Here is a 144,179-nt window from a genome sequence, read left to right on the forward strand (position 1 = left end):
CGCGCTTGCTTCAGAATGTTGCTGAGTCAAATTCTGATGCATCCGTGGACTTAGAATTCTATGTCCCACTCCATTTTTACCTTTGAAGGTTTTATTCTTTTATGTTACCAACTCTTTAATCTATTGGAAATTAAATATAATCCTTTCGTCGTTCCTTCTTTCCTTCCTTCCTTTCTTCTTCTGGAGGAGGACTCTTTGATTTCCCTCTCCTCAATGTTGAACATTTTGCCTAAGGTTACCCCCATTGAGTCCTTAGAGTCTCCCACCTCCTGGGTCTCTGGTATTTTCTAGAGGCTCCCGCACCTCCCATCCCTGAGGCTGCTTATCTCTATTCATTCTGTTGGTCCTCTGGGCTTCTCTCCTGTCCTCCCATATCTTACCCTATACCCCTTTCCCCACCCTCTCCTGTCTCCCACCTATGTCTCTCCCTCCCTTTGCCTCCTGTGGTTATTTCTTTCCCCCTTCTAAGTGGAATTGAAATATCCTCTCGTGTGTCTTACTACTTGTTACACTTCTGTACTTTCTGGCTAATGTCCACTGATCAGTGAGCACATACCATGCATGTCCTTTTGAGCCTGAGTTACTCACGCAGGATGATATTTTCTAGTTTCATCCATTTGCCTGCAAAACTCATGATGTCCTCATTTTTCACAGCTGAATAGTCTGAAAAGTATTCCATTGTATAATTGAACCACCTTCTCTGTATCTATTCCTCAGTTGAGGAACATCTGGATTGTTCTCAGCTTCTGTCTATTATAAATAAGGATGCTATGAACATGGTCATTTATTGCATTTAAATTACATGCCTATGTACTGCCTGCAGCCCAGCACAGTAGTCGAGAGAATGAAATGGTGGGTGCTTCCCAAGTTCTTCAGGCCTTATTTGCCTCCTTAATGAAGTGTTGAACATGAGTCCTGACTCTCCTCCAGTCCTTTAACAAAGCATCAGTTACAGCATCACCAAGTGTTTACTCCCTGTAATAACTTAAGTACCTTTGTAAACACTGCCTCTGCTCTTGTTTATAAATTGAGATTTTTTAATGGCTCCCACATAGATACAGACCTTGTCCCCAAAGTGACTATAAAGCTGAAGTTACCTGCCTTACTGAAGGTAAAGGACAGGGAACGTGTCAGGTACTGTAATATAACAATTTTAATTTTAATTTTAAAGTTCAGACTCAGGATAAAATATCATTCAGTTTATCAAACACTAATAGCTGATGGGTTATATTTTCCATATCAACTCAGCACGGGCCTTTGTGTTTAATGAAGCTACTCGCTCACTGCCTTGAAAACATTTCACTAAGTTCCATCCGTTATGCTTGTCTCACATTCTCATCTTCCTACCTAAAGTTTCCTCTTCTCTCCATCTAGTCCTGTGCTCTCTGTGCTAATCCTTTATTTCCTTCGAGAATAAGGCTCATATCTTCTTTTACTTTTGTATTTCAGTACCTTATAGCCAAATATCATATAGGCCATGTAAATATTCATTCATTAAGAGAACTGATTAGTACTGTCTATTAATCATCTTTGAGGTGTGCCTAGAACATAATGCAATGAGCGCAATTGAGTAGATTCCTTTTTTAATGAGTCAGTTTTCCTGCTCTTTACTGGATATGGATTTACTTGTTTCCCTCTTACTTCATATCTAAGAACTGTTTTGGTAATCATCTTAATTAAAGTATTGTCTTAAAATCATAGCATAAAAGATTTCCAGCGTCTTGTTGGCCAAGCCCTTCCTTTGTGTTTGGATGGCTCGTTGTTGGATCGTTGATGGATCCTATGTGATGACATGCTAAATGGAAACCATGTTAAGCATTTCTACAGTAGTTATCTGGTTAGTTTCATTCGACTTGTGTCTTCTTGATGATGAGAGCCTGGGCGGGAAGCCTGTGCCTGATTTAATGGCTCTTCTATGAAAAGCCACCATTTGTGCCTCTCCAACAGTGCTGCTTGGCTTACAGCTGTCCCTCCATCACCAGGCCCAGGCCCACCCAGCTCCCTCTGGCACCGGGACGGCAGCAGTGGCTGCTCTGCCACCTTCACTGCAGATAAGCACGGCTGGGAAATGCTATCTTTAGAGGTGATGAGATTTTATTTGGATAGAATGATGACTAGTATAAAACCCACACATACTAACGAGCCTCAGATACAAAATAATTATTGAAAGCACTTTGAAAGAAAAGCGGAAAATTATCAAGGAAAACATTATTCACAAACTTTAGCCCCGGTCCTTGCTGCTAATGGGTCTGCCTGCTGTTGTTGTTGCCAGGTGACACCAGTGCTGACCATGCCCTCATTCCCTTCCATTTGTTTTGCATTTCAACCTTTATTAAATCTTTCTGGTTTGGCCAAAAGAGATGCTATGTGTCATCTGTGAACAACCAAAGACATATATATTTTGTTTACATCTTAGTTTGCCATATATAGCCTTTGGAATTACTGAGGGTCCATTTATGTTCCTCCATATACAAGAATATAAAAAACAACATTTTCCATCTGAATGGAAATATATGTTCTGACTCAGACTCCATGGTGTTCATATACCCATATGCCTTGATAGCCTAAGTTGCAAGGAACACCTCATTCTAGGCTGCAGATTAGCTCTTCTTATAGTTAAATGAGTTATTTTAACTAATGATCTTTTTGTTGTAAATTGAGTATAAATTGTTTCCCATAAGCTTGTGTATTTGAATGCTTGGTCCCAGATGATGACACTTTCTAGACGATTATGAAACTTTTAGGAGGTGAATCCTCTAGAGCAAAATGGCTACTGGTGGTGGACCTTGAGGTTTTAGAGCCAAGACTCACTTCTTGCTGCCCTCTGCTTCCTTAATGCTGATGCTGTGTAGCCAGGTCCCTCACACTCCTGCCAGCATGTCTTCCCTGACATAATGGACTATATCCCTTGGTAATCCCTGATTCCCATCAGGTCTTTGTTCACAATATTGAGAAAAATAACGTGGAGATTTGTTATAGAGGGATAAGGCCTGACCACACAGCTGCTGGCCCACAGAACAGGTTTGTGTGAGGAATGTGCAGGAATTTGGAATAGGACCAGAAAAATACTAGTACAGTAAGCAGACCTTTACTGGCTAATCTGGTAGGAGTTCAGAAGGCCATAATGCTGAAAGAAATTGGACAATAGAAGACCAACTAACTCCTAAGGGTTCAAAGGGAACACGGATTCCACTGAGTTGGACCAAAGACAAATTATGTCATATTCTGCCAAAGAACTTGGTTGAATTCAGCCTTTCTAAAATCTGAATATGAAAGTAATAGACTCAACTTTTGGGGGGGAAAAGGTCAAAATTGTGTGGGTATCTAGACTATTATGGTTATTACTTATTGCTTTTACCCAGGTCTATAATATAGCAGCTAGTGGAACAGAAAGCTATAAAAACTGTTCAGTTTGTTGGGAACTGTGAGCTTACAGTTATATACAAGGCTGCGGCTGATATGCCATTATAATTATTAGAGGTTAGCACCATTAAAAAGAAATCTTATGCTGTGTACAGAGACAAGAGAAAGGGTAACTTGAAGGTGAGACTCCATCCATATTAGACTTCACCTTGTGAATATGGAAATCTACTTTTAAGACTATATCTAAACTGAGACTACGTAGTCACTGAAGGCATTGCCCCTTGAAACAAACGTCTACGTGGGTGTTTCCATAGGGTCGGTATACAGAGCTGATACAGCTCTATCTGTGGGTATTTCCATAGGGTCGGTATACAGAGCTGATACAGCTCTATCTTGTGCTGGTTGAAGGACTTGGCAGAACTGTGTTGTAGTAGTTGGATAAGCATGTGAGTTACAAGAATAAGAGACTCAGTGAAGTTTTTGCCAAGATTTCTGAAGGCCTCTGAGGCAAAGAAATGTACCACAGGGTTTGAATCCCTAAAAAGGAGGCCGAAGAAAGAAATATATGAAGCTGTGAGGTTGGAGGTTGGCTTATAAAGAAAGCCTCATGTGGTAGATAACAGAACCAGAGGGTTACTTCAAAGGAAACCATGGAGCAGGTAGTGGAGTTACCAAAGAGAGGCGATGTAGGCAGTGAAGCAGGAGAGATGGGACTGCTGGAGCCCTTTGAACCACAGGTGTTTCAGGCGCTGGACATGAAGCTATAGGATCTCATATTTGTCTTCCTGCGTTTTGATCTTACTTTTGCAAGATCTTTCCCTTTTGTATCCCATTAGAAATGGGGATACTTGCAGCTAACCACTGGACTGAGCACAGGTACCCCAATGGAGGAGTTAGAGGAAGGGCTGAAGGAACTGAAGGGGTTAGGAAGAACAACAATATCAACCAATCAGACCCCACCAGACTCCCAGGGATAAAACCACCACCCCAAGAGAACACAATGATGGACCTATAGCTCCATCTGCATATGTAGCAGAGGATGGCCCTATCTGGCATCAATAGGAGGAGAAAGCACTTGGTCCTGTGAAGGCTCGTTTCCCCAGTGTAGGGGAATGCCAGGGCATTGAAGTGGGAGTGGGTGGGTAGTAGTGGGAGCATCCTCAAAGAAGCAGGCAAAGGGGCATGAGATGGGGGAAAGGGGATAACATTTGAAATGTAAATACATAAAATATCCAAGAAAAATAAAATTAAAAAAGAGATAGAGATAGTTAATCTGTACCATTGTGTGTTGAAAGTATTTAACTTGCCTTTATATTATATAGGGGTTCAAGTTAAGCTATTTTCTTGAGTCTCAAATATAACCATGACGCTGTGGTAAAATAGAGCGGAGTGATCTCGTCTAATTATAAAATGTCTTCTATAGCCATGTGTGTTTGCAAACTCATTTTCCAGTTAGTGACACTTTTTAGAGTATTGTGGAACCAGAACAGACTGAACCCTCACTAGAGGTTAGTGGGAGACCCTCAGGTTTCATATTTATAGTTGAGCCTCACTTCTGGTTTAGCCTCTACTTCCTGACTGCTTATGGTAGGTACCTCGTGTTCTTGCCACCATGCCTTCCCTACTGTTATCTGTAAGCCGAAATCACACTCTTAAGTTGGTTCTTGTCGGATATTAAGCCACAGGAGTGAGAAAGTGACACATGCACTATTCACCTTCTTCTTCTAAGAACACTGTCCATGACAAGGGTAAAGTGGGCTTTGAAAGAAACCAACTACTTCTAAAGCAGCACAGAAAGTGAATAGAATTATTTTCTTGGACATGAGGAAGTATTAGTCCCATGGAGTGTAATGCACAGGTATCTGAGGGGAACATATAAGCAAAGTTGGTAGAAGAGCTCATGGGGGCCCCTTACATTATCCACAGCATAGATGACCTGGAACTTCTACGGCCATCGTAGCTGAAGTAGCCTCAGAGGGGCCTGCCTTGATCAGCAGGCTGGGAGAGTGCTGTACAGTCACAAGTTAGCCAGCTGCAGAAGCACCTGAGATCACTTCATCACTTGAAATTATATTAAGTATGGCATTCAACATTTTGCCCATGGGAATAATGGCACTAAGCCAATGCCATCTCTTTACCAACTGGTAAACTAGTTCATTTAGGCCAATTGAACTAAACTGAGTTTAGGCAGCTGCTTTAAGTTGGTCTCATTAATAGTACCAGTCCTGTTTCGTCAGTCCATTTCCAGTGGGCAGGAACACCTGGTTCCTTGAGTCTGCACATCTTAGGAATCTCTCCCAGGAGTCAGACCCACAAATCTAACATTTAAAAATGGCCCTAAATAATGAACTAGGCCAAGGCCAGATGTAAATGAATGCCTTAAATACTACTGTGTGTATACACCCAATCTACATATATGATATCTAGACCTATATAATGCATGTAAAATTTTAATGGTACTGTCATTGAAAAATAAATAAGACTTGTGTACATGATTGCCATAAGCTTATCTTCATCTCAAAAGTTCATTGATTAAAAATCTTATAAATGAAGAAAATGTGTACAAGAGTATATTAAGTCTTTTCACCTTTTAGAGAAGGATAGAATATTGCTGTTGTAAGAAGAAATATAAAGCATGAAACAAAAACTTAATATACATCTAAATGGAGGGTATTTGTTTATTACTTCCTCATGGCGAGTTACAAATCTGCCTTTCTGTGGAAGGTTACAGGTACAGGTTTATGTGCACATATATGTATGTTCGTACATACATGGTCAATATCAGGTGTCTTTCTCTATCATCTTCTATTCTAATTTTTGAGCGGGGTGTATGTCTTGGAACCTGGAGCTCACTGATTGACTAGGCTAGTGGGAAAAATGCTGCAGGGCCTTCCCTGCCTCCTCCCTCCGCACTGGTGGTGCCGACCCAGTGTGGTTTCTGGGGATCTGAACTCAGGTCCTCATGCATGCGTAACAGGTACTTTGTTTCAACACATATGAGAAGGGATTTTCTGACTTTTTGCAAATCTCTACAGCAATTCTCAAAATGTGGTCCCAGGTCAGTGTAATCAACATCACCTGGACTTTGTTAGAAATGTACAGAATCAGAACCTCTAGGGGTGGGACCCGTGATGCTTTTAGCACTGCGTGCAGACAACTGTAAGGTAGAGTTTGAGAATCAGTGCTCTGCATATGTAACCCTCACCTCCTCCTAGCAGAGAATTGGGGGGATGTAAATTCAATTTATAAAACCAAAGTCTCAGTGCAGCATCCACACTCAAGTTCCTGTACAATTTAGGCTGCTTCTTTAATGTGCTCGGGAATTAACCATGTTTTGCCTTGAGTGACATGTAGGAGATTGTCGTTAGCATTTAAATTACTTCGTGTTATGAGACTTTCCTTAATTACTGTGTTCTTAGTCGCTGAGGCTTTATTGAAAGGACCTGTGCTAGCATTAATAAGTGCAAACAAAGTGGAAGGTCCTGAGGTTAATGAGATAATAAAACATTAATCTGTGTTTCTTCTTTAATGTAAAATAGAGACCCATCAGGTTCACTTTATACATGTTACATTTGTCATTCCAGGAAGAACAAAGTATGCTAGCCATGGAGGACGAGGGCACAGTACAACTCCCACTGGAGGGACACTACAGGTAAATAGACGCTTAAACCACAGCAGTGAGAGCCTTAGAATGTGCCTGTTCTATTCAGCTTAAGAATTCCATACCTATGCAGAAGTTATTCAGGTGGCATTAAAACAACAAAACCTAAGACCAAAAAACAAATTCTATTCCAGTGTTCTGCCAGCAATCGCCAAAAAATAAATAAATGAAAATGGTCTCTCTCTCTCTCTCTCTCTCTCTCTCTCTCTCTCTCTCTCTCTCTCTCTCTCCCTCCCTCCTCCCTCCTCCTCCCCTCTCTCTCTCTCTCTCTCTCTCTCTCTCTCTCAAAAGTAACCCTTTATTGAGGGAGATCAGTGTATATTCTCAAGTGAATTCTCAGGGAACTAGTTTTATAACATGCCATTCTAAAAGTGCTCAGTGGTCCAATTGCATGCTAGCTTGAAATTCATAAGCAACCTTTGTGTGTGAGATAATAAAAACAGTTCTGTCCCCTTAAAGTTTAATTTTGCTTAATTCAGAATTCTCTAAACCTTTTCCCCACATAAGTCTGTCTCCTAATATCATGAGATATTTGTTTTTTATGTAATGCTTCTTGGAAATTGATTGATCTATTCTGAGATTCCAGGAGGTTCCATTTTCAAGGAGGCTGGAGGCACTAAACACATGTTTTCTAACTGAGCAAGGCTGAGTCCTGGTGCTTTGTTCAGTAACTGGGAGATTTGCTGTCCTCTTGTGAACAGCCACCAACAGAGGTGACATGAGGCTAGCTCAGGAGTTTCGTTAACATGATTTTTCCATAGTAAAGTATGCTAGTTATATGTACTCAAAAATAGTGGTATTTTTGTAGTTACAAAGTTGTCACTTGTTCTGTGATTAGTTTATGCTGCCATTTGATTATGTTTTTACTCTTGGGAAGTTTTGAAGCATCATAAACGTTTTCTATAATTGTTGTAAATGTAAAGTTTAAAAACGAACTAAACCAACCAGCTAAACACCAGCATAGAATCTAATACTGTATGCTCCCAGCTGTATGGGAAATGCACAGGCTGCATTCGCTTTCAAACAAATAATTACTGAGTAAGTGGGTTGCAGTCCTAGTCAAGCAAATCATTATTGGTACATCCATGTGTGTGAAAGAGCATACCCCTAAACGGGGAGCCGCGTCTCTCGCTCCAATGGTGGGATGGGGTGCCCCCAGGAATCACGAGTAGCCATCTTGATGTAACAGCAGGAGGTAGCTTTTACTAACGAGATCCCGGGTCTTAAGGGATCCCGGGTTGATACGTGTCCCCACAGGAGACACAGGAATCGACCCGAGCTTCCAAACTCAGGGGTTTATATAGGGGACATTCGCGGTTACACATGATTGGTCAATTCAAATGGTGCACAGTTACTTTCGGCGCGAAATTACATCAGCAAGGTGTACGTGCTCTCTAGCAGCTCGGCAGGCAGGTAGGGTGGCTCATCTCACTCAGGGGAGTGAAGGAAGGGGAGGGGATGGCTACAGATGGTCAATGTCCTTGGGGCTGATAGCTGGTTTGGCAGGTCCTATTTCTAACACCCTCTCAGGCACGTCCTAACTTTTTGAAATTTTAATTCTTCATGTGCAGCTCTGTCTGACTTTCGAGTAAGCAGCTGTTAACCAGTGATCTAGAATCCTGCTGTTGCATACATTGTATCTAAGAAGAGTAAAGGATAACGACAGAGCACAGAAATATGCACAGCTAACAGAGTTGTACATGGCAAAAAGAAGAATAGGAAGACAAAGCAAACAAGGGGAAGGTTTAAGAGGCAGAAGAGCAATTTAACATATCCGCAGCACGGGCATGCCTGAGCAGGCGAGATTAGGATAGAGTTGGAAGCAAAAGTTTGATATCTGGGATGAATTAAGAAAACTGTAGCCCAACTCCATATCTATACATTAGAATATTTTCTTTAGATTTTTCATATGCTTTTTTTAATTGAGAGACTTAGTTATGTGCATTGTTACTCCTTTGATGTCAAATATCAGATATCTTGCATATCATATGTTTACATTATGATTCATACCCATAGCAAAATTTCATGAAGTAGCAATTAAATAATTTTAGGGTTGGGGATCACCACAACATGAGGAACTGTATTAAAGGGTCTCAGCATTAGGAACGCCGAGCTTCTCTAGACTGTTCAAAACAGTCTGGGGACTATTAGAATGTGGCTACAGATCGGTAAGCAGATGGAAGATAACAAGAGGTGAGGTCAGAAGGAAGGAAGGCACGGAGTATTTTAGGCATCTGGGACAGTGGCAGCCACTGCAGGGTTGGAGGAGATGAAGAAGGGATCCACCAGGCTGCAAATGATAGGGACTAGTGACTGAGCAACAACAAACACAGAAACTGATCTGTGACCTGGGATGGACTAAGGGGACTGTAGCCCAAATCTTTATCTATACAACTTGACTCTTTTCTTCAGATTCTCAAATATGTTTTTAATAATTGAGATAGTTGGTTAATGCTTCTATATTTTAATTATTAAAAATTTGCTATTTTAATAAACAAATGGGACTGTTATTCAACCTTAAAGAATAGAAATGTAGGCATCTTGAACTGTATGGATGGACACTTTCAGACAAAGTGAGCCAGTGACACACACACACACACACACACACACACACACACACACACACACACACACACACTGTGTGATCCATTTTCCATCGGTACTGAAAAGTCTCAAAGCATTAGACACAGAATACGCAGTGCAGATTGCCAGGGAAAGGGGCAGGAAAAAGGAGGAAGAAGAGAGTTGATTAATAGATATAAATTTCAGTTTGATGAAATGAAAAAATTCTGGAGACAGATGCTAGAAGTAGGCTCTAAGTTGTAAACACCTTTTATAACTTTTAATTGTACACTTTAAAATATTTTAGATGAGAGCTTTATGTTGTATTTGCTTTACTATTAAAATATTGATAAAATGTTTTAATACTTATAAAATTGTCTTTTATTCCTCTCTCTCTTCTCTGCTCTCTTACCCTCTTCTCCTTTGTCCCCTCTCTCCCCACTCCCCATCCCCCTTCCCTCCACGTGCTCGTGGCTGGCCTTTACTTCTCCCCTCTTTTACTCTTCTCTCATTTTCCGCGTGGAAAAAAATTGATAAAATGTTTTACATACTGATAAAATTGTCTTTTATTCATCTTCCCTAACTGAATGTCCCATTACTTACTTATTGTAATATAAATATATTTTGTTTTGGGTAAACTCCTATCTAGAGACGACCCGTCTGTGATCAATATTTCTGATGAAATGTCAAAGACTGCCATGTGGGGGAACCTTCTAGTCACTGCTGACAACTCAAAAGAAAAGGAGTCACGCTTTCCTTCTAAAAGGTTGGAATTTTGAAATAATAAGGTTATATTAATTAATATTTTATGGTATAAATTCACCAGATTGATTCAACAGATACTATTGATTTTAATAAAAATTAAAGTTAAAATATTTCAGATTTTTTTTCTAAAGGGAGAATGATAATTTTTATAAGCATTATGCTTCTCACTCAGTGTCTTCCTTTCAAATTAAAGCTCACTCCAAAACTATGACAGTGGGGGGGAAATGGAGCTGTTAATGACCCCGTGCATGACGGTTTTGAACATTCATTCTGGCCCACTCTTTGTTTGTGTGGTTTCATGGATTTCATCACACATTCCCAGGACTACTGAGGCTCCCCACTTCTTACTCCTTTGTGGTAATGATTTGGCACATGAAATGGTCATTCTACATTTACTTGATTTCCAGTTCCCTATTTTCAAGTTCCTGACAAGGTCCCCTAGCCTTACCCTGAACATCCATCCATTCTCATCTGTCTGTAGACATGTGAGCAGTCCTGTAGCTGTGCATGCTGAGAGAGGAAATGTTTTTAAGCAGTAAGAGAATCCTGGTATTTCAGTGGAATTTCCCAGAATTTATAAATGAGTTTGGACCATACCAGGCAGCCATCTTAGATGCTGAACAGAAGAGGAAAGTTCTGTGTTATGCTAGTTTTGCTTCTCATAAGAAAACGGTTGATGTTTGGGGATGGTGTGATAATGATTTTATTTATTTATTTTTATAACCTTACATTAACTTTTCTACTTAATTTTATATTACATTCTTTTGTCATAAGCTCCCCTTCCTAATCACTCTAGAAGCTGATTCCCCAAAGGTAAGATCTTTTCCCTCAAACCTATTCCCTGGTTGCATTTCCTTATGTTAAGTGGTGTCTTCTGGAAACCCGGTCAGCCTGTGTCATCTGTGTGAGTTTTGGGGAGGCAAAAGGCCTGGAGCGTCTTGGACTCCAATCCAATGCTAGTCTGATACATACGGTGGTTTATATCTACTCAGTTCTTTAAAGGGCTCTGAGAGATGAGGGAACATTTCCCCTTAATGTATGCAAGTGTATCACATATAAAAAAAACAGGCCTTACAGAACCATACCGAGCAAGCAATAATAGCAAATTGGTAGATTGGGAAAAGAAAATTTGTCCCTTTAATTTTGAAAATTGCAAATCTGGGAGCTTCCATCCATGTTGCTGTGGTATATCCAAACTTTCAAACTTCATGAAACACAATATTGGAGCCATGGGCTACATAGCGAGACTGCATTAGTCTTTGTGGGAACCTCTTATTGCATGTTTTTGTCACCCCAAAATGGCATGCTGCTTCCGTGTCATCTCTGTAGCAAGCAGAGTAAACAAGACAGCAATCATCTTCACCCCAGGAGCTGGGGTGGTCTTTCCTTCCTCTCTCCCTCCTTTCCTTCTTCCATTGGTTGACTGAATTCCACTGATTATACTCTCTAAATTCTTTAAAACAGACCAAAGGAGGGTGATATAAGCTTCTTAACAGACTATTTCTAAGACTTTTGAATGATGTCTTTGAACAGGCCAGCATGTATACCCCTGCTTGGATTTAGCAGCAGCGATGTTCATTCTAAAACATGATTTAGCATTCTTCATTCAAAATCCTACTTAGAGACCCTTGTAGTCATCTTCACAGTCATTGAGTTTTGTCAGAAATCCTAAAAGAAAATCAGAGTAACAACAGAGCGATTTGAGTCCATGGACAGTAAAAGTTGACATTTCTCCCGTTCATTTTAAAATATGAAATCTAGGTTGATGGACTCCAAATAAAATGCCACTCATGGGAACTGAGTAGAGAATTTGAGACAAACTTCCAGGTGCTTTTCATCGTGAACTATGGGGGCCCATAGTCCAAAGTTTCCTGGTTTTCTTTGTATTGAGCAAAAGCTTTATACTACTATGTGATACTACTATATGTGCTTCTTAAAGTCAATATAGAGTCAAATGGTGCCCTTTACTGGAAAACCTAGTTGTTTTAAAAGTCTAGTTCTAAGGAGACCATTATTCATACTGGTGTAGTCATGAGTTTCTTGTTCGATTTTTTAGTTATATAGTGATATAATGTCAATTTTAGAATGAAAGTTAAATCTAGTGCCCCCTCCCCCCTAATTCACTCCCCCCCCCCGTGTGTGTGTGGGGGGTGTGGGTGTGTGTCTGTGTGTGTGTGTGTGTGGGGGGTGTGGGATGTATGTGTGTGGGTGTGTGTGGGGTGTGTGTGTGGGTGTGTGTGTGTGTGTGTGTGTGTGGGTGTGTGTGTGTGTGTGTGTGGTGTGGGGGGTGGGGATGTGCCAGGGGGTGTGTGTGTGAGGTGTGTGGTGTGGGGGGGTGTGTGTAACCCATGTTTGCCTTAAACCTGTGATGTCCCTAAATGTGCTGCTCTGCCTTCGCTCGCTCTCTGATGTGATATAATTTATGTCTGTTAGTTGCTAGTGTCTTCCTTCTCACACTGAAAGAAAGGAAGTGGCTTTGAGAAATTCTAAAACCATCGATATTAATAGCAATGATACCCTTCTGAAGCAACTGCCTCCCCTCAACATCTGCTAAAGACAGCGAAATGTGACAAAGAACTCTGCACATTTGCTAGATGGCACCGTCACAAAGGAGGCCACAGATTACTGAGACACATATCTCCAGCCACCCAAGCTGACTCCACACATCTTCTGACCTACCCTTCCCCCAGTCATTTTCCACTTCATTCCTTTCCATAACGTACCTCAGAAGCTTAAGTACTTGTGCAGAGGAGCTTAGAACAGCAGTGTCCTCTCATTTGTTTTGCTTATACACTGTTTTTAGAAATATCACGTGTAGTTTGACCAGAAGTAGAGGCAGGAGCTGACTGACCCCAGCTCATTCTGAGGACGCCTGCGTTGGTCCTGGCAGAGCAGTGCCATGCGTGCACACCAGTGCTCCTCTGCGGCTTCTTGTTTTATGGACTTACATTTTATCTCCATCTTCTGACTGCCTTGCTGGGTAACTAACATGAAATATATTAACTGTAAAGTTCTAAGAACTAACTTTTAAACTCAACACTTAAAGTCCAAGAAACTGTGAGATTAAAAACCGGATGCAGGCACTGAGAGTCGCAAGTGGTTTGTATCCTGCACTTGTAAGAACTCTTCCAAGCAAGTTAGAGGTGATAAGTTGCGCCTAGGGAACTCTTTATCAGTCTCTCCAAAAATAGTAGCCCAGCTTATCCTGATATGGCAAAGGCTTAAAGGGCCTAAACTAAAAGCATTAAGAGAATTCTGCTCCTATTTGCTAAGCATTCTGTGTAAGAATGATATCTTTAAAATCACGAATCCAATAAGACATGTTTGTAATCACACTAAGTACTTTGTGAGCCCATTTGTCTCCTTCGAAAGGCACCACTGTTGACCATTACAGCAGGTGGTGGTTGGAATCTGCCCCTCTGCTCTGAGCAGGTCGCCTGGTCTCCTGGGACAGCTCAGCCTTCAGTTATGTTACTTGTGTGGTTCCTGTCAACTGCTGTCAATAATTCCAAAGATTACCTCTGTTTATATGTATTTTAAATATGTAGAGTCATGGGATACTTGTTATTTCATATTTTTTTCATTAATAGTATATGATTAATATTTTACAAACCATATTTAACTTGGTAAAACTATATGCCATCTAGCAGTGACATGTTTTAGTTTCCTACTGTCACACACTTAGACAACTTCTAATCTTCGTTTGTTTGATTTTTAAAAGACTTACCATCATCATAATCTTCCTCTTCCTCCTTCTCCTCCTCATTATCATAAAGACAGGGTCTCACTATATAGTTCTCACTGGCCCGGATCTGATCTGTAGACCAGGCTGGCCTACAACTTGGAGCCTAGTTGCCTTTGACTCCTGCGTTCTGGGATCAGAGGTGTGTGCTATGCCTGGCTCAATCTATTTTATTTTTAATGATGTGTATGTGTCTGTGTTTAGGTATATGCTTATGAGTGCCGGTGCCCAAGGAGGTCAGAAGTTAGAGGTGATTCTGAGCCAGTTTACATGGGTGCTGGCCACCCAACTTGGGTCCTCTGCAGGACAGCATGTGCCCTAATGCTCTTAGCCATGGGTCCTCTGCAGGACAGCATGTGCCCTAATGTCTGAGCCATGGGTCCTCTGCAGGACAGCATGTGCCCTAATGTCTGAGCCACGGGTCCTCTGCAGGACAGCATGTGCCCTAATGCTCTGAGCCAGAGCCAACGCTCTAGCCCCTTGTTTGCTTTTATATTTATAATTATATTATAATAATTAATTTCAATAAGATAAAACAAAAGCCAGCATATTGGAATTGGAAAAACAAAACAAAACAAAACAAAACAAAAAAACCAGGAGGGAAGGAGCCCAGGGAAAGCAGAGGCAAGAGCGCCATTGGATCGCGCACTCAGCATTCCTATTACAAACACTAACCTGGAAGCCATGATATTTACTCAGAGAACCTACCTGATGCAGACCCACGCGGGCCCTGTGCATGCTGCTTCAGTCTCTATGAGTTCATATGAGCTTTGGCCATAATTTATTTAAACAGCTTTGTTCCCATAGTGTCCTTCAGCCCCTCTGGTTCTTATAGCCCTTCCGCCTCTTCTGCAAGGTTTCCAGAGCCCTGAGGGGAGAGATTTGATAGAAGCATCCATTTTGAACTCTCTCTGCATGTCTGGCTGTGGGTCTCTGTATTTGTTCCTATCTACTGCTGGTGGAGACTTCTCTGAAATGGCTGAGCAAGTCACTGATTTCTGAGTATAGTAGTGCTTCAGGAGTCATTTTCTTGCAACATCGTGGTTTTGTTTGTTTCTTGTTTTATTTTTGAACAGCAGTTTTCTGTTTTATACTAGGCTGCTGGGCTATTTGGTCACAGGTTCTTGGTCACCCAAGCAGTGTTGGGCATGGGTTCCACATTGGTTGGTTACCTCCAGAGGCCTTGTGCCACCACTCCTCAGCATACGAAGCTGGCACAGCAACACTGTAGATTAAAGAGTTTGTGCCCGGTTGGCGTTTATGTTTCTCTTTTGGTAGCTTGAAGAGCACCTTCCTGTACCAAAGAAACTAGCGTGTAGGGTAAATGCTCTGTGTAGGCACCAGCTCGAGGTCTCCTCCACAGCTTCCTGTATAGTTCAATGGAAACAGTTTCTCAAAAACCGCACTTAGCTCACAGTTAGTGAATAACCTCAATGCCTTGTGAAATGGATTCCCAAGTATATTTCCTTCAGTGGCATCTGTCAGTGCTGGGAAAAGGAGCATTTTTCGGTGATTTAAAAATATATTTATGAATTTGTTATTCTTTGAAGTTTTATACCATATCTTTTTATCACATTCATACCCAACCTTTCCCCAACTCCTTTCTGATACTCTCCCAGATCACTACTCCAAACTTTGTCTCCTCTTTAATTTACTATGCCATAGACTTCTGTTTATGCTGTCAAAGTCCCTGGGTGTGTGGCCGTCCACTGGAACATGGTTGGCCTATCCGACTAGGCTCCTGCTTCTGCGTCTTCATCCCTCTCACCTCTGTACTTCCTACATCCTTCTCCTATCAGGAATCTCCTTTGCTGTGATTTCTTTGGCCTGAGCCTTTCCCCCACTTTTTGGCAAATACTTGTCAGAACAATATTTGAGTGCCATGGGAGAAGCTTCACCGTAGGTTTCTCAGTTGCAGGTCAATAGTGGTCTTTCTTCTTTACTTTTGAAGTGTCACTTTCTTCTTTTTATAGTTTTAGGTATTTTGTTTTTGACATTATAATATGATTATAACATTCCCCTCATCCCTAGTCTTCTTTGCAAACTTTCATGTAACTCTTCTCACTCTCTTTCAAATTCATGGCTTCTTCTTACATTAATACACACACACACACACACACACACACACACACACACACACACACACACACACACGTGCACGTGCAGGCACGCAACCTGATCAGATCATGTGCATATTTTCAGAGCTGACCAAAAAAGATAATTTTATCTATTGTGTGTTTTTCCCAGAATGTCTGATGATATATGTTTATTACGATAAGAAATAACACATATGTGATACATAGTTGTTTAAATGAAAGATTAAAATTGATTAGCATCTAGAAGAAACGTAATAAGAAACCGAGAGAGAGAGAGAGAGAGAGAGAGAGAGAGAGAGAGAGAGAGAAGAGAGCATCATATAGTTAGAAAATCCAACGAAAATATTTTTATAGAGGTCTTTGAGCTGATTATATTACGTCTGCCTCCCCAAATTAATTTTAATTGTTATAAATTAAATTATTGTAAATGTAATGGTTATAAACCAAAGTTACTATTTCATAATATAAAATACCCATATAATAAATCATCTGAAGAAGCTCATCTGTGGATCAAGTTGACATCTAAATCTCTCTCCTCCTCTTCCTCCTCCTCCCCCTCTCCCTTCCTCCCCTCACTGCTTAGTGACCATTGAGAAATCATGTATTTATCAAGAAGGTATATAATACCTAAGTCTGAAGTATTGTGCACAAAGCAACTGTGCTTGAGTAGAGGCCATTGTATCTATCCCCCTCCCCACCCCCAGTCTCCTAAGATAGGATCCAACATCCCATTTTACAAAAGACAGTACATTAGAAACAAGGATACAAAATCAGTATTCTGGGAGTAAACTACAAGAAGACTCAGAGGCCATATGGTCTAATGCTCAATTTAGTGTTGAAAAAGCGGAGTCTCGGAGAGAGTAAGGCACTGGTTGTAGGCTGCACACCTGGGAGGTAAAGTGAGCTCTGCCTATACCTCTGCCCCATTCTGTTGGGTTTTATAGGCTTTGTTTGACTGAAGAGGCGAGTACAGGTGAAGGCCAAGGACAAGTTAATTTGGAAAGCAGAATAGCAGACATTTGTCTTATAAAAGGAACATGAAGTAGAGAGAAGTGAGTCATACAGATAGAGAAGTTAAAAATACAGAATTAAGACGCTCAACACATCATGTGCACACTGTCATCTCTTCTCATGGAAGGAGAAAAGAAAAGGAAAAAAAGTTGCTTTGCTCTGACCTGTAAGGAGTATGTGCTGAGAAGTGTGGCAGGCACACACCCGGGTGCCATAGACACTCGCTCACACTAGCTCTCAGCGCTGGCAGCGTGCCACCGATGGCAGAAGCTCCGGCACTTCTTACCTGATGGCGCCGGGTGGTGGTGACAACTGAGAAGGGCTGTTTCTAGCTTGAATTGGAGAAAAAACAATTTTAAAAACACACTCTTAGAATATGTTTAAGTTATTGACCACTAAGAAAGATGCACAAGAAAACTCAAAGAAAACATAACTTGGCTACTTTATCACGCGGGTGCTAACACATTTGAGTATTTCATAAGTGTATATTAAGGGTCAAAGTTAACAGTAAAAAGTACATCGATTCATTTAGTTCAGGGGCTCAGAGGCTGCATGTAGGCTGTTCTTTATGCCATAAATGTGAAGGAGGACAGAGAGACCTCCAGCACATGGGACTCTGCCAGGCACCAGAAGTCCTGGAGGAAGGGTCGTGTTGTTCTTCTGGGCCCATACCTTTCAGTTCAAGCTTCTTTGGTTTGAATGCTGTATTTGAACTCTCCATGAAAACTTCCCTGTGAGAGTAGAAGCACATAGTGATAGATATAGTGTGATAACTCAACAAAAATGGCAGTCACATTATCAGCACAATCACTGGTGGAGATAACTGGAAGACAAGACTAAACAGAAGCTTTCAAGGTGTGAGTTTATTGTGGAAGGGAGTGAATCATCTCTCTGATATGTAGTTTGAAGGTTTTTCTGTAAACACCACACATGTGTGTGGAGAGCAGTGAGCCATTCTCTCAGATGGGAAAATGTGTCTGCCCTACCTACCAAGACATCCTCCTTACCTGAGATCAAGGTCCAGTCCAGGAGCCAAGGAAAAGCCATTTTCAGCAGAACCTGGCAATCCCTCCCACAGCACCTGTCTGTCACTGTCTGGCCTTATGCGACCTTAATGTGGAGCATGACTGACATTTTCACCAATGACCAAGTATTTGTTTGCCAGATGAGGACCATATATTAATCTTGCATGCTGGTAGAATTCTTTGGAAATGTCTTTTTTGTTTCTCCGTGTCTGTTTTTTTTTTAAATTTCCCCCTCTCTGCAGTTCTTGATTTCTAGCTCACAGAGTGCAGAGGATTTTAACTGCTGCTGTGTATCTGCATTGCAGCCTGAGAGAGCAATGCCTGAGAGCTCCTGTATTTCTTTGGGGTTGAAGGGTGGTTAGTACCTAGAAAGAAAAAACAAACAAACAAATCTCACAGTAACTAAGCTGATTTGTAGTAGTAAATATCTCCCCCTTTTTGTCTCTCCCTTTAGCATTGAAAGCCGAAAGGAGAAGAAAGCTGACTCAGGGAAAGGCGTTGACAGGGAGACTTGTCTATGACTTGATCTTCAATTTATTTTTTACATATATATGAGAAGAGTGTCACAATTATTAATAAAACTGCTTCGATCATGTCATTGTAAGCCCTGTCTCCCATCCCAAATCCACCTTCATAAGTAAGTAGTGCCACCCCTCGTTCTGTTTGTGTTCAGCCTCTGAGCAGGTCAACACCCTTGTGAGCAGATCCATAGCTAAGGCAGGGGTCTCCATGTTACTGCCGTAGAACATTGGCCAACATACAGCCCTCATTGTTGGCATTAGGAGAGCAAAGCTTTCTTTAAAATATAAGTCATATTTGCCTAGTTTGTATTTTCCTACCTTAGTAACCTGAAGATGCCTGATAATTTTATTCAGAAGAGTTTTGAAAGGTCGTATTACTTTTTCATTTTTATGGCTTAGCATTCGTGACTGGTTTTGAAAGACCCAAATAAAAATGTTAGCATTTTTAATAATTGTATTTATGTATTCCTTGACTTAATATGATACATTTAATACTTAATATTTAACTATTACTTCAAGTCATTTGAGAAAGAGATCTGTTCATACCTTCTTAAAAGACATACTGCAAAGAGTTAAGTAGTGTTTACTTAGAATTCAAGTTGTAACCATGTACTAGGCTTGTATTAAATGCTTTAGAGATATTTGAAGAGTTTTGTGGGGTTTTTCATTTTAAATCTTTACCAGAAATGTGCTACTGAATCTCTCTCCCATTGACAACAGTTGCTTCGGGAATACCCCTATGACATACATACTTACTGATTGCCACATGGTGCAACATTGTACCTGAGATACCAGCCCTGGCAGAGCTGTTCTGCTGACCTGGTCATGTGCTGCTAAGTTTTGGCTCCTATCATGTTGTCATGTGAGACCAACAGGTCTCCAGCTGTATTTGTTTTTTGCAAAGTTCTTTTCCACATTTAACTAAATGCATGTTGTGGAAAAATAGTCTTTGAACTAAAATTTCAGATTCTGTTAGAGACGGTTATGTAAATATTTCAGTCCATATGAAACAGTCCAACTTTACTAAGCTTATTGAAACAGGAAGGAAGTTACGGATTTTTGAGTATTACTAAATATAAATTTCATTTAATTTTAGATAAATGTGATTTAATAAAAAATGAAATATTATAGGGTTCTTAGTTCCTACAAATTGTCAATGATTGATAATTATTATAATCTTTCGATGTCCCAATTTAGAAAAATTCAGAGCCTTTTGGATTTTATAAATTATATGTACTCCATGTAAACGAACATAATTGGAAAAATCGTCTTTGCTATTAAGCTAACAAAGGTGAAAGACAACAAGCCAACATAACCTTAATATTTTGATATCTTTTGAACAAAAAGTTTCTTCACAATCCTTTCAGAAGCCATTTTTAATGAGATATGAGTCAAAATTGTAAGAAGAATTTGCAGTTAGTAAAGTCTGTATTTATAAATGGTAAAGAAAAATGCAAAACTGTCTGTTCCAAATGTGCTACCTTTGTGTATGTTGTAATAGCGACACTCCATCTAAACATCCTCACTGTCTGTGATGTAGCAGGCCAATCCCCAAAACACTCTCCTGGTGTCTCTATAGAGTGATGTCTGTTTTGTTGAAACGACCAGTGAATGAAACTGCAATGGTCACTGGTTTAAATAAGCAATCAGCCTATGAAATTCTGTATTTCTGAGTATTTTTATAGTAATTTTGTTCTTGTGTGAATTTTAATGCTATCTCTATCTTAATCTTAATATTTTGAAATCACATAAAATATAAGAAAATGTAGTATTCTATATTTACTCCTAATTTCAAATTCCTGGTCAAAATTACTGAATATCTTGAATGTAATTTATTGCAATGTTAAAGTACTGTGTAAATGTGACTAGGATATTGTGTTTTTCAAAACTAAGAAATGTTATGTGCAAATAAATATTTATCCTACCTAATTTTCATGCTTATTTTAAAGTGTGTACAATGTGTCTTGTCTTTATTTTTTTCTTTATATCAACTATTAAATCACGTAGAGTATCATCTAAGCATAATATTTAAATTAAGACAACCACAAGTTAAGAAACATTTGTGACATAAACATTTCAGGAGGATTCAAACAACTCTAACCTCACAAAGAGAAAATAACAAGAAGTTTTAAGGATATACAGGCCCCTTCCCCCATAGAACATGGTACAAGTGGTGTTACCCTGTGGTGGTGAAAGCCCCATTATAGGATCTGTATCATTGGAGCTCATGAACAACCAATTTTCAACCTGTATGGGAGAAGCATTCCCTAAATGTATCCCTTCTGTTTGCTTCACAGGTCAAATGAGAGCGTAATTCCTCTGCCGCCATCTAGTAGAGTGTTATGAAGACTATTCAGAACTCTACTGGTAATTCTCATGACCAGTGGGTTCTCTTGTAATTGCCCCTACTTAACAGCATACATGCTGTACCAAACATCTTGTTAGGTGATTCAGGCTTCTACATGCAAACATCCAGTTTGACCAGAACCATTTGTTGAAGATGTTCTTTTCTTCTAGTGTTTACCCCTGGCTTCTTCATCAAGAGTCAAATGTCCATAGATGTGTAGACTTATGTCTGGATCTTCGATTTGAATCTGTTGACCAACGGGTCTGTTTTCATGCCAGTACCACGCTGTGTTTATTACTGAAGCACTGTAGTACCACTACAAGTCGGGAATAGCGAGGCCTCCAGCAATTCTGTAGTTCAGGGTTGTTTTAGTTATGGAGGTGACTCACACTCACAGTCTGATAGAGACACTTCAGTGATGACCAGTCTCTCTGGCCTTAGAAGTGAGGTCCCATCTTCACTGACCTCTCTGTTTCTGTCCTGCTGAAGCCAATTTTCTCCTGAGTCACTTTTCTGTCATCGACAGGCTTATTTCTAACTTTTTAGTATGTCTATCTTTCATATCCAGTTAAGAAAATAAAATGAGATACAATCTGGATGGCAAACATCTATGACATCAGTACTCGGGAGGCTGAGCTAACAAGACTGCCACCATTTTGAGGCTAGCTCATGCTCAGGATGGCCAAACTATAGCAAGATAGAGGTGGCAACCCTCTGAACATTTTTAGTCTCTTAAGTATTCTGTGACTGTGATCATGGTCAGCAATCAGAAATAACTTCTGACCCTTTGCTGTTTATTTTACAATCTTCTGCTTCTCTTCAGTCCTGTTGTCCTCATTTCTTACTGTGGACTGAGTTTATGTCCTGTAGTGTGTGAAGCCATAGGCTTCTACCAGACAACCTTATTCCTCTGCTTGTTTCTAAACCCATTGATGGCAGTGGTAGTGTCTCAATTAACTCTATATGACTCTGATATTAACCCAAAAGCAAAAGCTATTTCAGAAGCACCAGTAGGATGTTCCAGAAAGTCCTCTTGTTCAATCTTTTAAGGGCAATAAAGGATAAAGTTTTTTTTTTTTTTAGATGATTACAGTAGAGAACACCAACAGTGCATATTGGGCACTACATAGATCTGGCACTTGAGAATATCAAAGTTTAAGGGAAGGGTTTATGCAATATATGCAGCCACCAAGGTAGAGAAGACAGCAAAATGCCATAGCTAGGAAGAAAGAAAAAGAAAAGGAAGATGCTGGATGTTGCATATATGTAAATCTCAGTCATCCAGCAATTCTGAGGTAGGCTGTTTATCCTTCTTTTCTTAAGCTCCTGTGGAGTTGAATTGGAAGGCGCTGGATAATGTTCCTTAAATAACGCTATGTTCATTGCAACTGTTGATTGTCTTGTCCCACGTGTCTGATTTCAGCTGAAGGTCAGTATCTCAGGCAGGAGGTGAGAAAGACGTTCGCTCATCCCTACAGGGCATTCACTTTGGTGCTTAGAACCAGACCTAGATTGAGTATGTACTCAGTATGCTATACTTTCCCCATTGCTAATTTTTCTGTGGTTGATAAAGGAACAAAAACTAACCAGTGAGATCAACTTTGCTGCTCAAAATTCACAAAGCTATAATTTGGGATAGAAGCAAGTTAAAGAAATACCTTCATGTTTCTTCAGTTTCCCTAATCTTCACATCCATTCCCTCCCAGGATTCAAACATTCCCTGATCGAAAGTATTTCTAAAACAACTGTGTTTGCACTCGCCATGCATTTATGTTTCCCCTTATAATCATTTCTTTCAATACAGCATTGACATTTATATTACAAGAATCTGGAGATTGAAGTATAGAGGGGGCCAAGCTTCCATTTCTGTATAGACTGCCATTTCACAGGACACACTTGAGAATCATTGGATTTGGTACCTATATCCATAGGAGAATCTAGAACCAGTCCCTGTAGATACAGAGAGGTGCAAATACAAGATTTTGTTTATTGAATGGTGAAAATATTCCATTATCATGATGGATGCATTTTAAGTAATTTCACATGCTTAAAGAATTGATTCAAAAAGGTCACATGGACCAAGGACTATTTATTAAATTGTTGACATTTATAGTTTATAACAGCAGTTCTTAACCTGTGGGTCACGACCCCTTTGGGTGGTCTAACAACCACCCAAGTCAAGGGTCACCTAAGACTATTGGAAAATAGATATTTTCACTATGATTCATAGCAGCAAAATTACAGTTATGAAGTAGCAATCAAAATACTTTTTGCTGTTGGGGGTCACCACCAAAAGAGGAACTGTATTAAAGGGTCGCAGCGTCAGGAAGATCGAGAACCTTCCTGAGGGACTATGTGCCTTGAAAGACATACCTTTTTCAATATCTGTAAAAAAATATTTTTTATTAATTCGAATTCTTTGGCTTAAATTTTAATATTATCAGAGAAATATGAATACAGAGAGATGATCAACTATACTCAGCTTCATAGTGGTCTTATTAAGCCAGGCTCTGTGATTTTCTTATGGGGTAGCCAGTGATGTCATGCTTTGTAACCCCATTTGTGTTTCTTTCTCAGCCATCTGTGTCCCCCAAAACATCCCAAATGCATGCTTCAGGTCACTCAGGATGTATGTGAAAATGCTGCCGAAATAGCTGTCATAAAGTTGGCACAACAAAATTATCTTATTTTAGGAAAAAAAAAAACATGCTTGTGTTTTGGTATGTTTTTTCACTTAGAATTTATTGAATCTTAAATATTGTACAAATCCAGTAATCTTATAAACCAGTACTCTCACTCCAACTTAGAGCAAAAGCAGTATGTGCCAGGAGGTGGAACTGCTAATAATCTGAAGGAGAACTATGATGCCCAGAATGGCACAGACTGAAGTCAACATGGATCATGAAGCATGGGGGGTGGGAGGGGCTCTCTTCGTTTAGCGCATGCGCCCCTGGTGCTGGTGTGCTCTGAGGAGGTAGCTTGACCCATGCGCTTCCGGGAGCTGCATATGCCCAGAAGAGACTTGTCTATATGCCTCAGTGGCGTTATTAGCTCTTGTGCTTTTCAAACTTGCTCTTAAATTAAGTTTGTTTACAACTTATGCATCAGGGTTTTAATCTAATTTACAACTCTTACCGAACAGTAAAACTTGTCCTTTGAGAGTCAAAATAAAAACTGAATTTATTCACATTATCACCATGTGAAACCCTCATCGCCTGAAAAATGTGTGCTGTGTTCTTTTTATTAATTCAGGCTCTAGGAACAACCTATTTAGAAATGAAAGGAACAAAAAGAATTCATGGTTTGGCTATTCTATCAACATATGATATATCATATAAGATTTATTAATAAAAACCTTGATTATTATATAACGGGCCTTAGATTAATGAATTCAGAAGGGATAATTTCTATTTAATTCGCATTTATGTTTTTACACTGTCAGGAACATGTGTTACCTTTATTCCTTGATCTAGAACTTTGCAGATGGCTGCTGCTGAACACAGAACTGTGTTCAAAATTAGGACTGTAGCCAGAGGCCTGTAGATTTAAGGACCAGCTGTGCTTGCAGTGGAAGAGCAGGACTTGAGAGTTCCTTAAGGTGAGGGGAACAAGTGGAGTGCCCGGGAAATGGCATCAGGCTCATCAATATCTAACCTCGTTTATATTTATAGGTAGCTTCCATTTCTGCCATGTTTGGAATTTATGCTGTAGCTCACCTGTCTGTGGTAATTGCACCTAGAAAATTGGCCTGAAACTGCATTTAAATGTGTGGAGTCCATTTTAAATTTTCAGCTGTGTTATAAATAATTGAATCAAAGCATAGTATTTTCCAAGTTGTCAAAACATGGCTAAGTCAGGTATCAGAGTATATTCTATTATGTATGTTATCTATTATATTACCCTCCACCCAAACAGGAAGAGACCAGAAACAAAAACAAAAAACAAGACCCTGGAAAAACATGTCTACTCTGCTAATAGTATTCCATCTCGTGCCTCGAACCTCACATGCTCCCCTAAGTTAAATAATATTATGAGTTCCATAGTATGTAAATGACCAAGTTATTGTTGATTGATTTCTCCAAAGCTATGTGATAAATGTGAGATAGAAATTTCTGGGGGTATTAAATAAACTCTTATGAATCATTTAACTTTAAACAGTTTTATGTATCTAATTTTTTTTAAAAAGTTGAACTCTTTCCATGTTTACAAGACAGCCTTGGATTTCGAACAAGTTAAACAAGAACCTTTGAACAAATGTGTCCATATGTCAATGCAGTTTAAGTTTGATTCAAGATATAACCCATTACCTTTGGAAAAAAAATGGAAGCATATTTGCTAAATGGCCAGGCAACATTCCAGTGTGTAGAATAGAAATAATAACACAAAACATTCTCATACAGTTTTCCATTAGAAAGATAATGAAGTTAAAATACTTTAATGAAAATGCTCAAAGAAAGGAAGTAAGAACAACTGACGCAAGTATTCCTTCATGTTAGAATTTGTGACACAAATATTTTCAACTTTTAACAGGGCAAGTCGCTATGTTCCAAGCTGCCTCTTCTCACTAGGAGACATTGGTAATTTTTTAAAAGCACATTTACAATGCTTTCCCATCACCCTTGCTGTGTTTATGTAGCACCTATAGCCATAACTGGCACCTGGGGCCCTTACATTGCTGGCAGCGTCCCTTGCGTTTCTTTGGAGTCTATTCAACTGCTGTGGTTTTACTTAGAAGTCAGTGCTTTGCATATATGATTTCCTGAGACTGTTTGAATAGTCTTTCTCAGAAAACCGTGCCAGTCTGGCAGTGAGCAGCTCTTCTCGAGGCGAGCTGACAGTAGCCTGGTTGGGTTTGTATGCTTGGACCTGGGTTTCTAGCCATATTCTCTGTTCCCGCTTCTCTTGTTGCTGGCCTAATGACATCATTACCCACATCTTGCCACCCCCTTAAATAAGGGAACAAGATTTGGACCAGCCTAGTGAGGGGGAAAAATTGAAATTCTGCTCAGGAAATCTATGCATAGCTCTTGCAAAAATAATTTATATTTGTTGTTTCAGCAGCTGATGTGGAAATGGTTTTAAATGATAAACAAAACAGAGGGGAAAATCCAAATTGCTGTAAGGTAATAATCTGTTCTGAAGACAGGCATCCTTAGTTAGGATTGCACGTATAAAACTGGGAAGTAGGCTGGAATTTCTCGAGGTGACATTATTAAGATCGTCGTCTTAACAGTGCAGTTTTGAGATAATGAGGACACGTGTGCTCTTGAGTAAGCTGCGGAGAGCCTTGCCATGCTAGCGTAAGGAGAAGCACTGCTGGAGGAAATGGCTCATGTGGGAATAGATGTGCTGGTGAGCTGTGCTGCTGGCGATCCCATGGTCTTCGTCCGTGTACCACTGGAGAGGGAGAGAACGAGGTCAGAATTAGGAGGTCACCTGTCTTTACAAAGGAAAAAGTCAAATGAACTCTGGCATGGTATAAAAATGGGAATTATTTATAAACTAAAGTGAGATCAAGCAGGGTGTCTAGTTCTTCCCCATAGCTTTCAAGACCTGTTCAGTCCTGAAGAAGTCTTTGGTCCTCTTTTTATGAGAAAATCTACTATGCATTTGGATTTAGCGCATTAGACTTTAAACATAGGTATATCCTAATTAAAGTACCCAAATCAACCTTTAAACGTGACTCAAAGGTCACTTAAAAACTACACTCTGAATGGGAAGGTTTACACCAGCAGGCATACTATTTTATTAAGGCTGGCAAGCATCAAATCTCTCTACACTTTAGTATGTATTAAAATAAACAGACTTTAAGGAAAATTTTCTAATATAAACATCTATGGATATAAAAATTAATTTTAATATTAAATTTTATAACTGTAACGTAAGTGAAGTTAAAAGTCAAGTGTCTTATTTACCAACACTTCAATTTTACCCTGGGAATTAAAACCTCCACTTACCTGACATTTATGTCAGGCAGGTACATATCCCTGAGACATGTTAATTTTAATCATGCCTCAAGTATATCTGACTTTGCTTTAAACACTGAAAAAAACAAGCCTCAACCTCTTCTGAGAACCTGGCCCAAAAGAGATGGCAAGTTTTCTCAGTACAAAATAGAAAACCTACTCCTGGATAGTGGGCATTATTGAAACCGAGCACACAACAAATTATGTGTCAGAAGTGTGTGGGGGTGGGAGTTGGGGGGATATTTTCTAGCCAAAGCAGTTAAGAAAGTTGCGTTTTATACTATTGTATTATTAGTGCAAGGCAAGAATGTATAAAAACAATAATGTATTCTTTTTAGTCTGATGAAGAACTCCAATGAAGAAGATGAGTTAATCTAAGTACCCCAAACCTCCTTCTGTACAGGCAAAACCAGCCCCAGCCATTCCTGACTTTATGAACAAGCCTAATTGTTTGCTGCCTGCAGTTGTTCAACAAAAGATAATGTAGCAACTGCAAGAACTGAAGCATGCTGATTATTAATATCCCACTGTTGTTAGGGTGGCTAGTAATCATAATAACAGAATGAATTTTACATTTCAGCTATTATCATGCTGGTTTCACTTTAGAATTACTCTGCCACACATTTACAGAATAAGTGATTACTTTTGAATCAAAACAGGGAAAGACTGAACCATCACAGGGATCGAAGAATGGTGTTTTGACACTCCCAGGATATGTAATACTGTGTTTCTCAACCTCAAACTGTCTAATATTTACTCTGTGTATGACTCAAGGATATCACGTCTCCAACTTCACAGTGGAATGAAAAGGGGCCTCTCTTTTCTTCCTCTCTTCTGAGACTTCCTTGGGAAAAAGTAACCCCCAAAGAAGAAACTAGACCCACCAGATACTTTGTCCCCCACCTCCCCCGAACAAAGTCTCAGTGTACCATTGCTTGGAAATCCACGCCAGCATCCACCAGGGCTTTGGAGATCTGAGCTGACTGCTGAAAGTGAACATTATCTGTGGGAAAGACAGCAAACAAGCAGCCATAAACAAGTAGCTAATAGCCTCTGGAGTTTTCAGACACCAAAGGGGGAAGGCACACGAAGAAAGTGACTGAAGTTCTAAGACTCGGCATCCCATTTAGCCCAAGACAAGTGAGTTGTGGAAAGCAACACTGTTTTATTGAAGTAAATGTAACAGTCTTGCCCCTCATGCTTTTGTTTTGTCAGTAGTGAAACTGCAAACCTGTCTGTGATGCTAAAAAGTCTAATTAACTGAAACTCACCATCTGCTGTACCGTGAATAAGGAGGTACTCAACTTGCTTAAAATTTTCAGCTCTGCTCATGACTGTTGAGTTCTGAAATTGGGAAAAAAGAATGTCATTATTCAAAAAAGGATCTGCCATAACTGATTTTTCACTTCAGTTTACAAAATAAAATGTTTTCAGCTGGGGCCCCCTTTGATACAAAATATAGCAAACCGATATTCAAGCAAATGCTGTCTCCATGCATGGCAGAATGCACAGCATGCCCTGTGCCTGGGAGACGGGACTGGAAAGGAAGAATGCCACATCTTCCCTGCACATGTAGGAAGAGGGCACCTGTCCCCTAGGACACATGCAAAACCCCTTCAGTCCCAAATCACAGATTGCTGTGTCCTATGCGTTATCGCAGGGCAGAGTCTCATATTAGCAATGTATGTTCCATGGGCTTCTGCTGTAGTTCAGCCAAAAAGTGTATTGCCATAGCAACCATGTGTCACATGGTGCCATACATGCTACATTTCAAAGAGCCTGTTCATAGCATTTGCAACTAAACATACTCTGCAATATGTCATGTGAACTTTGGTCCACATTGCTAGGTTCCGAATGAAAAGCAAACATTACCTCTCTGTAAACAGATGTTTAAAACCTAAGCAAATGTAACATATTGGAGGGGAAAGGGTGAAAGAGATCAAGGATGGCCTCAGGAAATCGGAGGGTGTTTGATACTTCCTCATTTTGAATACTGGAGAAAAATACTTCCGTTAAATGTAATTCCTAAGCCAGCCAGGGAGACAGGATGAAGGGTCAGAAGGTCTAATTTGGTCTGAGTCGTCTAGGGGCTTCCACAGTAAGGGTCAGAGGTCTCGGATGGAAAAAGGATCTTTAAAAGCATAGGTCAGATTATTTCAATTTAGCACCAGTTACAATGTTGAGATGAAGGAAAAATGCCAGATAGATCCTGGGAAGCTGGAGTCCGCTTTGCTTGTCCTGGAGTGGGTCAGGTAGGAAGAGACAGTGACATCTCCACCGACTCCGCAGCTGCCAACCTGCTCACCATGCTGGTCTGCGTTTCAGCGACATCCCATCTACAGTGCTAATGGCAAACCTAATATTTTTACTGGGAGTCCCGGTGGTCTGGCCACCAACGTATGGGGGTTACAGTTACATGTTCAAGTCTAGTTTTTAGTTTCAACACTACTGAGCGTTGCAACTGGGGACATACATGCAGCACTCTCTATGTCCTGGTTTCTACAAAACGGAACTAAGAATAATTGAATTTAGGAGTCAAGAGACACAGTGGAAGTACTGTTTAAAGTGTTGAGGCTGACTGAAACCTCTGTGATAGAGTGCTTCAGGAAAGTGACATACTTTCTACAAAAGTCGGTACAGTGACCCAAAAGTTTCCATCCACCAAGACTCCTAAGATCATCCTGAACTGGTTAGCTCAAGGTATGACCTATCCTGTTTAAGCAGACTATTTCTTAATCAACTCCATCATATTCAATTTCTGGCCCAAATTGAGACTTTATTCATAAACTTTAACTCATTAAAAGTTGTTCTTTAATTTAACTTTAGAAAACCTTTCCATTCGATGGGATGTCCCACATATATGTACTTATGTGTGATTCCGTGCAGACAGCATGTTTGCAAGCATGACCCCCTCCATCACAATGCTGCCACCGTTAGTGGGATACCCACTCATTTTTTCCATCTGGTCAAATAAAATTCATTTATATCCAACTAAATAGTCCATAAGAAAAGCGACTTGCTTCTAATTTATTATCCTTAAATAATAATACTTTTATTATAGCATCTAATACAGAGCTAAATAATTCTCAACTAAATGAGCAGGTGCACTTATTCAGCATTATCTACTGTAATCGACCCTACTTTTGCATCGTTAAGTGGAAATAGAGTAGGCAGAATAAAATATTCTCATTCTGTGATTTAGTAAGTCATTATGCCCACTTCCAAGTGCTATACCACAGCAGTTGTAATCCTAGGTACCGTTCCTTGAGCATTTCCTCTGTGCCTGTCACTGTGCTAACTGACCATCTTGAAGGAGTCATGGAAGTGAATCAAGTTCACACACCGGTGTGAATAGGTCTATGCCAACCCTGCTCTATGTATGAAGAGACAGATTCCGGAAGTAAGTATCTGCCACCCATCTCTAGGCTATGTCAAAACTGGACCAAGTCTGGGGAAACCTCCCTTACTTTCTGTTTCTCTGTCATCTCTTCTAAAAGTCCAAAGGGCTTATGATTGTCTTCCAGCAAAGGAACCCTGTGAAGTAAAATTTTAATTAACTGTCCGGGAACTATTACGTTATAATGGTGGATCCTCTGGATTCTGCGCTGTGTTGCCTTCTCAGGGAGAAATAATTGGATATGAGATTGGTCTGAACAACCCTGAAGGTTGGGAAGGGTGTCTTTCCCATCACCAGGTGATAGCACAAAACATTATTCTCTGTTCTCCAACAGGAGATTCTCAAATCAAACTCTCCTTAAAGGGCGTTGCTATCCACTAGACAAGGCTGGAGTCGGGAGGTCAGACTCAAGGCTCATTCGGAGCTACAGGGCCAAGCCCCTTTCACGGCCCTTCCCGGTGGTCTCCTCTACCAGTTCAGGCACCCAGCCCATGCTGACTTTCTGCCACCATGTTTATTCACGAGTTCAATCCCACCCTTTACTCACAGACGATAATCGACTTTAACACCCAGACCTGACCCAGATATGCAACTGTGTCACCTCGCCTCACCTCTAGCAGTCCCGTGGGCCTGCCTTGCTTGGCAGCACGAGCAGGAAAGCTGCTCCAACCACTTCCCAGAGCCATGAGATGGAGAAATGTCATTGAAACACAGAGTAATGGTGAGGAGACATATAAAGACACAGGACAGTTAGCAAGGAATGTGATAACTACTGGAGTTTGGACCAAAACAGTTTCTGGCTGCCTTTTTTTCTTAAATGGAGTGAATACAGGCTGAAAGAAGACAATTTTTATAAACAAGTAAAACCCTGAGCCTAAGATAAATGTTGTGATGTACACACTGTAGCTGTGATGAACTAGACATGGTGAGAAACGCAACATACTGAGAAAAAGACGAAAACTGTGATAAAAGTGTCATGATGCAAATTGTTTTACATTAACAATATTACACTACAAAGAAAGAAAGACAAATACTTTAATGCAGCAAGAGAAAAATAAAACAAAAGCTTCCCCTGCAGTTGCAAGATAAGTGTGCCATTTCAGTGCACGTTTCCCTGCTCATTGGGAGAAGCCTCCCAGGGGACTTTCCAGTGAGAGAGACAGGCAGCTGCCAAAAGCACACCCTCTTAGGAGCTCTCCGTGCCCGAAACAACCCTTCATCCCCAAATGCAAAGACGCCGCTTTGCCTCCGGAACGGCCGGGGTGTGGTTCATTACTGGACTACGCGTCCTGGGCTTCTCTGGTAAGACTCTAATGCCCGCTGTATGGCACACTTCATGCTGTGGAGGAAATATGCAAGCATATGTAGGCGATGCATGCATTTCTCCAATATATGATTAGCGGTCGGGAAGATATTAATTGTACTATATCCACGCACCCAAATTGGATGATCCCCCATTGCCTATCCATGGAAACGGGAATGAAAAAAGGAAATGGATGACTAAGTTACAAGCCGAATAAGTCTATCACCAATGACAAAAACGGAAGCTCGGAGTGATAAATGGGCAAGGATGCAATGGTGGTGCAGTTGGCACTCTCCTGAGGCTAGAAACTTCCGGAGAGCCCCGCTGCCAGCAACAGTCTGGCAGAGAGAAGTAGAAAGGATTGGTCCAGCGGCAATGCCGATTCCACAGCATCTCTGTGAGGAGCTTTTTCCTTCAATCCCCAAGAAGAACCATCTGTAGCTGCTTGTTGGATCATGCTGGTTCCTCAGCTACCTTCCAACAAATAGATCTTTGTATTTTTTGAAATAAAAGGAAGGAGCTGATGAGAGTAGGGAAATGCTGTGAGAAACAGGAGGTGTGACAATTTTCACGCTACCCTTTGTGCCATCCACGAACCAGAAGGACAATTTGCTCCCTGAAGATAAGGATGATGGCAGCTGCCGTGCTTTTGAAGCTTACATCATGGCAGGTGTGGGGGTCTCCTCTAATCACTTCTGTGACTCTGAGAGGCGTATCTGGTTACTCCCATTGTGTAGAGGAGGAAATTAAGGTTCAGGGAAGGAACGTGACCTCCTCAAGTTCAAACATCTAGAACTAATGGAAGCAAACTTTCAATGCAGACTCTTTGAACTCCAAAGCCCGGGTTCCTGACCAATATATTATATAGTTAATTGATATTACAGTCAAACTACTCATTACCACCCGCAGGCTCCCATAGAGGACCAAACAATCCCTGGGTCCCAGCGATAACAGCTTAACAACTCAGTAAGCTATACCCTCGGGCTCACCACTTCACTCTATGGATTCTTCTGAAATCGATGCTGCATGAATTAATATTAAAAGGTGCCATTTGGAGAATCATCATTAATACCAAGCAGAGGGCACAGAAAACATTTAAGAGAAACTGAATCCAACCCACTAAATAAGATGTTTCACTTGTTTACATCTACCCAACAACTGCACTCATGAGCTGCCAAGGAAAGAGCTCCCATCCACCCCAGACAGGGGGTTCTACCTCAGGCCTCACAGGCAACACTGGCTGCTTTAAAGATCACACAGCAGTCAACATTTTATCAGCACTCCACAAACAAGTTAAGGTTTGGCTGAAATCTGAAGGTCTCTCTCCCTTTGGCATATTCTGGGATAATAGAACAAATGTCAAATCAGTGCAAGATGGCATATTTACAAAATTGCACCCTGTTTTGCATAACCTAACGATGCAGCAGTTCTTAAGGATTGAGCGTTTCAAATCTGCTAGCAGAAGACTGCCAAACCCATGACTGTTTCACACACTTGCCAAAAGCCTATCAAATTTTGAGCAAAATGCAAAATAAATCTCCTCTACAAGTTAAATCAGCCCTTCTGTGTGTTCCAGGCTGCCCTCTCCTCTTGGCAGCAAGGCTCAGGACTGGGGCCCCGCTCCGCCTGCCCTCCATCGCCTACTTCTCTGCTTATTCACAAGACAATCCCTTCTCCAGTCTACGCCCTGTCATAACCGTTGGTCACCATTTGGTCTGCTCTTTCCAAAGCTACCCCTCAGTTCAATAGATCACTCTCAGAGATCCCCAGAAAACCCTTCTCTCTGTCACTGTCTCTCTCCCCTGATGCTCCCTCCCCCTCCTTGTAACCTGTTGGGAATCTCTCTGATCTTCCTTGTATCTCCCCCCCACCCCCGTGCCTCTGTCCTTCTCCTTCATTCCTGGCTCATACAGTGTCTTCTTCCTTTCCAAACCCTCGACATCCATATGTTGCTTGATATTTTAGTGCCTCAGTTTCCCTGTCAATAAAATGGTGGGAATCAGGGAGACTTAAAACTGATAATTCCTCTAAAGTTCTGAGGGTGCCATCTAGTTATACTAACACAATAAATGAATGGGTGAGTGCATCTGGGTGGGGGCGGGGAGTTAGAATCCTATATTTTTGGCTCCTCCTTTTCCCTGAACTCCCTTCAGGCATCTGACATAGACTACCAGGCCGTATGGTCACAATTTGGAAGTCTCCGGTCTTTTCCATACTGATTGGATACTGTGTGATGTTCAAGTTCATGAACTGTTACCATTTGAAAAATTTATTTCTCCAGTGTTTTTACTTTCTTTCTTGTCCGTAAAGAATAAATTTTTGAACAAATCAAATGCCAGACACTTTGGATAAGTGAATGACACACAAGTCTCTTATGTGTTAGTGTCTTGAAGTTCTGGTTGCAGATGGGCATCCGTTGGTCAGGATCCCACTCCTTGAGGTGTGGCTGCTCTGCTGCATGCTGGGGCTCCTGATTGCAGAGTTGCCTCCTTAGTTGTCCCATGTCTTTGCTTAAATCGGTTGCCACTTCTGTCTGTTATGCATGGAGCCTGCCCGTAGAGAAGATCTGTCTACAGAACTACACTGCTCAGTAGCTCACACTTGTCACCTCTCTGGGGGCCAGGTCCTCGTGGTAGAAGGTTCCTCTTTGGGGTCACTGGAGTCTTTAAAAGAGTTTCTGCCCTGTCATTTGTCCATAGTGGGTGGTGATTTTCAAAAAATCTTATGGGGTCACTGCAAGGGTCATTTTAAGGTCTGTGGGTCTAAGCCTGTGCCTCAGGATCTCCAAATCTTCATAGCTGCTTTTAAAGTATAGGAAATAACATCCCCACTGCTAGGGAGTCAACCATACAGATGTACGACTTCACAAATGGCGGACCAGCTTTAAGCATGGCACACACTAGCGATTCACCTGGTGGCACCCCTTTCCTCAGTAGTAAAAGGGCCTGAGTTTACAGGTATGTTCTCTTGGAGATTTGGATTCCTTTAAAGTCTAGGTCATTTATCCCCTGGTATTGAATCCTCTCATCAGGTTGTACTGAAAAATTACATCCTCTTCCAAACTCTATAGTTCTATGTGTCAATGGCTTCTTAGCTAAGAATATAAGCTTACTTATTGCACAACCGAACATTTTGTGCGTTCCTAACTCTGGATGTGCTAAGAGAGTCCTGACTAAATGGAATTTTTTTTTTTTCAAAATATTTTCTCGACCCACGGAAGTGCACAGAGTGACAGAAACCTTTCAGGAACTGTTGAATTAGCTCTCTGTCTTATCAAGGGATAGGACAGGACGAGAGAGAGAGAGAGAGAGAGAGAGAGAGAGAGAGATGAGAGAGAGAGAGAGAGAGAGAGAGAGAGAATGCAAACCTGGGAGAGAAAAGAAGTAGGAGATGGCGGTCCAGAGGGGCAGCTGGGGCCTTGGAGGAAAATAGAATGTTTGAATATATTCTTGCCAGAGACAAAAGCACAGGCTCATTTAAAAAACAAAGGAGGGCAGCTTTATTCTAAAGCCTGCTGTGCACCAAAAATAGGCACTTAGATTCAGTGCTCCACTCAGATTCAGATCCCCACACAGATTCAGTCCTCCATGCTCAGAGGAAGCAACCACGGGAGCAGAGCTAGGTGGAGACAATTCCCTTAATGCGTTTACCTCACTTTCCCTGCCCACCTTAGCTATCACCCTCCCAGATAATTCCTCTGAGTAACACATTGGGAACCTTTAGCTCCCTGGTACTGGCAGTTTTAATGTGTCCATTGCCAGCAATCGATTTCATGCCAAGAAAACCCGACTCCTGGCGTGGAAGGATTAAACAGTCCTCGGGAGCCATCTGTGCAGCGAAGAGAAAGAGTGACTTTGTGCACCCAGTGTGCGTGTGTTGCCATTGGCAGGAGAAAGTGACTTCTATTTACATGACTACCTCATACAGGGAACACCTAAGGGGAGAGACAAGAATGGCCACCACTGTGGGGGGTAGAGCTTGGGGATCGGTGTCAGAGAAAGGAGCCTATAGAAAAGGCTGGAAAAGGAACCGTGAAATGGCAGATTCCAACTGCTGCCCTATAGCATTCTAGAGAGACAGCTCAGAGAACAGAAATGGTGGGATGTGTTCTGAGTAAGTGAGGCGAGCGTCCTGACGAATTTTGTTGTTAGGGTTTGGACATGAGTCTGCCCCTCTAGCCTCATCGGCTCTTCAGATTGGGCTTTGGGGTCTCCTTCACCATTCTCCAGAGGCGGCCTTGGAATACTAGGCAGTGTATCTCTGCGTTGACAGGGGTTTTCCATGCTTGGGCATAGCCAAGAAAACTATCTTTCAGGTTGGATAATTAAGAAAAAAAAATATCGAGCATCAAAATGAGAAAAGTGACGGAGAAGTACAATTTGTATCACAGTATTTACCTTAAAACCTTTTTTTTAAAAAAAGATAATCAAGTCAAGATAAGTTGCAAGATAAGATGCTTTACAGAAGGACATCCAATGAGTGAAATGTTGAATAACAGTATGGGGGTGGGCAATCTGGTGCAGAGTAATTACTAACTCAAGGTAGATAAAATGAGAGTTAAGAGTCATTTGAGGAAAATAACAGTGTTGAGAGAGAGGGAGGGAGAGAGAGAGAGAGAGAGCTCTTCAGAGAGGACAGTGGGAGCTTCCTAATATTATGGGAACGGAGACAGATCACAAGCCAGGTTATAAGGGTCCCATAGCAATGTCAGAAATGGCAGCTACAAAAGTACAGAATCTGACATCTAAACCAGGTCAGGTACAAAAGAAAGTAGTATTAAAACTGTGTGTGTGTGTGTGTGTGTGTGTGTGTGTGTGTGTGTGTGTGTGTACGTCTGTTTGTCTGTGTATGTGTACATATGTGTGTGTCTATGTGTGTGTTTCTGTATGTGTGTATGTGTGTCTGTGTGTCTTTGTGTGTGTCTGAGTATGTATGTGTGCATGTGTCTGTGTGTCTATGTATGAGTGTGTTTTTCTGTCTGTGTGTGTGTATGTGATGTGTGTGTGTCTGTGTGTGTCTGTCTGTGTGTGTGCGTGTGTGTGTGTGTGTGTGTGTGTGTATGTGTGTGTATGTGTTAAGGTCCTAACAAGGTGTGAAATGGACTGTATTGTGGGAAAACACAAGAGTTTACAAATTGGGTTACTGTTATACGGGGAGCTAGGTCATTTGCCAGGAGATTGCAGTTATGAATGAGACAATGCCTACAGCAGATTATGGGATGTGGAATAGAAAGAGTGAGAGGACGGGAGTGTGCAGCATCAGAGGAGAGCTCTGACAGAAACAGGAATAGCCTGATTATGAGACTGCTTTGTAGGTAAAGATGCCTGTGTGTCCTCTTAATTTGTGGGTTGTTACTTTTCTATCATGTCTCAGAAACATATAAAAACACTCGAGTACTAATACATCATGCCCCCTGCAATACAAGCTTGCTAATTTAGTTGAAAGTAGCAAGTAAGAGTAAAATTACACATACAGACACACACACACACACACACACACACACACACACACACACACACACCTTGCAAAGTCAAAACTTTGAACTCACTGTGTTTTGATCAGATAGTTTCAGATTCCATTTAGTAAGACAGAATCTTACAAAAATGTATATATACTGCTCAGAGGAATATTACTCGTAGGCCTAGGTATTAAGAGTCACAACAGAGAAAATTCCGTGTTGACATTATTCCTGTTTTTCTCTCTTTTTAATTCATTCTCCCGAGGAGGGTTTTTGGACATTGTTGGAGAATGGAAATGTCAGAGATGATTTTTACTTGTTATCGAAAAGCTTTAATTTAGTTTACAAGTTTTTTTTTTCCTCAACTAATAGTGCCAACAGACCCAGGAAAGTTTTGAAAATGTCAACGTGGTGCTGGTTCATGCAGCTGCATCGGGAGGGTGCAGATTGTATTCTGGCTTAGCCGTGGCCTCCATGCTAGCGATGGCGAGCACAGCTACAATCGGGTCAGCTTTCAGTGTGTCGGCTTCTCTGGAGAGCCAGCTGCCCACTGCCTCTCCCACAGTTGAAAGCTATTTGGTAATTCACGGACAGGGCTCTTCCGGGTCCTCCTCAAATGCACCTGCCACCTCGCCTGCTTTATGCAAATCACGTGTTAAAAAATCTACATAGCTGGCTGAGAGTAAGAAAATTATAGGCAAGCATTTACCTTTCGACTATTATAATAACATAAAAACTCTAATATCTTGCTGAAGGATTAAAGCATCTTCCAGGTCCTGAAAGAATGTGTTGAATCTGACATGTTTTCTAAACTGAAATTTTTATAATTAAAGTAATTATCTGATGTTGCTTTGTATTTCCAAATGAATGCATATTGTGACCTATATAGCATATGATAAAGACTGTAATTATGCAAACTATAGCAGGGAAACTATTGGAGCATCTCTAAACCACCTGTGTTACTTCTTTTTAACAAGAATTTTGTTGGAAATAATATATTTTTTTTCTAAAATAGATACAATTAAGAAGTTCCTGGGCCACTTTTACACAATTATGAGATTGACACAGCTCTTACCCTGTAATGGTCAAGGTTGTCCTCCGGAGTTGGGAGACCCATGTAACGCTCTGTGTACACTGAGTCTGGGATAAGAAAAGAGAAAAGAGGTTCAACTCCCCTCCAATAACAGCATTTCTTACATCTACTACATCGCTTTTCCTGTCTTCTTGTGCCTGAACTTCAGCCAAACCCTGCTGATGCAGCTAGAGATGCCGACGGCCAGACCACACTGTCAGACTGAGGAATCCTCTGCCACACTGACCCATCCACACTCAGCCCTCAGGGTCAGGGCGGTGGACGTACAACTAGACAACCTGAAACACAACCAGCAATTGACGAGCGGAGAGGCCCGCCCAATCAAAGCCGTCTAGTGCCTCTGTCGTCTTGTTGTGGTCCCTCATGTGACGATCATCTATCTCCTTTTGGGAATACCTAACAATGACCAATTGCACGGGACTTCCTTAAACCTTAGTTTTGGGGCAGGTTGAGATCCACTGCAAGAAAGAATTAACAGTCCATATTGACATGGCTGCTTCATCATAATCCAAGTTAAACATTTGTTTCCCCTCACTTTACGGGGAGGTCTCAAGTTTTGTGCTGTAACACTTGAGCACTGCGAACAGATTACATTAATATCTGTCTGCTGAACTGACATAAGCTCTTTTATATATAAATATGGTGGAATAACAGGTTGCACAATTGGTTTAGTTATTTTGGGTAATTAAACATAGCTTAACTCGATTCTTAAAAAATGAAATCCTATATTATCGATTACCCTAAAACATCACTGATGCAACTTTGTTGCTGTTTTGTAACTTATTAGTGTTTATTCATTGTACAAAGTGTGAGTTTGATAAACATGTCCCATTCAAGTACAAGCTGCCCTGCCTACTCTCAGCCTGCCTGTCCTGACCCTCCATTTTACATTTTTGTCTCCTTGGTGCTCCCAGACAGTCCCCTCCTACTCTCACGTCATACTTATGGTCCTTTGTTAAGGTCAGTTCTAGGTTTCATGTATGAAGGAAAATGTGTGACATTTGTCTTTCTGAAATCTGATTTCTTTTGCTTTATATGGTGTTTTAAAAGCTGCTTCCTTAAATGGCCAGAGCGCAGTATATGAGCCTAAAACTTGTGTATTGACTCCATGCTTGACCATCCCTGGATCGGACAAGGATCTCGACATTAATTCTTTGAATTCTTTACATTCCTTTCTTGCTTAAAGCCAACACTGCAAGGCTTTGCAATGACAGAGGCTTAGATTAGGAACTAGGCTGAAGAGCGTCTGCTCTTCTGTTTCTCCCTCTCCCTCCTCCTAACTGAGCAATAGGAACATTGCTTAAAGTGAATACAGACTGTGTATAATGTCGTGTATCTACAGAACACTCCTATAAAAATAGAGAATCTCAAAGGACACTTAAAATAAAAGATAATAAGTTTTTTATGTATATTTTAATTTAAAAAGTCAAATATTAAATAATATTGCTTATATATTTAATAGGGGAAAACAGTCTTTGAGAGAATATAAAAAATTTTCCCAACATCTATTCCACAGTCAGCAATGTGCCTGTCTCGGGACATGTCACTTTTTACATCTATAATAACCACATTTACATGTATATTAAAATCTGAAAAAAAAATTTAAATATATTTAAAAAATATTCATAGCTACAGTAGTTGTGGAATTTTAGAGCAATGTCTTGAAACACCACGTACATATTCTTTGTTTTAGATTTTGAGTAAAATTGTTTAAAACCACTCATTCAAAGCTCTCTTTCGTTACTATGTATTAGGTCATGTACATTTAATGAGCTTCTCTCACATGTCTGCAACCTCACAAAGGCTATTTTATTATTTGATTGACCACCAGAGGTCTCCAGAAACAAACCATCCAACAAAACAATTCATTAGAAACAAAAGTATCACAGGAAAAACAACTCCATTGTGTGCAAATTAAATTGTATCTGCGCCTGCCAAGTTTTCAAGGGAAAGATGGTGGCTTCGCACATTGGCTTCTCTTGATTTGGAGAGAGTTTCAAAGATGAGTTTGCCCAGGATTGGTGCTGCCATATATTAGTGTATAACTATTAACGAGCATATTCTTCATCAACAATTCCGTTCTTACACCACTACATAAGGAACCTAAGTGAGGTCAGAGAAGGTGAGGAAAACACTGCACCCCTTCCTAAACCTCAGTGTTCAGCTCTGCCTAGTCTTGTCCTGGGCATTGTCAGCTCAGAAAAATGACGCCGTACGGTCTATCTCACGATGGAGATGATATTCTAGTGCTAAAAGACAGTGGGAAAGCAAATCCCTGGAAACTCATCTGTTCCTGTCTTCTCCTCCTCTAACGCCCAACTAATATTTGACCTTCACTCAGAGGGAAAAAGGCAAAGACTTCCTCTCCTCTATTAGTATGTGAAGCCCCAAATCAAATTCTAATAATGATAAAGAAACATTTATTTGAGAAATGTAGCGCTGGCACTGTTTTAAAATTCTGGAAACAGGATTTGTTGATGAGAAATTAAATGTGTAGGTAACACACACTAGCACTCGGGCTTGTGAAACAGCAGAACAAACCAGAACGTCGTATACGTCTCTGTAAACAGCCACAGAAAGAAACCAGCCTATTATTTTCCACAGAAACACAGAAAGCTAAAATAGGAATGGCTTTCTCACTAGAATGTTAAGGTCAACACTTAATAGTTCACCGCACACAACAATAGTTACATACCATAGTACTCCCACCGTGACACGGGCGCCACGGCTATTCCGCACTTGAACACGCCACTTCCCGATCCCAGGACCATTGAGGTTACGTACCCTCCATATGACTGGGGAATGGAAACAGTTATTTTTATGGAGGTAAAGGAATAAGGACATATGGTGAGCGAGTCGCGGTTTCCACATTTCTCACATCTTTATATACTGTGCCTCTTTAGAGATAGAAAGCATGGTATATGAGGCTTAAATTGGCTTTAATTGGCCAGTATCTAAAGTATACACTTTCAGAGTCCTGGTCCCACTTCATAGACATCAGGAAACAAGCATGGGATATTAGTGGACCCTAGGGACCACGAAACAATGAAAGAGAATAATAAATAAAAGTAATAAGCACAAAACCTTTGCTGGTTAATAAGATCTCGTTTTTCTTCCTTCTTCCTTTTCTCTTTTTGTCCTCCCCCTTCCTCCTCCCCAACTCTTGCTCCGACTTCTCTGTCTTATCACAGTTACATGTCTAGCTCAGGAGACATTGAGGAGGCCCAAGACTTGACAGACAAGATTTTTGTCTCTAAAGATTCACATGCAAAAGATAAGTTAACCTCCGCTCTGTTACGTTCGCTAAGGAGTGCGTACAAATCCATGAGTCAAGGGAGCTACTCACCCAGCCCCAGATTGCAACTCGCTTGCTGTCCACAAATCCCATTTTTAAAAATTGCCTAAAACACATAGAAGTTTGCAAATTAATTTTCCACTGTGTATAGAAAAGTAAGCTAGCCACACAGATGTGAAAACCCCTTTTAGCACCTTCATTCTATTACAAATTAAGAGCAACGGGATCAATAGTCAAAAAACACCTGGGAGGAGCAGTGTCCACCATGCTAACATCAGAGCATCACAATTACATGAAGAAGAGTTGAGTCCGTAAAAATTCTGTGTGTGTGTGTGTGTGTGTCTGTGTGTGTGCATGATTCACAGAAAACAAATCCTGGCAGTTTTTTTCACAGCTTTATATAAAAATTTGCAGCCCAGATGCACTTTTCTTTACGTAACTGAATTTAAATCTCTCCAGATGTTTTCCAGTTTGAAAGTGGTTACCCCCTGCAATAGAAAAAGACAAGGGCATGGAGAACATCTGAGTAGGCTTAGAATTGTCTCTGGACTTTTACCTGAGAATTTAAATACAAACGTCTAAATCCCATCCTGTACTGGGTGTTGATTAGCAAGCTCAACACCATTAAATGAAAGTATATTTTCTTTGATGGATTAAGAAACATCTTTGCCACCCAACTGTGTCAGGAGTTGAAATGCAGGTAAAGAAATATGAATTTTGTTTTTTGCTCCTATTTTTAATCTCATCCTTAAATCAAAAGCCAATTGTTTTTTACTTAAGGAAGTCTAGCAAATAGAATGTGTAATTTTGTGGTGTTATAGGAGGTGTGGAAGTCTTCATTTTGATGGATAGCTGATGCTGTTTTCAATTGGTGATACGTGTCCGAGGCTGCGGAGACAAGTGGTACCAGAACAGATTGAAAGTACTTTTCAACTTTTCTCCTTGTCAATATCCTTAAACACAGAGGATTCGAATCAGGATTGCCCAGGGCGACACACCTTTACAAAGTAAACATGCTATCACAAGGTAACTCCTGGTCTTTTTCCTGTCTGAAAAGCGAAAATAAATTAAAATGTTTCCTTTTGCTGTACTCAGTAGTAAGCATCAACGAATCAAGTTGTACTTGAATTGAGCTTCATACCTGACTTCGTTCATTCAGTACTGCTTGGGGAGTCACCTGTGTGTGCTCCTGTATTCAGTCCCCCAAGTTGCTGCAACAGTGTCCATCGTATAAGTAGTTCTGCACATCGTTATTGTCTTAAAGTGGGACCTTATTTTATAAATACTGAACTCAGTGATTTTACCATTTTTAGAACTCAGATTCAAGAGGTTCTGGAAACCATAGCTTCCTCACATAGAAAGATGACCAGTCCTGCTAGATAAAAGCTTATTTTTACAACAACAAAACCTCCACTTTATCCTTTCATCATTAATCTAAAATTCCTTTTACATTTTAAAGAAAATGGCCAGTAATTAACTTTGGCATAAGGAGCTTCATTCACTTAGAGATACTAATCCAACATATTTTATTTTCATTGATTATTTCTCTTTAAAGTTTTTTTTTTCTCAGTACAGTGACCACCCGTGGATCATTCCACATCTCTCCATCTCTAGTTTATAGTGGTCTCAAAGGACTCATTTATTAGACTTTCCCAAACACCTGTCACATAGATTGGGAACCAAAGGTTACCTATTGAGTTCACCAGCTACCAACAAAGTTCACACCAACAAATTCTGTTTCTTTACTTGAAATACACGAATAGACTATCCCCTCCCAAGGCTGCTCTGCAGCTTAAAGCTATGTGCTCACCACAGTATGATTCTCTCATCGGTTTGTACTTGTATGTGGGAAGGCCAGAATGGAATGGTGTTCATACTTAATGAAGTCCTTATAATTGTGATTCGTGACCATTGTGCCCCCAAACTTTCCAAAACTAGAAGAGTCACCCTTATCTAGTCTGTTGGAGCCAGTTCTTGGGCGTCATAGCTACTACTCACTACAAGGGTGAAGGTACATTCAAGTTCTCGACCATATAGTTCTGACTACAAGGAATGGGCTCAACAATTTAGCCAGATGTTTCCCTAGTGTGATAGGCAAACATAATGTTCAATTTGATTGGGCTGAGGAATGGCTTAAGCGTTACTAAAGAAGAAGCTTGCATGTATCTGTGGGGAAACATAACAGGGGAAGGCCCACCCTGAATGTGAACAGTACCTTTCTATAAGCGAGGGCACAGAAGTAATAAAAACCAGGAGGAGAGAAAGCACTCTACTATCCCGTGAGGCAAATAGGCTCACCGCAAGTTTTCTGCCATAATTTTCTATCTCACCAGGGACCTGGAAGTAACAGAGCCAACGACTGTGGACTGAGATCTCTGAAACCATGGTGCAGAATAAATAATTCCTCCTTTTAAATTGTTTAATCCTGTATTTTAGAATTGCAATGAAAAATCTCACTGACATTGACTATTGGTACCAAGAGAAAGGGTCATTGCTGTGACTGTAGATCTCGTGATACAGAAACATTTGGAATTAGTCTGGAGGAGACATTCAGATAAATGCTTTGAAGAAGCCAGCTAGAATGCTGTCAGCAGAGGTTAATGAGTAGTCATGGTGGGAGCTCAGAGAACCAGAGTGCCTTTAAGGATTCAGGGAGCAGCAATTCCTGACCATTAGGAGTCAGATGGGGAAAAGGGAATTGACTAACAATTGGACCAAAGGTTATTGTTTTACTGTAGTAAAGGACCTGCCTACCTTTGTCCCATGTCCTAAGACTTTGTGGGAGGCTGGGTTTCATGGTGAAAGATTAATTTTTTTGAGGGAAGAAATGTCAAGACTGCCTAGCATTCAGTGTGTGGCGTAATTGCTGGCTGCTTCCTGCCAACTTTAAAGTGAAAATTGTCATCAAAGCACATAGAAGAAAGGACTGAAAACACCGTGGTTTGTCCTTATCCAGTTGAGCCAAGAATAATGGACTGACATCTCTCAAACCAGAATTCCAAATGAACCCTTCCTCTTGAAAGTCCCTTCCACCAGACATCTTGTCGTCACACCTGGAAGTCTCAATAACAAATAACACATCATTCCTTCCTCAGTTTACCTGTGTTCATGAATCTCACCCTTCACTCTTGGATGACAGTCAAGCCATATAGAAAAAAAACTTAGTAAGGGCGTTTCTAAAACTTCATATAAATCTATTGTGACTCATGTTTTTATCTCTCTCTATATATAATATACACTTAAAAACTAGCAGAGATGGGGGATTATAAATTCAGTCCCCAAACCTTCACACCCTTCATATTAAAGAGAGAGAGAGAGAGAGAGAGAGAGAGAGAGAGAGAGAGAGAGAGAGAGAGAGAGAGAGAGAGAGAGAGTCAACAATGTCTGAGCTCATCTCTGAGTTCTTACCTGGCTGCTTCAATTTGATCTTCAACTTCCAGGGTTCCAAGTCTTTTGTTGATTGCATGCATGATCTTATCTCCTTGGTAACCACTTCCTCTGCCATCAAAGCTAGCTACTATGATGTTTTCTGTGCTTGCAAGGTAAGTGGCCCAGTTGAGTCTGAAGGCAGCATCTGCTTTTTGACTACAGGGACCTGCATATCTGTGAAAAATTCCACCTTTAAATAAAGAATGCTAGCATTTTTCTCCTAAGGATCAGGTATTTGCATCTTTCTCAATCAAGAGCCTGAAAATCATAGTAGGCACTGAATTATCAAGAATAGGTTCATTTATAGAGGAATTTTAAACCAGCAACAGGGCAGCTCTGACAAGGCTCACATCCAAAGACCTACATCTGTATGATCTGGCTGAAATGCAGACAAAACACACACCTTTTATCCCTCCAGCTGTATGCCCTTAGTACACGTGTTTAATCTTACAGTGAAAGCAAGGGCAGTTTGAGAAGGAAGTAGCCATGCTTGAAAGTGATGTCTAATTAAGAGGCAGACAAAGTGATCAATCAGGGAGAGTATACACCCAACTCACAGGAAAATTGCAGAGGGAAGAGAGGCAATTTAAGTGAGCAACGGAGAGAGAGAGAGAGAGAGAGAGAGACAGAGAGAGAGAGAGAGAGAGAGAGAGAGAGAGAGAGAGAGGGAGAGAGAAAGTTTTACTGGGACAGTTTTACAGAGACAGGTTACAGGTGAAGACAGAAGTAACCAGAAGATTAGAACAAATTGCCAGAATTAGTTTGAGGCCAGGCAGAGCAATTTAGTGAGAAGGAGAGAAGCCGAACTGAATCAGTCAGCTTGGAAAGGAGCTTAGGCCAGAAGAGCTGAGCTGAACCAGCCAGCCAGAGATCAGAAAGAACTAGATGTGGTGAACTTATTCAGCAGTAAACCTCTGAGATGACAATTGCATGATGAATAAAAGCACCATTTACGGTCTTTAAATTTGGCAACGTGACCCTTATAGCTGTTTGTTTTTTAAAATACATCCCTAAGATTGGTATTTGGACACTACTGTCAAACACATTCTACATTTCCAGTACTGTGCAATCTTAGAAAACGTAATTCATCCAATACTGGGGATAGAGGAAATTGTCTTATAAAATAACAATGATTATTAGTGTAGTTTTCCATCCCAGCCTATACGGTTATTTCCTTAAAGACTCTGGCCAGTGTCACATGATTTTCATTCCCCCCTAGGCTCGTACCTAGTGTTGCTCACTCTGAGACTCTATACCATGGTAGAAAGGACTATAGTATAAAAGAATGCTAGTACTTAAAAACCTCAAGGACAAAGAAATATAACTTGAACTAGGAAGTAAGCATGTTATTCATCAGAGCAAGAATTTTACCATTGTTGTATTTGCAACCCTTATAGCCTAAGATCTACCATACATATAGCCATATGCACCACTTTTATCAAATCTCTTGTGTACTAAGAGATAATCCCCATAGCTCACTTGTGTCTTGTTTCAATGCCCTCTCTAACACAGTCTACCTAACTTCTGGGTACATGCATATCCTCTCTAATAATAGTCCCCTCCCAATTCATCACTTTCCCATTCATTGGCACTTGCAACCCCACAGTGAATGAGCAACTCCTGCATGAAAGCCTCTACTAATACGTTCTTGCCTCTCCTTTAGAGATGGAAGTTAAAAGAACTTTCATTTAAGCAAAATACCACATTGTTTTCATTTAAAACTAGATGGTGCAGCGTTCTAAATTTAAACAGGCGAACGTATTCATACATTCGTATATGAGTAAATATTTTTTTTTGTAACATGAAATTTCTTGGCCCTGTCAATGACAGAAAATTTGGTAGATCAAAAGCACCCTTCTCTTTCTTGTCAAGAAGAAAGGATGGGGATGAGAACCAGGAAAGGCCAGTGGGACTCCCTTAAAACTCCAGGGAAGCGAAGCGAAGCACATGATTATGACAGAGAGAAGTGTCTATCTCATTTGTTAAGTTAGGAGAAAACAGATGGGATTTGTAGGTACAAGATGGGATGGGGACTAGTAATCAATGCTGTAGGAAAGAAGAGAAGTATTGGCTTTATATGCCATTAATCTATACCCCTCCCCCAGAGAAGTATAGCAGTTGACTGCCAAATTCCTCTCTCTTGAATACTTACACATCTATTAGTAGAGGGTATTTCTTGGATTTATCAAAATGAGGAGGTAAGATCATTTGATACCAAAATCCTAAAGAAGCAAAAAGATTAATTAGGAAGGTAAAAATAGTTATTTAAGGAGATTCCATTCCTTTTCTGTCAGTAATTTCTCAGAGTTCACCAATTTGCTAAGTTAGATCAAATACTAGAAGGATCAGCTTAGGATCACATTTTAAAGACATAAAAGGCAGCTGTTTTGCTCATAAATTCGAGTTACTATGGTGGTAAAACAATCAAACCGTTCCTAATGCAGCCGTGAAATCCGTCGATGCCTTCTAAAATACAAGTGCAGTTTAGGACTCGTAATGTTTTGTTTCTATGCTTCTGTTCTTTGGCACCCAATCTACTTATCTAGCTTGTTTATGTTCTAAATTTTCCTCCCAAATGTTTTCCTCTTCTCGAATTTCCTTGAAGCTGTTTAGAATTTGCAGTCGGCCATAGCTCTTAAAAATCTGGATTTAATAGCAATTCTATGATTCCTATTGCCATCCCAGAGCACTGAACGGAGCTCGGTTTTCAGCTTAGTCTTTCACAGAGTGAAACGGGCTTCCGTGGAATAAAATGCTTTCACATTCTGTGGGCTCTTCCTTGGGTCTGTTTAAATTCTCGTGCTTGATTTAACATCAGTTTAATAAAAAAAAATCTCAAAATAATAAGTCAGTCTTCTTTACTCTCAGAATATATGAGTCTAATCAATCTAAATGAGGATTCCACATACGCAGGAAGATGTAAACTATAGGCTCAAAAACAAAAACAAACAAATGAATGAACAAAACCTGATTTCTAGAGGTGTCTCTTACGTTTACTTTCCCTTTTGTTTCTTGATGGATTTTTGTAGCAATTTTGGTTAAAGAGAGAAAGAGAAAAGAAGATTCAGTAGTCAAATATTTATATAGATGGGCTTATCTGATACCATTTGTGTTTCCTAATTGTTTTGTGCTTTTTATTCAATGTGTAGGTAAGAAAAAAATAATTTTCTATTATACCTTTAATCAAATATCAAACTACTAGTCAAACTAACTGATATTTTTAATGCATACACCTGTCACAATTCAATCTCTATCTTGTCTGGCCAGCACAAGTGATTAGAGGAATTATAACTCCACCTTTTTGTAAATGTGCAGTTTTTCTGTGAGGAAGGGTCCCAAGGCTTCACTTGCACAGGCCCTGTCTCAATCCCCTTTTCTGTAGTGAGAAGAACGACTAGTGACTAATGGGTCCCTCCCCCCTGTTATGTTGAAATTGAAAATTAAAATAGAAAATTTCCTTTTAACCATGTGCCCTCCCAGCCCTAAAACCTAAGGACTCCCACTGTGTGCCCGCTGAAATCGAGTAGCGTCTCCATATGCACTGCAGAACTCTGGCACCAGACTGTCAAAATGAGCTCAAGATGTCTCAGGGACAGGGAGCAGTGGCACCCCTGCTGGGTCAGAAGGTGTTTGTTAGCAAGGACCCTGGTGACACACACGCACATTCCCTTTGAGCAGCGTGCTAAGTTATTCTGCCTAAGTGGGCCCTGCTTTCCAGGGCTTGTCCTACCCTCCACAATGACAGGAGTTGAAGTTTATTTTTCATTTCATTTACAGAAGTATTTTATTTGTATTAGCTTAGGTTATATGTGTGTGTGTGTGTGTGTGTGTGTGTGTGTGTGTGTGTGTGTGTGTGTGTGTGTGTGTGTGTGTGTGTGTGTGTGTGTGTGTGTATTTGTACAGTAAGAGCAGATGCCCTGGGAATCCGGAAGAGGGTGTTGAAATTCTTGGAGCTGGAGTTACACAGTTTATAAGCCAGTGGGTATGGGTGCTGGGAAAGGAACTCAGGTCCCCCGGCAGGAGCTGTATCACCTCCCAATAGTTGAGCCACCTCTTCAGTTCCATGTTTCCCATTATGCTAAATAAATGACCCAAAATCACCTTCCTTTCCCATAAGTCATTATTCCTGAGTGGAAAAAGAAACTGAAGAGAAACAAGCACTCTGACTCAGATAAACCTATTGTTCTTAGTGGTGCCTGAGCTTGACTGGGGCTTACGGCATGCCCCACTCGAGCTTGCTAGGAAATAACAAGCCTCACGCACACACACCAAAGAAGAAGCCTGAAGCTTAAACATTTTTAGAAACAACCTCAAATTTTTAGAATAATCATCTTAGGTATTTTCTAACTCTATGGTTCAAAGATGAAATATAGTTAGCCATTATGGTTTTACAATTAATGCTCACCGGTAGAACAGAGTTCCTAACTTGATGAACTGACCTATTTATAGGACATTTCCCCCAAATACTCTCTTGACAAAAATACATTTCATTTAGAGTCCTGTTTTAAGACACACACAAAGCAAAAGTAGTAGTTGTAATAGAATGTTTCCTGGAAAACAACCATTTTAAATTAGATTCATACAACACAAAGAACATATTCTCAGACCAAAAGTGTCACATTATTGGTATTTTATTATTGTCTCCATGAAAAGAAAAACTATTCCAAAAGACATATAGCTTACTTGTTTCATTCAGAACAATGAAGTCCAATTTTTTTGAAGGCATTTGGACATCTTGCAGCATTTTATCCAAAGCAGAATTGTCCTCCAGGACTCTCAGCTCTAAACAAATACAAGAGACATCCATGATTCCTAACAGTACAAAGAGGTTAGGTCACATGATCCAACTGCGAGCAAGCGTGAACGACGGCAGCTGGGGTGTGCACACTTCAGGTAGGAAGACTAGCGTCCCACTCCTGGGTAAGACACTAATGCCGAGGGGAAATCCCATGCCCGTCCTATTCATGTGCACGCTTTCCTACAAGCCGGTGGAGGGGGAAGGATGACAAAATACCTTTTTGATCAGTGCTGCGATGCAGAGTGTAGAGGGGCAGACCAGGGCCTGTGAATGCAACCAGTGAAAGACAGGTTTTAGGTGAGGTGAGCATGAGTGTGTGAGCTTCCAAACAATTACTGTCTGGCATAACACAAGGCAGCTAGGGCAAAGGGACGCGATGCTTGCCTGTCTCCTCCTCACTCCCAAACAACTGCAATTAAGTGGAGGATGTGTTCCTGCAAAGGCAGGAGGCATGGGGCACAGGTAAACGGGGTAGGAAGTGGACCTCTGTTCTGCTGGACATCTTGGGCAGGCTAACCTCTCCATGCTCGATTTCCTCCACAGTGAGCTGAAACTACAGCTTAAGCTTCCCACTCTCTGTGGCCATGTGTTGACCATGCTACCTCTGAAGCCCTGTGCTCCTTGAAGGGTGAGTGGGAAGCGCTCTGGAACCAGCTTTACCTGGAGGAGGAGAGTCCGCTCGCGGGCCCCCCACTCAAGAGAGTCTGGGAGCCAGGAGACACATCTGCAGTGCCTCACTTGGATAAGCAGTTTCTTTCTGGCATGGAAATGTGTTTTTCTCACCAGCCCATATCTTCACTATTTATCCCAACTGTGGTAGCTGTGGAGTGGAAGGTAATGTATAGCTAAGCTATCTTGTGATCTATTTAATTTTGAGGCGTTTAAATGATATATTTAATTTCTATATTTGCTTTAAAAAATAAAACCACAGTGAAGGCACTGCTAGACCCGGGTTTGAATCCTGACTGACTTGCTGGATAGGTTAGGACTGTGTCTGTGTGCCGATATCTTTCCATATAAAGTGAGGATAATATTATATTATAATAAAGTGAGGAGAATTTTATTGCGATTTAAATAAGATCACAAATATTAAGTTTTTAAGCACAGTTCCTGGTATAAAGCACATACCCAAGACATGATGCCAACACTTAACCATGCTAAAGAACACTAAAGAAACACATCGGAGGGAACAAAACACATCAGGGGCAGAGAAGAACAGGATAAGTAGTTTGAAGGCCCCTCTGCCATTGACTATGCTTTTCGGAATATCTGGATTCTTTTCCACGTTTTAAGAAGCAGCCTGGTATAGCATTAGAAAGTAGGACTCAGAGAAGACCCTTAGAGGACTTTGGGCTTTCTGTGTGACGTGAATCTGCCACTCTGCCTTCACTTGCACAGGCTTCTAGACTTGAAACAAAAATTAACAGTAGCAATTTCAACAGAAGACAGGGCATTGAGGACTCTGGGTGATAGGCACCGCTTGCAGTGTCTTATTAACGTAAGGGCAAATGCATAAAGTAATCATTCAAAACCTAGAACATGTGGGTCTGAGAAAACTCAGAGGGAAGAAAGTAATGTGTCCACATCACACAGTCCGAGTGTAGAAAGGGACTCAGGTGTCTTTGAGGGCTCCTATGTGGTCAAAGGAAAAAGGGCTGAGCAGAGAAGAAAGAATAGGTTCCTGGAGGCTCTCCTGTCCCTCAGGGATGTAGGGGACAGGAACCTTCACAGGCCAGCCATACGCTCTTCCTCACTCAATGCCAACTTACCCCGACATCCCAGCTGATAGTACTTTGCCTCTTTACTAAATGACACCGAGTAATACTGGCATCTTTCTGGACTCAGGTCACAACTAAGGCACTTCTTATTTGTGAGGTCAGTAAGTTGAATTCTGTAAAGCCAACAGTGGTGATTAATTGCTTCATCAAAACATAAATGAGAGGAAGAAACTGACTAATGCCATGCTCCGATCTCAGAAGACTCAGACCACCGTAGCCACCCTCCACGGACTTTGTCTTCACCATAAAATGCATTAGTTTATGATGACCCCAGTCTCCCATAATCAGGAAATGACAGTAAACACCTAATAGAATCATTGTTTTGGTTATATATGAATGATAAGTGAAGCAACATAAGTACTTATAACAATTCCAGAGTAATAATAATTAGAATGAGACAAACACACACACAGACAGACAGAAAGAAAGACAGACAGAAAGACAGAAAAGGACAAAGGAATAATCTGTCACTGAAAACCCCTGATGTCATGACCCCACAGCACTCTTACTTATAAAGATTTCTTCCTCCTGGCATTTCTTTATATTCATTACTAATGTAGTATCTAAGAAGAAAACAAAGACGATAAATATTAAATGTTTTACAAAAATGTTAAATATAATCCCCTGATCTCCAACCGCAGGCACACAGGGCTGCAGTGTGTGAGTGTGTGTCCTCTGTCCACACTTGCTGCCCTGCCCGTGCGTCCCACCCAGAAGCTCTCTCCCTCCACCATCTCTCCCCATGATCCTCTCTTTAAACAGTCTGAAATGTATGGTTCCAGGGAGCTCTTCCTGAATTGAAATCCTAAGCAAAAATTCAAAACAGAGCTTTTATAGGAAGAATATAGCTGGACAGCTAGCTTGAAATTGAGAAACCCCACCCCCACCCCAAGTACCAATCCTGGTTTCTGTCTTTTTTCTGTTTTATTATGTAAGCTGCATGGCTGTAGGGGCTGTATATTCCAGAAAGTGACAGAGCTCCTCCTGTAAAGTCTTCAGAAACTACTCTGGGCAACGGCAAAATTCCTCTGTGATGAGGCCAATGAAAGAAGAGCCCAAGATCCTAATGGAGAGTAAAATGCCTTTTGCTGACAGCTCATGTATGCTGTTGGAAAGCACTTAGAGCAAAGCTTTCTATATTCCAAAGAGCAAGGCCGAGCCACCAGCAGATAGCATTGCCTTTGTCAGCCTTTCAGGGAGCTCATGTCAGTCTGAAGTTAACAGAAGGTAGAATGCCCCTGCAGCAGTCCGGGACGCTCAGGAGAGATTGCAGCCCCTCCAGTGCAAAGCAGGTAAAACCAAGAGGTAGATCCGATTGGTGGCATGGTGTCAAATCTGCTGAGCGTATGTGAAAATCATTAAGGCTTCCGTATGTTAAAAAGAAAAAAAAAGGGATTGAACATATTCCAAATCAACGATGCTTTGTGGGAGATTTTCCTGCATTTCTGTGAGAGGGCGTGAGTGTAACGCATGGATTTACAGCCTGCTTACTGGTCGTTAGAATATACTCACAGATAATCGCTGGTCAGAGCTTCGATACTAATGACTTCCCAGGCTCCTTTTGTAATAAATGTACAGTCCTGTTCGGGCTTTTAAATACGAGACATATTAGACTCTCCCATCCAAGGTAAGCAGAGGATTTAATCATTTATATCAGGAAGTCAAACTTGAGATTATTTTTTGGGGGCATCGATGTCCTATTCCGCTTCATCCCTTAGACTACCGAAGGATTCCCATTAGTCTAACACGCACTGCGCAAGGTCATGAAATGACTTCTAGTTCAGTCAGGGAAGGGGGTCAGCTTGGGGTCTGCCGCTTAAGCGTACTCACTTTCCTATCTTTCTGGAACTGGCAGATGTGTTTGTAGCCATCTTTGTCACTGACGATTTTATAGAAGCTGCTTCCGTCAGAGGTGAAGTGGGGTTCTGCAGGCCTAAACTAGACAAGGGCAGAGCAAAGAAATGTCACAGCACCAGTCTCTCCCCAGTATCAACCCCAGTTCCTGGAAGTCCTCTCCAATCCTGCATCCTTTGTCAGGAGACACAAAGGGCCCCAAAATGAACACCATCCTAAGCAGAGGTGGAGCACAGAACAAATTCACAAGTGGGGCTAAACAGGAGAGCGCACATAAAGACGCACACAGCAGGCGCGGACACACAGAAATGTTTTCATTGTTCTGGAACGTGTCTTGCAAGGACGACGGAGACTCCCAACCATGTAGGCACGCAACCTAACACTCTCTCCATTTGAAGGAACTCCCTTGATATTGCAAGTGCACTTTCTAGAAGGCACCTAATGATCTGTTTCAGGTTGGAAATGGAAAATTTCACTCCCGTTCTTGCACAATTTGGTTTGAACGTCAGGCTTAGTCTTTAACCACTCCTAGATGCTATCAGGAATCTGTGCCATAGATTTCCCATGGAGAAGCGCTCATAGAGTTATTTTTATCCTGAGCCTTTTCATTTTGCTAAAGATGATCAACAACTTAAAAATATGGTTACGTGGGAAATGGAGAACCAAAAAAAAAAATTATTGTTATTTTTTTTTTAAAAAAAGGTTCGATAGAAGATAGTTCTCAGGAAATCCTGTTTAAATAGAAGAGGGTCTCTTTCCAGCCTGGGAGGACCACGTTGCGTTTTAATTTCTATTTCCTAGTTATGTTGCGAGCAGGTAGAGGATGGTCTTTTAAAATTGTTGGTTCACTTCGCCTTCAGTGTTTCCTCTCTCATCAGTTCCCGTCTGGGTAAGGAAGGGAAGTGCTTGCCTCTTCTATTTAGTGATTCAAAGCGAATTCATTTATGAAGCGAGCTGAGGCGTGCAGTACACTTTGTGTTCTCATTACAGAGTTCTCAAGCACACTCCCCTCTCTAGACCCATGTTCACAGCCTTATCTTTTTAATACATTTCCCTGTTTCCCCTGGATGGAGTTGTGCCTAGTAGAAATGTGTGAAAAGTGGCATCTGTCTGGTTAAATACAGAGAGGAAAAAACATATTTTTTTCAGAGAGTCGTGAGGAAGTGTAGCATGTCTCTTGCCATGGAGGAAACCACTTTTCTTGTTGGCAAACCTCTCTCCTCTGCCCAATCAGTGCCTGGTTAAAAAGGACATGGGAATGTTGTGATAGCTCCAGGCCAGCAGAGAGAGGTCGTCATCTTCCTGGACTGAAGCCTCACCTCTCTCATCCAGTCTTTGCCTCTCTTCGTTTCCCTTTTTAAAAAGCTAGGTGTCATTCAGGCTTCATCTTCCCTATAAGGTGTCATGGTGGCTGGAGTCCCTCTCCTCCCCCTGTGCTTTCTTCCACAGTCTCAGACTTGAGTCCGGGGTGCTATGCATGTACGTGTCAGGTGGTGCCGAGCAGAGCAGTGAGTCTCTGGGGGTCCCCTTGCTTTCCCAGATAAAGCACACCCTCAGAGTGCCTACCAACATGTGGTTTCCTCCAGAGAGGTGTGCAATGGACATCATTGGATTGGTGCTGTTTCTGATGGCTGCCAACCAGGCTAGATCCAACCCCTTTTTCTGCTTCCAAAGTGTTTAGCTCTAACAAGGGGTCAAACAAGCATATTCTGCATCCCGGCAGCCTTTCAGCTCACTGGAAGCCCCAGTTATCTGGAGAACATGTTTTGTTCGTCAGTTTTGAGCATGACTTTGGTGTTTGACTTGTCCGTTTGCCTTCTTGGGTAGACAGTACATTCATTATAAGAAGCACAGCTAATACTCCGAGAAATGGGCCAACTCACATTTCTATCAGTGACAACATAGCACCTTAGTATAGGACAAGCCACACATTAACCAGCTTTGAGTGTCAGTCGAGATGAATATGAAGTCTATAACTCAGAATACTTACTCTTCCGACCCAGCCTGTGGCACTCGTTTCAATATGCTCCTGCGTCTGTGGAGAAAAGGACAGTGCAGTGTTTCAAAGAGAAGACGGTGAAATCTGTGTATGCTTTTTCTTTCTTTTAAAGATGGAATTCTCGTGTATCTCAAGCTGACAATCTAACCAAAGCCTTCAACTTCTAATCCCGTGTCAGCTTCATAAACACTAGGGTTATATGGGTCTACCACACTTAGCTTTACACTGTGTTGGAAAGGGAACCAAGGCCTTCAGGCATGCTAAGCTACTATTCCAAAGCACTACAAATGAAATTACTCTTAACGACAAAAGAAATGAAAACATCCTATATGTCTGTTTATGTTAGTCTTTCTCATGTGGTTGCATTTGATCGTTTATCTCTGTAGCTTGGGGCTGGCCTGAAGCTCCAACTGGCATTTTAAATCCAGTCTGCACAGTACTTGATGCTGTCCTTTGCTTCCCTGTAGCCTGCTAGCCCGTTCTCAGACCTTTTCTTAGCCCCTCGGTCTAGATTCCTGCTCTTACTCTCTTCTCATGGAAACCTCCCTCAGCCCCTTTCTTCAGCCCTTCTGTCATTTCCCACGGACCCTCCCATCATTCACATCTTCTGGGTGTCCAGAGGGCTACAGTCTCCTAAGTGATGTTCAGTTATCATTCATTCCTTCTGGTCCATTGTCCTCCCTGCTCAGCCCCTAGCTGACCTTCCTTGGCAACAGACAACTCTATTCCCATTAAACTCTTCATCCTGAAACAGCTTTCCATCCTTTCAAGATAAATTCAAACACCTCGGCATGGCCCCTGAGCCCAGATCTAATCCCTGGCCTTATTTCCCATCCAGTTTCTCACTTTCAGCTTAGGTGGTAAGCACATTCAGTCCCTCTATGCTCTAAGCTGTTCACTGTGGATGTCCTCACCCAATCCTCAGCTTAGAGGGAACTTTCTCTCTTATCTGTTCACATAGGACATCTTATCCTAGATGGCTCTCTACCTTCCCCCAAGCCAATTCCTTGTCTTGCTCACTTGACTCCAGTAGAGTGCCTGTTATTACCCTGTGTCTATCTTAAACCCTCTTATTGCACAATATCCTGATATTGTCGATGAGTCAGTCAGCAGAGAGCAAAGAGCCCTGGGTTTCCTGGTATGAGTTCAAGTGTGTCCTATGACATAGGCATTTTTCAACCTCACTGAGCCCCAGGCTTCACGGTGCCTACCATATTGTAAATGCTCAATGCAAAGAAAGTCTACAGAATATCTTTACAACTGCACTCCCTACCAGAACAAAAACATTTTTTTGGGAAATGCAGGCTGTTTAGTTAATTTAAAAAAACAATCCCATAGCTTAGCAACGAGGTGGGGACATTTAAAGTAATATAATGTTACTTGCAGAAACAAATGAGTATGTTGAGATATAGAGCGTCACTCAAATTCTCTGCCCTGTGCCCATTTAGGACGCAAGTAGGTAGGTGTGTGATGCAGGGCTCATGACCAGAAAGAAAAAAAGAGGTACAGAGTGGTCATAGCATTGGCCTGCAAGACTTCAGTTCCAGCCTCTTCTGTGGCTGCTGGCTCTCAAGGTAGCCTTGCTGAAATCCTCAACCTGGAAGGACTTCAGGGTGTCCTGTCTGGGAGCCTCAGCACCTTACATTTGGATCAACACCCTCTCGGGCTGATGGTTCTGTGTTTAGGTACTAAGTCGGTCTTCTGCTTAGAAATGGTTTCAGTCTAGTAATGGATCTGTGCCATCTGGTATCTGTTTTGTTACCCACATGCTTAGCTAGCTATTTTCCATTTTTTATTTTCTACCTGTTAAAATAACCTTCATTTTGCTTGCCACCTCTAGTCCTCATCCTCATTTTGACATCACGGACTTCAACTTCTGTCATCTGGCTTTCTACTCACTCCTTTTCTCCCTCCCAAGTGATCATATCCACACCTACCACACCACGATTAGCGGGCAAAAGAGAAGCGGAAGCTCCACAGGACATCGAGAATCTGACAGGCGAGACTGACCTCCTTCTTCAGAGGTGGATACAGATTCAGGGAGAAGAGAACCTAAAACATTTACGGATCCCAACCTTCACTCACCCGGATGTTGGGATAGCAGAGCATCCCAGGGAACTCTTACCATCGGACAGTTCCATATTAGGTTGGTCTTATCATAGTCGCAGATCGCCATCACGGAATAGTTCTGAATCCTCCTGAGCCACTGCAACGAGATTCTGTCTTCTGAGACCCACGCTACATCACACAAGTAGTGATCCCTGGAGATAGGAAGAGGGGAGGGGTTTCAGAAATTGTGCGGTTGGGGGAGATGGCACGGTGGATAAAGTGCTTGCCTTGCAAGTATGAAGATTAAAGTTCAGACCCCCACAGGCCCAAGTAAAAACCAGGCAGTTATGGTGGCTACCTGCAATCCCAGCACTTGAGAGGCAGAGATAGGGGATCCCTAGGTCAAGCTTGTACCTAGACTAGATTGAATTAGCAAGTTCAGGGTTTAGTCAGAAACCCTCCTCAATAAATAAGAGTAAAGAACAATCCATAAAGATGCCCCATGTCAACTCGAGGTCTCTACAAACATGAGCACACATGTGCCCAAACACTCGCTAACACACACACACACACACACACACACACACACACACACACGAAATATGATTTTTTTCAGACCTTGTTGCAAATGAACATTTTACTTGAGAAGACAGAGTCTAGTCTGCTGTGGCTTAAATATGTATGAGCCCCATAGACTCGTGTGTTTGAATTGCTTGGCTCATAGTGAGTGACAATCTTAGGTGTGTTGGAAGAAGTATGTTATGGTGGGGGTGGGCTTTAAGTTCTTCTATGCTCATGCTATGCCCAAAGCAACACATAGTCTCTTTCTGTTGCCTTTGAATCAAGACGTAGAACTCTCAGTTCCATGTTTGTGTGCTGCCATGATGATAAGGGACTAAACCTCTGTCAGAAGTGTAAGCCAGTCCCGATTTAATGTTTTTTGTTTTGTTTTGTTTTAAATAAGAGTTGCTGTGGTCATGGTGTCTCAGTCATGGTGTCTCTTCACAGCAATACCACCCTAAGCCATAGACTAATGAGAAGTAGAATTTTATATCATTAGGAGCACCATTTAATCACATAACACGTTCTCTTCCCTTTAGCTTAAAATACAACTTAATTTCTGAAAGAAATTAAAGTATATCTAACAGAAAAGTATCTAACAGAAAAGGCAGCAGACATATCCTAAAGTGGCTTAACACAACGTGACTGAAACCATATGTTTAGGACAATGAAATTCCTATCTTGACTCCGGGTCCCAGGTAGTCAAGGGCGAACTTTCCCAACTCCTCTATACTGAGAGTAATTTAGTGAGATGAGGGACACTTGTAGAGATGCTATAATTTTCTAGTAATTTAACATACTCCCCTCCCCGTCAGTGTGTTTCCTGCAAAGCTGCTGCTGCTAAATCAATGTCCCTGGCATCCAGGAGCCAATCAGAGCGCAGTGTCTGAGAGTGCTTCTCCACCCCTGGAAGGAGCCAGGGCCCCTAACCTAGCCTGGCTCTTCTGCACTCACCGGAAGCTGGGGAGTCAAGAGAGCAGAAGGAGAGTGAACTCTTACCCAGGACTAGTAATGATATCCTTACAAACAACTGAGAAGGGTCAAAAATAAAACAAAGAAAAGAGTAAGACACTTTTAGTTGAGGGCCTGGATAGTAAATATTTTTAGTGTTATGGTCTATGCGCCCTTGCTACTAAGAAGAAGCTACACCTGACCCTTTTATCAACTTCACTTCAGATTGGGGGGAAAAAGTAGACCCAAGCCTCGACGAACTTTTCAAACCAAAGAACTATGACCCAAAATACCTTTCTCGAAAGTCAAAAGATGGCCCCGTGAATAGTCTGTAGTATTTTAACCCAAATTTATAGAACCAGTTCCAGCAGGCTGTCCTCCCCAGTGCATACCTTAAAGTACTTTTAGAACTGTATCGTGATTTACAGTGACATGTGCAGAATTTATAATTCACTCTTCTGCTAGCCTCCCTGTTTTTTCCTCTGGGTGTTTTTTTCCTTAGACATGTTTGCCAGTCCTCGGGGTGATTTCAGTAACTGTTCATACATCACTTCTCTCCAGTGTCTGATCAAGGCCTGACTCCCTTTGTCAGGAGTCAGTTCACGGTGGGCCTTTCATCTTACTTTATTCCTCTCGGCCCACGGCCTTCTTTGCCTGCACTCGGCCACTCTAATACCCCCTTATTTGGCAGCAGCCGTCCTCCCCTGAGGTCAGCCTGTTCTGGCTTGGCTGCCAGCTCCTTTGAGGCAGGGGCGACATGGGTCTTGTCTATAAAACAGGTACTTGCAAAGTTCTCTAGGAACGCAAAATTCTGCTGTGTTAGGACTCACAGCCGTCCTTCCTTAGAACTCCCATCTGTTTCTGTGTCCCCTCTTTTCTTGAGCTCCGAGTCCAACGGAAGATGTTAATTGAGCACCCAAGATCAAATACTCACAGCTCCACAATTCCCCTTTAATGGCATCAATGTCTCATGTGGCGGTGCCCTGGAGACCCCTTGGGTTTCATGTTATTTCACTGGGGGTTTTCGGGTGTGGAGGATCTGTGCAGCAACCAGGCACCACATTAGCACACACACTACCTTCCCATTTCAGGGCCCCTCACGCTCCGCTGCCTTGTTCCATGTTCTCCAGAACATCCAAAATCGTTTTCCCAGTTGACCTCTTCCTTCCACCTTGACCTTTATTCTGAAATGACTTCTGTGCCCTTACTCTAGTTCTTAGCTGAAGCGCCTCCATGCCAGCGGTGTTTCCGATAAAGTCTACAAGTCAGTGTTGCTAGCATCCAGGGGCCAATCAGAGGGCAGTGTCTGAGAGTGCTTCTCCACCTCCTGGAAGGAGCGGGCCTGAACCTAGCCTGGCTCTTCTGCACTCACCCGAAGCAGGGGAGTCAAGAGGGCAGAAGGAGAGTAAACTGTTAATATATCCTGGCAAATAATTGGGAAAAATAAAAAAAAATAAGACACAGGAAAATGAAGTTTTTCAAAATTAATATTCTACACCAAAGATTAATATTTTAGTCGTTCTGATCTACACATTGTCTGTCACATTGCCACAGGATAGAAGCAGCTAGAGACAATGCTGACATTAATAAGAGTGGCGATGTCTCAATATAAAGCTTCAATTTCAATGTCATGAATTCCTTTTCTATTGTTCTTGTCCCTTTCACAATATAAAACCATGGATAGCTGTAAATGGTATGAGGACAAATGCCAGCCAGGACGGATTTGAATCATGGATTCTCTTCTGTTAGACCTGGTCCTACACCACTCATTTTTGCCCGATTAGATTCAGTAACCAAATACCACCACTACAACAAACTCTTTGGAGACCAAAGCAGGCAGATCGTTGGAAGTTCAAAGCCAGCTGAGGCCACAAAATAAAACCATGTCTCAAAAAGCCCAAAAGATCTGGAGAATCTGATGAGATCTGTGAAATCTCCTTTGTTAGACAGAGAAAGCTTCTTAACTCAGACACACGCTGGCACCCAGAAACACTCTTCCTCCTTTTAAAAGCGTTCTGATTGCAGCGAGGCAGATGGGAGTAAGAGAACTCGTTCATGCCCCAAGTCGCCTACGGTAGGTAGCTTTATCTATGAAAGCTGTGTTATACCTCAGGCTTGGCCGTCCACACTATAAAGCCACTTCTGTCATTAGAAAACACTGACCAGTGGAATGTGGGAGAGCAGCCAGCAAACTCTTGTGCATGGGTCACATTATGTGACCTGGCCACCATCCCTGGTGTTTCTAGATAAAGGTTAACAAACCTGGGTCTGAGACCTTAGTCACTGTCAGTGACTCAGAACGTACTCTGCACTCCGAGAGGGCTCAGGGGAGGCCTTTCACCAAGGAAGCAGACACTCTGTTTTAAAACGTTTTTATAAACATTCTTTCCTCTAACCACAGCCCTGAGACAACATTAGGCCAGGATGGCACTTCAGAGTCATGAAAAAGATATAAACCAATGGACGGCTTGCCTCAGCTCTTCACTCAAAGGTTTAAGTCCCCACTGTAAGCCAAAGGAACATGCCACCAGCAAGATTACCCACTATCTTTTGTAGGATAACATGCTGACTGAGGAGGGGGCCAATTTCTGAACAAATCCCCTCTCTTACAGTGAGTGGGAAACGATGAGGGATTCTTAAACAGCTAAGCCTCCTTCAGAGCCTGGTCTTTTGTCCTAGGTTGGGCAGAGGGACCCAAACAAGGCTTCAAAGTGTTAGAAATGCATCAGTCACCAGGAGAATCTGGTTGCTTATCATGCGGAAGCAGTGGATTTCAGGATTTATAAGAGTTTATACCAGTTTCCGGAATGCCGGAAACTGCCTACTTCCCATAAGACTCATGACCGCTCTGTGAGGCAGGTACCACTGTCTATCGGATGAGGAAACACAAGTGTAGAGGAGTAACTGTCCCAAAAACGTCCGGATCCAGGATTCAAATCAAGCAGATGGCTTCAGATTCCCCTGTCCCTATGTGCCCCTCCTGAAAATACCTTCCTGTCCCATTGGGAAGTCCTACTTGTTCATCCCACTCTTACGATTCCCTGAGTGTACAACTCCTTTCTCAGTGAAATGTATTTATTCCTTGAGAGTTATGCATAAGCTAGGTTTTACAAAGAAAGTCAGCTAGCTACACTCACAGGACATCCTGCTGTGGCAAATCTTGCAAAGTGACTCCTTGTGCTTGCAAAGAGGAAGGACTTCATAAAAAGGCTTTTAGGTGACATCACTGCCTCTAATTTGTATAAATGTTTCAACTGAACATTAATGATATGTATGCTTTGCTAACTGGAGGGGATAAGGGAGGGGGAAATGCTACCCGGAGCCACTGCAGCCTGGGACTGATTAATTCAATGAGTCACCAGAGGAAGCAGGCGTACTGCCAGTGCCGGCCGTGGGCTCCATGCCACCCTGTGCTCTGATAGGGATGCCAACCCTCCTGGGTCCACTGACAGATTGCTGAGAAGAGGGATGGGTGGTGGGATGCAGGAGGGTTGAAGGAAACAACACTGTGTAGTAGCACGCAAGCCCTAATCTGTCTGCTTTCCTCTGGGTATCACCTGCATGCTGGCTGAGGGGGTGGAGTGCCGTCTACTCTCCTGGCAAGGTGATGAGCCCAGTGTGTGTAGACCAAGGGTCATCGGGTGTTCAGAGAAATGGAAGGAGTCTTTGTCTACTGTGTCTCTTAAGGTCCAGGGTAAATCATCAGCTGGGTGTGATGGGCCCCTGAGGCTGTTCACCAGATGTTAGGAGGGGTCACCCCACTAGACACACCCTCTCCAGTCCAGTAGTTTTAGCCTGCAGAAACCTAGTCAGAGGAAGGAAAGGGGACCTGGTCCACAGGGTGATTTTTGAAAGCTATCCTTGGAGCTGGCTATGGGGATTCATTCCTGTGCCACACACCTACAGGAACACATGGAAAGCCCAACTTCCCTACCCACCTTTCCATTCATCTACCAACCCATCCGTTTGGCCACCTGGCTTCTTCTCTATTACATTATTCCACCGTATCAGACACTGCATCTCAGTCACCCTGCTTTGCACCAGTTATTATAAAATTGTTCCCTCTCTGAAAGATCTTGTCTTGCTTGACCCTGGAAACACAACTGTTAAAGAAAAGTTAGGAATTTCACAAAACCTGTGTTGTATACTGTTTCCTCACAAACATTTTGAGCTCTCGGGTTCCCATTTGGCGTTGTCGGTGAACACCAGCAGTTCAACTAACCTAACTAGTCGCAAGCCTCAATCTGTGAGTGTGGTAGAGAGGCTCATCCTGTTCCCGGTCTAATTCCTAACAGAGGGGCAGACCAGACTCAGCCACTAACAGGACTCCACTTGCTGGCAGCTCTGTGGAAGGAGTGGACACACAGAAAACGAGTGGGGAGACCTGGGAGAGCCAAGGAGGGTAGTGCTGAATTTGTTTGGTAGTTTTCTCAAGGATCTAGTGAGTCACGAGGGAAAGCAGTGAGACACTAAGTATGCCTTGTCAGCAGTGAGACACTCACTAAGTATGCCTTGTCAGGACTGCCTTGGCCCTGGGGGTCTTTTACTCAAAGCATGAAAGTGTTGTCTTGTCAATTGAGAGACTATTTTCCCCTGATAGACCCAGGGTCTCATCGTAGAAAAGCTGCGATCTCAGCAGCACCAACAGAGATCGCAGCTGTACCTTGGAGTCTCCCCTGAATGGAACACTTCCCTGTGGCATTTCCTGAGACAGACATCTCTTTGGTAGCATGTTCTACGTAGAATAGTATCAGCCAATAAGGCAGCCCTCACCAAACCTTTAATTTAAGAAAGTATGGAAAAGCAAAGAAGTAAGGTAACTTAACTCTCGAAGAGCAAACACTAAGTCCTTAAGTCTTGGCTAACTCTTCTGAGCTCATCACTTTCCCAACCGAGCTTTCAACAGTGCTTTCTTGGCAGGGAAGACTCACTTTCATCAGCTGTGAGGTGACTGTGGAAATGATACTGTAGGGTGCTGTGCGGAATGGGTGAGAAACCAAGGGTAGATAAGTAGCCCAGGCCAGAGAAAGTGCTCAACACTAAACCTTACTAGTCAACCACTTTGTTTTAGTAAGTGCAAAATGTCACTCAGTACCTGTAGCTCCTCCCAGCACTTCTAACCCCACCCCCTTTCCCAAACCAATGTAGCTAGGGCAGGAGTATGTATCTCTAGGGGTGCAACACTGAGCTTTACACTCTCCTTTCCCCCAGTTTCTAGGTCAGGAGATCTCTTGGTTCTCAGCTCTTGTTGTATTGGTCCACAACTCCTTCTTAGGTCCTCTCTACTTTTTTTTAGGAACCTACGAAAAACAGCAGGGGCAAGACTGAGGCTTGCCCAACACAAGCAGCAGTCGTCTACCTACTCTAGAAGTGTGCCACAGTATTATGTCGCATTGAAATAAAGACTTTCAGACTGTTTAAAAAAGTTTGGTAAACACTTTTGAAGTCTACGGTAGTCCTAGTCGGGACTGTTTTCTGGGCTGCACGCCTCCACAGACAGGTGCTGGCTACAGTTTGAGAGGTCCCAGCAGATACATCCAAGTCTTTCCCTGGGCAGCCTTTCCGGTGCGCTGTGGGTCAAACCTCAATGCTTTCCTTCCATCTTCCCTGCTCCACGCCACCGGTTCGGTGCACATTCCGCAGGAAGCTTTCTTGGATCCCTCCGGGCATAGAAAACCCATCACACTGCCAACTTAGAATGCCTCCAACCGGATGTGGCCACTTCATTCTCCTAGCCACTGACATGCAAGTTTGGAATCTCTCCCCTGATTAGAAATGCCAGAGGCGTCCAGCCCCAACCTCTTTAACACATCTTAATTTTGTAAATTATGGTTTTTAAATCAGTGTTAACTTAAGAGTCTTCTGGGTTGAAACAACAGGCTTTAGAGCCTTTGGGTATAGCTTTATATCTTGGGGGAAAAAACTAATGGACAAATTGATGGATTTAAATTTCTTACTGATTAAGATTCCTTGCCCGAATAAAGGTATTGTTACAGTTACTTCCAACCAAACTAGTAGATTTCAGCATAGTACATAATTGGCACCAAGTTCGACAGTGTCAACGGAGAGGCACAGGATGCTTACTGTGGTGCCATCTCTGGTTCCTCTCTGGGGGCACCAGCTGTAGTCACAGAGAAAGTTTCTCATAGCCCCCTTTCTACCCACAGAGCCTGACTGAACAGGCCCACTCAAGGTTGAGGTCTTTTCCTTAACCTCTGGACCTCATTCTCATATCTGTACAAAAGACGAGTCGTAATAGCTGTTGGGAAGAGAGCTACTTAGGATAACTTAAGTAGTGAGGGAGATCATGTGTTAAGGCCCATGTCTGGCACACAGTGAACGCTCAACACATGGTAGCTGCTCAGGTTTTTACAGGAAAAATGACTCGGTCTTACAGTGCTTGCACCGCAGGATTACAGAATCTGAGAGTATTTAAGCAAGTGACATCTTGAGAGTTAACCGACTATTGGGGTTCCCAAATGTGACCCACAGTGTCTCTGATTTCTCTGAATCTGTGGGGAAGAATTATAGCTCATCCAACATGAGGGTATTCAGTTCTTTTTTTTAAAAAAAATCGTTTTTAAACCACTGTTGAGATCTAAAGCTAGTCCCAGATTTGGGAACTTTTCTCAAGAGGCACCCAGGAGCTTTGCCATAACACTGTACTGGCTACAGACTAATAGGTCATAGCAGGGACCACCAACTGTGGTAGACACGTCATGCTGTAGGCGGCATGTTGCCATGTCCAGAGAAACCTGCATGATCCTCAGCATGTACTACCACCGCTCTCCCTCCCTGGAGTCCGTTTCTCCCTGTGGTGACTCCAAGATTCCAGAACATTCCGTCTCTAGAACTCTGGATTTTCTCTGCCTGTAGAAGCCCCCCAAGACATCCCGTGGAGAGATTCCACTCAGCTTTGTATGTTCTCACTGGAACCCCCTGCCCCAGCCCCCATCACCTTGTCCTGTGGTTTTCTTTACATCAGACCGAGGTGTGTTTCCCCATCTGGTTATTGTCTGTTTCCTCCAGTGATGCCTGGCTGCCCTATTCACTGTGCGTGCCCACCATGAGAACTGGGCCAACAGGAAGTTCCCAGACAAAAGAATGAATCAATGATACAAGATGATGCTATGATTGCTGCTGCCATCTGTGTCTGAAATGTTCTACCTGGGGAGCAGGAAACGGTCTATACCCAAGCACTCAGGTGGGGCGCCTTACCCGGTTATCACAGATGCAGGAGCGGTGATTTGCATGGGAATCGTAGTAGTAGTTGAGCTGAGAGAGTCTGTATTTACAATAAAGAACTTTACAGTTGGATTCACAGCTCCTGCCTAGGGGGAAAAAAACCACAGAATTGATAATGATTCTTTTAAAATAAAACAGCCTCATCATTACATAAATTTAAACTTCATTAAAATATCTGAATTATGGCTATAGAATTACAACAATTGGACACTGTCAAACAATCTAATAGAAATAAAATGAACACAAAGGAAATCCTTCATGTGTTCAGGTAAAAAAAAATATTCGGGTGTGAGTGCATGTGTGCATGTGTGCATGTGTGCATGTGTGTGTTTATCAAACATGAAGGTCCAAACACTCACAGTTGAAATCATGATGTATGCTTTGCTCATGATCTGTGTGCTTTGTGCCAGGGAGGACAAATGTCTTTTTACAAAAGCAATTCTGTCATTTGCCAATATATCCTGATTCTATAGTAGAGAAGTTTTTGGTAGCTCCACTGAGAATATCACTTGTAGCATCAAAGGCTTGGTCCATTGTGAAAAGAAGCCTGAGGCCAGAGCCAATTGTGCTGATGAAGTGGGTGCCGCCTTCACTTACAGTCTAGGTTAACCGTGGTGGGGCTCAACGGTCAATATTATAACAGAAGTCTCTAAGCCCTTTAAAAATGTACACATGGGTCTTCCATTGACAGATTAGTCAGAAATAATATGATTTTTAGAGACTGATTTATGGAGCTCCCCCCCCCCACTCAGTTCCACTCATCAAAAAATAACATTCTCTGAAAACACATCTCCATATTTAATTTAGGATCTTTTTTCCTTTTAACTTCCTCTCCCTTCCTAAAATGGCAGATCTTCATAAGGCAAATTAAGTGAGTTGGTAAAAATAAAAACTCCTTTTTTTTCCAAATCATTTACGGCAGAAATACGTTGTTAGCTTTTCCTGTAGACGACGAAGACGCTGTGGCCGTTTTTGTTATGGTGCTGAAGAATTCCTGGCTCCCTCCTAAAGCCCTCTCCTGGCTTAAACTGCTTGACAAGGATCCTTGATTTTAATACACACAGCGTGGATAGCAGGGAACAATCTTGAAACCCAGGATGCGACACGACTATCTCACATGTAGGACGTGCAAAACTCACGTCAGTGCCAAACCTGTAACAGAGCCACTGAAACTCGTCATGCACTGTATCCTGTTAATTAGTAATACAATCTGATATATAACCAGGCTTTTCAACTTCAATTCGGGCTCATTCCAACTTCCACAAATGAGATGAGCTCCTGATTCAATTACAGCCCTCCCTTTCCCTTCATTCAAGCATTTCCTACCCCTCCCCTACCTCTTTCAAAACCATTTTCACCATCCTTTTCTGCCTGTCATTTCTTAGAGTTTTTGGAGAAATTACAAAACCTTAAATCACACTCTTTCCTGGGATAATAAAAATACTTTAAAATTGCCCAGATGCTGTTGACTTCAGCAAGAGAAATCACAGAAAGCTGTTGAAGAGAGACTGACAATATTTTCATTAGCAGGAAGGGATTAAATGCAACCATTCTCTCCACTCATCAAATCGCAGAGCCATGATCTGAGCGGGGAGCACAGACCTTTGGGTACGGAATCCACACTGTCTTGGGGTACTGCAGTGACTCATCAGAGTAGAAGGAGTATTCAATGAGAGGCACTCCGGTGTCATTAAACTGGGCATAAGCTAGAAAAGTGCCGTTTGGAGACCACCACAGCGCGGAGTAGGCGCCGAAGATTTCCTCTGAAAAAGGACATAAATTGTTCTGTTACAAGAGAGCTGATAAATTGGCTTTGGCATTCAAAATATTGTTCTCATTAGCTTTAGTAATTATAGTAGAGTTCAACTAATGAACCGTTTCACATTTGCTGGGATTCCAAAAATCGAAGTAATACAAATGAACAAAAATAACGTCTTCGAGGATATATCTAGATTGTAAAAAAAAAAAAAAAAGTCACCCATTGGACCATTTTAGAATATTGCAGCATGCGACATTGGATATATGCTCTCTATTTTTTTTCTTTATCTTATAATCCTCTAAATTTATGCCTCAAAACATACCAAAAGTAAAATTCACGCAGGAGGCTGATTTTCCTTTCTAATTTTCAAACAGTCAACATGCCAGCAGCACACTCACTCCCTGACTGGGCTGAGTTTTCACTGAGTCCATGAGGTACTGGTGGGTGGTGCCTAGCTCTAGGCTAGCAAACCAATATGGTGCCCAAAGTTTACTATCCTGGCACAAAGAAGGTGTGGAAAGGATGCATGTCGAGTGGAGAGAACTCCACAGACCCCTACAGAGAAACATTTCTTTTGCCCAGCCTAGAAACTGAGAGTTCCTTGCCTTAACCCCCTCCCCTGATACATAGAGAAAGAGAAAGAAAGGTAGACTCAATGGAGAGAAAGGCGTGGCTTTCAAGTCTATTGAAGGACTGCTTTTCAAGCTCGGGCAGAAGCAGTTCCTTGCTATGATTACCAGGGGACCTGTCCATAGGACATTTGATCTCAGGCTTCTAAAATACTCAGATCTGCCTTGTCAACAGGGATGGGGGTGGGAGGCTTAAGATCCAGATTACGGAGGTGTGGATCTGGACTCCCTCCAGAGACTCATGTAGTTAAAGGATTGGCCTCCAGCCTGTGGTAGGACTAGGAAGTGGTGATGAGTAAAGATTTGGATCCTCCTGAAAGAAACTTGGGTCTCTGGGATGGAGATCATGAAAGGGTATTGGGACCTCAGGCCCTTTCTCTTTGCTTCCTTACATCTGTGAGATAAAAACTCCTCTACAGCATGCCCTTCCAAGTGGCCCTGGGCTGCAAGGGACAAAGCAATATGAACAAATGGACAAGTAAGCCAGAACTGTGTCTTTGAAACCATGAGTTAAAATAAATCTTTCCTCCTTTAAAATGTTTCTTGTGCACTTTTCTTTTGCAATGATAGAAACCTAGTGAAACTCGACCTGCATTTCCTTTGATGCTGTCGGCCTAAGAACCAAAGCATAGACTCTAGAATCTCAGGCTTGGGAAATTACATTTGCCAGTCAGTTTTGGATCACTAAAGGCTCTTTGCTCATGGCTGAAAAAATGCATTTACTTTTGCTTTAAATTATATGTATGTGGGAACGTATTCACATGAGTGAAGGTGACCGTGTTGGAGCCTGCTAGAACAAAAGTTCAAAACAGTTATGAGGTAGCTGGTGTGGATGCTGGGAATAGAATTCTTTGCAAAAGTCACAAAAGAGACCCGGGCCATCTCTCCAGCTCTCTTAAAATACATTTTCGATAACAACAATAATGGTTGCAGAATAATAGCGGTAGTAAAATGTAACAATTATTTGTATGAGTCTCCACCATTTGAAGAGTGTCGTGCGCCAGGAATTGGTGATGGTTGACACTTATTTTGCCAGGCATAATATATGACCCATTTTACAGGTGAACTGAACAGAAAAAAGAATGTAAAGAAATCATCTTAAATCACATGGTTAATAATTAGTAGACTCAAGAATTAACCTGTCAGTTTGGCGAGTGTGCTTGGCATCTAACATTAGAGGCTCACACTTGCCTCTTTTTCAGCAGTTTCATTTCAGAACACCTATCCCTTGGTAGGGCAGCCTGCTTTGGCTACTTCAAACCTAAATTGTGAAGTTATAATTATGTCACAGAAATTTATAAATCATATCCAATTTGGTCTGGAATCTATGCACAGACCATTTTACAGAGAGGAAAACTGAAGTAAATTAAATGAAACCTTTTAGAATGGAACTAGAACTCAGGCCTTCGTGCACTAACCCAAAACTTTCCACGCAGAAGTTCCTCATATGCTGAGTTCAGATCTCATTTCTTAGAATTTTGACCCGTTGAGTCTTGTCTAAAATCCACTTGCAAGGCTGAATGTATGCATGCATGTATGTATGTATATGCATACATATATACGATATATTATATCATGTCCATATGATATATCATATCACTACATATATGTGATATATCATATCACATATATATGATATACCATGTCACGTACGTATGATATATATAATATTTCATGTCACATACATATGATGTATTATATATTTATCTCTATAAATGAGATAAGGGTTTTTGTTTTTAAAATTAGTTTCAAACACTGATAAGGGTATAGTTGGGGCCATGTTTCCATTAGTACCTATTTGTTATGTAGAGCAAATCTCTTCTAACACTGTTGCTATCTCTCTCTGGGCACTGAGCCCCATCTGTAGGGGAACACCCTTTGAAAGCTGTGACAGTATTTTCTTGCACCGTAACTCAGATGTGAACATAACAAATGAAATACCTCCAGTCACAGCTATGCAGAGGAGATGGCCTGAGCTGGTTAAATTCTTACTGTAGCAACACCCAGCTGTTTCCAGGAAGAGCGATGGGTCAGGGAGGAGGCTGTTTCCACTCTATCTTGAAGGCCCTGGAAGAGCCTCAGTGTTGGGCTTCCCAGCACTTAAAGAACTTGTCATTTCATTGCTGGTGTTAATCAAACACATGGAAATGGAAACTCATCTTTCTCTTGACATTATCTCTGCTGGTTGTAATGTGTTACTGTTAAGTTAACTTGACTCTCCTAAGAATCAAAATTTAAGCAGAAAGCTAAGAAATAACAAGATGCAGTAAGGATGAGTCTGTCAAACAAATATGAGGCACCCTTATGAATTATTTGGAACAGCCTCAAAAATGCCTTTTATCTTGGCAACCAACACATGGAAAATGCTTTCCTAATAGTTCCCAAATCTCTTTATCCTAAAAGCCAGAATATTCCTTTTGAAGGTTTTGAGTATTGTTTTCTACTTATTTTTACTAAACTTGCTTAATCATCTTTGTTTTTCTTCTTTAAATAGGAAATCACAGTCCCTCCCAGGTTAGTTCAAATGAACACATAATCTTTCTAAAACAAGCGATGATTTCTTTCCTACTACTTGGCAACTGCAGACAATGTTTATCTCTCTCTCTTTTTAATATTGTGGAAGATGTCACTTTCCTTGGAAACTTCTGGTTAGGTAGGTCTCTTTGGAGAAACGCCTGATGTTAATCTGGATGCCCTGGTAAAGGTAGAAGAGTGACACAGAACGGCCCTTTGTGGTAGGAAACCAAAGCCGAGCAGGGGACTGTGTGGCAATGGGGGCAGAAGCCGCCCCAGGAATAGGTAAGGGTTCTGAGTCACTGTGAGGTCTGAAAGGGATCTCACGAAATGTTTACGTACACAACTAATTTTGGGTCTTACTGATTGCCCCAGTTTTTAGCACAGCAATGTTGAAGTATTCTTAAAAGCTATAGACTTTCTGGTTAAAGGTTTAGTCTTTACCTTCATAAACCCAGTCGTTTATTCCGTTAAATATTACATTTTCTTTTCCTGTTGATGTGATCCTATGACTAGGCAAATGTGGTTCAATTTTAACATAAATATCATTCTTCCAGACATATGCCTAAAAAGATAAAACAAAAAAAACATTGATATCAGTAATCACATTACAATATGTTTTATAGTGGGATCTTAAAATACTATGCAAAGAGGAAGATAACCGCAGAGCATCTAAGTAAGACCCTCATTTTAAAATGACAGGTACACAGGCAATTGTCTCGAAATAATAAAACGTTTTTAGTATGTTGAAACAAGAAGGCTTGCAGCTGTGAATGGTGTGTGTGTGTGTGTCTGTTTGTGTGTGTGTCTGTGTGTGTGTGTGTGTGTGTGTGTGTGTGTGTGTGTGTGTGTGTGTGTGTGTGTGTGACAACCTAGCCCATAGACCATCGACACAGGATCATGTAGGCTTGTGTTTCTTGTCTGGGACATTAGTAGAGGAATGTAGTGCACCTGCAGAAGAACATTCCATCTTGTCATTTAAATTCTTTTGCGCGCCTAACACTCTTTTAGCACCATAAACAGGAGATACATCTTCAGTGATTTTGAAGAGAGACTCAAAAATATTCAAGCAGAGCAGACAAGGAGAACTTAAGAGTTTAATAAGCATTTTCCCCCAGTGAATAAGCAACAATATAATCAATACTTTTAATATTCGATTGTATATTATATTTAATATTCTATTTTAACATTAATTATTGTTTGGAGTAGTACTACCCCTATATTACTAACATAATGGGTGAAAGGGCTTTCAAAAAATCTGTACTTTATATTAGGGTCAGAATCATCTGCCTATGAAAGACTCCAGCCAACCTTCATTCTGACAGCAGGAGAAATGTACTAACCAATTTATGACCTTCTTGTGACCATGTGATCCACTGTGTATTATTTGGAATCTTCTCTTCTGTGATCAGCTGTCTTTAGAAAAGATAAGAGGACACATTTCCAAAATAATAATTCTGTGTGGGCTATCCTCTAAAATTACATTTGAAAAATCCAGTAGTCTTGATGGGGAAGTCACTGACCTTTTACTCAAGTCATAAATACTGTATGAAGCCGTGTAGGAGTGTCTCCATTGCTGCAAAAGAACACAGACACCTCAGCCTTCTTGGGATTCCCACAGGCTGGCCATGTGCTCAGGACGACAGGCATGACAACAGATCACTGCATGAGTATCAAATTTCAACACATAGTATCACTTCCTAAATTCTTAGAATTTTAGAAGTGAAAATATCTTTGAAATCATCTATTAAAAGGTTACAAAGGATACAAAAGGTTCTCTTTCGTATCACCCCCTTCAAGAACCTTTTTCAAAGGATCACTGTGGGCCCAAGTGTAAGCTTTGATATTGAGTGATATTGTTGTTAGCGTAGCACAGCAAAGGTGCCTGTTTAGAAAAAAAAAACCTTCAAATTTTCACCTTTTACCCACATAGCTTCTAAAATATTTAGAATATTTCTTAGTTTGTCAGTGGTAGTGATGATGAGGAATACTTAATATAAATATCTAGTGTTAGAATTTTTAAAGCTATTTGAAAATACATTTACAAATTAATAAAGCTATTTGAAAATACATTTACAAATTAGTGTATATGTCTTCAATATTAAGCAAACAAGCAGTTGAAAATGAGAAAGGAGACAATAAAGTAAAGACCATTATAAAGTAAAAGCATAGAGTGGTAAAATTAATGATCAAATGTTGGTTCTATAAGACACTTAAAACTGCTACATACTTAACATATCAGAGAAATAAGAAATCACTATCCCAAACAAAAAGCGAGACACCACAACAGACCTTACAGTCATTAAAAGATTGAGACTGTTATGAACGTTTTTTTCAACAAATCATAAAGCATAAAAATAATCAAACTGTCTTAAAATAGTCCTACAGCTAATAAACACGTGGAATCTATGAGTAAAAGTGAAGGTAATTACATATCAAATGACTTGACCAGCAAATCCCTTAGCATTTCAAACCAGCAGACAAATGACTACAACAGCTTTGCTCAGAGCTGTCCAAACATGGAAGCAGGTGGGCCATCCTTCAATAACAGGTGAATGGATTATCAGATTGTGATAGAGGATATGATAGGATACTATTCAGAGTTTATAAAACTTAACTATCAAACAGTCAGAAAGGCTACATACTGAAATAACTACATGGCTTCCTGGGAAGGGCAAAACTGTGGACACAGTGGTGATTGGCTGCAGGGAGGGAGGACTAGACAGAGCACAGGGGACTCCTCATAGTAGGCACTCTCATCTCCAAGGCTCCTCAATGTACATGAGTGGCCCCAGCACAAAACGGTAGATTTGAGTTAATAACGTGTCAGTGTTTGCTCCTGCATTGTCACAGATGCACCATCCTCAATGTAGAATGTTTATAGAGAAGACCCAGGAAAGGAAAACGAGGGAGTTTATAGGAACCTTTCGCCTACTTCCAGCAAACTAATGCTGCTCTAAAACATAGCATCTACCAGTTTTGAAATTCATTAGAGCTATGACTTAGAAGGAGGAGTTCTGTGGTATCGCATTCCATTTCAATAGAGTAAGCGGTAACTGGAAAGGATCCCTATGTATTTTCATAGCATCATATGATTTAATAGAGAACACAGAGAGAAATATGCTAGATGTTAGGGAACCAGGTTAAGAAACAGGGAGGGGCTATGTGGTGTGTGTGAGCATACTCTCGCAGTTGTGAAAAACCGCTTCTATATGTGTATGTGAATAAAATTAAAGATGCCTTTGAAGTTCCTGGGGTGCATATTTGTATTCTCTAATGGTTGCACGGGTAAGAAAGCAAATCGTATTACTAGCTAGCTAGCCGGAATTTAGTACAAACAATGCTGTACTGTTTCAGAAACCAAACTAGAACAAAATTCAAGCTTGGTCACTAAGGAGGAAATTGGCTGCCTGGCAGAGAAGCTGAGATCAGTCAGGGCTCCTAACGTTACCTACTTATCATTTCTCAGCCTCCTACACCCTCATGTCAACAAGTATTTATTAAAATTCCCATTTCTCGTATGTCATACATTCCTTTTCTGGATCCTGGATTACTGAACACACCCCATGGTTGCTTCTTGGAAACCTCAAACATAATATTTTCCCAAAGCCAAAAGGTGTGGTAAAATCTAGAAATGTTAAGAAAGACTGAGATCATCTTGGTAGCATGACAAAACCCTCATAAGGTATGAAATAAAATAGGTTTATCAATCTATAGTCTATAAACGCTGGTGCCCCCACCTGCTTCCACTGAAGGTCTCCTAACTAAACAGAGCACAAGGGAACAGGCACTGCGACACAGAAATCACAGTAGAATATACCAAGAGCTATGACAGAAGCAGGCAAGGAAAGCATGCAGTCCTACATTACTCTAGAGTTCGAGAGAAACCTGTGGTAAAGAAGATTCCAGAGCCGAGCTCTTAGTAGGTGATTGCATGGAGAATGGGAGAGAAAGTGCTGTAAAACAAAAGCTGAAATGCAAAGACAAGAAAGGCCATGATTAAAGCTCTGGCGTCTCCCACCCTAGAAACAAGAGTCTCCTCCACTCCATAAGGTCAGAGAAGCTGCTTCCTAACCTCAGTTTTATTTTTTGAGGAAAACCGGATAACAAAAGCCACAAGGGCAGGTGTGTGAGGCTGCATGTGAAGTCCTTCCAAGACCATTAAACATGATCAGCATGGGACAGAGAACACTGTCTCCAGAGAGTGTGGCAGGGAGCAGGGATACTAGGAGAGCATCCACGCAGATGGCGGGACGCCCCATCATTCACTCCCTCGTGTCTTCAGTCACTCCTTAGTCTTTATTTACAACTTAGAAATAGTGTTTGCAGATGTGATGGAGCAGGAGATAAGGACACTGGAAGAAGATGCAATAAAATTAAATTTTTCTTTTCTTTTGAAGGTGTTAATGCTATTACCCTCAAATTAGTTATATTAGTTCCTATATATCTCAGAAGGAAGATATATAGGAAGGAAGATATATATATATATATATATATATATATATATATATATATACAGAGAGAGAGACAGAGACAGAGACAGAGACAGAGACAGAGAGAGGATACAATCCTTTGTTGGCAGCTACCTAGCCATTTTGTGTTCTGCAACAAAGTGTGCACACATCTCTGTAGTCCAGTTCTAGGGGCTAGAAATACAGTAGAGACTAGAACAGAAGGAAACTCGCCAGAAATACTCAGGGAATAAATAAGCAAAGAAATATCAAAACAGCATAAATGTTAGGAAGAAAATAAAAGAAGGTGATATGACGGAGGTGCAAAGGTTGTAGGATGGCCAGGATGATGGGGGGCCATTATTAAAAGGAGCCAAGCCGAGCCAAGCCAAGCCAAGCCAGGAAAGAAGGGAAAGACAGAAGGCGCTGGGGAAGAAGTCTCCAGCAGAGAGAGAGAGAGAGAGAGAAGAGAGAGAGAGAGAGAGAGAGAGAGAGAGAGAGAGAGAGAGAGAGCTAGTGCTGTGGCTCTGGACGGGTGTGTGGTGAGGAATGCTTGAGAAAACCAAAGAGCCATGTGACTCTGAAGTGGGGAAGGGAGGGGAAGTGTTCCTCAAACACAATGAGTGTGGGACAGGACGCTCACGGACTGAGATCCTCTCACAAAGCCTCTGAAATGCCATGAGACGCTGCCGCCTCATTCCGTGTAAGAGACGCCACTGAAGGGTATGGTTTACCATAGGTGCAACTTAACCTGGATTAGATTGTGAAGGAAACATATTGACTGCTCCCTGGAGTGGACAGAAGGGTCTAGAAGGCACATGAGATCAATGGTGACGACGGACCTCCCTAGTGCTGATGTCTACAGCCAGCCAGGGAGCTGCATCTAACACTGCACCACACCACACCTGTCAATCCAGACCGAACAGTGAAGCGACCTGGTTCTCTCCTCCTGCTTCTGCTTTACCCTCATGTGTGATTACCTTTTAACATTCACAGCTGTCGTCCGCCAGTTTGCAGCCCCAGTTGCTTGCTAGAATGACTTTACACCAACAGAAAATTCTGATAGCAAGTTAATCCCAGAAACTCGAATTGATTGGTGGCAAGACTAAAGCTGGGCACCAGGACTTTAAGGCTTTCCTCACTTAAATTTGTTTTGGGGATCAAAATAAGAAGCTCTGAGTTAGGTACACAAGGGCAATAACTGAGAAGAGATGTGTAAAAGTGACGCCGATATCTAATTTGCTTAGAGTTAATGGGTTTAGTAGAACGTGGAATTAAAGCCCACGTGGTGGATCCAAGGTAAACACTACGATGGGGCGGCACCATTCCGAGGTGGCAAAGGGAGGAGGAAGTGTTTGGCTTGGCCACAGTCCAGCTGGGTTGGCCTATAGATAAGGTCACTCAACACTATTTACTCCAAGAGAAAAATAATCAAGAGTAGGAATCACCATCTTTGTATTCTGTTTTCAATATAGAGCATCTCTAGAAGGTTTTGGTCCTTCCAACCCACTTTAAAATTCTCTATATGGATGGGATGGATCCCAAGGTGGGGTGGTCTCTGGATCCATGCCATCCACAGACACCAGACTCCAACACTATTGCCGATGCCAAGATGTACTTGCAGATAGAAGCCTGGTATGGTTGCTCTCCACATCTCTGCTCTAAGACAGATACAGACACCTACATCCAACCATTGGACTGAGCCTGCCACCCTAATGGAAGAGTTAGGGGAAAGACTGAAGGAGCTGAAGAGGATTGAAACCCCATGGGAAGAACACCTAACCGGACCACCCAGAGCTTCCAGGGACTAAACCACCAAGCAGGGTATACATGGGTTAGTCCATGGCTCCCATGCATATGTAGCAGTGGACAGCCTTATCTGGCATCAGTGGGAGGGGAGACGCTTGGTACTGTGGAGGCTTGATGCTCCAGAGAAGGGGGATGCTAAAGGGATGAGGTGGGAGTAGGTGAGTGGGTTGGGGAACACCCTCTTAGAGGTGAAGGTGGGGATGTGATGGGGAATCATGGAAGGGAGACCAGGAAGGGGAACAAAATTTGAAATATAAATAAATAAAATAATTAATAAAATGTCTGTATAGTTGACAGCTGTTATCAAATCAAAAGAAAAAAAGCTCAGCTACAGTGCCTGGCACCTTTGAAGATGTATAATTTGATCATAACTTTTTAAAATGTCTGAGAACTCTATGTCCCACAGGTGACTGGGTGACACTGAATGGTCTTAGTAGAACTTTTGTGACTAGAGCTAAGCTCCACTCAAGACTGGACTGAATAAAGCTGAGATGTATTCTTGGGCTTTGTCCAGATGCTCCTCTGGAAGATGAGGATGATAACATCTTAGAAGCAAGTACTTATTGAAGGTCGTAAAGGTCACACCGCATAGGCTGAGAAGAGGGAGACACAGGCTAGATCCGGTGTCCACAAATCAGACACAAAGTTACTTTAAGATTATATCACAAACTCCTAGGATAAATTTTATTAGGCTATATCATTAGTATTTCTAATGTATTAATTATGCCTTTTAGTACTTGAAATCATTCGAATGTATTTCTTTGGACATACACAGTAAATTTGTCACGTATAAAAGGGGACATATATTTGATGTAGACTGAATGAGTTTTTCTCTCAGTGGCATTACTAGATAAGATCCTTAAATATGCATATACTTGAAGTCAGAAAATAACATATTCGCCGGATTTTAACACAAGAAAGCATTTTCTTTACCTTCACATAATTGTATTCTAAGAGAATGAACAGTCTGTCGGGTGACACTGAATAATCACTTATAGAATCTCCAAAGATCTCCTGTTGTGGAAGAAAGAAAATGGCATGGTTCAAACGGTTCTTGGTCATTCGCAGGGTAGAGGGAACCCTACACGTATGGAATGTGCCTTCGGGATGCCCAGTCACAAAGAGACAGCACAGTTTCCCACACAAATGACAGTGGTATGAGGTGGGCAACCATGACTGTTAGACAGTCAGAGAGAGAAGGACCAGCTGAAGAGGCATGGCTCCCGGTCAGAGAGAGAACTCTGCCCACAGGAGGGGGAGCATGGGCAGAGAGCCAGTATTGGAGAGAATGTGCATATTTGGAATGTTTGGGGGTTGCCTGTAGCCCTAATACAGCATGGTGGACCGTGGGAGGACATTACATCCCAAAACCAGGTCATGAACTACGAACTAAGGGTTGTTTGTTTCTTTGTTTTGCTCATGAAGGTGAAATTACTATGTCTATTTTAATTATTTTTCCCAAGATCCCCTGTTGATTTGTGCCTGAGACCAGAAGGAAAAGAGGGGGCGTTGTATCAGCCAGGTCTCCAGAATAGAAACAGAGACGCGGAATGGAAATCTGTGAGACAACTGACAGGAAGAGGAGGAGATCAGTAGAAGCCTGCATAGCTAATTACAAGGGAAGTGAAAGAAGTTTCCAGCTTCAGCGACTTGGAGAACGTAGGGGTCATTTCCAAGATTGGGAATTGAGCCAGAAAAATATGACGGCTTGAGGCTCTGGGGCACTGAAGAGGAAAAGAATCAAGTTTCGTTTGGGGCGCTGAGCGTTATTGCAAAGGCCCACAGGAACTGTGGGAGAGCTAGCAGGCTCTTGGAAAGTGAAGCTGGGATCTTGAGAGATTAGTGTTAATGCAAGTATGAGAATCAAGGAAGTGAAGGGCAAACATCAGAGCCATGGATGTGCATGTGGTTTACCTACGGAGAGCACCCAGAGTGCGGGGAGGGGCCGGGGAAGGAAGACAAAGCCGGAGGAACACTCACATTCAAGCGCACAGCTAGAGGGGGAATCATCGAAGGAGACTGAAAGGTAGCCAAGGCAGGAAGCATTTCAAGAAGGAGAGAAAGACCCACTGGCCACCGGCGGCAGAGTCCAACAGGATGAGAAATGAGTCCTCATGATTGGAAAAGAAATGAAAACAGTCCCCGGAGTCCCATACGTGACCTAAGTGTGTGACTAAACATACAAAGGTACTGTTCTCCAAGAAAATGGAGCTGTTCCCGTGTTCAGCATTGAATAGCAAGATATTGTTTTCTTGCTTGTAGAGGTATTCAGAATCTAAAGAGAGAAAAACGGCCAGATCAGTATGACAAGTTGCTATCAAACGCGCCCAGAAGCTAATTTTCTTTAAAAATGAAGTTCGCTCAGGGCACACAAAGATACCGTGTGCCAACCGAAGCAAAGAACATGGTACCAAACCCGTCTATATGCCATCGCCAATGCCAAACTACCAATTCACATTTAACTCTTTACAGTATATAGCAAAGAAACACTTGAGCTTCTTCCGGTCTCCTCTTTTACACTCCCCACCCATTCCCAAGACAGGGTTTCTCTGTGTGTCCTGGAACTCAGAGATCTGCCTACCTCTGCCTCCTAGTGCTGGGGTTAAAGGTGTGTACCACCACCACTGGGCCCCTTTTTACACTTCGTAGCAAGAACAAATCTTGCACAGAATTTTTGCTTTCGTTTTTGTTGTTTTTATAAAAAGAATTGCACCTTCTCATTGACCAAGGCCCTTGGCACTTCAAGCTCTCTAGAATGAACGCAAACGTAATATTCCCATCCCGGGAGGCCCAAGCCTTACCTGAAACCCACCGCAAGGAGTAGGACTTGACCCGAAAGGTATTCTTTAAATAGTCAGCTAGTGTGTAAGTTCTGCGGCTATCAGCGGCCGCTTCATCTGTTGATAGGAAAATGAAAAGAGGAAAGTATTCAGTAAGATCGAGCAGCTCAGTTTTGGATAAAATAATATGCCGGTTCACAAGGTGTTAAAATAAGCCCACAGAATGCAAAATATGCCTTGAAAGACTTTAGATTAGTCAGTGGGGGAAGAATTCCTTTAAGTATAAATCAAGCACGTGTCTAATGTTATAGAAGCAAGTTTCACTGAGAATATCTAGTCAGCAATGCTAACCGCAGAAATGTAATGACTGCATTTTCTAGCAGCCATAGTTGAAGACAAAGATAATTTAATTATATGGCATATTGTATTTAGCACAACATGTAAAAATATTATCATTTCAGCATGTAACCAATATTTAAATGCTATTAACGAGGCTTTCCATAATCGTTTTTGTACTAATTCTTTAAAATCTGGTACCTAGGTTTGACTTACAGCACATTTTATTTTAACTGTGTTCGTTTCAATAAGTACACAAGGCCAGTATCTGCTGGAGGAGACGGTGCAGGGCCAGACCATCTTTTGCTGAGGCCTTCAGGACATCCTAAGTCCTGTTTTTCTCTAGAGTCCTTTGGCATATTCAAAACTTGGTTTCTATCACTATTCTTCCTTGTACTCAGTGGAATCGGTGGCTCTCTATATTCTGCTAATAGGGACCCAAATTCAAATCATTTTTAAAAACAATTTTCCCTCCAGAGTCATGGTGGCATATGTCTTCAATCCCAGAACTCTGGATTCAGAGGCATGCAGATCTCTGAGTTCAAGGCCAGCCTGGTCTACAGAGTGACAGCCAGGGCTACATAGAGAAAGTCTATCTTGACAAAAGACAACGAGTACAACAACAAAAACATGTTTGTTTGGTTCTTTTTACAGCGTGTTTGTGTATGTGTTTGTGTGTGTGTGTGCGTGTATGTGTATGTGTGTGTTCGTGTATGTGTGTGTGTTTGCTTGAGAAAAGCCACACACATGCCATTGAATGCAGGTGGAAGTAAGAGTACACCTTGGCAGGAATTACTCCTCTTCTTCTATGCCTTCCTCTACACTGCATCTGTAACCTAACTCAGGTCTTCTGGCTTGGTAGTAAGCACCTTTACCCACTGAACCATCTTGCGGGTCTCTGGAATCTTTTTTTCATGATATTCTTTTATTTCCTTCCACTTCCATGTAAGTGGCCCCATTGGTACTTGTTTTCTAGGTGTTGTGACTTCAAGTTCTCAATTGCGCTCCCTCCCCCCTACCACCAACAAAATGCCTTTCAGCCTGGTGATCTTGTCCTCAAAAGCTCCCTGCATTTCTTCGTTATTCCCGGGAGCATTAGAAGGTCTTTGCGTGGCACTAGCAGGCCTCTGCTGTTGGATACAACATTCTCTTCTCAGCTCATGCCTCCAGTTGCTGACTCAGCCTGCCCTGTGATCTGTGAGTGAACACCGGCACCTTCTCTGCCTGTCCCACCTCTGCTCCTCATCCTCCTGTTTCCCTCTAAAGGCCTCACCTGCTTTTGTTCTGTCTCTCAACTGTTTCATGATGGCTTCCATTCTGCCCTCTCTGATTTGTTCCTCATATCATTTGTGTTGAGAGTGCTTTTATTCCTTAACAGTTTTATATATGAATACAAGGTACCCACCCCTCTCAATTCCTACTCTTCCCTACGAGCCCTTATTCCAAGGTCACGTCTTTTGTTTTGTGAGCCATTGAATTTTACAAGGGCCAAGTAAGTGAGCATGAATATGAAACTCTCTACTGGAGGCTGGTGGGTAAACCAGTGGATACACGGCTCAACAGAATGATGCCTCTCCCTCAGAATCCATCAGTAGCCAGGATGGGTAGGGCCACATGAGTTCCTTTCTCATCCACGAACTGACTGTTGACAGGTCCGGTCTTGTGTAGACAGCTCCAGCTACGGTGAGTTCAAGCTTGAAATAGCTGTGTCATTGATTATGCAACCTGCCTCCCTATCTTCAGGCTCTTTGCAATCTTTCCTAGGCCTTCAAAGGGACAGCATGTTGTGTTTAAGGCAAAAATTCCTTATCAGCATTGTGAGCTGGCAGAAGTTCCTGAATTCGCCACCGTGGCACAGTTCATTGTTACCAGGGTGGGGTGGGGTGGGGTGGGGTGGTGTAACTAAATTCTATCTGATTCAAGACCCCGTCCACAGGAGGGAATTCATGTCCGATACTGTAAACTGGTAAAATCCCACTGGGTAACAGACTACTGTTGTTTAGTTAAACTGACGTGATGGAAAGGTGCCCTCTGAATACTTGTTCTTATACACATGGCACAAATCCTGCTCTTAGCCCGAACAACGGAAACACCCTTGTGAAAACTGAACCATAGCAGTGAGGGCAGCCTCTATGTTCACTGTGCAGGCTTCTCAGTCAGGCCACGTGCTTTTTAAACAGGTGGGGGGTGGGGTTGTACTTTTGTTTTTATTTTGCTTCAACTCTGGCACAGCTCAGTGAGGTAGTAGGAGGACACACACACACACACACACACACACACACACACACACACACGAGAGACATAAACACAGATGTAGAAGTTTTATTACTTGAGGTAAGATTTCATCAGAAGTATTACACACAAAGTTTCCCCGGCCCCAGAGACTAATCAGGAAAAGCCTAACGTCTTTCTCCACATTCTCAAACGTTCTCACGTGCGTGGAAACATTTAACCACACCACCAGCCACATCACAAGCATGTCAGTAAAGGCCGCACTTCCCTGTCACTTTTTTCAAAGCCCATGGGAAAGTAATTATCTTAACAGAAATTGTCCTTTCGAGCGAAGTTTTTAACAGTAATCTCTTTTGAACTAACTGGATACTATCTGTTTATTCAACCTTCTGCTTCCATAGATAAAATTGTTACATTTTCTTTGTTAGATCTACAGACTTTGTTTAAATCAAATGTGTTAGACAGGTTGAAGAGATACGAGAAGCCCACTTGATTTTTCAGTTCAACATTGTGCGTGTCCCTGTAAGTTGTTAAGATAATGATGTTTATGAGCAGAAAGACAGCAAATGGACAGACAAAATCCACTCTTGAGTTTCATTCAGACAAGAAGTTAAGTACTGTGCTACTGGAAGTATTTTGAAATTCCTACAGCGGGGAGAAACGACACAACTAGATTTGTTCACCAATGCTATCAATTGTGTCTGTCCAGCCATTTTGCCCCACCTCAAATAGTTAAGGAAGTTTTATTTGTTAAATACTACCGAGCACATAAATTATGCTATCAAGAGCTAGTCTTCTAGTAACAGCACAGAACACACCCGCAAATTTATAGAAATTGAAATATACTATCGATATTCATTTTTCTCTTCTGGCATAGAGTTGGTGTGTACCCATAAAAGGGAAGAAATGTGTTTCTGTAAATGCACACATGGATAGATAACGAAAGAGACACCACCAGAGAACATATACCATTGGCTCTTGGTTTTGTAAGAAGGGAAACGGATGAATACACGTAATAGGTCACACGGCTCTATTTTACTTAAATAATATTGTATGGTCATTTGTTTGCCCAGGTTTTCCCATTTAAAATTCTAATAATTTTAATGAATAATTAATTTAATTAATAATCGAGTCCAAATCCCCTTGAGATTACTTGGTATCCAGTGGTTTATTAATTCCTTCATGCTGCCTTCCCCACTAAATGCACACCTCTAGCACCCCTCGGGCACTGCTCAGTCTGTTCCCTCGTCAGCACATAGCTTTTCTAAGTCCCTCATGTGTGCCTCACTCCAACTCCCTTCAGCTCATGATATTCCTGGTGGGTCTACACGCAGATCAAGGAAGACGGCTCACTGCTCCTGTACACCTGCAGGGCCTACACAGGCCTTGCCTTGTGCTGCATTCATCTAGGTGCTCAGCAAGTTGAATGCAAACCACTTTCTACACGTTCACAAACAGCCCCAGAGCCTGGCCCCACTCGAGCAAGTAGAACAACACCCTATTGCCATTTGATAAGCAGGACACATTGGAAGACAGTCTGGAAACATCCAGATAAGCGAGTTCTGTGAGATTCGAGTGCCAAGTCCAGGTTTTGACCTTTATCAGCCTCCCAGTTTGCTGCCAAGGTACACCCGTCAAACTCTCACAGGACACGCTCATCCACGTTTGTTTCTCCTTTCTTGTCTTCTTGCTCTCTGACAGGGCACTGCTGCAGCAACAGATGCAGGTCCTTGGCTGCTCCTATAGTTTCCGTGGTTCGACCTGGGACACGCCATTCATTTGACTTATTGGTTCAGAGCACTGTGGCAGCCAAAGAAAGCACTTGATCAGCTGGTACCCATCAGCTCGGAAACAAATGCAATCTCTTGAGTTAAGAATCTCAGGGGAATCATTAGTCGTGTTCTGCCTTATTTCCTTGGCTTAAAGAAATAGGATGGGCTGCGTGAAAAATCAATTTTTCAGTCATAAACATCAGGAGAGCAGCACCCAAAACAGTTCAGCCAATTAATAAACTCTCACCAAAGGCTATGGTATAATGAATCCTAGCTTCGAGATCAGAATTACTTAGAGATCAATCGTAATCCCAGGATGATAAAATCCAGATAAGAGAGACTACAGTCTTTCAGAGTAGTCTTGATTTTGACAAGTGTCACCGAGTGGGTAAAGTATATTTCTATTAAAAAAATACACTCATTCATCATTACTTTTTTTTAACTCTTAAATGCCGATTTGTAACATTTCTACTTTCCAAAGATAAACTGCTTTGGAAATTAAATAGCCAATGAAATACTTATAAAACGAAATGTGTTCCTTAAGGCTCACAAATGTATGAAGTTGTTTTTAAAAACAGGCAAAAGAGGTATCTGGTTATAGTTTGTGGGAGCCATATGGCAACCAGTCAACATTCCACACTAATTTTTTGTTTCTACAATGAGTACAAAGAAATAAAGCAGGTGTTACTTCAGAATTCACTCTTGCAAAATAGCAGCCTTAACAGACAAAGGAAAAAAAAAATATTCAACGAGAAGGAAGGAGCAATTAACGGACAGGCTTCATGGCCCCTGAGGCTGGACCACACAGCCACCTCCTATCTCTGCTGAATCAGCAAACACAAGAAGGGAGTAGCAGGTGTCTTTGGAAGCCAAGGACCTAGTTGGGAGCATAAACTTGTCTACTGCATTTGGCTTTGGGGAGCTGCTGAGTTCTTGCTATGGTTCAGATCTAACCCATTCCAGTAGCTTTAAAAGGTGCAGGCTTGGAGAGAGGTGACTAAGTCCTGGAGGTTCTATTCTCAGGAATGAGTTAGCACCTTATGAAATGGGTATGAGAAAGGAGTGTCCCGCACAATGGACCACCATGTGAGGATGCTGATGGTAGAACATGTCATCAGGGAAGCGGTCTCTTGTGCAATGCTGAGCCAGCTGGCTCCTTGACCTTGGCTTTCCCGGGTTCTAGAGCTACGAGAAATAACTTTCTGTCCCTTAGATATTTTGTCATAGCAGCATAAAAATGGCCAGTACAGAGATTGGTACCAGACAAGTGAAGAGTTGTTAAGCAACATTGGAAGTAGGTAATGGATAGAACCTAGACCTGTTTTAAAGCAACTGTCAAATGTGTTCCACACCATTTCTGTGAATACAACACTACAGACAATGTTAGTGAGCAGGTCGGAGGAGTAGGACTTCAGAGAAAGGTCCAGTCTTCTTTGACATTTCTCTAAGTATCCTATTGAGAATGGTGGGAGAACAATGGATGTCACAGACCCCTCTCCTAAGGTCTTAGAAATGACAACCATCTTTTTGAAAACTGGAGGAAAGGCCGTCCTCTCTTAGAATGGCAAAGGACTTTGTGTGTCTATGCTCTAAGGCTTTCTGCAAAGCAAAATATGGGAGCTGTGATCTTAATTTGGTGTAAGAGATTTCTAAACAAACTTATCTCAGTATTCTGTTGGTTCTCTTGATTGCCTATAATATAAAGTAAGAATAAAGACATGAACTATGGACAGGGTTGATGATCAAAGGGCAAACAGAACTTAAATACTTGGAAAAATTTCAAGTCATAAAGATAGAATGGCATATTTGGAAATAATGCCAAGGGTACGTGTTAGCATTCCTTCTAGGCTTCACCCAACATTTTCCTAGCAGCAGTCAGGTAGGTCTGGCTTGCTATAAAAGGGAGAGTTTGTGCCTGTCTTCTTCACTCATTCTGGTCCTTTTCTCTCTCGCTGAGCCCTTTCTCCCAATTTCTCCTCTTCTTTCCTTTCTCTTCTCTTCTCTTCTCTTCTCTTCTATTCTCTTCTCTTCTCTTCTCTTCTCTTCTCTTCTCTTCTCTTCTCTCCCTCTTCTCTCCTGCTCCTCCCTCCTCCCTCTCCTCTCCTTCTTCTCTTCTCCTCTCCTCTTCTCTCCTGCTCCTCCCCTCCCCCCTCCCTCCCTCCCTCCCTCTCTCCTCCCTCTCTTCTCTCCCCTCTCTCTCTCTCCTGTCCTCTCTCTCTCTCTCTCTCTCTCTCTCTCCCCTTCCATCCCCCTTTTTGCTGTCTCTACTCCCTTCTCAATCCCTGTTCCCATGTCCCCAAATAAACTCTATTCTATACTAGAGCCATCCTATGACTGATACCTTAGTGGGGGAGGAATGCCTCAGCATGGACCCACTGAAGCACTCCCTTCTGCCACACCATACCACATTCTACAAAACATATCAGTATGGACAAATAATTATTCAATACGGAGAACAGTGTATAAGGAGGGAGCCTAAGGTTATGTGCTCTGGTCTGTTTTATGGTGTGCCAGGTAAATAACACAGACCAGGTAAAACATGAACAGTGAATGTTTAATTGGCTTATAGTTCTGGAGACTGGAAAGTCCAAGATTATTAGTTCATGTCTTGTAGGAATCTTGCTGCTGAGTTATAGAAAGGCATAAGGCATCACATGGCAACAACAAAGTCTGCATGAAATTGCAAGGGTAGGTGTAACTTGCTTTTATAATGTACCTGATTCTGTGAACACAGTAGTCCACTCCCAAGAGTGAAGCCCTCATAACCTCATACCTGTTGTAAGAACCATTTCTAACTCTTCTGCACTAAGAGTTAAAATTTCAACACATAAAGTTTATAGATCAAAAACCATTGCAGTACTCACAAAAAAATACTGGAAGAATGACTTTAGATGCATGTTAGAGAGACATGGGCAAGTCAAGACAAGGAATCATACCAAAATAGAAGCACTGTGTGCCCACAGGAACTCAGTATTCAATGCCTTTATTCTCAGGGTTGCCTTGAATCTATACTCCCTAAATTCAGGTGTGGTGTTCTTCTGCTGCCCTATATGTGGCTCTAGTAGAGCTAAGGGGTCTCTCAGTGGCTATTGGTCATCTTAGAGATATAGCAATTACTTATCACCTAGCCTCAAGGTTATTTTAGAAAGCCATAGGGCCTATACAAAGAACTGCTACCTTGGTGATGTTCTAGAAAGCCCCAGTAGGATAAAGTTCAGTAGAGCCAATGGGCATGTCTACTCATGAGATCTAGAACTGGACCAAGGTGGGAGACCTAGCCTGGGAAGCCACAGGCATAAGACTCCAATCCATGAGAGATCCAGTGTGGCTTGCACTTAGCAGAAGAAGTAAGACTTGCCCTGGTGTGTCTAAAAGTGAACATTGACCCCAGCCAAATGTTTCCTTAAGACACTGAAGAATGAGGCATTCTCTTTGGGTTTGGGGCTTACCTAGGACCTAATATTCCTTCCTTGCACTTTTCTCTCAAATGAAATAGGAACAGCTTTCACATTTCTGTCCCACTATTATAGTTTAAAGCTTATGATGCATGTGTTTTCAGTTTCATAGTTGGAGAAAACCTACTTCGGGGTGCTTATTCTCTTGATTTTCACTCACTTCTGATTTATATGAGGCTCTTAAGTTGGTACTTTTGAGTGTGTGTCAGAATTATCTTCAGATACTAAGAGAGAGGTGCTAAATGCATTTTGTATGTGAGGTCATACATTTGTAAAAGGTCATACATTTTAGGGCAGTGGAATGCTTTGGTCTGAATGAACATCAAAAAATCGTGCTCTCTGTTGGAGTAGTAAAGACAGGCTTTCAGCTATCCCCGACCCCGGCACTTCAAGTCTCTGCGAGGCTAGGCCAAGGTTAATACTTTTTTGGGACTCCTCCTCGGTGTGTAAACAAGTGTTTCTGATTCTTGTGCCTGCTCTCAGGGCTCTTTTATTTCTGTTGGTTTGCCCTGTCCAGCCTGGAGGAGACGTTTTTTGTTTTTTGTTTTTATCTTACTATATTTTATTTTGTCATGTTTTGTTGTTTTCTCTTAGAAGTCTGTTCTTTTCTAATAAGAGACAAAAAGAGAGTGGATCTCGAGAGGAGGGGAGGTGGGGAAGTACTGGGAGGAGTAGAGACAGTGGAAACTATCATCAGGATGTATTATATAAAAAAGGAATCTATTTCAATAAAAGAAAAATTTAAAAAGTATGAGGGCAATTGATTCATGAGTACTGTTTTCATGGGAGATCAGGACTATATAAAAGAGCTTGAGTGAATTAATATGTCTGTCTGTCTTTCTGCCTTTCTGATACCAAGGAAACATCACAAAGGCCTCATCAGACCTAAAGTCTACTTAGTACCATGGTCCTAGACCTCTCATCTTTTATACCTCTAAGAATTTTGGTTTTTGACTTATTAGCTGATCTTTGGTGTTTTTGTTATAGCAACAAAAAATGGCAAAGACAGACATTTAAAAGCTTAAGTTTTCAATCCAGAAAATTAGCCTATATAAATCTAGCCATTATAAGGCCTAGAGGAGTTTTCAATATGCGATGGGGTAACATATTTAATATACTTTATTCAAGACCTAGAATCAAGGTCTTGAAACTATAGATATGTTACACTATGTGTTACTGTATTGCTCGAAGCAGGCTATAGATGTCTTCACAAACAAACAAAGATGTTTTCTCTGGAGCACCCAGCAGTGATTCTGATACTGATAATTCAACACCAAGAAAGTAGCAACCAATTAAATTTCACTGTGTTCATAACTTGGGTGTGCAGTAATAAAGAACAGCTTAGAAACCTGCAATTTTATTTGGTTTGTGGGTAAATACACACCCTACTTTAAGCAGTAAACCTAGCAACCCTGGACCCAAACCTATGCTGAGTAGCCTCCACACCCACTCCGAACAATAGAATATATTTTTATGTTCAAAACAACCATCAGTGATTCCCCTTCCATGGAGAGTTTCAATGCTGTTGTATATCTTTGGATATATCTAGGTGTGGGAATGAGAAAGCTGACTCAGTTCAGACTGGTCTGGGGCATGTGAAATAAAACATTATACCCTCTTAGTGAACTTTCAGGAAAAATGCTCTATTAACATCCTATGCCTATCCATAATTAGATGTACACATGAATAAGACTAGAAACATTAGAGGAAGAAGCATGCTCAGAGAAAAGGTTGTATAACCCAAAGCTGTCCATCAAAATATAAAACCATCTTTCCTAACCCCTAGTAGGTAGTTCCTTCTCTTAATGCCATGAAAAGATACTCTAAACAGTAAGCAGGGCTCTTGAGTATTCTCTGACTTGCGTAGCCTGTTGTCTCTCTAGGATTCAGAAAGTTTCTTTGCTAGTTTGGAATCTCTGTGTGTGTGCACCTCCCCTGCCCACTTTAGTAAAACATGAAACTTTAAGCATAAATAAGGCGTCAAGACCCTGAACACACCTGGTTTAGATACTGACCATGGGTAACATAATCCCAATTGGTGACAGTGTGGTAGTCAGAGTCCATGACATTGAGCAAACGCACAGGATGTGTGCAAGCTCATCGTTGGCTTCCTCTGCCAAGGCATCCATAGCACAGGTCAAGAGTGTGGAGAGGGAAAGGAAACCCAAGAGTTAATGGAATGAGAGGAGAAGTAAAGAATGATGCTTTTCTTGCTATATGAGAGGCTAGACGATAGCCACAATCAGCAGATTTCCTTCTCAACCAAGGAACCATCCCAGGAGCAGCAAGCGTCATCTGATAAAGGTGTAAAACACGGGAAACAAGGGCTCTAAATATCTACATCAGGATCAGAGTTGGATGAGCAAACCTTTATAAGGAAATGTAGCCATCTGCCTGGGTATCTAGCCCGTGTCTAGTTTATCTAAGACCCCGTTTTTGGTATCAAACACTGATAAAAAACAAGAAGAATAAAAAATGTTACCACCCATTACTTTTCAACTGTTCGTTTTGAGAAGTAACCAAAGTTATAATGGATATTTACCAGATTAAAATAGTCTAGATAAAAGGAGATGGCGTAAGTGGTTGGGTGTTCCTTCCCATTGTTTCTTAGCCCTAGCAGGATCTAACACCATGCATTTCTTTTATCCTTTTGTTTGCCGTCAGCCTCACTTGGTTGACTGGAAACTCTAATGGGGGCACTCATTTTATTTTATTTCATTTATTCTATATCATACCATTATACTTGGACAGTACCTAGCACACAGTAGGTACTCAATACATGGATGTCGGATGACAGGATAGAACAGATAATACCAAGCCAACAAGCAAGAGTCATAAACACCAATGCACGGTTTCTAAGTAGGAGTGAGAGAGAGAACAAAATTGGCTCTAAGTAGAGTCAATAAGAGATCAAGTTCCAGCCTGTCCCTGGCCTCTAATAGGCCCATTTCTCTAACGTGCACCAATTTTCCGGTCTTATGTATTGTAATCCTCTTCCAGATTTAGTTTTCTTTGCTTTATAATGATGAGAAAATGTATGCTATATTTTCCAGATCTAGGTGTCTGCAGAACTCCTGTTAACTTCTAACAGGAAAACTTGAAGAAAGGCCAGGCACCAGGAGGAAGCCCGCTACTTGGCTTGGTATTATCTGTCTCTATCCTGTCATCCATCATCTGTGTATTGTGTGCCTACTATGTATAAGGAAGGACTCATTCAGTCCTTGCTGATCCTTGCCAGTAGCCACACCCATCCAGCCCCCAGCCTCCTTTATAGTACCCATTTGATTTATTTAAGCTTGCCTTCCAGAAGAACTAGAAGAGTTAGGTTCAATACTTACCTCAGAACTTTGAGCTCAGAGTATCTGTGCCCTCAAGTCTTAGACCCAGTTCTCCCACACACATGGAATTTCCTTAGACTTTCTCCTCCATTTCCCATCGTGCAATTGATTTTTATATAAACCTCTGCCTAAACACCAACTCTAACTCTAGGTTGTCACGGAGCCTTAGTAAATGCTATTCTTGCCTAGAAGTAAAGTCTATACCAGTTGGAAGATTGCATCAACTAGATTTGGGGTTGCATAATTTCTCTTGGGTGACAAAGTGGGAAATATTTTGTGGTTTGTGAATCATAAGTTGTCTGGTCTTGGTTGTAGCTATTTGTAGTCAGCCTCTATAACTTTGTGAATGAAAAAATGCAATGTTTCCATCAAACGTTTACAAAAGCAAGTGGCCGATGGGGAACATTAAATAAGTACATAGACATTTCTTAAAACTGTGAGCAAGGAAACAAAGCTCACAATTCTCCAGACTGGGTTTAACAAACAGACATGGAGATTGACATGTAGACGGCCAGGAAGCGATAAGAACTTGGCCCCATGGAACAGCAGAGGGCAAATGGGCTCCATACTTGGGCCAAGATGAAACAATGATATCACCGGTTTGGAGCCATGAGCCATGTTGACTGCTATGAGGGAGGGTCCAGGAGTCTCCACACATCAAAGCAATGCTATAGAGGAACACACATAGGCTCACCTTGGAAGGAAAAATCACCTTTATTCTAATTATAGCTCTTACCCCTTGACAGAGCTCTCTTGGGAATAAACAAGACTTAAAAACAAAAGGCCTAAACTAACAGATGTATTGATTCCTTGCTAAGCTGCCTGACAGTGGGGGCCAGAGTGATATGAAGAGATAAGGACCCAGTGATGGAGAAAACTTCTTAATACTGTAGGGATAAATGACCCACAGAGCATATCAAATTGCTTCAGCCTAGGAGGGAGTTTCTCTGATGACAAATAGCTGAAAATAATTGTGGAGAGACATCGATGAAGGGTGTTACCGTGCAAGCTGAGAACGATCAGCTGGTATTTGGAAGAATATCATCATTTAGGAAAGCTGAAAAACTCTAATAATGACTCACTGAAGAACTTTCCAGAAATATTTATAAGCATAATTAACAAAACTACAGATGTTCTTCATCCAGGGTACAAGGAAAAACAATCACTGGAATATGTCCCATAGAAATGGTCCCTTTTCCAATATTTACCAGGCAAAATTCTTAGCACCACGGGGCCCATGGTAAATGTTATCATGTTTCTAGAGTCAGAGAGTGTTAAAAAACAAAAGCATTTTGAAAATGTATCTAGAGTCACATTTATGAGCCTTCTAGCATTCTTTGAGCGTGCTGGATAGTTCTAGCCATGTGTATCTCATTAACTCACTTACCCATCTTAGTCTTACCTCGTGCTTGAGATAAGTAGACCAAGATACAGATAGTTGTGACCAAAGGGCTATGACTAATGAACGCCCAAGCCACTCTGAATAGGCAATCGGTTCCAAGGGCTGCAGTTGAATGTGACTTTCTTTTAAACCTCTCTAAACCTTTGGGCAAGTAATTTTACATGGTAGCTTCTCTAAGAGCAGATTTTTATGGGGTTGTGTTAGGCTTTATGGAGGTGAGAATCCAACGCTTACAACTAATTGAAGTAGTCAGCTGCTTTTTTTCTTCCACGTGATTTTCATAAAAAAGTAGTCAGGTAAGGCTCAATAGAGATTTTTTGTTTGTTTGTTTCCCAGATTTTCAAACTACAAAATGCTGAATAATGCATGCCCTGTGATAATGCATGTTAAAGAATCTAAATTACCTATTAAAAATTCTACAACTTCTGCACCAAACTCACACAGGGACTCATTTTGTACCTTGCTCATCGCGATTGTGCATCTGGCCCTCCTGTTTCCTTAATCCTTTTCTTAGAGCAAAGAGGGATGGGCAGTCTTCCTCTCCGACAACCCCCGACCATCCTATGCCTCATGCCCTTGGTTCCCTGGCTTGCAGAGGAAATGGTCATCATCTCATCTCTGCCTTTCAAGCATTTTCAGTTTCCCTTCACCACTTATCTCTTCCTCGTCTAAGTGTGCAGGAGAAAGGTCACTTCTCAGGAAGTGCTTTCCAGACCTTGCTAGCTCTTTAAGCCATCTGCCTGCTCTCTTGTGCTAGCATAACCTCGCAAGAACACAGTCTGCTGCGTCATCGATAACCTCAGTCCTTCCTCTCACCAACCCTCGTCATGTCTCCTCACCAGTTTATTACCTCCTAGTGCAAACCTACCTCTTCCTCCCCATCTTCTCTCATGCTTCTTGCACTTCTTGTTCTATGCCAGATATTTGGCCAATTGATGAGGACATTTTATATCATCAGTTGAACACACACTATCTAAAGTCTCTTTCTTCAGTAGACTGTAAGTGCACCAAGAGAGCAAATTTGACTTTGTCAAACCAACAAGCACTGCACACATAGTAGCTTTAGATGACCTATTGTAGGATGATTTGAACTTGTATTTATGAGCGTATTATGGAAAGAAAGAATTGAGTAACTCCTGTTGTCGTCTGCCTTCTATGTGTAGGCTGTGCCATGAGCATTCACACACACACACACACACACACACACACACACACACACACACACACATGTTAAAAGGAAAACAATCTTTTTTTTCACTCTGCTTTAATTCAGTGAGTATGTATTTACTACATACATTGCTATTCAATGTTCTGGGCACTAGAGATATACCTGAAGAAAATATGAAAAAACTGGTTCTCTGGAAGCTTATATCATAAAAGGAGGGACTAGGGGGCAAAGAAGTCAGCAACGGTACCAGTCAGATGGTAGTGAGTGTCATGAAGGAAAACAAGCAGGGAGGGAAGAGGGCTGTCCATTTTGTTTCTGTTTTTACCGGGCGAGTTTGAAAGGCTGATGGATAAGAAACATTTGAGACAAGATCTGAAGGTGAGCAAGTGGACACCATACAGATTCAAAGGGGGAGGAGCTACAGAGACAGTAGGGAGCTGAGACAAGTGGGGTTCAGACTTCATGGCCAGCTCATCTGGCCCTGTTTCCTGGGCAATAGATCTGCATTCACTTTAAGGAGATGGGAAGCCGCTGACTGGTTCTATCTGAGGAGAGAAGGACATGATTTGCCTGTGTTTAAATAGGACCACTGCATTTGTTTCCCATCACCATTTAATACATTACCTCAATCTCAGTGGATTAATAACCAGCCCCACCTCCCAGTCCCCAGGTTATTAGCTCAGGTCCTGTAGTTGGCCAAGTCCAGCCTACTACAGCTAGCTCTTCTCCTCAGGGTATGACGGGAGTGGGATCAAAATTCTCCCGGCCTGAGTACAGATTTGGAGGCTCTGGACAGAAATGTTCTCCCAAGCTTATCACAATGTTATCAGACTCGTTCCATTAGGATTACTATGCGACTGAAATTTTTGTTCCTTGACTGCCTCCAAGCCAGGGTTCCTCTCCCCTTTTACAGAACACACACATTCCTAGCTACCTGGATTCTTTCTTCATTGTCCAAGTTAGCAGCAGCAGGCAGGAATCCTCCTGTAACTAGCGTCTCTTAACTCTCTACTCTGTGATGAATGATGCAGTATTAACAAAAAGAACTATGGGGTCTGGTAGCTAAGGGTCAGGGCATGGGAGGTTCTCTTTTGAGGATGTGGGAGATTATAACATGTTTACAATTGAATAAAAACTAGCAACACAATGATCCTACAGACAAAGGAATAGTTGAAACTTTGTGTACAAATGGATGGGGTGCATGGCACAAAGGACCTTGCCTTATGTAGGACCTCCTGAATCAATGCATAGGTGGACTTGTAAGAACTAAGTTATCTTCAAGTGGTTTTGGCTTCTCAGTAAAATAGCAGAAAGGGTCTTAACCTGAGAATACTGTAGAGGCTTGAGGGGTGGGGTTCTATAAGGAACCCTCCATTAAGGGAGTGGGCAAATCAGGGGATTTCCAGAAATGCTTTCCTCACTGACACAGTAGACCACAAGTGAGTTATGAATCAGGAACAAGGGGCCGCTCTGTCTTGGGTTCTGCATATTCTCTGTGATGTGATCAAGCTGCTTCCATTTAGACAGAACTGTTGCTTTGTCTGTTAATCCCCACACAGAGATAGCTTACAACTTGAAAGGCTTGAAACATAAGCAAGATTCTTTTGTGCATGTTAAATTGTCAGTTTCTATGTGGATACTTCACTCCTTCTTTAAAAGGGGAACAAGAATACCCATAGGAGGGGATAGGGAGGCAAAGTTTAGAACTGAGACTGAAGGAACAGTCATTCAGAGCCTGCCCCACATGTGGTCCATACATATACAGTCACCAAAACTAGATAAGATGGATGAAGCTAAGAAGTGCAGGCTAACAGAAACTGGATGTAGATCTTTCCTGAGAAACACAGCCAGAATACAGAAATACAGAGGCGAATGCCAGCAGCAAACCACTGAACTGAGAACGGATCCCCGTTGAAGGAATCAGAGAAAGGACTGAAAGAGCTTGAAGGGGCTTGAGACCCCATATGAACAACAATGCCAACCAACCAGAGCTTCCAGGACTAAGCCACTACCTAAAAGACTATACATGGACTGACCCTGGGCTCCAACTGCATATGTAGCAGGGAATAGCCTTGTTGGGGCATCAGTGGAAGGGGAAGCTCTTGGTCCTGCCAAGGCTGGACCCTCAGTGAACTAGATTGTTTCGGGGAGGGTGGTAATGGGAGGTGGATAGGGAGGGGAACACCCATATAGAAGGGGAAGGGGAGGAGTTAGGGGGATGATGGACAGGAAACAGGGAAAGGGAATAACATTTGAAATGTAAATAAGAATTACTCAGTTTAATAAAGGTGGAAGAAAAAAAATGTCGGTTTCTAGGGATTTGACGATATTTTATTTGCTTTTCATTTGTTTATTTTTGCATCTTTTTTGTGACCATTAATTATTTTGAGTCTTACTTTTCCCGAGTTGATTTTTGCAAATCTAATTTTTACCATCTCTTTTTTTAAAAATGTGCTCGTTTAGGAGCTGGTGAGATGGCTCTGTGGTTGAAATCACTGGGGGCTCTTCCAAAGGACCATGTTCTACTTGGAGCACCCACTTGGCAGCTCCCAACTGTTTCTAACTCCAGTCCCAGAGCATCGGATGCCCTCTTCTGACTTCCTTGAGCACAGAATCCACATAGTGCAAAAAATACACATGCAGGTAAAACATCCACACCCAAAGAAAATAAATATAAACAATTAATTTCTTATTTTACATTGACTCTTTTTTGTCATGGTTTATGGCCGGAAATTAGATAAAATGTGATAGTTTCTGTGTACTCATAGGAGAAACTGGATAGTAAATTTCTTTAAATGTTTCTGATTCCTCCATTGTCTCAAATTTGTATCAAAAGTGTTGTAAATTCAGTCCCCCCTCCCCCTTATAACTTCTTTGGAGGCCAAAGTAAGTAAAATGGTGGAGTCAGTGTGCCCTTGGAACACTTAGAATAAACTCCGGGAGTTAAGAAAGAAAACCACAAGAGAGGGACAGGAGTCAGTTCTAGGCAGAGCAGAGGTCCCGTTGATTTGTCTTTTGTTGGGAACTTACATCTTCCTAATACAAAGGAACGGAGCAATAGCCAGGAGCACAGCCACTGCACAGCTATCTCCCCTCTCAGAATTCTCACCTCAACTTAAATGGTCCCTTTCCGGTGCACTAAGGAAAGCTATTCCTCCTCATTCCTAGTAGGTTGATGTTCATTACTCTAGTCCAATAATGATGATCTGTTTTCCTTGCTAGTAATTAATTTAGAAATAGAGAAGAGAGCTTGTGAGCTTGTGATGCTCTGAAGTAGCTATGCTCAACCAGGACAAAGGCCATGAGAGATCCTGTAGAGGACACCCTTGAGGAAAACTGCCACATAGGGTGAGAGTGACAGGTCTGAAAGGCAAAAGAACCTTGGACCCTGAGAATGCTCTCTGGTCACGACTCTAACGAACCAAAATGCTGCCTTATTTCCAGACTCCCAGTTAAACACGATGCTGGTGATAACACAGGGAAGAGAGTCTGCATTTTAAACAATTCTGGCTAGGTATTCTGATTTCTTCCAGACCCTGCCCCCCAAAAAAAATCCCATTGAATTTGTTATATGATCTCTATACCAGATCCTGGGGCTGTAAATTGCTTGGAGCTGAATAAACTGGTGTGGCCTGCTCGCCTAGAGTCAGCATGGGGCCTGGGGAACTAGAAGAATTATATTCAGGCCCAGCAATCATTAATCTTTCATGCTTTGCTAGTTCCTATCCACACTTCCCTGGACAGTACTTGACTTTGGCTTTTGAATACTCCCACAGCACTTTGATCATTTACAAGAAGAGCTCTTAGGTCTCTTGTTATAGTTAATGTTCAGGCTTCCTTTAATATTGTGACCCATTTGAGGACAGAGGTCATAGCTATCACCCTTCCATGCCTTAGTACAAAGTGACACTATTTACAGTATGCTCAAACGATACTTGCTGAACAGGAGAATTGCACAGCTGGGCCCGGAGAGTACTGCAGAGGAAGCCCAGAGCCTGGCTCTGAGAGGGGAGTCGGCCAGAGACATCTCTGCAGATCACCAGACATCCCCACTTGGGCTTCTTGGGTGGTGGCTCTAGGAATCCTCTGCTCTCCTCCCCTCATTCCTCATGTGTTTCACCTCTGAAACACAACTGACTGAAGCAAACAAACTTATTTCCTCTCCAGGACACCAACATCTCCCCTCCCACTGGTACTCACTAGCCCCTGCCCCCAAACACAGTCTACACAGGAATCAGAGACACCCTTTTCAGTGTAACTCATATCATGCTATATTTGTATTTAAACCCTCCAATTGTTCAAAATCATACTTGGACTAAAAGAACAACTCCCTTCTGCGTACAGTATCTCCTAATCCCATTTTACTTTTGTCACAGTTCTGTGCTTGCTTCTAATGTGCCTGCAGGAGACTATGAAGGCCCAGGGGAGGTGGTCCTCCTGCATATTTCTCAGGACTGCAGTCCACACACTCCTCACAATAATTCTTGACATTAAAAAAAAAGTATTGAGTTGACAAATAATGCCTTAGTTACTGCAGCACTTTAGCCCTAAAGAGGGGCTAACTCTCTCATGACTGAGTAATTATATTATATGGAACAAAAGGATAAACAAGTATAAAAAATAAGGTTCACCCCAGAGATGTGGTATGGAGCTTAAGTAAGGTGGGTATGGATAGGGGCCGTCTAACTCAGGTTGGGGAATGTGACATCAGGGAAGGCATGTGTTGTGGCCCCACAGCTACACTCTGTTCTATATACTCTGAGCATCCAGAACTTGCAGAAACCTATGAACAAGATCACTACAAGGTTGTTTTTTTTTTCAGACCGAAGATGAGTAAATTGTATAGTATATGCTCACGGGTCTATTTTTTTTCTCACACAGTGAACCAAATCCTGAAAAGAGGTGCACTTCAGTGTGTACATTCAGGTCTGTAAGCTACAGGAAGCTTCACATGAAACTCTACTTTTGAAGTTCAGTGTAAAACTGGAAACCCTGTTCGTGGAAACGAATCAAACAGCTCAGAAGTGCTAATTTTGTGGTGTCAGATTATTCTCAAATGGAAGGGCCACCTTCTTGCAGAGGTCATGCAGGAACTGTGAAGATTAAAGGTGGAAATCTTTACAAGATAGTGATTTACGACAACGAAAGGATTAGCATTCGGCCATAAAGCGATGCTTAAACATTAACTCTGAGAAACTAGCCTTCAAAGCATTTCTTCAAATCAGCTATTTTCCAGAGTCAACAGACAGGCTCAGGGGAGACTATAAGGCAAAAGACTTGGGTTCCCAGCATCTGCAACTTACTTGCAAGCTCTTGAGCATCCACATCACAGTGTTCCTAAGTTTAAAAAGATACAAATCTGTCTGAAATCGACTACTCTGTTTAGATGAAATAATATAACTTGTATCAGAATCAATGCAAGTATTGTGTTAGTGGTAAGTCACAAGGAGTTGTTACTACCCTACTAATACTACTTAATGAGGCAGGAGCTGAAAAACAAGCAAGAGGCATGAGAAGGAAAAGACCCCCTCCCCCTTCCACAGCCCCAACATTGGCCATTGCTTGAAGACTCACCAGCTGAGAGTCAGGAAGACAGTTGACAAAGCTTCCCGAAAAGTTTGACTACATCGAGGTATTCTTTTTACATAGACCTCTTTTCAAATGAGAACTTTTAAAGAACCATAAATCGTGTTCAAGTCCTGAGCATATATACTTTTCAAACTGATCTCAGCTTTGTGAGAACCTACAAATTTCCGGATTTTTCAACTGAGTCTGTAAAAGTTTTTACTCCCTGTGCAACCTTGTGTACTGAGTTTTATCTTATCAACTGTAATCCGGTCCAGGGCACCCAGAAATGGCACTATGATCTCACCAGCATCAAACCTTTATTTAAGGCTACTATAATGACACATAAGTCCAACTCTCTCTTCAGAAGTTCTTACCTGAGAGTAGGTCTCTACCCCATGTGCCTCTTTCCACTAACCTTCTATTTAATAACCTCTGGGTAATAAGCTCCAACTCTCTGTGTGTGTGTGGGGGGGGTTGGGTGGAGGGTTTCCATGTATTCTTCACTTAATCCTTAGGATAACTCTTGAAAGTACCCTTATCACTTTCCATTTGAGGAAAAACAAAGTTACTTCTTTGTTGTTGTAGAACAAATATCTGCCAAGCTTGAACAACAGGCTTTTTCCTTGACTGTGGCTCAGAAATTTGGATGTGGACCACCTTGGGATTCTGGCTTAGGGTCACTTACCCTGACACTCTTTCCTGTGGTGAAATCAAGAATCCTAGCATCACCTGAGTGAGTGCAGGCTTTCAAAGGAACATCTCAGGGTATTGTAGGTGGAACTGTGACTCTTGGCTCTTGCCCACTCCCACTGTCAATAAGGCCATTGGAAATCACAGATAGATACCGGCCCGGGAATGTCCCAGTGGTTAGAGCACATGCCCAGAACTCATGAATCCTTCGGCATAATCCCCAGGATTTTCCAGCATGACATAGTGGGAGGAGGTAGGGAAACCTGGAATGTTAATTCTCGAGGAAGTCGCCTGCATATAGCATTAGATAACAGTAGAGGCCTCTGAAACAGGCTCCTTTCCTTAAAACATTTAGATGTAGAGATTAGCAGTCGTGACATTATAACCATGTAAATTAGAAGCTGTAACAATTTTGCTAGTAGGATCCAGCTGGTTGTATATTTGATCACAAGCTAACAAAAATGACAGTGGTGTTTAACAGTGTCAAGTATCAGTTGGAGTCACATGGTCTATATGTGAATATCTACTCTACAGAACCCGGAGAAAGTTCCTTAATTTCTTTGGCGTCCATCCTCCAAGATGGTTCAGTGATACACACCTTCTGGTGTTTTCAGCCCCCAGTGGTGTACTGGGTTGTTTGTCCTTGCTAATACCAAACACCGGGATCAATGCTGTGAGGGCCACTTCTGAAGCTAAGCTGTGGCTGGCAACAGGCCTTCCTGCTTAGCCCTTCTTGCATCTGCTTTGCTGACGTAGGAGGCTCACATCAGGGAAACTTAGGTCTGAAGCTAAACACTAAATGAATGACCTTGCACAGGATCCTGGGTCTTCAGTTAATCAGTCAGGTGACCACCTCAGGAGAGACCCTAAACCAGGACAGAATCCAAAGGTAATCTACACCCAAATTCTTCACCTATTGTCTAGGAGATAATGACCTTTTCCACAAGCTTTGGGAAAATCCCTTCTGCAACAGTGAAGTTGAAGCCATTTCCTCTACTCAGATGGAAATGACAACAGTACTCTTTCCAAAAGTTGTCTTAAGGATTAAATGAGGAATAACTCAGCTCAATACAAGGCCCAAAGTAAACACTTGGGGATTATTCTCTCAAATTCAAGGCACCTACTCCCCCACAAGGCAAACTGCTTCTGTGTTAATTACAAGCCACCTTCCCCTTGGGGCCTCAGTACTTAACTTTGAAAGCACACTCAGCCAGTTCAGTCAGTCCCCTTAGCTTGTTACTCTTTGACCATTAACTAGGCACACAACCTTCTCTTTCTCAATCTCTGATCCCTTTTGAGAGGTGAGGAAAAGATTTCCAAGACAAAGAAAGTTAAGGAGCACGCTGTAGGAAGGGAAAAGAAAGCCCAGATTGCTGGCCTGAATAAGGTCAGTTGCTGATGATCAGGGGTTGACGAGAGTCAACTGAGCTCTTACAGGGCAGGCTATTGAGAAGCTGCACTCTGAGGTACACAAAGCTTCCATTCAGGCTCATCTCCATCCTTTCAACTGGGAATGGATCCTAGACTTTCACCAACTTTACAGATGCTATCATTCCTCTTCCTGGTGATTCCTTTCTCCTCCTGTTTGGGTTTCTTTAGTACTGAGGGTGGATGAGAAGCCATGTTTCATAGAAACTAGAGGAAGGTATTGAGGAAATTTACTGTGGAGCAAGGAACAAAAGGAGAAGGATGCGTCTATTCCATAATTAAGCTGAATAAGAAAATGATTGACCGCTAAGTATGTCAAATATTGTACCATAAAACAATCACAAACTAACTGAGAAAACTTCATTTCCACTTGGCCATTGGCTTTTCTGACAGGTAACATGTGTTACTGATGTCTCTCTGAGAAATGAAACACAACATGTCTCTACACAAGGTAAGTGGAAATTCAAAGAGAAGTTTTGCATACACTGCACACATACCAAGCAGGGAGGTTTTATTTTTTTTCCCTACAGAAGGGCAAGTTTCTCTGCTAACTTCTGGCTTCAGAAAGCTTTTTATCTTTCCAAAAAGACAATGCTGAAGACTCCTCCCTGTCCTGTTTTGTGTTTACTGCATCTGGTCCTGTTGACATCAGCGTTTCACATGGAAACAGTTGACCTGGCCCTAAACCAGCCTTTCAGAGGACGAGCTCGGGCTGCTCTTTCTTTCAGGTCCCTTTCAGCTCTTTAATTCTTTGCAAAGAATTTAATTCTAGGTCTCTTTTGTTTTCAATGAATTCTCCCTCTCCTCTTTTTTTTTTTTTTTTTTTTTTTTTTTTTTTCGAGCTGGGGACCCAACCAGGGCCTTGCCTTGGCAAGGGTGCGCTACCACTGAGCTAAATCCCCAACCCCTCTTTCTTTAATTCTGTCTCCTTTCCTTTATCTGTCTCTCTATGCACTTCATCCTTGCCTGAGCAGAAGTGATGTTAAACCTTGAGTGCCTCCGGGTTGGACAAGGGAACATCCCACCATCTCATCAGGATGAAGCAGGGTCCTTGTAAGAATCCTTCCCGAGTGCCACAACCCAGAAAAGGTACTGCTGACTTAGCGGGAGTGCCGAAGGGCTAGGCGGTCATCTCTTCCCCTTACGATAAGGTAAGAGTTGAAGCAAGATGACTTTCATTTCCTATCTAAACACACAGAGTTCAGAAGTAAAAAAGAAAGAGCAATGTAAGTGTAAACAAGCTACCAGGAAACCGGATTTCTACCCGGCTGTCAGGGAGTCTCTGCTACCCTCCCCCACACCTTCTTAAGATTAACCAGTCACAGAAGTACAGCCATTCACGTCTGAGTAGCTTCCAGCTTCCAAATTGTGAACTGCACCTTGTCTGGGGCCACATTCTTTGCTTTTCCTGCCAGTCTACCCTCCTTCCCACTACAAATCCCAAGCACCCAGACATGCTCAAAATTCTCCCATCCAAGCGTTTTAAAGGAGGAGGGTTGGCTATGCAGTGGGTAAAGTGCTTGCTGCTCTTGAAGAGGATGAGAGTTTAACTCCCATCACCCTCAGGATGGCTCACAAGCATCTGTAACTCCAGTTCCAGGGGATCACTACCCTCTTCTGACTTCCATGGGCACCAGATATTCCAGCAGTCCCTGGAGCAGGCAAACACTTACATGCATGAAGTATAATGTATAAATCTAAGTATATATAATGTTCCATACTTTTACATCATCTAGGGGTTAAAGGCCACTCCTTGCTTCCCATTACCCACCTTCCTCTCTGGCTCCCGAGACCTTTAGAATCCCAGAACACGGAATGTGATCATTGCATTTATTGCCACACGAGATACTCATGCTTTCTAACTCTTTTCCAGATTCCTTACAGGATCCTCTTGTCTTTAGAGCAGTGTGCTCAAGTCTCTCTAGAACAAACCCTACCCTACGGATCAGTGGAAGGAGATGCATGGATCTCTCAGGAAGTCCTCTGCAGAGAAACATCCCTGATGTTTTCTTTAGGGAAGAGAGTGGGTGCTATTCATGTCATGCGAAAGGTCACAACAAGCCCTCCAGACTCTGCATGCTCTCTCCAGGAAAATAGAATCCTTACAGTTAACAGTAATTTGAGCAAGCCCCTTGGAAACAAGATTATGATTTGATCCCCAAGTTTATTCTTTGTCCATCTCCAGTGAGTTTGTTCATAGGCTATAATCCCACAAGCTTCCCTTAGGGAAGTTCTGTGATTACAGTCCCCTCCCCACCTCCTCACCCCGCCCCCCAGGGGGAGGATCTGTGATGGATCTGTGGCTTTGAAGAGAAAACTAGTCTATCCAAGCTATCCTTTGAGAGTCTTTGATTCTAGATAGGGCTCATCTTCTCCCCACCCAGATTTTTGAATGTTACTTAATTTTCCTTTTTTTTGTCTGTTTGTTTGTTTTAAAAGTACTTCAAGAAAGGGGCTTGTATCTTCCAGGCTGGCCTCAGTTTCTTCTGCTGCTAAGGCTGGTCTTGAACATCTGACCTTCCTTAGTTCCCGAACAACAGAACTAAGTTTGCCTAAAACAGTAATAATCACTGGTGTCTTAATTAAACGCCATCAGCTGAGGCGTCATTGACTAAGCTTTGGTACCGTGGCTCCATCATGAAACCGGATCATTCTCATAGCTCTACATGTTAATTGTCAGTTATTACCCTGAAGTCTGGCTAAGGCCATCTGACTACATTTCCACCGGGAGAGACTGGTTTGGGGATGACTGATTTAGAATGTGCACAGTGTGGAGGGTGTAATTTGTAGTGGTTCACAAGAGAAGGGGAGTGGACGGACACTCAGATTAACTATTCATGCTTATTGCATCTAATAGTGCCATTCCATTATCTGCTTTTTTTTTTTTTTTTTTTTTTTTTTGTACCAAAAGCTGGGGCTAACCTGGAAAATTCTGGCAAACTGACTTTTGGCTTTCAAGGAAACAACCCAGTAAAAGCTGACTGACTCCAAGTCACCCTGTTGTGCACAGTGGCGATTTAGTGATGCAACATTTCTAAAATGGTCCAATAATTACTTCTCTACAACTGAATCTTTCAATTGGCGAAATCTCGTCATGTCTGAAGGAGAAATCTCTGGATTTCCTGATGTTGTTGATGTTGCTGTTTCCTTTCTTTCTCATTTCCCATTCCACTTAAGACATTCTCATTCCCTCATTGCTATGTTTTGGATCTTCAAAGGCTGTCTTATTTCCTTAGAAGCTCTACAAGCACAATCCTCTAAAATCAATTTGAAGCTAAGATACTTTCCATTGCATTTAATAAAAAGAAACCGTGCCTCCCTCCCAGTTTCAGGAAGTGTGTATTTATTATACACAACAAAACGAGGAAGCCTTAAGACCTAAACACTGGAGCCCCCAGAAGCAGCAAACGTATTTAGAGACTTGTTAAGTCTCTTCAGCCCTAACCTAGCACAGGGGTCAAGGCCCCTAGTAAAGTAAGTGGGCTTTGCAAGATCACATGCCACCTAACCACGGCTCCAACCACCCTCTCTTTTTAAGATGTTGCAAGGTTCTACCTTTGTTCAGCAGAACCACTGGCACGGTGATGATGGTGACAAGCGCAGCGACACCAAGCAGTCCCAGAAGAACCTTCCACGGCGTCTGCAAATAGGTCAGGTTGCCAACAATTAGAGGGAAGCCTTTGTTCCTGCTCTAAGAAGAGGGTTAGAACCCGGCCCCTTCAGAGGCAGAGGGGTTTGCAGGTGCAGGAATAGACTGGAGGGATTTGGCGCTCACTCAGCAGAAGCACTGAATTTTGGCCCCAGAGCATGATCTTATGATCTTGTTGGCTTCTCCTCCCACCCAACCTCTGAAGCCAAATGAGAGTACCGCGTGCGTTCCACGGGTGACTGTCCCCGACTTCCAAGGCTCAGTGCCTGGGTCCTAGTAGGACACGCCACAGATCTAAGGCAGTGTGAGGGACTGACTTTCCTTCACCTGTTAGAGTGGCCCCATGGCTTCCGCCTATTGCCAGCTCCTGGTTGCGTCCAGGAACGCTAGGGCAGTTTAGGGGAAATCTGTCAAAACACCACCACCCACAACCCGACTCTGGGTTCACGGAGCCGCGACGCGGGGTGCACTCACCTTCATGGTCGGGCGGCTCCTTGAAACTGAACTCTGAAGCTTGAGCGCAGGCAGAAGTCACCGCGCGGAGACGGACGTCCTGCGCCTCTGCTCTGCACACAGTCACCCTGAGCTCGCCGCCAAGTTTCGGCCCGAGTTAAACATTAGTTAGCGCCAGGCGGGCTTCGGTGCGCAGTGTGGGCGCCCGGCAGCCGACCCAGCGCGGAAGGACTACTAGGCGAGCCAGGGAGTGGCACGCAGGGCCCCCGTGAGAGGGGGACACAGGGGACAGCGAACCCCCTTTGCCGAAAAGGACATTGCACATTGGGATTTAACTGTTCCTCCCTTGCGTGGATAAGCAAGGCAGCTGAGGTCCAAGAGGGCATGGAGTTTGGCAGATTCACAGCTCACTGCAGAAACTAGTTGCCAGTTCTCTTGTCTCTTTCCCTGAGAGGTCTGTCAGGCTGAGAGAAGGGGTTGAGTGTCCCATGTTATCTGGCTAGCAAAGAAAGAGAAAGGGTGATTGTTCACCTTTGAATGACACTTCAGGTTGAATATCGGTATTAACTTTCCCCGGGGAATTTTCACTAATTTTGCGGGCATCTCTTCTCATCAAGAAAAAAATAATAACGCTACCACTTCTTAAGTGGGAAGTTACTTTAAGCACTGTTCTACGCGATTAATGTGTTACTTTACAGAGAGGAAGATTACGCACAGCGACATCAAGTCACTCTGCCAACCCACTCAGCCATGATGCTATGGAGCTTAAATTAAGAGTGCAGGGCACTGCAAGAACGCTGAAGCCACTGGACCTTAGTCTTTCGTGTCTCCATAATTTAAGGAAGTATATTTCTTCATAAATCATCTGTGGCAGGCCACATAAATAGACTAAGGCACACACACACACACACACACACACACACACACACACACACACAGTCTCCTTAATTATGTCTCCCAAGTGTCCAATCTGTTTCTATCTCCCTCTTCTAACACCTAAAGAAGTTGAGTCAAGACTTCCTGGAGTCTTGAGCCAGAGTTGAAAAGGCAGACTAAAAAGACCTGCAGGGAACAGAATATCAGAAGGCTCCTTGCTGTCTATTGCCGTCAGCCAGTGGGGCTTTCCACAAAAGTAATAAACACACCAGCCCAGGGCTGAACCTGGAAGCCTGCACCAAGGGTCACTGGATGGATCTACAGAGCAGATCATCTTGTTCTCTGGGATAAATCTTCCATTCATGCACAGTTATTTCCACACTCTGTGGACATTCTGTGAGTTTTCATGTATCAGCCTTTTGATGGTGTTTTAAACAAGTCCGTAACGAATCAGCCAGTCGATATATTATCTACCACTTGGGTTGGCGTAGACGCTCCAGCTCATCATTTCTTTTCCCACACAGAATGTTCTGTTCCTCAGGAAGAGTTCCTGAGCACAGCTTTCATACAGTAGCTTCTCCCCCCTCAGCTGTGCCCTCTTTCTTTGCTAAAGAAGGATGCTTCACCTTCTACCATTCTTTGGTTAAAGGCAACTCTCCCTAAAGCCGCTGAGGGAAAGTGTTGAGGGAGATACATTGCCACCATGGGAGAAGGCACAGCAGAATCCCAGTTCTCTGAATCGGTGCTCATTTTTGCCTTGTGGGATCTGGTGGGCTTGTCTTGTTTCTTCCGGAAATACACACCATTCACATCCTAAAGTCCACTGTGCTCGCATATGCCAACTTCACCATTTGGATGATTAGGTAAGACTGTTCATTGTGGAGAACTCATTTGTGTATTTAGTTGGCAATATCTCTTAAAGTGAATATTCTAAACAAGAATACATACTTAAAGCCATAACTCCCATTTGGAGATCGGTCCTCTGCATGTTAAATTATGACGATATAACCCAGTGTGACCCCGATCATTATAAAATGGTGAAGCAAAGACGGACACAGAGGGAAAATGGCATAAAAGAACGAGGGGGAAAGATGGGCTCCAGGAAGCCAAAGAAGCCGAGAGCAAATGTTTTTCTCACAGAACTCAGAAGGAACCTTCATACTCCTAGGTTCCAGAACTCGGGAACAAATCAGTATTTTTGTTTAACCACCCGGCTTGTAGTAGCTACTCTCAGCAGCTCTAGTAAACTGACGGACTTGCTGTTTCATGGCTGTGCCTTCAACCTCTTCTAGAGCCCGGGAGCAAGATAGTCGCTGAAATTCAATGGAGAGAAGTCGTTTGTCATTGTAGCCAACTTTAAGGGGGGGGGGTCCCTGAGTTTGCATAATTAATTATAATAATAGATAGTTAAGACGTCGGTGGAAGGCGTGGTCGCACATACGTTTAACTCAGGAGAGAGGAGCTAGAGGCTGCTGCATGTCTGTGTGTTCAATGTCATAGTGAGTTCCAGGCCAGCCAGGGCTACATAGTGAGACCCTGCCTGCAAAAATTGGCAGGGCCGGCGAGATGGCTCACATGTTAAGAGCACTTTTGCTCTTTCAGGACATGAGCTGAGCTCATGGGAGTTCACAACTATCTATAACTCCATGCCCAGTGAACTCAGTGTCCTCTTCAGGCCTCTTCAGGCACATTTTGTGCAGACATCCATGCAGACAGACTACTTGTACACATAAAACACAGTTTTTAAAAAGGAAGTTGGTGAGGATGCTCTTACACCCAAGGCATTTTTTATGACTCCATTATTGGGCCTGGTTGCTGCAGCCATTTCATACCAAGGACTGCGTTTACCCTCTCATGATGTTCAAGGTGCCGAGAAACTAGGTAGTCGCATAGACTTGCAGATCCCCCATCTCACTGCAAGTTATATTCAGAAGACATAGCCCCACGGATCACTAAGTAGAGGGGTAGAGAAGCACACCCAGTTACCATACACAGTGTTTTGAGAAGCAGAGTTCTGGTTACCATTGCCCTGACTTGTTACTTAGAGGTTAGGGAGTTTCCGGGATATCGACAACGATCTATGTTGCTTTCTTGGGAGGGTTCTTTCATATCCCTTTATTGGTGTAGAGGGATGACCCCAGAGTCTCTCTGTAGGCTCATCCTCCTTACTAAATCTTCCTAGTTTAGAGAATAATCGCTGAGAGTCTCTAGAAACTGGAGAACATGAGAGACACATGCTTCCAAGCAACCTGTGAAGGAGCAGAAACCTTTTGATCCCCCTATGATCCCAGCAGAAACCGTCTCAGACTTCCAGCTTCTAGAACTATGCTATAGTTTCTGTTGTGCACTAACAGAGCGGGGGAGAGGCGAAGAGGTGGGTAGCAGAATCAACTAAAGAAATTTTCCTTCAAAGATGCCATAAGGAAGCGTTCATTCAAACAAGCAAATACACTCAAAAAGTAACTCAGTTTGTGGTCCTATCAACAGGCTATGGTGTTGTTTTGTTTTTGGAGATGTATTTTATGTTTGGGGGTATTTTATATGCAGGGCCTATGCAGTCCGGAAGAGGGTTGTTAGGTGCTGAGAACTGAACCTAGGTCTTCTGCAAGGGTGAGGACTTTGAACTGTTGAGCCATTCGTCCAGCCACCAAGGAAGTATTCTAACTCCAGAGAAATCATATAATAGAAGGGTCATTAATTAATGTTCCAGGAAGGTCCGTTTTTCCCCTTTCATCCCAAATTTCACGTGCCCTGAGTAAGGCTTGGAAGAGCATTTAAGGTAAGTGCAGGGACAGCATCCTGGGTCAGAATCTTTTCTTGAAGAGATCTATTTCCACCAGCCATCCAGGGCCCATGGGGTTTTGAGCCCAGAGACTTAAGGAGAGACTACCATGACCCAAGTGCTCTCTCTAAAACTCTGTGGAAATGTAATTGGTATCATGATAGTGTTAAGAGCTGAGGCATTTTGAAAGTGATTAGGCTGTTGGGACACTGCCCTCATGAATATGGATAAGAGGTTATTATGATGAGAGTAGGTTAGAGGTTAGCTGCTATGAGCTCACTAATTATAAAGGTGGGTGGGAGGCTCTGCTCTCTTCCCATTCCTACTCTTATGGCATGGGTACCACCACACAATGAGGAGGAGGAGGCCATCATCAATTCTCAGTCTACAATTTACCCAGTTTGTGGTACTCTGTTATAAGTAGCAGAAACTTTGGTCGGATTTCTGCCTACCAGACTCTGATTGCTTTTCTAATTGCTTGTGTCTATCCATAACCTAGAATGTCACCAACTACTGACTCCATTGTTAAGAACCTCATTGTCGAGGTGTTGTTGTAAAAATATAAAAAATAAAAAAAAGGTATTGTTGGTCTTTTACCTCGCTGCTCCGCACTGCGGTGCCCAAGATATCTGCTAGGTATCTTGGCAGAAACATCCCAACTCCTCAGCGGCCCAGAGTCTCCTGCTGCTGCACACTTTCCTACACTCAAACCGTCACATAAAAGAACACACAACACGATAATCTTTGACCCAATTGATAAGATATAATTGCCCACTTAAACATATAAAGCCCGGTACCATCCATCCTTTAGGAACATTGATAACAAGCTGCAAATACACAGAGCAGAATCTTAACATCACCTGCCATATTGTCCTGCCATGGCTTCTCTCCTTCTCTTGTCTCTCCTTCCTGTCTCTTCTTTTCTGTTCTAGTCTCCTCCTCTTCCTTCAAACTTCTCTCCCGTCCATCCTTCCTTCTCCTCCAATGACAGGCCTCCTTCTATCCTGTACCTGCCCCTCACCTGTACTTTACAAATTCAATGGGGAGAAGGTTCTGGTGAAGTCACCTGAGTTCTGAGTAAGAGACTAGGCAGCTGTCCTGGGACAGTGGAATTAGCATCAAAATACAGATAACTTCAGGGCTAACCACAACAGTCAGGCTTTAATATCCCCCAAGATCCATTCTTAACAGTTTGCCCGGAGTGGCACTCTGGAGCTCATGGAACCTTTAGGCAGTGTGGCTCTGTGGCAGGTGCTCATGTCTTGAAAGCACAGCCTCAAAGAAGACTGCAAGGTTCAGATTCTTCCTTTTAAAATCTCCTTCCTTGGAATAAGAGAAGTGGTCTGGCTCTGCCTCAGGCTCCCCGCTAAGAAGCTGTGCCTTATTACAGCCCTAAAACAGTAGGGCCTTTTTGCCACCGGTCAAACTCTCCGAAACAGAGAGCCAACAGAAGCTTTTCTATTTAAAACGTTAGTATCTCAAGTACTTTGCTGTTGTGACGGAAAGCTACATATGACGATATTGGCGGCCCATTTATCATAATTACTACTTTAGTAGGCCAGACATGCAGAGACAGCACAGTATCCCCACAACTACTGCATTAATGACCACTTTTGAGAATCTAAGCCCCTAGAATAAACAACAAAACAGATGTAAAGCCAAAGGCACGAATGCTACAGGGTTTTGTTTGTCTGTTCTCCCTCTCTCTTTCCCTCTCCCCCCTCTCTCCCTGTCTCCTTTAAATGCCTTGCCTCTTTGTGGCTAAACCCAAGTGGTGCAGGGGCAAAGCAGTGTGGTTAACAGACAATGGTATTTGCATGAGGGTGGCCACTAAGACGATAGGCAGGCACCCAAACAGAAATGAGCCAAACGAGTGGCAGAAAGCAAGGTAAGATTTATTGTTTGCTCAACTCCCTCCTAATGAAGAGTGGAGATGTCTCGTCTGCTCCCTCTCCTTTCTCTCCCATTCTTCTATGTGCCTAGTAAAGTGTCTGGGGCACATCAGAAGACACTGTCATTGAATAAATGCAAAAATAAGTAAATAAGAACATCATATTCTTCCGCGTGCTCTTAGGGAACTGGGAACCCAGAGGATCCTACTCTGAAACGAGACAGTGAGGGAAGAGGCAATCTGACTGCAGGGGTAAAGCAGTGAGGGACAGAACATAGCTAGGACACCAAAGACACCATAGGACACCCAGCAGGGCACTCCACTCTATCTGTGAGAATGAGATTCTACTGCTCTTGGGCCACAAGTCCTGTGGATCCCAGATCAAAGCTCTCTTCTCCCCAGTTACCTTTAAGTGCTCAGTAAATACCTGTTGAACCAGTCACCTGCCAGTCTCCAGAGACCTTTGTGCTCTTCTTTTGATGGTGCTCTTTGGAGAACGTGTGCTCTTCTTTTGATGGTGCTCTTTGGAGAACGTGTGGTTTTTTTTTTTTAATTTAAAGAGCTTGCTCATTTCAACCTCTGCATTAAGAAATAATTACATGATTTATGAGAAGATACATTAAATCCTTAGAACCCGATTCTCTAAAGTGGCCGTAGCTATGAAGAAAGCTCCTGCTTTTTGTTGTCTGGGCTGTAAACACATAGGGGATACGGGAGGCGTTTATGAGATGGTTTTGAGTTGGCATTAGAGCTGAGGTGGGGGATGGGCTGAGGCTCCTATGACTTAGGAAAGAAATGGCAAAAGCTAGGGAAATGGTGTTGAAGGGAAGGCCCAAACTAGAAAAAACAAACAAACAAACAAACAAACAAAAAACCCTCAAATCTGGCGAGGGAGGGACCATTTTCTATTTTAAGTGGTCATTCCAATAATCAGGAAATGATTTATAAGAAGGCTTCTTAATTTTGTTTGTCCTTTGTTGAGTAACAAGAATAAGGGAAATGATAGTTGGAAGAGAGCAAGAAATTAGTCCATTGTCTATTTTTAGAAATAACTGTAATAGGTGCACAAGTCATAAAAATGTGTATTTGTTAGACAAGAATAAAAAAAAATTTTTTTGCCCTCAAGAATCTGACTCCCAGTATGAAGTTGACCTTCTCAGCATGCATTCTCCACACGCACATATGAGTCAGCGTGACCACTCCAGTCCCTCTACATCAAAGAATAGTGCTTTGTCTGCTGACTCCATATACATGAGGGGAACACTGTATCATTTCTGGAAGAATGAACCTCCGAGATGTTAGTGCCGAGACTCAATATGTACAAAAGCCGTACCTGACAATGAGACCCCGGACTTAGAACCTTTCACAGACATCTGCCCCGAATGGTCAGAGGTCATCTAACGCCTGTTAGCATCCTTGTCTTTGACCTGTACTTCCGAATCAGGTGCTACCAGAAAAGATCCCACGAGTTCCTCCCAGCAGTCTAATAAGATGCTGTTTCTAGTTATCCTACTTCCTGTTTCCCTATGACAACAAGCTTCATCAGGGAAGACCCGAAGCCTTTCTCATCTTTACTCTAAAGTGTTCACACTTTTCTGTCTGCTTTTAGTTTTGTCAGGTCCCATGGGATGGTGGATGATTCCCGCCTGACAGTAAGTTGTGAAAAGGCAAGCTTTGTGTGATTTCATTTTGGTGTTCTGCATCTATTCCACGGTGCAGAGTGAGGGCTCAGCTTCTGGGAATCTTTCTTATGTATTTTAGACACCATTGATAATGCTTCTCTTTCAGCAAAAAGAGCAGCTGAGAAGCTCATTCTTTGGTCTCTGTTTCCTTTAATCACCCTAAAAGCTGTGCATGCGAGAGGGAAGGGAAATGCGAATCTGGGAATCTGTAATCTGAGCACAGCTTTTAGGGTGTGTGTGTGTGTGTGTGTGTGTGTGTGTGTGTGTGTGTGTGTGTGTGTGTGTGTGTGTGTGTGTGTGTGTGTGTGTGTGTGTGTGTGTGTGTGTGTGTGTGTGTGTGTGTGTGTGTGTGTGTGTGTGTGTGTGTGTGTGTGTGTGTGTGTGTGTGTGTGTGTGGGGTGTGTGTGTGTATCTCTGTGGAGGAGATTGGATCTCCTGAGACTGAAGTTAGGGATGTGTTGGTGGTGGGAACTAAATCTGGTCCCTTTGTAAAGACAATGTGATCTTAACCACTGAACCATCTCTGCAGCCCACCATAGTAATGATTCTGATGATACATCTAGACCATTGCTAAAATAATTTGGTAAAAAGCCTTGTAAAGCAATCTTTTATACATAGACAATGTTACTGGATTTATTAAAAAGTTTATTATTGAGGAGGTCAAGAAGGAAACAGAAGCCAATGCTCTGTGGATACTTTGGAGAGTTGATTAGACATGTCTCTGTCTTTATAGTTAAGACTTTCTGCTACATCCATCAGCCTGAGTGCTTCGGCATGTAAACTAAAATTGCTCAAAAGGGAAGCTGAAATATGTTCCATACTGAAGAACTGCTGTGCCGGGCAGTACGTGGATCTCAGGAAGAGTCAGGTATGTTTCCATTACCAGAGGGTTTACCAGCCAACGTACAGTAATAATTTACCTGAGGTTAGCAGCAAAGCTCAAGACCAAATACCAGGACTCGTCAGTTTCTGCTGGTCGTTGTGAAACATTTCCTAGGGGCGGGGAGCTGGGAGGTCAGTGTTCTAGCCTGATGAGGTAGGCTTTCTGGATCCTTAAAATAAGTGCCACACCTTCTGTTTCCCTTCCAACTCTTGCTATCTCCTTTTCAATCTTCCTCCCACGCTGAAGGTCTTCTGTTCTAAGACATTTATCTTCTTCAAAGACAGGACATCTTCCTCCTTATCAGTATTTTAGAATTGCTTCTATTAGGACAGACAAGCCTGAGGGAGGGAGGGAGGACTGACCATGCGTTTGGCTCAGAGGGCCTTCTTCATTCTTAGACCCTGTGCCAAACCTACCCGGTACAAACTTCCTTCCCTAGGCTGAGTGTATTTTATGGAAATAGTCTGTGGACTTCCTGTCCATCTTATCTTCTTCCAGGATGACAGTCATGCTCTATGTTGATACTTTTAGAAAGGCCACCAGTGCTGGGCTGGAGTAAACAACTAATGTTGTCAACATATAGAGGCAGCTGCCTCGTCCAGTGGTTCATCGTGCCACCGGGAATGCATCGAAGCAGAGAAAGTGAAGCCTGCACAGTCAGACAAACTTGGCTCTGCCACTCAGCAATCACCTACCCTTGGCTCTCGAATTTACGGCCCATTTCCCAAGTTGCGGAGGTGTAATGATGTCTGAGTCATCGTCCTTGCTCTTCTCCGGGTTCCACATGCCTCCAAGCACCAATGGTTTCTCCGCACAGCTCTCTGCTTGCTATCTCTCTTGTGGATTCCAAGCTCCAAAGGTCCCCACCTAGGTGACTCAGAGGACTATCAAACATAGTGCAATCATGGCCGGTGCAATGCTCCACTTATCAGATGTGAGCCTTTCCTAGAATATCTACCCCCACCCCTTGATGAAGAGAACTTCCTAGACACTGCCCAAACCAGAAACTCAGCAGATCTTCTTGATAGGCAGCTCTCCTTCACCGCACATAGACCTCTGCTGCATCACCAAACCGTCATCTTGGCTCAGGCCTTCCTCTCTCCCAGCCAGGATCACTGTCCAACCCCTTCAGACTGGAGACCACCTCTGTCACCATCTTGCTTTATCATACATAGCTAGGCTACATTCTTCTCGGCCTCCTCTCTCTCTCTCTCTCTCTCTCTCTCTCTCTGCTTCTCTTTTTCTCTATCCTTCTCTATCCCTCCCTCCTTCCTTCCATCCCTTCTTCCCTCTCTTCCTCTGTCCCTCCCTCTCTCCTTCCCTCTTTCCATCCATTCTTTGAGACAGGATCACATGTAGCTCAGGTCTTCTCAAACATTTTTTCTAAACGTTTTATTGATATTTGTGTGTGTGTGTGTGTGTGTGTGTGTGTGAGAATTATTTCACACCCTGGATCCCATTCACCTCCCTGTCTCTCCACATCTGCCCTCCACTCTTGCAACCTCTCCTCACAAAAGGAAACAAAGCAAAACAAAATAAATAAAAAGAAACATGGCACCGTGGAAGCTGCGGCATTGTCACGGTGTGTTGCACACTGTGCTCTTTGGCCCCCAAACAGATTTAGTTGCAAATGTTCATTGCAAGGAGTCATTCCTTGGTCTGGTTTAAGCCCTCTCTGGCTTCTGCGACACCATCAATACTGGATCCTCACTGGGGCTCTTCTCGGATATCCTGTTGTTGCCCTGTGTCAAGGAGATCCTGCCACTTTGGTTCTGCAGAACCGGTCCCTTCACGAACTTCAACTTCAGCTTCTGTTCATACACGGGGTAGACATTGGGGTGGGCCAACTAAAGCACTGGATGTGGGCCTGGGTGGCAGCTGAGCTGGTCAGCCCACTGCAGGCTCTCCCACGTTGGCCAGGGGAAGAGCGATGCCAGCTCTGTGGAGCCGTTGTGACATCTCCATGGCCTCAGGTGGCCGTGTAGGCTCCTAACATCAAGCCAGTACATCATATCCTCCCTACCCTCGCATCTCCAGTTCCACCTCACTTCACAGTACACAAACTACTCTCCCTCTTTTTCCCTCCATCTCGCCACCACACATTTGCTCACGGTAGGGGCACCTACTTCCGGGCGGGCTGCTGGGAGTCTTCTACCAGACTGTGCCTCATAGTGGCACATTGGAACCCTAAGGTAAGTGAAGCTCGCCTTGAACTCAAGATCCTTTTGCCTCCACCCTCCCACTTCTTATATTAAGTTCTGTGCCCAGGGCGTAGCTTAAGCTACTTGCGTTTTTAAGAACTGAAGTGCAGCCTTTCTTCCTTTTGCTTCACCACTTTAGAGTGCAATGTCTTCTACAAGGAATTCTGTTTACTTTGGCTTTAGTAGACATTAAGGAGTCAGGTGTCATGTCATACAAGAAGACGTGTCCTAGTAGGGTGCTTTGCCTCACTGTACTCAGAGAGTCTTGTTCCAGAATTAAAAAAAAGCACACACCATTAGCAAAGCATCCCTTGTCTAAGGTAAATCATGATATTAATAAAACCATGGCGGAGATTCATGGGCACAGTGCTATGTTCTAGACCCAAGCTCTTTGCATGGATGATGGTCAATTTTGACTGCTAGCTTGATTAGATTAAGAAAGACACACTTTTAAGTGTTTACTTCTGTTTAACCAAAGAGAGAAGAGTCACCTTGAATGTGAGTTGCATGGTCTGATCTCATGGGAAGGCTACTAGACTGAATAAAAAGTGGATATGGAGACAGCTTAGTCCCAGCATTCATTATTCCTCCTCCTCTTCCTCCTCCTCCTCCCCTCCCCCTTCTCCTCCTCCTCCCCTTCTCCTCCTCCCCTCTTCCTCTTCCCTTTTCTTTCTCTTCTCCTCCTCCTCCTCCTCCCTTCTCCTCTCTTCCTCCTCCTTCTCCTCCTCCTCCTCCCTTTTCTTTCTTCCTCTTCCTCTCCTTCTCCCCACCCCCCACTGCCTCTCTCTCTCCTACTCAATCTCCCCAAATCTGAGCAAGATTCAGTTGCCAAAGCTGCAATCTGTTGCTGCTGCCACGTCTTCCTTGCCCCGAGAGACTCTGATGAACCACAAGGCAGAATACACTTCCCCATTAAGTTGTTCGTTATCAGGTCTTTGGTCACAGCAGTGAGAAAAGTCATTAATACAGCGTTACCTCCTTTCATCTACATAACAGCGCTGTGCAGAAGCTGTCTGCCTCCCTGCCTTCTACAAGAGGCAATTGTGTTACCTAGAGGTGGCTGCCCTCTTCCGCATCCTACAGACAAGTTTGAGCCCAGAAGGCTTGATCTAGAGCACACGTAATTATTTGCTATGCATTTTTGGATCTAATAACCTAGGAGGTTTTTATCTATTTACTGATGTTCTTCTGAGGTTCAGAGTAATGATTGGAACACACTAGCTGCCTATTAAGTGTTTCCAGGAGCACTGGATGAACAAATGTTGGCTCCTCCGTGTCTCTCCTTCCCAAAGGGGAGGCACCGGTTTTATTTCGTCTCTTCTCAGCACGTAGCCCGCAACGCGTTCTAAAGACTAACGCTAACTGTTAAACCTGTCTTATTCCTAGTTTCATTGTCAATTCAAGATATACCACTTCAAAGATTCACAGACTCTGTGCTCTTCCAAGTCTCTGCACTCGCTGAGCACACCATCCTCGCTTGACTCTTTGTTACTCTTCAGTGTGTGGAAAAGAACATCTGGTCAACTGCTACTTCACAGCTGGAAAAACAGTTTCTCTGGAGCCAAACAATTCCCTACTTCAGAAAAACAGGGAGGGGAACCTTTTGCCTCCTGTGAATGTGTGGGCAGAGGACTGCATCACCGCGTTCTTTGAATTCCTTGGAAAAAGATAACAGGAACATCACACAACATGGAGATGTTGGTGGAGGTTATAGAAACACAAAAATTGACGGAAATGCTGAAAGCTAAAACCCACGGGCTAAAAATAATTGCAGGGATTTCGAAAAGGAAAGGACAGGTGGATCAACATTGCAGAGCTCTGGAGGGCTGTGCATAAATGGGATTCCCTCAGGAGGATGGAAGACAGATTTTCACAGAAGAGAGGAATGGACAGTAGGCTTAGATACCTCTTAAGAAGCTGATACAGGGGAAAGATAATTTTACCAGACACAAGACAATTTAAACATAAGCAAAACTTATAAAAGGGAATCCTCACTTCCGTGTGATCCAGGCAGTGTTTCTGGGGAGGGGATGGAAGTGGCATGTGCATTGTGTATTTTTCTTTCACAAATGAACACTTAAAACTCTCAGTACATCTGAAAAATATTATGACCTTCCTATAGTTGGCGCTGGAAGATGAGGGTGATAATGTGCATATGCCAGATTTAGGTAGTCAGTTTGGCTGATCTGGTTACTGGCATTGGAGAATTGCGTTGCTGTCACAAACAGAACATGGTCCCTGCAGCCTCTATTGCTTTATGACCTTGGTGATTCGTTTCAACTGTGCCTTCCTGTGGTTTCTAAGCCACCTCCTGCAAGCAGTAAGATTTGGAGAAGCAGAGATGTAAGATCTTCTGAAGGACATGTGTCTGGCTTCATGTATAATAACAGTGGGGTCTTTATTATTATTATTGTTGTTGTTGTTGTTATTATTATTTTATTTCTCACGTCTTGATGTATCATGAATAAAGAAATATATCAAGATAGATTCTAAAATCAGAAAGTTTTGGACTAGAGTGAAAGGGTCGAGTTGGTTTCCCAGATAGACTCTTGTCAAAGGGGACTATGAGGAGCGTTTATTCAACAGTTTGTTCTGCAGTGGTGCTTGGACTATTGGGAAGGGAGGCGCTATCTGTGTGCATAGCCATAATGGGTATCCGTAGGGAGGAAAGGGCTTATGGGAGGTATCTTCCCTGGTTATGCTGTTTACAGTCATCTTTCCTGTCCAGGAAGAATGCATCCGTTTTAAGGACAAGGAAGCTTTTTCTGCTTTCTCTTTGTTAACACTCCTTCCCGGAGTTTATAGGATCCCAGAGTGCACGTAAGGACAAATGAAGTCTAGTAATTTTAGTTACCTGTATTGCTAAACATGTTGTGGTGGTTTGAATAGGTATGGTCCCCACAGGGTTATGTATTTGAATACTTGGGCCCATAGGGAGTGGCACTATTAAGAGTTGTGGCCTCGTCAGACTGTGGCTCTGTTAGAGGAAGTGTGTCACTATGAAAGCAGGCTTTGAGGTCTCCTATGCTCAAATCATGCCCAATGTGGTACACAGTCTCCTTCTGCTCCTTTCTCCAGCGTGCCTACATGCTACCATGTTTCCAAACATGACAAAAATGGACTAAACCTCTGAAACTGTAAGCCAGTCCCAATTAAATATTTTCCTTATAAGAGTTGTCATGGTCATGGTGTCACTTCATATAAATAAAACCCAAACTAAGACACGTGTGTAAAGTTTTATATCAATATTATTCATAAAAGGTACATGCTGGATATTTTGGGAAATAGTTACAAAGCTTTAGTCTTTGGAGGCCTCTTCCCTCAGTATGTCTAGCCTAGTTCTCTCCTGAGAAGCACAAAGACACAGCACACGCACAACTGTTTCTTAGTTACTGTAAGTTTTCTCACGTTCAGAGAAAGTGAAATTGAACTACCTGGACTGGCAAGGTTCTCCAGGCAAAGTCCATAAACTTTCTTGTAACTTTAATTGTTTTCAAAACCTACTTTTAATGATGGTTCTTAAACACTTTTTATAACTTTATTATTTTCAAATCCTATTTGTAATGATGGTTCTTAAATTCTTTAACTTTCTTTGTAACCCACCAGAGGTAACGGAAAAGAAAGGATACAGGGGTAGGGAATGGGGAGAAGTGGACCTTTGGAGCAACTCCCCTGTGTTGTCTGAAAATTAGTAGTTCAGTTCACAGGTGAGCAGCAGCAGCACCATCCACTTGCAAACACCTCAAGGTTACACCAGCACTCCAGTCCAGTAGAATACGGTTAGCAACAGCAGTGAGGTAATATGATCTAGCAGAGACAGCTAGGCCTCAGCCTTAGCTCGAGTCAGCAGGAGGAACCAACAGGAACAACAGGAGAAGTTCTCGTCTGTGCCTCTCTCAGGGAAGCAAAGTTCAGCAAAAATGAGAGAGCACTGCACAGCTAGCTGTTCCAGCAAGCCAGGCTCTGTCTCTGTTACTCGGTGGAGTCCTAGCTATACCCTCCAAACGTCACATGTCCTCCAACAGGATGGAGCCATATTGGATTTGGGCCTAGCTGCTTTTTGACTGCATGGCTCAAAGTGGCTAGGTGACTTTGGGCTGTTTGGCCACAGATATTCACCCCTAAGATGACTGCCATAAGTCTTAAGATTGTTGAATGAAAGCCTCTCCCATGAATTTATGGCACAGGAAGATAACATTGAAGGGATGCCTCAGCTCCCTTAGCAGATACCTGTTACCTCCTGAATCAACACCCAGTGTCTCCACCGCCTGACCTCATTGTCTACCGCCTGACCTCTTTGCCTCCAGCTATCACTGCCTGTATTCGCACCTCCCCCTCCTCTGTGTTTCACAAAGGACACTCCCCCTACCTGAAAGCCTTAAAAGCTGTAACGTTCATCCCAATAAACGAGACCTTGACAACAGAACTTTTGCTTGGTCTCCTTCTTCTCTTCACCCCCATTTTGGCCCACAGGTAGAAAGCCTCTTCGGGACCCTGAATAACTGGGTCCCCGCTGGCAGGGACAGCTCTTGCATCTGGTCACCCTGAGTCCTTGGAAGTGTCAAGGAGCTGCAGCGCACCACCAGACGTTCTTTGGCGAATTTCTATGAAGTCCTGACAAATGCAGCTGAGTTACACAGGGTAAGGCAGACCAATACATGCTTGCCGTTGTTAGCAAATAATCCTTCACCACCTGTCCTTTCACGTGCTCGCTTGCTTTACCAGAACATCTTTTCTCTCCTGTGTCTGCCTCAGCTACTTTCATTAGTCTGCCTTAGTGTCCACTTCAGGAAAACACTCCTTCACGTGTTTGCCCCAGCAAAACCCCATCCAACACAACTGACTCTACAAAGAACCCTTAAGTTTCCACTTCACTTTCCTTTTTTTTCCCCATGAAGTTTCTGAGTTTCCCCCTATCATTAATGCTGTTAGACAAATTTGAAACAGTTTTTCCTCCTTAATATTTTGACAGGCATTGATTAGCAAATAGGTCATTTCTATTTAGTGATTTCTCTTTGAGGGTTTTTTTTGTTTCATATAAAGTTTACTTAAAATTATCTTTCTTTTCTATTGGATATTTTACTTATTTACATTTCAAATATTATCCCCTTTTAGTTAACCCTGTGGAAACCCCCTGAGTCTTCAATTCTATTCCATTGATCTACCTGCCTGTCTTTGTACCAATACCATACAGTTTTTATCACTATTGTTCTGTAATTCTGCTTGAGGTCAGGGATGGTGATTCTCCCAGAAGTTCTTTTATTTTTGAGAATAGTTTTTGCTATCCTGGGATTTTTGTTATCCCAAATGAATCTGCAAATTGCTCTTTCTAACTCTATGATGAATTGATTTTGAATTTTGATGGGAATTGGGTTGAATCTGTAGATTACTTTCAGCAAGATGGACATTTTGACTGTATTAATCACTCCAAGGTATTTTATATTATTTGTGAATATTGTGAAGGGTGTTATCTCCATAATGTCTTTCTCAGCCTGTTTTCCTTTGAGTTGAGAAAGGCTATTGATTTGTTTGAGTTAATTTTATATCCAGCCACTTTGCTGAAGTTGTTTATCAGCTGTAGGAGTTCTCTAGTGGAATTTTTGGGTCACTTAGTATACTATCATATCATCTGCAAATAGTGATATTTTGACTCCTTCCTTTCTAATTTGAATCCCTTTGACCTCCTTTTGTTGTCTGATTGCTCTGGCTAGGAGTTCTATTATTATACTGAATAGGTAGGAAAAGAGTGGGCAGCCTTGTATAGTCTCCAATTGTAGTGGATTGCTTCAAGTTTCTCAACATTAAGTTTGATGTTGGCTACTGGTTTGCTGTATATTGCTTTTACTATGTGTAGGTATGGTCCTTGAATTCCTGATCTTTCCAAGACTTTTACCATGAAGGGGTGTTGAATTTTGTCAGATGCTTTCTCAGCATCTAATGAGATAATCAAGTGTTTTTTTTCCTTTGAGCTTGTTTATATAGTAGATTATACGTTGATGAATATCAGTGTATTGAACCATCCCTGCATCCTTGGGATGAAGCCAACTTGATCATGATGGATGATCATTTTGATATGTTCTTTGATTCAGTTTATGAGAATTTGATTGAGTATTTTTGCATCAATATTCATAAGGGAAAGTGGTCTGAAGTTCTTTTTCTTTGTTGGGTCTTTGTGTGGTTTAGGTATAAGCATAAGTGTGGCTTCATAGAAGGAATTCGGTAGTGTTTCTTCTGTTTCTATTTTGTGGAATAGTTTGGACAATAATTGTTATTAGATCTTCTATGAAGGTCTGATAGAATTCTGCACTAAACCCATCTGGTCCTGGGCCTTTTTTGGTTGGAAGACTTTTAATGACTGCTTCCATTTCTTTAGGAGTTATGGAACTGTCAATATCGTTTATCTGATCCTGATTTAATTTTGGTACCTGGCATTTATCTAGAAAATTGTCCATTTCATCCAGATTTTCCAGTTTTGTTGAGTATAGGCTTTTGTAGTAGGATCTGATATTTTTTTTTAATTTCCTTGGTTTCTGTTGTTATGTCTCCTTTTTCATTTCTGATTTTGTTAATTTGGATAAAGTCTTCTGTCATCATCATGAGATGTGATTTTAAATCCATATATTGCTTTTCCAGTGTGTTAGGGTATCCAATACTTGCTGTGGTGGGGAGAGCTGGGTTCTGATGATGCCAAGTAGCATTGGTTTCTGTCACTTAGGCTCTTGCTCTTGCCTCTTGCCATCTGGTTATCTCTGATGCTTGTTGGTCTTGCTGTCTCTGACCGTAGCCTGTCTCTCCTGTGAGCCTTTGAACCTGTGATCTTAGGTGTGATAGCACTCGTGGGGGACCAGTTCTCTCTAGTCGGGATTTGGGTCTGTAGAGCTGTTCCCCCCTGGTTAACTCTATGGTGCAGATGGATACCAGAAGGATCCTGTCCCCAGTTGCTCCAAGGTTTCTGTGCCCTGTGATCTCCTGTTTGGTCCCTTTTTGGACAGTTATTGGAGCAAAAGTGTTCATCTCCCCTGTGAACTGAGGAGTCCAGCACTACTGGGAGATCAGCTCTCTCTGGGCAGGATTTGGGTCCCAAGAGCTGTGCCACAGGACAGGATTAACTCTGGGGTACAGATGGAGAGTGGAAGTTTAGTCTTTTTCTTTCTAGAGTACTATATAATTAAGTTTCAATCCTGGGAAATGACATGTGGTTGACCAGATTTAATGGAACTTACCTGGAAAGTGCGAGCGTGCTCCTTCTCCTAGGTTTGGCAATTTGGTGGATTTGAAAGTCCCAGACTATTTGGCTAAGGAATATCAGCCTGAGGGATTTGGAAGACAGGGCTGCTTTTGATTCTGTGTCACCTCAAATGTATGGACCAATTAAAGGTACCATAACAATCAGAACTTTCTCTCTCCAGAGGTTCTGAAAGCTCATAGTCCGTTGACATCAGTAAACCTAGAATTTCCACAATGTGATGAAGATGAATTCCTCAGACTGTGTGGGGACATTTGTCACAAAGGTAGATGAGCCTAGTGCATTACACTTCATGTTCTGAGCCTGTCATGGATTCCAGAGGTTGACCATGGTCTCATGCTCCCTGCCCAGCCCACCAGCAGCTGCACCTCACAGGCTGGCTACCTTTGCCACCAGAAGTCAGAAATCACACTTGGACAGCAATCAACCATGCAGTGGAGCACCACCACATGTCTTTAACATAGTCTATTTATTCAAAGAAACTTTGAAGTTTGTCCAGACAGTTTTACTATTAGTACTATAAAACAAATCAGTCTTTGTTGTTGTAGTGAAAATCACAGCATATAGAGTCATAGTTCTGAGTCTCTCATCCACCCAGCCATCCTTTTGAAAGTTCATTGCTGTGGCTTGGCGCATACTTCTGATTAAGTGTTTAATAGAATATATACTATGTGGATACTGCTTGTTTCGGGCACTCATTAACGATGTGTGTTCCCATTGCTAATCTCTACTGAAAATTTAAAAAAAGCAACGTCAAGGAAAAAAACACAAGTAAAGAGCATATTTGAATGATAAGAAATCGTTCATTCATCCCACACACCTTTGGTCTACCAAAATGAACAGTTAATATAGTAAAACTCCCATGTGTAAGTTTTATTCCTAAGGCAACACATTCTACATTATGTCAAATGTAAATTTGGCATTATAATCCTGGCATAATATAGTTAAGTTTGAAAGTTCTTTCAATATAGCTTTAAAGAGCTATGACAAACCAATGATGGGTGAAAAAATGATTATATTATTCTGTACTATACACAATAACTAAATATGAGCCTATGGTTATACAAAATATAGTTTTGTATAACATCTAATGCTAATAACACTGTACAACATAAACCTTCACTATATTCTTTAAGCCATAAAAAGCATTTAAGTGAGTTGTGTTTATTAGGCTTGCGGGATTTTCTTTTGTCTCACTGAAGAATGCTTGTTTGTCTTCATTTTGTGCTACTATAATAAAGTTCTATAGACTGGGGTAGCTTATAAGTCATCATACCCTGAAAATTCAAAGCCAGGGTCAAAGTCCTCTGGAGAGCTGCAGGTGACCTCTTTTGTGTTTTCAAACAGTGGGAAGAGTATGGCAGGTTCTCTCCTCATGTTAGTGCCCACAATCTAATTCATTCTAACCATATTCACCTAATCTCATCTGCAAATCCAGAACACTGGCATGGCGACCTTGACATAAAGTTTGGTCGACACCAACATTTAGTTCACTGCATTATTTCAACAAGAAATGTCTTAGGAGCAGCGGAAATGGCTCGGTGGTTGAAAAAGTTTGCTGTGAAAACAGGAGAGCCTGAGTTCAAATTCCCAGCACCCAGGTAAAAGCTGGGCTAGCTGACCTAGTGACCTAGAGTGCTTACAGACACAGCATTGGGAGGTTCAGAGAAGAGAAGAGGATCCAGGCAGCTTCTGTCAGTCACCCCACCCGAAACAGTGAGTTTTGGCTAAGGGACTCTGTCCTAAAGAACAAAACACCAAGGTAGAGAATAATAAAGGAAGACACAGAGCAACCTCCTCTGAGATCCCCATGTACTTCTGTCAACACATGTGTATGTGCATGAGTACCTACAATACACATCTACACACCACACACACACACACACACACACACACACACACCTATTCCCCACAACACACACATAAAATGTTTTAATACTGCCCTGTTCATGAATAAAATAGCATATAAAAATAATAAATGTGATTGATAAGAATTATAATTAATTGTTATAATGAGAATTTGAAGCAATGAGATATTTTGGGGTTATGGCTACTGTCCAAAAGTCATCTCCTCATTTTATATTTGGGTCTCGGGTTCATTAATTATTCACAACTTGGAATTAACCAAAACAGTTAACACTCTCTTTCAGCTACCATGAATCTAATAGACAGTCTTAATAAAGAAACTAATTAGTATCTGGTGGCATGGGGCAGCACAAACATAAGGAGAAACCTAACAGTATCACTCATCCCAGAGTAAATCTCTGTTCTTTTGGAAAGGAGAAATAAAATCAATACTGTAGAATGGCTATATTTTGCCAAGAAAGATATAGCTTCACTATTGATACCACATTGTCAGGCAATGGCTCTAAATCATCTTTTCAGAAATAAACACTTTAGAATGTTTGGTTGCCTCATTACTAGATATTTTCCTTCTAAATGTTGAAGGCTCTAAAATCAATGAGCTGTCCCTTAGGGCTTATGACAAGACATAATTGTCCATTTTGGGGAGTGAGAATTGGAATAGTTTTCCCACAATGCAACACAGGACAGTCCCGACAATGACAGTTTTTCAGATACTTTTCTCTAGACACAGGCTACCTAGAGGTGGTGCCTATAGGAATCTTTAACCTTACTGGTCGCTATCATCTAGTGCATTTTCCCTTCTTCCAACCGAAACTCAAAGTTGACTCCTCCACTTCCCATTTCCCAGTGTTATTTAGGATTGATATTACTAGACCACTGAGCTAAGCTCCTGGCTTCAGACCCTCATCCACCACCACACTCCCTACCTTTATCATCTCTCTGAACTCTGCTCAGAGAGATGGTCTTCAATTAGAGAGGTGTGGTCCTCTAGCTTCTGTGTTCTTGCTTATGTTTACACATAAGCTTCTTTGCAATGACACTTCCATGTCCTTGTCATCCCTCTTCCTTCTCCTTGTGTCCCTACTATTTATTCTTACCCTTTGCTCACTTGGGAGCTTCCTAAAAGCTCCCCAGCAGTGCTGTAAGATTTCAGCTCATGGCTAACTATTCATCTTAAAGCCTTCACTTTGATATTGCTCCCCACAATGTTTCCCTAGTAACTGCACCCTTCTATCCCCACATTACTATCCATACTATATTCCCACTGCCTTCTTGCTTATCTGAAACTCACCATGTTCCACAAGTCTCTTGAGAAAGAGGTCCCCAGTCTGTCTTGATCAATACTATATTTCCAGCACACACTACCTTGCTCAGAGTAGGTACTAAATGCACTCGTTCCTAATGAGTGGATGAAGAACTGAAGAAATAAGGAAGCACAGAGAAACACACAACTATGTTTTAGGGAGAGCTCCCACCTCCAAAGAATACATGGCATACTTTACTTTGGGTATGTTATAAACCTGTGGGGAATAATTTAAAAAAATCATACTTTTTAATTAGATCTGGGTTAATGTTCTAACTTTACAATTTACAAACTGTCAACTAAGGTAATTTATTCAACCTTTGTAAATTTTGTCACATGAATTAGCATAGAAACAAAAGATACATACCATCCCTAAACTTAGAAGCATTATGACATATACTCTAAGGGACAAAGGAGTTGACATTGATGTTTTTCTTACCTCCTGCTACTTGGCTTACCTAGTCTGCAGACTAGCGATACCTTCCCTGTTTTATAAGACAGCAAGCTCATAAAATTTTAAGGCTACATTGAATATGGTAAGATGCTCACATTTACTTAAGGTAAATTTACAAACCAGGAGTAATACCTGTCATCCCATCTTTAGGGAGGTGGAGGCAGGGGGATTGTGAGTGGCCAGCATTAAAGACTTTGTTTCAAAAACAAAACCAACATGATGTCAAAAGAACGTGTGTGTGTGTGTGTGTGTTACATATAAAGTATTTGTAAAGCCTGTCTATAAGTTATCTTGATGTATAAGTAAACAACACAATTAGATCTCAAGCTTGGGGGTGTAACTCATTGACATAACACTAGCCTGGTATGTACTGGTTCATGCTGCAGCACTGCCAAAATTTGAATTTTGAGCCAGGCATGATAACTCATGCTCTTAATCCCAGTATTTGGTAAGTTGAGACAGTGGGAAAGAAATTGAAGCCAACCTGGTCCACATAGTGAGTTCCAGGCTAGCCTAGGATGCTGAATGAAAACTCATCTTAACATTTTCCTTTCCCACTCTGGTGAAAAGAAAAACCTCAATGTCCAGACCTCTCAGCTAGTGCTGTTCAAACTTGAGCTTTTGATTTCCAAATGATACTATCCCAGTGCTTCTAATTAATAGACTTACAGACCTTACATTCTGGATGAAAATGGAAAATTAGGAATGGTATTCTTAGTATTCTTATACTTAAACTAAAGGTATATGTTGTAGAATCAACCTTTCCCTCTAAGTAATCGTAGTAACTATTAATTTTACATCACCGTTCAGTGAGTTAAGAGACAGGCAAGGAGACCTTCCAAGATCTTTTGTTGTTATGTTTCCAGAAGTGCATAAACCCTAAGGGAAGAAACTGCAGAGTCTACCAGGATAGTCTATTTCCTCAAAGATTCCAACTCAAGGGCTACTCTGGCATGTTTTCTCTGAAGGCTCAAGTCTGGCTAATCGTGGCCAAGTGTTTTGATGCAGCTGATTTGACTCCTAAATGAAACTGGATCCTGACAAGAAAGTTCAAGAATTATTGTCGGCTTTTTTGCATAACTTAGAAGCATCCACAAAGGCATATGTACTACTGCCCTGGCAGACATGTATACACGAGCACAGTGTAACACCTCCATCCTCCATGCTTGGCACGTTAGCGTGGATGTTCATTTTTATAGCCGCTAACTTATTAGCTGTGGATTACGTTGTCACTTTGTGTGTTACATTTCCAAGCATAAGAAGTGTGAGCGAGTTCTAAGACATGTGAAATGAAGGATCAGCTCGGGAAAGCTGGTCTTGAAGGCACCAGCGAGGGAAGATAAAGATTTCATCATGTGGTTCATACAGACTGCCAATTCCTTGATTGACAGCTCTCTGTATGGCAAGTCTTGAGGGATTGGGTATTTAAATCTTAATTACAAAAAAGTGTTACAGAATACTAAAAATCATTCAAGGAAATTGGAAGCCTTATAATGTTCGTTCCTCTATTAATCTCTTATACAGTATAAATTTGATTGACAAGATCCATATACATTCTGTAAAGGAATTTAGAAAATCAGTGAAAAATTGAAGGGGAAATTTTAAACTATGTGCTAGAAATGTACCCTCTCCAGTAAATTAAATTGCCCCAAAATTGCATACACAAAAATAAAACAGACTAAAGTGAACTTGCTCAAAGATATATTCTTAACTGGCCTAAATAACAAAAACCTCATTAGCACAACTCAAACAAACAAGAAGACAATACAAATAGCACTGTGCTTAGGATGGAAAAACCATAGAAATTTACAATGGTAAAAGAATATTAGCTTCCAGAAGATAGACATCAAGAAACTGCCTGGAAAAATACTCAAAAATAAAATTTGAGGAATATTCAAGAACGTCATTTATGCTTGAAATAGGTACATTGTATTCTCATCAATTGTTTAATTCAACAAATACTTTGCTCTAACCTTTGACCACCTGCAGAAATGGACATAGTGTAAGCAGAATTAAAAGATTCAGGGCAAAACACTGTGGAAAACAGACCATAGCATTAAAATCTCATAAAAGCATATATAGGGCTGGGTATCTACTATGTTTTACACTCCTGTGTGCACTTTACAACTTTTTCTACCTTTTTTTCCCCTGAGAAGCTAATTATATGGGCTGTATCAGGTGTTCTATATTAGCCAGGGTTTTTAAGAAGAGTGGAATAAATATGACGCATGTATGCATCTGTCTATGATCTATGTATGTATGTATGTATGTATGTATGTATGTATGTGTATACTTGTATGTATGTGTGTGTATGTATGTGTGTATCATCTGTCTATTATCTATTACCTGTCTCTACTTATGTACACAGACTGACATTTATTATGAGAATTGGTTCACACAATCATAGAATTAAAATGTCCTTATGATATGCTGTCTGCAAAATGGAGCCCCTCCCAAAGCCAGCAATACAGTTCTCATTCAAATGTGAGGACCCAAGAATCAAACTAGCTGAAGTGGTAGGTGCCAGTCTGCCTTTTGAAGATGTAAAAATCTGGAAGACAGTTGCCCAAGAACAGGAGAGAGACTCATGAACTAGATTAGACAAAGATAAAACTCTTTCATCTATCTTTCTGTTAGATCTAAGCCCTCCACACTTTAGTGCTGAGGGTAACCTTCTGGTTTATTGATGCCAATGCTAGTCTTCCCCCAAAATCCCTTCCCAGACACACTTGGAAATGCTAACCCTATCAAGTAGCACATACAATCAAAAGTCATAGCTTCCTTTTGACTTTGGATTGAATTCAGCTAATGAGGCCTTGGAAGCAAACCCAAAGGAGAGAGAAGTGTGAGGAGGATATCAGATGAGGCAACTCTAATCACAACCTATATTGGTCATGAAGTTACAACTCTCCTCTAGTTATAGATGCAAATTGGCCATTCAGATGCACATGTTTCCTGCTCAATCAGGAGCAAAGAATCCTACATGGCTTCACAAAGCATGGGTCCTAGAGCTGGGTCCTTTTGGAGGAATAGGGATCCCCAAAGAAATGGTGAGGGAGTCAAGGAAGCTTGCACATATGAAACATGTGAAAGAAGAACACAAACTGAGGATTTTTGAAGTTGACTGTGAAGAGGGTGGTCATTGAATTCAATTGAGAGAAGAGCAGTTGTCCTGGTTAGACAACTTGACCCAATCTAGAGTCCCCTGGTAAGAAATAACTCAACTGAAGAAGGATCTCACTCATGATAGTCTGAGAGCAATTATCTGGATTGAAGACTGACGTGTTTCGTGTTATAATCATGTGTACCACACACATGCTCACATAAGTTTGTAGAAACTTACAGAACCAAGAGACAGTGATGTCTCTTTTTGCAAGACACATTGGGATTATTCAAACAAAGTAAAGGCCTGAACTGACCTTTCTATTACATAGGTGAGACAAGTTAAGCCTGTGTAGCACATCACCACCCACAGCTCTGTGTTCTAAGCTATTCGTCCTCACTTTGTCTCAGGGTTCACTATCTGAAGGTTTAAGTGGGCAGAAGAGCAAAACCATGGATTCTCTTCTCATGAAAGAATGTACCTGGTGAGTTTACAGATGTCTTGTTAGTTATCTTGTCTTTTGGGGAAATACTAATTTAAACCATTTTAAGATTTGCAGCAGAATGCTCATCATCAAGAAAGAATGACAAGAAATACTGTTGGGGATATGGGGAGAGAAGAACTTTTATTCACTGCCAGTGAGAATGTAACCATCTACAGTCATTCTGAAAATCAGTCTAGAAGGTTCTCAAAAAAATCAGAAACTAGTGGTGCCTATGTAACCCAGCTATGGTGAACATATATTCAAAAGTCCATGTAGTCTACCACAGAGATACTTGGATTCCTATGTTTACTACTAAGGTTATTCAGAATATCAAGAAAATGAAATCATCCTATCTGCCCATCAACTGATGAATGGGTAATAAAAATGTAGTACCCATAAACAATAGAATTTTATTCAGATAAGGACAAATAAAATTAAGAAGTGTGTAAAAAATGCATGCGATGCAAAATATTACAGTAAGGGGAAGGGGTGACCCAGGCTCAGGAAGGCAAATGCCACACTTCTCGTGTGTGAGTTCCAGCTTCTCATTTTCAGGTATTTGTGTTTATGTGGAAGAGAATGCAGGAGATGCTGAGGGAAAATTGAAGGAGATAACTGAAAGGAACTGGTGTGAGCATGGTGAAGAGTCAACCTAAATCAAGTAGGTATGAAAATGACATGAGGAAATGTATTGCTTTTATTGCAGTTTTAAAAATAAAATGGAAATTATCTTGTCTCTTCCCACATTCCTCACATGGTTTGCCTGTTTTTTAGGATATTTTCTTTAATAAATTAACTCTTAAACCTTTCATTGAAGACTTGCAGTGAATACTATTTTCATAGCCTTATGTGAGGCTGCTATGACGGCAATGCCACTGATAAAAACCCAAAGATAGGCAGCTTCCTTATGAGCATCGTGACAGGCATGGGTTAGCACTTTCCTTGCTGACCATGGAAACTATCCTTTGCCCTCTCCTAGAGACAACCACGATGCCATGAATGGTGAGGTGGGAGGAGATTTATACATCTGAGAGGGATGAGTAGCCCTTAAGTTTGTCATGGATAGAATGAGACTTCGGGCACAGAAGCAATGGCTCTGAGAAATACCATGAGTGTGCTGTGGAAATGAACTGTAAACTGTGTTTTCTTAGATGACATCTGCCTTGGAGAGATCTGATGGGATGTCTGAGCCTCCCAACCCCCTTCCCCAGCACCTAAGCTGGTGACTACCATTGTAATAAAAGCTTTTTCAGGTTTGGGTTTTTGCTGTTCTTTTTGGTTTTATTTTATTTTGTTTTTGTTTGTTTTCCCCAGAAGTTACCCAGAGCTGCTATTGATTTTGGCCCTGTCTTAGGGTTTTTATTGTTATGAAGAGACACTGTGACCACAGCAACTATTATAAAGGAAAATACCTAATTGGGGACTGACTTACAATTTCAGGGGTTCGATCTATTATCATCAGGGCAGGAAGCATGGCAGTGTGCAGGCAGACAATGCTGGAGAATGACCTCTGAGTTCTACATCCAGATCAGTAGGTAGCAGGAAGAGAGGGGGCCACTCTGGGACTGGCTTGAGCTTCTGAAACCTCAAAGATAACTGCCCAGTGACAACTTCCTCCAAGAAGTCCACCTTACTCTAATAAAGTCACACCATCTAGTGCCAAACCATAAGGACCTATGGAAGCCATTTTTATGCAAACCACCACAGGCTTGGATCTTTTTATGACTACTATGGGGTCACTTGTCTTCTAGTTGGATACTCATAAGGCATAGTTGATGTCTGATCTTTAGTTTATCTGAGGTTTAAGGACTCTTTTCTATGAGGACTCTTTTCAACATTATACCTAATTACAAACTCTCCTTGCCTTTGCAAACTTGCAAAGTTGTCAGGGATGCTAACAGCGACAGACCCTTCAGGATCCTCCTTAGGCTTCTGAGTATCTGTGGAAGCACAAGTTGAGGTTAAGGGACAGTGAGGATGAGAGCACCTTGGTTCTGTGTATTTGCCCAGTATCATCCCTGCCAAGGCACAAGGCAGGCTGAGGTGTAGAGGAGCAGTGCACAGTGCACAGTTATGTCTGCGGTGGCTTGGCAACAGATTCTGGTTATGAGTAGAAATTCCCATGCTAGTTTGAGCTGAGAGATGGTGAAGCTTAAGAAGACTTCCTAGAAGTTCCCTGCCACAGGGCAAAGAGGCTGACTTTGGAAATAGAAAAGTAGCACAATGCTTGCAGACACAGTCTTGCTGACACCCAGGGCACTAAACAAGTCCCCTGGGATGGGGAAAAACTCAGATGCTTCCCATTCACTTACATTGCATGCCACTTCCACATCCGTTAACCAGTCCCCTGGTTTACATGACAAGAGTGAATGCTCTAATATAAAGTGTATTTCTTCTCAGATTACACACCCATTGTACAACGGATCAACCCTGAATACTTTAAGCGTGACCTCACTTTGTCCTGGAGTATGCTTGCCTTCTGACAGGGATAAGGTAGAAAAACCTGTCTTAAATCCAATTTAATATCAGGGACCAGCCTTGTATTCACACATCAGAACTCCAAGCCAGTCACATCTCCAAACCTGAAGGCAAGGAGTAGCCAGGTCAGCTCTCTCTGGCTGTGCTATGGCCAGTCCCAAAGACCCTTATCAGATTCTTATGCCATGTAAACTTGAGCAAGTCTCTCCACCCTCTCTGCCTTAGCTCTCCGTGTGTGTGTGTGTGTGTGTGTGTGTGTGTGTGTGTGTGTGTGTGTGTGTGTTTGTGTAAGGTCATAATGGCATCACTTCTCCAGAGTCAGAACTTATTTGACATTTCAAGAACGGAGCTTCAAATTCAAGTGCTACATGTGTAAGAAATGAACGAACCAACAAACTGCCCCTGGATTGTTGTTGCTCCTTCTTAAATATGATCCCCCAAACCTGACCAATCTTCTCTCTTCAATTTTTTATTCAATATATGAAACAAAAATAATTAAAAAAACATTCTCTGAAGGTTGACATAAAGTTGTACTACAAACAATATGGTTTCATTCTTCTTTGCTGCTGAATGATACTCCATCTTGAGTGTGAATCACTGTTGTTTCTAATCCATTCATCTACTGATGAGTACCAGAACTGGTTGCAGAACATAGGTATTATAACACCACGATAACATAATCATAAACTATGATTCTCATAAGAATTGGAGTAACTTACGTTCCCATCCATGGTGTAAAAGGATTCCTTTTTCCTCCACTCTTGGCCAATACTTTTCATAGTTTGATCTCTTAATAACAGCCATTTTGACTGGGTGACATGGAGCCTTACTGTAGCTTTGAGTTTCTTTGACTGGTAAAGATGTTGAGCATTTATCTGTGTGTATTTAAGTCATTTACACTTCTTTTGAGAACCGTTTTGTCTTTGGGTATTTATGTTTTCTTTTACCTGTTGTGGATATTGATATCTGTATTAATAGCTTGGTTAACATATGGCTGGCAAACGTTTTCTCCCATTCCGTAGGCTATATCTTAACTTTGATAATTGTTTTCTCTGCGGTGCAGACAATATCATGTGATTCCCCTTTGCCTATTCTTGCTATTATTTCTGGCTTATACTTCTGTTCTGAAGTCTTTCCCCTTTGTTCTCTCTAGCAGCTTCAGATTTTTACAATGAAGACCTTGATCCAGCTGCTTTTTGAATGAGGAAAAGGGGTATCTAGTTTCTGTCTTCTCTAAAGAATATCCAATTATCTTGGCACAACTTCTTGGAGCTGCTTTCTTTTTCCAACATGTGTTTTTGGTCCCCTTGTGAAGACTTCAGTGTCTACATCTGCCTGACTTTTTTTCTGAGACTTCATTCATTGGTCTCCATGTTGTTTTTGTAACAGTACCTTGATGGTTTTGTTACCATGGATCTATGGTAGAGCTGAAATCAAGTGCTGCGATACCCACAGCACAAGTATTACTTTGGCTATTAAAGGTCTTCTGTGCTTCTATGTGAATTTTCTTCCTTGCTAATATGAAGAATGTCATTATAATTTTAATGGGAACTGCATTTAATTCATAGATTATTGTGAATAGGATTGTTACTGTTATGTTGAAAGTTATTATTTTTGTTGATTTTTATAATCCTGCTCCATTGCTACAAAGTTAATCAGAACTAAGTGTTTGATAGAAGTGTCTTTAAGGTATTTTAAATACAGGATTGTATCATCCTTGGTCTCTCACTTCTTGGATCACTTTTATTTCTTTCCCTGGCTTTATTGACAAGTTAAGAAACCAAGCTTTATACTGGATTAGAATGAGGAAATTTGACATCTTGGCTCATTTGTATTGAAATGTAGAAACATTTCCCCATACAATATGATATCAACTATGGTTTCCTCATACATAGCCTCTTTTATTTTGAGATGTTCCTTCTGCTCTGCTTTTAGCAAGAAGGGATGTTAAATTTTGTGAAAGTCCTTTTCCGCATCCCCTGTGATAAATGTGTGAATTTGCCCCATGATTCTGCCTATTTGTTGTGCTATATTTATTTATCTGTATATTTATTCATCCATATTTATTAAGCCACATTTATAACCCTGGAATGAGAGCAACTTGTGATTAGATTCTTTCGTGTTGATGAATTCAGTTTGCAAAGATTTTATGGACTTTATGCTTATGTTCATCAGGGAAATCGGTCTATAGATTTGTGATATATCCATACTCTTTTTTTTTTTTTTTTTTTTTTTTTTTTTTTTTTGGTAAAGGTATGCTGGCTTTAGTATTGTGAGTTAATACCTCTATAGCACACAAAAGGCAATACTAAAGTGACTGCACGGGGAACTTGCCCAAATCCTGCAGTCCTAAACCTCACCCTTCTGGTTTTTCATGCACAAAAACCACACCTTGGTTGACACACTTCATTTACCAAGAAGAGTTAGGCAGAAGCAAAACTAAAGAAGCCCAAAAGCAAGGTTAATATATTTCGGGACGTTGTAAATCCTGGAGCCTAGGTTTTTGATGGGTTAGGTCTTTGTTTCTGGTTTGGCAGGTATTGAGGCCTACCTGCTTGGTTCTTGTTCTTGTTTTTGTTGTTGTTGTTGTTGTGTGGGTGCTTTATTTTTTTTAATTATTTTATTTATATACACCATAATGTTGCTCCCTGGTCCCTCCTGCCAGAGTTCTTCACCCTATCTCCCCTCCCCTTTGCTTCTGAGAGGGCACCCCCTTACTATCTCTCTTTCCTGGGCATCAAGTCTACAGGATTAGGCATATCCTCTCCTGCTGAGGACAAGATAGTCCTCTGCTATCTGTGCCAGGGCCTTGGACCAGTCGGTGTTGATGGCTTAGTCTCTGGGAGCTCCCAGGAGTTTGGGTTGACATTGTTGTTTTTCCTATGGGGTTGCCATCCCCTTCAGCTCCTTCAATCCTCCCCCTAACTCTTCTATAGAGGTCTCTGACCTCAGTCCAATGGTTGAGTGTAAGTATCTGTATCTGTTTCAGTCAGCTGCTGGTAGAGCCTCTCAGAGGACAGCCATGCCAGGCTCCTGTCTGTAAGCACAGCATAGCGTCAGTAATAATGTTAGGGTTTAGTCCCTGCCCATGGGATGGATCCCAAGTTGAAAGGATGGGGCCACCAATCCACCTTCAAATTTTTTGACCCAGAATTGTTCCTGTCTAAAAGAAATGCAGGAACAAAAAAGAGACTGAAGAAAAGGTGGTGCAGTGACCTGCTGGGTTCTAATCACCATGGTGATTCCAATGTAGAGTCAGTTGTGCTAATGTCTCAGGGCAATTTTCCCATCAGAATGAGTTGGGGAATGTTCTTTCGCTGTGTATTCTATAGGATAGTTTGAGGAGTGTGGCATTTCTCATTTTCTTCTAGAGGAAGCAGATAATCTGAGGAAATATTCCCAGCAATCTTTCTTTGTTCTGTAGCTTTATACTTTCGGCATGGTGTGATAGGGAGAAATTTGTTACTAGCCATGCATATTCCTGTACTTGAACATCTATTTCTTTCCCTAGATGTGGCAAATTCTCTGCTATAATTTCATTGATTGAAAATCCTAGGATTAAGAGATTTTAATCCCCTAGTTATGCTCCAAATGTCTCGATGGTATTTTTTTCTGTTTTGTTTCTTGACTATAAGTTTCTTAACTCATCTTCGATTCCCAGTACTCTGTTCTCTGTCTGGTCTAGCCTCCTGAAGACACCTTACATTGAATGTTTTGGCAGTCCTCTGTTAGACACCCAGTCTATAACAACACCCAGAGAAGAAAGCAAGCTACTGTAACAGGAACACCACCAAAACAAACCACATAGAGGAAGACAGTAAAAACCAATCAAGGCTGTAGTTCACTGCCACCAGCAATCAATGAAAAGAAAGTGGAAAAAGTAATAGAAAAAATACTATGAAAAACTATCATTAATAAAGTTATTGAAAACAAAATAAAAATAAAGGAGGAAAAAAACAAAAAAGAAAACAAAATAAAAATTACGAGCTGAAGAAAAACATGCAAATATAATTAAATGGAAAAAAAGAGGAATAAAAGTGTAAACATAAAAGGCTAAAAATGAGAAAATAAAGTAAAAACAATGCTAATATATTGGGCTTTTTTCTTTTAGCAGTTTTGTTTTTGTTTTTTTTTTTTGTTTTTTTTTTTTTTTTTTTTTTTTTTGTTTTTTTTGTTTTGTTTTTTTTTTTTGAGGCACAGACTTGGAGATGCTCCTGGCAGGCTGGCGTGGGACGTACGTACAAACGTTGACTCGTGTCTATTCTGCTTTAACAAGTGGTTGTCCAAGTGGGCTAAGGACTTGGTCAAAGTGTGTTGCCACCATCAGAGTTAAATCTGCTTTCAGATTTCCCCTCTTTGTGGTTGAGCTCTCAGCAAGTTACGTTAATTCAGTAGCCTCTAGTCTGTGAGCTCTGGTGTTGGTGTTCCGTGAGTGTAGTGGAGCCTAGAGGAAGCAGACAGAGCCCTAGTATCTGTGCTGAGGAAACAGACCGGAAGGAATTATACTTTGCCTGCTGGTCTCTGGGCTTTCACATCCTGTTGAACAGGAAACCACCCTGGGAGAGACAAACCTTCAGGAAACAGGTGATCTGCTGGGTGTGGATCAGAGCTCAGTTACTCCTCCCAACAGCAAGCTCCACACAGCCTTCAGGCAGCCTGTGAGGCCCAGCCACTCTCCAGCGATATGCTCAAGAGCCTTCCAGTTCTCTAATCCACTGAGAACAGCCTGCACCTTTGCGCAGAGGGCAAGGCTTCAGGCTACCGCACTGTCTGCCGCCAATGCCCAGTAACTCCACATCTGGTCCTCCTCCCAACATCCATTTCTGCTGAGCCTCTTACTGCTATGCCTCAGCCAGAAACTATGGCAGAAATACCTTCAAGAAGCTTAGCTAGATATTGGTTCTTGCTTTCAGTTCCCTATAACGTCTCAACCAACAGGCTTTCTTCTTCTTTTTATTTTTATTGTTTTTTTTTTAAATTTACATTTCAATTGTTATTCCCTTTCCCGGTTTCCTGGACATAAGCCATCCTCTCCCCTACTTCTATAACGGTGTTCCCCTCCCCATACACCCTTTCTTACTGCCCCCTGACATTCCCCTATACTGGGTGGTCCAACCTTGGCAGAATCAAGGGCTTCTTCTTCCACTGATGCCCAACAAGGCCATCCTCTGCTACATTTGCAGTTGGAGCCATGGGTAACAGTCTTTGGGTAGTGGTTTAGTCCCTGGGAGCTCTGGTTGATTGGCATTGTTGTTTTTGTGGGGTTGCAAGTCCCTTCAGCTCTTTCAATCTTTTCTCTAATTTCTCTAATGGGGGTCCTGTTCTCAGTTCAGTGGTCTGCTGCTGGCATTTGCCTCTGTATTTGACATGCTCTGGCTGTGCCTCTCAGGAGACGTTTATATCCGGTTCCTATCAGCATGCACTTCTTAGCTTCATCAATCATATATTATATATATGATATATATGATATTATATATATGATATATATATATGCCACATGTGGGGGCAGGCTCTGAATGGCCGTTCCTTCAGTCGTTGCTCCAAACTCTGCCTCCATATCCCCTCCTATGAATATTTTTGTTCCTTCTTTTAAGAAGGAGTGAAGCATCCGCATTTTGGTCATCCTTCTTCTTGAGCTTCATGTGGTCTGTGTATTGTATGTTGGGTGATTCGAGCTTTCTTTTAAGGCGGTGCCTGGCTAACTAGTACTCTGGAGTAGGCAAGAGCATCCAATTCAAGAGCTTTCTTCCTTAATGCTGACCTGTATTAAGCAAGAAGGATCACTGTCATATTAAATTCCTGCCCTGGTTTCACAGTTTGTGAAAAATGTGGGTTTTTTATTCTTCACACGGCTACGACTGCTAGTTTCCTGACATCAGGGATATTGTTTTCCTCTCCTTGTGGTTGTTGCTTGAAGTTCCCCTCCCAGGGAGTCAATTAGAACTGGGGACAGCCCCTTACCTTTCTCCACATTGCCTGTTTCCCAGTGTTTTTAGCTGTCCCCTTCTCTCTGAGTCCTGAAACCCTCTTTCACCGACCTCTGAGTGCCGTTCCCCACGTGCACATATTTGGAAAGGTGTCTTGTCAAAAGTTGGGCTATTTTTTCTTGTTTCACTTCTAGAAGGAAAAGAGTTGTGCTACATAGAGAAGAGATTATGCAGGAGATTTCCAGTTGGATTTTCCTCCCCTACCCTTTTGCTCCTAAATGTTATTCTCTACTTTTCTTAGTTTCCAAAGAGGATCTGCTTTGGCACACAAGTCCTAAGGAAGGGGTGATTTAGAATTTAGACAACGAGATATAGAAGCTAGAGGTCAACAATAGGGAGGGAAGAGGGTAGGGGGGAAAGGGACAAGAAACGTGCCTGAGAAGAAGAGGAAAGAAAATTCCTCTGGAATGGTGTTGGGAGAATAATGGTTCTTAACCCGTGGGTCATGACCCCACTTTGGTTTCATACACTATATCAGATCCTGCATATCAGATGTTTACATTGTGATTATAACAGTGGCACGATTACAGTTATGAAATAGCAAAGGAATAATTCATGGTTTGGGGGATCACTACAACATGAGTAACTATATTAAAATGCCAGAGCATTAGGAAGGTTGAGAACCACTGCTTTAGAGGAGCCAAGCAGAGAGGTTTTCTTGGAGTTTTAGAAACAGAAACTCTTGAGACATATAACACATAAGAGGTTTAATTTTTAATTAGGTGAGATTACGTTTGGCTGTAAGCTACAGAACAATATCTGAATAACAGGCACTGACCCAATTCAGAGCATTGTTTTTAAAACACACACACACACACACACACACACACACACACACACACACACACACACTGATCTGGCACAGGCAGTGTTAATAATTGCTAGGGAAGTTGCATGGTCAATAGCATTTGGTATGAGCCCCTCAGTCACTATTTGGCTCGGTCTTTCAGGCACCAAAATAGGTGTTTCAGCTCTAGTCGAGTCATTTACATTATTGCTGTATGAAGGAGAAGACCAAGAAACTGGGTTGATCCCTTTTAGATGTTCCCCAGGAACAACTCCAATGCTTTCACTTAAAATCATTGCTGACACTCTACATCCATGGCCCCACAGGGCAATGTTTTGCTTTATTCCAGGTGGGATTATTCCTGTTTAAGAACAACGACTTTATGAAATTCAGTAGGCAAATGTTTGGAACTGAAAATATCATTCTGAGTGAGCTAACCAATCACAGAAAGACATACATGGTATGCACTCACTGATAAGTGGCTATTAGCCCAAATGCTTGAATTACCCTAGTGGCCTAGAACAATGAAACTCAAGACGGATGATCAAAATGTGAAGGTTTACCCTTCTTTAAAGGGAACAAGAATACCCTTGGCAGGGAAGAGAGGCAAAAGATTAAAACAGAGACTGAAGGAACACCCATTCAGAGCCTGCCCACATGTGGCCCATACATATAGAGCCACCCAATTAGACAAGATGGATGAAGCAAAGAAGTGCAGACCGACAGGAGCCGGATGTAGATCTCTCCTGAGAGACACAGCCAGAATACAGCAAATACAGAGGCGAATGCCAGCAGCAAACCACTGAACTGAGAACGGGACCCCCGTTGAAGGAATCAGAGAATGAACTGGAAGAGCTTGAAGGGGCTTGAGACTCCATATGTACAACAATGCCAAGCAACCAGAGCTTCCAGGACTAAGCCACTACCTAAAGACTATACATGGACTGACCCTGACTCTGACCTCATAGGTAGCAATGAATATCCTAGTAAGAGCACCAGTGGAAGGAGAGAGCCCTGGGTCCCTAAGACTGAACCCCCAGTGAACTAGACTGTCGGGGAGGGCGGCAATGGGGGGGGTGGGGAGGAACACCCATATGAAGGGGGGAGGGAAGGGGGATGTTTTGTCCGGAAGCCTGGAAAGGGAAAAACACTCGAAATTTATATAAAAAATACTCAAGTTAATAAAAAAAAAAAAAAGAAAGAAAAGAAAAAGAAAAAGAAACCTGAAAAAAAAAAAAAAGAAGAGTTTTTTTTTTTTCTGCAGAAGGAAAAAGGACACCAAGTGAATGAGTACTAGACATCTCAAGAAAGAAAAAGGGATTTAAAGGCAGCATTGTGAAGTATGGTTAAATGCCTTCAACTCCACCTGAAAAACCAAGTGAATCGCCCGAGTTAGAACCATGATCTACACTATATTTTATTGGGTTTGACATAGAAATGAGGTTCAGCCATGGGAGCCATGCATGGGTCATTGTTCCTCTTGTTACTACAGAGGTCATTAAACATCTATTTCTGGTTGCTGCTGTACACTCCTGCCAGTGAGGTATGTTCTCTTCCCGTTTATATGCACTTGTTAAACAGGAAAGCGTGGTGTGTCTGCTATTGCATAAAAACATTGAGTTTTCCAACGGACGTCCTGAATTCTCGAATGCGGTGTGATACAGGGCTTTAGTCACTTTCACTCTTTCACTTTTCTTTGTTTTAACATTCGAGGAGATAAGGACAACTCCCAGCACTAAGTGATGGATCAGTACCTAGGCCTTTCATCCCAGTGTTTGGCATGCAGAAGCATGGGGAGCTCAGTGAGTTCAAACTCAACCTACTCTACACAGTGACTTCTACGCCTGCCAGGCTGCACTGTGAGGCCTTGTCTCAAACACTAAACAAAACCAAACCACAGAAAGAGATGTTGGTGCTTCAGGACTATTGCAAGGATGAAATGTGGCTGGTCATACAACTTTGTTAGAAATGTTAAATACTACCTATGTCAGAACGTTGCCCCCCTCTCTGTGTGTGTGTGTGTGTGTGTGTGTGTGTGTGTGTGTGTGTGTGTGTGTGGGCCAGTGACTCAGTTCTTGGACTCATGTTGTCTGAGTTACCCTTCCTACCCATAGAATAATTCAGAAAATCCCCTGTTGCTTTTTATACTCTTACAAAGTCGTCATGGTTGAGATCACAGAATGTTAGTCATCTCCAGTCATCTCGAAGGCTTTGTTTTCCACCTTTACCAAGTCTTGCTGTCAAAGGCCATGTACACTTCTCATTTTATGGTAGTTTTAGAAAGCCCCAGGTATGAGCATAAAGACTGACTCCTCCCTTCCCTTGGGGGATGTTCATTATACATGCTAGAGGTAAAATAACAAAACAATGCATGTTGATTACAGTAAATTTAGAAAGAAGTAAAGAAGAATAAAACAATATCTTGGTCATATTCATAAGATTCTTCCTAGTCTTGTGTACACGAGTTTATATGAATACAAACATACATGTACATGCATGTGTGTTTAAGAAAAACAGTATTGGCTATAAAATTAGAGTATTTTGTTTTGTCCTCTGCATTCTAACTGAACTCTTTACAGTTTAAAAGACTTTTGAAGCAGAGCGTTTGTTGTTTTGTTGTTGTTTTAAGCTGCTGCCTGGTATTTGGTTATGTAGACTACTTGCCTTAGTTAGGGTGTCCTTGCAGTGAAGAGACACCATGACCACAGCAACTCGTATAAAGGAAAGCATTTCATTGGGGCTGGCTTACACTTCCAGAAGTTTAGTCCATTATTGTCATAGTTGGAGACACGGCAGCATGCAGGTAGATATGATGCTAGAGAGGGAGTTGAGAGTTCTACATATTGATCTACAGTAGCAGAAGGAGACTGTGTGCCACACCGGTTGTAGCTTGAATATAGGAGACTTCAAAGCCCACTTTCACAGTGACATTCTTCCTCCAACAAGATCACACCTACTCCAACAAGGCCACACCTCCTAACAGTACCACTCCCTATGGGCAAAGCATTCAAACACATGAGTCTATGAGGGGCCATTTCTATTGAGACCACACACTATTATTCTTTCCAATTATAATTTTAAGTTTTGTTGTTTGGTATTTAAAGGTGACATCACATTTACAAGCACAGGCAAAGCCAAAATCAATAATCAGATTACAACGCTTAGTCCCAGCTTTATTAACCATTCTGAGATTCTTGAGTTTGGACATCACCCTGTTATATCCTGTCCAGATTCGAAAGACAGTTCCCAAGAAACTAGTCTCTTCTGCATCCATGGCTTTGATCATCTTCCTTCAGGGATCGGGCTCTATCCTCTGTAGCTCAGAGAGTTCAATGGGTGCATGGCTCTATGATTTCTGGGACAAGGTCATAAAAGGACTTACATTTTTTTTTGCCTTGTAGGAATTTAGAAGACATCTAACTACATGGACTGTTGCCTTTAAGTAAGCCTAGTCAGTTATGTGTGTAGTGTTCACAATCTAGAACGAAGAGTGGGACAAAGAGGGAAAGAAACAAGGAACAGCGAGAGATAAAAAGAGAGATCGTGTGCATAACTCCAGCTATTTCTAAGCATTCTAATACGAAAAAGAAAAAAAAAGCCAACTTGAACATCCGGAGCAGCCAAGCTTCCATACCATAGAGCCAGCCACTATGCAGTCAACACTAAGTGAGTTGCTCATGGCTCCTCACTCCAACCTTAGGAAAACAACTTAAAGGCATGTGCTATTTAATTTGGCTTGTGGTGGCAGAGGTTTCAACCCATTTCTGGCTGTATTTATTGCTTTTAGGTCAAGGTAAATGTCCTCAGAGAGTGCCACCACCAGGGGACCAAAATGTTCAAAACACAAGCCTATGAAAGACATTGTATTATTCAAACCCTAACATTCCTCTTCTGGCTTCTAAAGTCCAATGACTACCTGAGAATACAAATTACACCCATTCTAAGTCTTAGGGGTTGTTCAACAGTCCAAGTGTAAAGGTGTTTCTGAGACTCAAGGCATGGATGACATTTTTAGAAAGTAGATTCTTTTGAGGATTGTAATGGCACGGAGTAAGCATTCCCAAACCAAAAGGCAGGGATGAGGACCCAAAGGAAGAGTGGGACCAACGCGAGACTGAAATGCATTAGGGTAAACGTCAAGTCCTTAAGTCTGTGGCTGGTATCTGGGGGATACATTGATGTGACATGAGCTCCACAGGGTTTGGGCACCCCTTCCTGTGGCTTTACTGGTGCCAGAAAACCTATTTCTTGGGCTAACTATTGCCTGAAAATTTCCTTAGAGAATAGTCATGTCTCAGGCATCTCTAATGACATAGCCTTTGGGGCCGTGTCTGGTTCGTATTGCCGGAGCATCGCATGCTTTCCTTGACATGCGCAGTGGTTTGAATAAGAATGGCCTCGCCATTTTGGGTCACATATTTGAAGACTAGGTCCCAGATGGTGGAATTATTTGG

General features: G+C 42.0%; 2 protein-coding genes across 6 annotated transcripts in view; one reads left to right on the forward strand and one right to left on the reverse strand.

Moving 5' to 3' along the window:
• Slc4a10 (solute carrier family 4 member 10) overlaps window positions 1-20,694 on the forward strand; it is a 279,408-nt gene extending 258,714 nt beyond the window's left edge. For all 5 annotated transcript variants that reach the window (XM_032903383.1, XM_032903384.1, XM_032903385.1 and 2 more), the window contains 3 exons: window positions 6,948-7,015; window positions 10,236-10,352; window positions 18,680-20,694. In XM_032903383.1, the coding sequence (XP_032759274.1) occupies window positions 6,948-7,015; window positions 10,236-10,352; window positions 18,680-18,746 (252 nt within the window). In that variant the 3' untranslated portion in view covers window positions 18,747-20,694. The remainder of the gene's footprint in view (window positions 1-6,947; window positions 7,016-10,235; window positions 10,353-18,679) is intronic.
• Window positions 20,695-23,814: 3,120 nt separating this feature from the next.
• On the reverse strand, window positions 23,815-105,848 carry Dpp4 (dipeptidyl peptidase 4). Its single transcript, XM_032903386.1, has 26 exons — window positions 105,724-105,848; window positions 105,156-105,240; window positions 80,233-80,328; window positions 79,615-79,706; window positions 78,365-78,445; window positions 72,695-72,747; window positions 72,515-72,587; window positions 71,616-71,736; window positions 67,872-68,032; window positions 66,243-66,355; window positions 57,589-57,724; window positions 55,455-55,499; window positions 53,441-53,548; window positions 53,123-53,199; window positions 52,120-52,173; window positions 51,602-51,723; window positions 50,049-50,096; window positions 49,718-49,816; window positions 47,187-47,256; window positions 45,014-45,208; window positions 41,657-41,711; window positions 41,006-41,105; window positions 38,293-38,357; window positions 28,331-28,403; window positions 27,989-28,062; window positions 23,815-26,490 (listed from the first exon to the last, which is right to left on the reverse strand). Exons 1-26 carry the CDS (start codon window positions 105,727-105,729, stop codon window positions 26,389-26,391), a joined length of 2,304 nt encoding a protein of 767 aa, XP_032759277.1. The 5' UTR covers window positions 105,730-105,848; the 3' UTR covers window positions 23,815-26,388.
• Between the last annotated feature and the right edge of the window lie 38,331 nt (window positions 105,849-144,179).

The sequence above is a fragment of the Rattus rattus genome, chromosome 5, assembly GCF_011064425.1.
Source record: "Rattus rattus isolate New Zealand chromosome 5, Rrattus_CSIRO_v1, whole genome shotgun sequence".
Classification (NCBI taxonomy): Eukaryota; Metazoa; Chordata; class Mammalia; order Rodentia; family Muridae; genus Rattus; species Rattus rattus.

What these genes read in the sequence shown, in the direction of transcription:
- Dpp4 (XM_032903386.1), bottom strand. An exon ending in TGTGGATTCCGTACCCAAAG is followed by an intron (nt 66,356 to 67,871) that starts GTCTGTGCTCCC and finishes TTTTCCCCCTAG; the next exon opens with GCAGGAGCTGTGAATCCAAC. An exon ending in GAGTTGCAATCTGGGGCTGG is followed by an intron (nt 41,106 to 41,656) that starts GTGAGTAGCTCC and finishes TCCATTCCCCAG; the next exon opens with TCATATGGAGGGTACGTAAC.